Genomic DNA, 144,179 nt, shown 5'->3' with positions numbered 1-144,179 from the left:
AAACCACATCAGCTGCGAGGCCCTTTTTTAAGTGTTTTTCCAAGTAATAAAAATGTTGGCTTTGCGAGGCCCCCCTAAGTGCGAGGCCCCATTCGCCCACGCCTAGCTACGCCACTGATAGTATGTACTAAACTTAAGTAGTATAAAATAGGCTACGTCAGACACCTGAGAGTTCACGATCGTCGTTCTGACAGACGTAAAATCAAAAACTTCAAGAGATACTATATTACTGCTATGGTATGGACGCAGTCGCTTGTATGGCTTCCTCTACACGATGGCCCAGCACTGTACCAGCGAAATGGACATGCGATGGTTAAGAACACTCAATATGAAATAGGCCACGTGTATAGATGTGTACCATCGCTGGCCCACTACCTTTGATGTGCGGACGAAAAACCGACACCGTGGCCATCCCCTCGCCATCCCGCCGCGCCATAAGCCATCCGACACCACTACCCTCTGTACACGCTGGCCCATCTTAGTGGGCCAATATGATGACCCATCGTGTAGAGGAGCCATTAAATAAGTGACGTTCGCCAGCGCATTAATGTCCGTTCAATCCGTCATTCGGAAATTGACAGTGACACAGTAATGCAACTGCAAGAACCTGACACTCTTTGATAGAGAAAGATAGTCTTATTGCGATTCCTATAAGAGGAAACAGAAAATAGTGCCATGCTTTGTCCTTATCACCGACCGGCTTCTTTTTTCATGGTCGGGTTATGGCAGCATAGGTAGGAGGCGATGGCGAAATACCGAAATTTATAAGAGTGAAAGAGAAAAAGGATTATGCTGCCATACATTAACCTGTCAATACATGAATATGTCTTTCTCTTACCCCTGGTCGCTCGATTCTATGTCTATGTGCAACTGCAATCCGAATGTCACCTTTTAACAGGCCAAAGGTTTGACGTTTGACGATAAAAAAATCCTGTCATACATTTCTTGACAGGAAGTGTACGCAAGTGTTACGATTTCTAGTAAGTAGGTAGTCACTTCCTATAGGCCATTTGGGCTTGATATCCTAAGTTGTGGAACGGCCATACAGATTCACATTCAAAGTTCTAAACAACGAAACAAATTGCTTTTAAACATTCCCAGCAATAACGACCTCCAAATAAATCACACCGCAAAGTACTAAACACATTAGCAAAAGTCAATTACAACTCGCAATCTGAACATTATTAATGTGCCCATACATTTGAATACAAAAACACTATCGCGTAAAACATGTATTAAAGGGCAAAATCCCGACGACGAACATAAACGTAAAGCACCTTCTCGTCCCTTTTTGAGGCACGGCAGTAGGGGAAAACGACGTATGTGATAAATCTGAAATATGGCTCGGTTACGCCGAGAAAACGACAGTTTTGGCTTTGGCTTACGTGAAAAATTCAATCGTTTTGAGTAGGGAGTGTGACTTGTGCAGTTTTATTTATTTACGGTTCCTATGATCTTTTCATGTTTTATTACAATGTATGCGTTCCAGAAAAGTATAGGGTAAATACGTGACGCTATTTTTTAACAATTCTGATAGAGTTACACCCCAGGCCAAAAGTATGGAAACAAGCTTGTATTTCAATGTAAGTCTTAGTTTACAAATATATACAACAAAGATAGAAACATGATATATTAAAGAAAACAACGTTGTTTCCATACTTTTGGCCTGGGGTGTAAGAAGCCGATATTTGGCAGGATAACCTCAGATAATTTAGCTCTAAATTCAACAGTATATACGACAGATTTCTGCTGGTTATTAAAGTAGACGTCACGTCACGTCCCCGAAAAAATGCCCCTATTCACATGGTTTGAAGTAAAATTAGAATTGCAAGTTCTTGAGTTTTAAACTTGTTTAATTGTTTTATAAAACTAGAAATAACTATATAAAATTATCTTCGGTTACCGCGATAGTTACTCATGAAATAAAACTATGAAAACGGATTATATCGCGTACGGGTGTCACCCGTTGACCACGAACGCTGTAAAGAGTTCGAAACGTCGGGATGAATTATAAATTCAATATACGCGATATAATCCGTTTTCATAGTTTTATTTCATATATAAAATTAGTGTAAATTAATACCTTAACATGATCGCTGAGTTCTATGCCTAAATTTTTGACCTAAGGAAGGAGGATTAGAAACTAGCCAATCCCTGCTACAATTTCTTGAAGCTCGTGTAGGTACAGTAGGCAAGAAAACTTGCAGAGTTAAGTGACTCGCCTGCAAACAAATCTCTATGCAGAGGGATCACTTAACTACAGCGTACTGTACATACTGTAGGTACTTGCAAATATTAGACTCGAAAAAAATGTGGCAAATTATTTATCATAATTTTATTAAATATATTTGTTTTTCAACACGCTGTGTCGTAGTTCATAGTTATAAAAATTTCATAAGGAGTTATGAAACTTAACCGGTATTAATTATAACTCTTTCTTCTTTATTTACAATGTAAAAGAAATGTAATAAGACTTGAAATATGCAGCACCTGCTTGTAAAGATCTTTTCATTAATTTAATCTGCAGGAAGCTTCCTTAAATCCTTCTTACCCGGTTCTTTTACGCCATTAAAAACACATTAATTTGGCTTCAATTCGGTCATTGAAAAATTGTGGTCCGATTTGCATTAGTTTTCCATCGTGAAAGTACGTGTGAGCAAAGATAGATATAACTCCGTAATAGATGGATACAGTCTAAGGAAAAAAGTGCCTCGAAAATCAAGAAAATTTGATTCTCGTTCAGAGGGCGCTACTAGTTTTGGCCTACAGTCGTATAGATGGCGTTGACGGTTTCGTTTGTTATTTAACAATTTTAACGCATATCAGTGAAAGAACATGGGTCAAAATCATAAAAATAATTAATGCAAATAAAAAAAATCATTTATCTATATTTAAATACATTTTATCGTATTTTTATAAATCTTTATTTTTAGTTTTAAAGTGTGTCGACAGATGGCAGTGAATTTACTGGGGTTACAAAGTTTACTATGACAGTACCGCTCTAGTATAAGTTACTCTATGGTGTGAGTAAGTATGTGTTCATGGTTTACAAATAATGTAAGTCGCATTAATTAACTGGATGGAGTTTAATTAATGAGACTTACATTATTTTACTAGTTACATCATATAACATTTTTCTAAAGTCCACTTTCTGTTTTGATGCAGGCATTTTTTTAAAGAAATCCAGTTTTTGTACCCAGATACTTAGTAGGTATTTACACTAGCAAATTCCGCATACCAACAATTTTACAGCGTTTTAACAAAAACATAAAAACGTAATTAACGTACTTGCGCATATTTTACACCCGACGTTAAATTCTAACGTTCACATTCACACCTTCAGATCTAAACGCTTTAATACACGGCTGAGCCAAGGTTCCACGGCCATGATTAACGCAGTATTTATGGTTGGATTACAACCTTTTCAAATTTAACTTGTATCGGGTAGAGTGCAATGGATTTACATGTTAAATGTGGGTTGTGGGAGTTTAAAGGTTTAGATGCTTATTGTTATGGGTTGAAAAGTAAAAGGTACTAACGGGCTGATTAAAATTTTAATAAACGTTAAAAGTTAGATCTCGATACGGTATGGATCGGATCCACCTGTGTCAAAAGTCAAGTTTCTTCAAACAAAAACGTAATTTTTGACATTGACAGATCCGATCTAAATCGTACCGAGATCAAATTTTTAACGTTTATTAAAATTTGAATCAGGCTGTAAGTTTAAAACCGTCCCAGACGTGTTCGGAGGTTCGGTTGATAATGATAGGCACTCGCACTCGTATTGCGGTGTGCCGAATGAGTTTTTGCGACATTTATAATTTTACAGTTATTATACTCAGCAAAACGAGAAAATCAAATGATACAATTAACTCAATTGACAATGTCCGTCGAAATGGGAAGGTATTAAATTTCCCTGTAATGTAAAAGTGACAGACACACTAGAAAATTCTATAGGTACCTAGAAAGAGTCCTAAATATTATTGTTAAATTATTGCCTTGCTTATACTTTAAATTCATAAAACATGCAGTAAAAGATAAATATGTACAGTGAGATGCAGAGAGAGGTGACCCCCCTGCATGGGCTGATTGTATCAAGGGGGGGTCACCTATCTCTACATCAGACTGTACCTACGTTTAATTCAGTTATCGAAAACTTGCTAAACGACCCTATGATGATGATGATTTTGACAAAAAAATTATTACTTTCCCTTGCATTGCGTACGTATAATAAATGTAGCGACTTATATTGCTGTCGATTTTTTTCTTCTGAAAAGTATTTCTGTAACTCCACCCAAAATTATAATAATAATGTATTTTTTCGGAACAAGTTTAGTATTTATCCCGCCCACAATGACGAGATCTTCAAACCAGACAATTAAAATTTAACGACAAAAATTCGACACCAAAATAAAAATCCTGTCTAGGTACGTTTTATTTGCGGAATTCTGTAAATTTATATGCTGCTATTTTAGTAAAATAAAACTTCATTTTTAAAGGTGATTACGAAAATAAAAGCTGCTGCAGTGACCTAAATATTACAGTACTTTTTGGCAAGTTAACAGAGGACTAAACTAAATTAACAAATAACAAAATAAATCTTTTTATAATTAAAATACATTGCTGTGTATTGTTTTTAGCGTTCAAGTTTGTGAGTCTTAATTTCACCATAACTTCTGAATGCCTTAACCGATTTAGAAGTATGATATATGTATAATTATAATCCTTACGTTATACCGAATGACAAGCTATATAAATACATAAATGTGTAATAGGTATAGGTAATCATTTTTGAATTTTGGACACCATAATTTGTTATGTCACAGGAAGAACCCTGTAAGAAAAACTATTATCTACTCTGTGATCTTACCTTGTAAAGAATCTTGAAAACCTTACACGAGTTTCCAATATTTGAACAGAGGCCAGGGCAACTCGGCATACCCACCAAAATGTAACATCCGCAAAACGGTCAGCGGACTCCGAATATCAATGAAAGCAAATATTTGTGCGGTGATACCTATTTTCCACGTCTGCGAGATACGCCTCAATGCACCTAAGCATGGAATGAGGGTCTTTAAAGTGGAAAAGGAATGTGATAAAAGCTAATTCCATCCATCATGAAGTTATAACTGGAAATAGAACAGGTATTTAAGTATTGAAAATTCAGTACTGATACGAAATAGAAGTAGTAAATAGTAAATGCAGATGAGAGTGAGTTATGCGCTAGGCCGATCCTGAATTAGGCATTCCGATTGGCTATTTGTTACGCTTACAACAGAACTGATACGGACATTTTAGGCCAGTGTGATTGCGTAAATACCTACTAAAAATAAAAGTTATTTGTTGTAGGAGTCAGTGGAATATTTAAGAGGAATTTTCTATTAATGGCATATAAAAAAAAAACCGAATAAAGCCACAGCTTTATTACACAATAGGTCATCTAAACTTGTATAAAACTAATAAATAAAATTGGTCCACAGATTGGTTTATATGGACAAACTATCATTAGAGCATACTTATAATTTATCCTAATTAATACAGATAGATATGTCGATGTCGTGGTCAGATTATAGAATTTTATCATTTCATGATAAATGATTATTTTAAAATTGATCACTTTATGACAATATGGTTTGTTAATGCCAATCCAAAATTGAAATATCGAAATGACAAATGCGAATGAAAAATCCATCCATCCATCCATCTTAGGCCCTGTCTTCACTTTCCATCAGGTGTGACTAGGGCCAATCGCCGATCAGTTTATAATAATAATAATAAAAAAATCCAGATGAGATCATAATTTTCGATTAGCATTGTGGATTAATAATTATCATCTTGGCTGTTCCCCCCCTCCCCCGTATTCTGATATTGGCTAATTCGACAGCAGTTTGTCATAATAATTGTAGTTTTCTAGTATAATCAGGCCAATTCAAAATCAGAATCATATTTAATTTTAATCATGTTATTTAATTATAAGTAGTGTATTTGGCTCGTACTTGTCCGTACATGATTGGCACTATTAAATATATTAATAACGGGTCACTCACGTGTTTCACGAATGACGTAGTGAGTGTTGTGTGCAACCCATCATTTGACAATAATGCCGTAAACGAGGGTAGTTTCTCGCCCCCCCTGCCGCCACCGGCGCCCGCGCCGAGTCATCGGGCGCGGAGGGCTGCGGCCCGCAGTCTGCGCCGGTCCGTCACCGTCGACGCAAGCTCCTGATGACACTCCTCGGTACGGAGTGAAACATGTCGAGCGTTTTCGACTTAAAACACGTCAGTGACCCGTTATTAATATATTTAATATGTCTGTGTCTCACGGAAGTTTTGTTATGATTGGCACTGATGAGACACACGATAACTTAATAACATGATTCAAATATAAGTTCTGTTTCAGACGTCCGGTTTGGCCTGAATGTATTTTCTTTTAACCGTAAATATATTTTTTTCTACCGTGTATCGCTCAACTGAAGAACGTTAGCATTTGTTATTGCTACGTCTTGGGCTCACAGTGCCGGTGAATACATTAATACCTTTCCCGGCTGTTTGCGCTGACTAATGGAGATTTTGAAGGGGCCCGTTGGCAGAGGTAGATTGTGTACGGCGCGGATTATTTTGAATCGAACTCGGAGTCGCGGCAAACGTCGACGGCGTTGGCGAGATGAGCCCGAGACTTTTGATAGGGACTGGTGGGAGACGGGTCAAACTGAGATACGTGGAAAGGGAGGTGAGAGGCCTATGCCCAGCAGTTAGTAACTCTAGGTTCATATATATAAATAATTTTGCAAGGTTTGCAAGGTCTAGAGCGTACAGAGACACTAAATATACTTACCGATATTTTTTTTCCCGTCTCCAACTGAAGAATGTTAGCGTTTGTTATTGCTACGTCTTCGGGCTCACGGTGCCGGTGGAATATATTAATACCTTTCCCGGCTGTTTGCGCTGACTAATGGAGATTTTGAAGGGGCCCATCGGCAGTAAAACAATTTAAAGGTAGATTGTGTACGCGGATCGTTTTGAATCGAGCAATGAAACGCTTTCGTCTCGTTTTCATATATAAGTACTTATACAGGCTGGGTAAAATAAGCATTTTCTCGTTGCCAGGGTGGTTTTGGGATTATACTGAGCAACTTTTACTATGGGACCAACCAGGAAATCGCGAAAAACAAATGAACCCTTCCATAGAAAATGAACCAGACAAAATGTATGAAGCAGCCAAGTTTGGTCATATAGTAAAAGTTGCTCAGTATAATGCCAAAACCTCCCTGGCAACGGGAATGCACTTTTTTTTAGCCACCGTGTATATTTATACTCACGATTCTTTCAAGGAAATGTAAACGACAAGCATGTTATTTATTTGTACTATCGGTTCGTGTTTTCTACATGAACATACCCTTATTCCACAATTTTTAGGGTTCCGTACCCAAAGGGTAAAAACGGGACCTTATTACTAAGACTCCGCTGTCTGTCTGTCCGTCTGTCACCAGGCTGTATCTCATGAACCGTGATAGCTAGACAGTTGAAATTTTCACAGATGATGTATTTCTGTTGCCGCTATAACAACAAATACTAAAAAGTGTGGAACCCTCGGTGCGCGAGTCAGACTCGCACTTGGCCGGTTTTTTTATAATGATAATGTTAATTTATGTGCGAAGCAATCCTCTGTGAAGAAAAAAACTAATATGGATACCGATAGTTTCACGTCGGTAATATTTACCTTTCGGTTCTGAATTTAAGTCGTTGGTCACACCATTTGTCGGTTGTCCTATATTGTCGCCAGACATTAAACAAAACCTATTAAAACAAACTGTATCCATCTGCCTCGTAAATTATCACATTTTTTAATTTCCCAAAAACTTTCCCAGAAATGTCAATTTGTTAAAATTGTACCTTCCTCCGGGAGAGGGCAAAACATCCAGGCCCCGGGGCTTAGAGCGACATGGTCCTTAATTAACCAACGTTTGATTTAGCAGGGGACCTTTGTTGCCTAACGTTAAGGTTCTACGGCGCTTTTAGCGCTAGAATTGTTTGAGAAAATACGTAACAATTTTCTCATAATTGTTTTTATACTTTGTGAATGGTGGATAGAGTTGTTTTAATGATTCAAGCATACAGAAACGGAGGAATATTTAAAATTGTATAGAAATAAAATTATGTTATGTATCTTGTTTTGATATTTGTGGTATTTTTATATATACTAAAAAGTATACGGTAGAGTAAGGAGTTACTTTTTAAAGAACTATATTCTGTAGTCCCACGAGAAAACCTCTGCAGAAAGCTCATTGTACAGCCATATACTTCTAGGATCTTGGAAGGAAAATAAATTTTATTTTAAACCACAGAGAGCTCATCCATCTAAGCTACAGGGTGTGCATGAGGACGAACGAACACGAGTAATAATGGGCAAAGCCCATTTACCATAAAGTCCTCGTTGAATCCAATCAAAATTTCTACATCCATTTCAATAACGTTGAACTAAGTTATCGGTTCATAATACTCGTCTTAACAGAACTTCCGTGAGATACAGACATATTAAACATATTAATAACGGGTCACTCACGTATTTTTAAGTCGAAGAACGCTCGACATTTTTCACTCCATACCGAGGAGCGTCATCAGGAGCTTATTAATATATAAAACTCGTCTTATTTCGAAGATTTTGTCTATCTGTAGCTTCATTGAAACAAATTGTAAGCAAAATAAAAGGAGCGCAAATGTAGCCGTTGTAGCACTCGCGACGTTTCCTGAGATCTTACTGACGGACTTCCACTGGTTAAGTGACAAATCCCGTGAACCACGGGTTCCGTACAGCTAAATAAATAAATATTGTTAACGCCTCGTCTTTGTTCGGGCATCTTCGGGAGCCGTCGCCGACGCAATGCATGGTGCGGGGCGCGGGGCAGCGGGGCCGCCAACGGCCATTCTCTCAGCAATCTTGCGACGGACGGTCGAGCCCGTCCGCTTACCGTGATATTATAACACCTTTGTACCACCAAAGTTAATTATACGTGCATGTACTGGGCTACGAGTGTCATTTAGCTCACCTCATCCACGACCCTAAGATCTTCTCGTCCACCCCTACATGGGTGGACAAATATTATAGGACATTATCACACAAATTGACTAAGTCCAACAGGAAGTCATGATATAGTATATGATGGTTTATTATTTTTAATATGTGAGTATATTTGCACTTTGTAGTTTTTCCTAAGTCACCCGTGTTGACCACGAACGCTGTAAAGGGTTCGAAACGTCGGGATATATTATAAATTCAATATACGCGATATAATACCTTTTTATAGTTTTATTTCCGACAGGAAGCTCAATAAGGCTTGTGTTGTAGGTACGATTAGACAACGATAATTATATGTAATAGATAATTATTTATTAACTTATGTGTTTAGAAAACTAAACTATGAACGTATAAATCCATACTAATATTATAAATGCGAAAGTCTGTCTGTCTGTCTTTCTGTCTGTGTGTTCCCTCTTCACGCTTAAACCGCTGAATTGATTTAGATGAAATTTGGCATAGAGATAGATAGGTTGAGTCCCTGAGAAGGACATACGATAGTTTTTATCCCGAAAATCATCCCTTAAGAAAGTAAAAAGCGGGGTGGAATTGAGATAATTAATGAAGTGCCTGCTAATTTGTGTGCATAATATGCTCAAATTGAATGATTGCTATGATAATTTTTCCAGGCGCTATATTTAGCTGCTGTTACTAAGGCCTACTGTCCACGGAAGCGTAGCTGCATAGACGCGTACTCGTCATTGTACGCTTGCTGTACGCTTGCTTGCAGCCTACATACAAAACCGCACAACTCTGTCGACGGAGCGGCAACGTCGCGTCAGCGACGCTGCATGCAAGCTTCATGCCGCTGGGCGTACTGCATGTCATACGCCGGGCTGCATGGCAAGGAATAGCACATTGAGTTTTTGTAAATAACGTCTTCATCGTTGGACGACATTCTCACGAATGAAAGGAAATGTAGGCTACGATACGCTTACGCTACGCTTCGTGGACAACGTTTGTACGCCGGGCTGCATGGCAGCTGCACTGCGTATTCATGCAGCGTCTATGCAGCTACGCGTCGTGGACAGTAGGCCTAAGTACACGCAGACGAAGTCGCGGGCAAAAGCTAGTAGAAAATAAAACAAAACAAAAGAGCCCCTCTATGCTAACTTTGCATCGACTTGATCAGATTCAGAACAAAGCGAGGGAGTGAAATGTCAACATAAACGTCATTATTTTCTTAGAAATTTGACATTCATGATGACATTTTCTTACTTCGTCATTGAAAATGCCATGCAGAGTTTACTTATTCAGACTTTAGGTACCACTAAACACGATTCCACTCACCATATGTCGTGACATAGCTCGGTATGTCACGACGCAGATTTTTAGTGCACCCAGGTGTCCCAAGCAAATAAAAAATAATAATAAATACTTATAGTTATGTTTATTCTTTTATTTTGGGAATTATTATTACAATAATCTTCAGTTATTTAAGATACTAAGATAAACAGTTTCACTGATAAAACCCTTCTCATTCATATAAAAAAACCTTTTTTAATATAATTGAGGAACCCTAACGAGTTGGTTTCGAAAGAAATAAAAACCCTCCAAATGATTCGGGACAAAGAAAATGAAGCCATAAAGGACAAATGACTGCTTAGTATTTTGTATACATATCAACCAAATTATGTTAGCGTCAACTCGTATAGGTTGGAAGCCAATATACGTTGAAATTTAAACCTAATAGTGAAGTGTTAAGGTTCAAAATGCAGAAGTATTTTTAAAACAGGATATTTGTACAAAATGGAATTTCAAGTTGACGTTGATTTTTGTTGTTCGATTTTAAAAAGGAAACAGGATGATGTTCGTTTTAAAAGGGAAAAACCTTATAAATACATTAATTTTGTAAGGACCTTTCACAGAAGACCAACCGGCCTAGAAAAGTGACAATCGCTGTCGCTAGGACAACGAAACTTTTTGTGCTTAAGCGATTAGCATGTTGGCTACGTTGCCAGCTCTCGATATAAATGTGATAATCAGGCATCGTAAACTGCGAGCGAAATCCATTAAAGTACTAGGGTTTTCATACGTCTAACTGGTTGTCAATGTTGTCATACGTCATTTCAATGGATTTCGCTCGCAATTTACGATGCCTGGTGATAATATATTTTTCACTTCTCATGCTCGTAAAGTTCGAATTTAAGTCTTGCGTAGATGACATAAAGTTGCTTAATATGTGCTAGATCATAAAGTAAAATCATCTATTACGACCCTTATTGTCTTAGCAAGCCCTTTTTTTTTTTTGTCGGAGTGGGAATGCACTTACGCACGGTGTGTGGGACTCGCCGCTCCTTTTCCCTCTCTTGGCGAGAGGGGGGGAGAACTGGCCCTACCCACTAAACCCACTCCGGCGTTTCAACCTCTTGGCCGTTCGTGAGGGCGCACTGGGATCGATAACATTCCACCACGGCGCCCTCCGGAAGCTGCCAGCCCTGCCGCCCCCGACTGGCGTGCCCCGTGCTTCCGACCGGTCCGAGTACTTTCTTTAGCCTTGAATAAATATGGTAAAATAACCTAAAATATTGGATATTTTTGTATATTTTACTTACTTACAATCGAAGTGAAAAGCAGTGTATAACTCAGGCATAAATGTCCATTTTTATCCTCGACTCTATTGGTCCTCATTGCGTTCGGACCAATAAATTGCCTCGGATAAAAATGGATCGCTTTATGCCCTTGTTGTACAATTTATTTACTAATTCATGTATATTGGTAATAATCGCACTTAAACTATCGTGAGACGTATTTCAAAATATTTATCAGTACGGTTTTTACTCACTATTATGTTTAGTCGCTTTTGGCGACATGTTTCGGATTCTTTGGGAATCCATCCTCAGGCACGAGTGTCCGCGGCGGTTGTACGTCGTGCACTGCCCGCGCCGCTCGCCTCGTCGCTCGTTGCGCACGCGCTGATGGGGCGGGGGCGGGGGGCGCGGGGCAGTCCGCAGTATATTAGTAATAGATTGTCATCCTATTAATTTACAGTGGTTCGTAACTCGTACGTTTATGCGCAAAGTAATGAGTGTTAAGTTGACATTTGTATGTCAACTGCAGCTGCATTACTGTTACGATCTTACTGCTGCGGCGTTGACGCTGCCGCTCGCCCTATCCATTACTCAAACATTTATACAACAACTAGGCCACAGGGGCACTTTTACATGTCAAATTTTTACAAGCAATAAAAATAAGAGAGGAGTGTTAGGGTCGGCAACGCGCATGTAACTCCTCTGGAGTTGCAGGCGTACATAGGCTATGGAGACTGCTTAACATCAGGCGGGCCGTATGCTTGTTTGCCACCGACGTAGTATAAAAAAAAATTACAAAATACAATTACAAATATGGACCTTAAGATATAATATTAGAAAGGTCTCGAGAAGTAGGTACTCGATAGACATGCAAATGACAAGAAGTACTACAGTCAGCAATAAAAGTGTGTGTCATAAAATAAATTTTTTGACAGTTACTTGTTATACTGTCAAACTCGAGACCGGAAGGCTAATGCGAACTTGCATTCCAATATTAAAGTGATGTCATTTTATTATCATTAATACGTTCATTTTGCACGTATTTGTACTGGCGCAAGCGAGACGCACCGACAAAATATAACAAAATGACATCATTTTGACATCGGAGTGTGTTAGAATTGGAACCTTCTATAAAAACATCCTCCTTCTCTCCATCGATAACCATCAAACAGGGAAACATGGAATCCAGGTGGAATTGTAGATTTACGACCCAGGTTCCCAGGTATAAATAAGATCCGGCCATTAGCTCGACATAACCCAGCTTTATCGTAATTTTATGCGACGCTTTAAGCCGGAGGGCCCTGAGAAAATGCAAGGCGCTAATTACTGAGGGGAGTGAGGGGTGTACAGATAAATTGAGTCTATTGGCAGGTAAGGTATTTAAAACCTTCATGTCTATTTTCAATGTGTATGCATCTTTACGTTCGTTTGGTAAAGTTTACAATGTAAACGCCAACTTTTGTTTAAGTATAGACATACATATGTAAACTTTACATACATATGTAAACTTTACATATGTATGTCTATACTTAATCAAAAGTTGGCGTTATGTATGTATAATGATTAATATTTTTTTTAATGATTATAATTTGATTGATCCATAGCACTGATAAAAAAAAATAAGGACAATAAAACGTGTTTGTTTTAGTTTTGAATGATTCACGGTTAGTTTCACTAGACTTATATTGACCGGGATATAGATCGTGATTACCTTTTGTTTTTGTTTTTACCTTTTTATAATACAAAAGGTAATCACGGTCTATATCCCGGTCTATATAAGTCTACGGTTTTTTATTAATGTTTTACGTAACGATATACAATACGATACATTATGACGTAAATGACGTAATAATAATGATATGATTATGATAAGGTAGGCATTGAGGATACCTCGCGGCAGAACGGCCCGGTCCGAGTCCGGGCCGTCAAATGAAAATTGTATGAAAAAGTGCCTATTGTCAATAGCTATCCTTCCCTCTTAAGGGTGCCAATAATTTAAAAGGCTAAAAATGTTTTTCTCCGATTTACAAACAAATCGATAGTACACGAGCTATTGACAATAGGCACTTTTTCATACAATTTTCATTTGACGGCCCGGACTCGGACCGGGCCGTTCTACCGCGAGGTATCTCAATGCCTACCTTATCATAATCATATTATAATAAATAATAATAAAATACTTTATTGTGCACTACAAAGAAAAATACATGTTACAAACAAAGACAGGACATAAGTGAGTAGGTAACAACAGGCGGACTTATCGCTAAAAAGCGATCTCTTCCAGACAACCTTCATATTATCATGTACACGTGCACCGTGCACATACCGTAGATAGGTATTTCTCCTCGCCCCACGAGAGATCGCAACGACATGGCTTTCTACTCGATAAGACACACTTCTTCGTACATGGTTTAAATTAGGTTTATGTCAGGGGTTCAATAAATAAATACAGGGAGTTAAAGTTCTTTGCACGGATTTAGTGTGCAGAGGCTTTTTTTATTTACGATTAATTATTTAGATTTATTTATTTAACAATAACATTACATTATCCTCGTAAGACCCACCATGTAAAGTTTTTCTATTTTTAATTTGAACCTTATTCTGTAAGTAAATTGGAACGAATTTTGTTTGTTTTACAACGCAGTGAAACAAAAGAAATGCTACTCTATTTGTATCATCAAAAGGTTCAAATTAGATTGCAATGAATATGTACATTTTAATGTACATATAGACTCACGAGGTTATAAATTGTTAAGCTATGTCAATTTTCATTAATACATATCACGATTGTCAAATAAAAAAAAGATTAGCCATCCAATGCCGCCTGCGTGATGGGCACCTTAACCTAGGGGCAAGATTTAAAAGTCCTTTTACTTAAGTTTTTTTAAGTTAATTTTCACATTAATTTTATTTTTAGTATTATCATTTAATTCAGTTTGTAATACCTTTAATTTATTTTTTACCTGGAATTTATTGCTGTAGATAAATGTTTTCATCTTTTTTATAAATAAAGATAAAAACAGAGATGAATCAGTACATTGCGAATATATGAGTACAAAACATGAGGCAATGTCAAAACAATTATATTCAAGAATAAAAACTTTTATAAAAAAAAGATAAACCGACTTCAAAAAGGATGAAATAAAATATTATCCTTTTTAGGGTTCCGTGTTTAAGTATATGCGTTACCAACTGATATTTTTGAAGTCGGTGCCAAGCCAAATTTCAAACCATATATTCATAATGATTTTGGTGCAATTCGATAAAGATACATAGATATAGAAGTGTCCTACGTGGGCGATCTCGTTGTGAACGCGAATGCCTTGGGCCGGCCGCGCCGTGCCGCGTCGCTTAGCTTCGCGTTCGCGAGTGTTCGCCTATGTAAGACGCAGCGTACACGACGACAATAAACGAACTTTCTGTACACCTCAGAACAGAACACACGGTTGAACCTTCTTGGCGCAGTTCGTACCATGCTTGTCGGCACGTTAGTGTAAATCTAATACGTTTTGTCGTCGTATTTTTTTAAAGAGCATTTCTTACTAATTCTTGAACAGTCATAGCACGCAAGTGTGGGATTGGGACTGTCGCTTATCCAGAGGACTACATTTCAAAATATAAAACAATTCAAGGAACCTTCATGCAAAATTTCAGCTAAAGCGGTTCAGTTGTTTAGCCATGAAAAAGTAACAAAGAGGCAGACATAATTGCTTTCGCGTTTATAATATTTGTACAGTTGTAATGGGATTTATAGACATAAAGCTGATTATTTTTGACTGGTATTGTTACTACTTGGAGTACTTGGCTTGGCACCGACTTCAAAAATATCAGTTGGTAACGCATATACTTAAACACGGAACCCTAAAAAGGATAATATTTTATTTCATCCTTTTTGAAGTCGGTTTATCTTTTTTTTTATAAAAGTTTTTATTTTTCCATTTTTAGTTTTAAAACATTGTTAAGAGCGTGACGCATGAATGAAAAACATAATGATGTTTAACTGTAAATTCGTAAACTTTATTAAATAATCAGAATTTTCCTCGAGTCCGTCTGGGAAATCATTCCTGTCACTAAATCCATTCTCCGCCCCGCCACTGACCCAATCCCTCAAACCCGGTGATCACTCAACCTCACAGCACATCAACCCCTGATCACTGAACCCCTCGACCCTAAACCACCAACCCTTCAACCGCCATTCCCCGACCCCTAACCCCAGACCCCTTAACTTCTAACCCTAACCCCCGATCCCTTAACTCCCAACCCCACAGTCCCCGACCCATCAACTCACCTCCCCTCAACCCCCAACCTCAAACCCCTCAAACACTAATACCCTCTACCTTCACCTCTCAGTCTCTTTGGTTGTTTCCAACACTACCTACATCAAAACTCATAATACACATACGAGGGAAGTTATCAGTAGCCTTACCACGAGTTTGACATTCATATATTCGCTATCGTGTGCGTAACTTACTGTTTATGCATCTCGCTCGTACTAGCATATTAGTGTACAAAGTAAGTTACGAAGAATATTTAGTGTCAAACTCGTGGTTAGGCTACAGTTGCACTACATCAAATTGGTGGTTTTGGGGAGGAAATGCTTGAGTTACTTTAGAAAACACCGAAATTACCACACACGTGCCTTTAAAAATTGAGGAGTTCCCTCAATTCCTCACGGATTCCATCATCAGATCAAAACCAAAAATATTACGAAAACACCTTGGAGAGGTAACTTCTTTCAAACAGAAAAAGAATAACTCAAATCGGATCATGGGTGCCGGAGTAATCGCTGAAATCATTATCATCAAAACAATCATCATCATCAGCTCCACTTCATCAAATTGGTGGTTTTCGAGAAAAAATGCTCAATTTGCTTAAGAAAACGACCAAATCGCCATACATGTGCCTTTAAAAATTGAGGAGTTCCCTCAATTCCTCATGGATCCCATCATCAGAACAGCACCAGATTAATGTGGGACCACCTTGGAGGTAGTTCCTTTCAAACAAAAAAAGAATTGTTCAAGTCGGACCACGGGTCTCGGAGTATTCGCTGAACATCCTACAATAAAAAAATCATCATCACTATCTTCAAAACAATCATCATCATCAGGTGCAATTTATCAAATTGGTCGTTTTCGAGAGAAAATGCTAAAGTTGCTTATAAAAACACCCAAATCACCATACACGTGCCTTTAAAAATTGAGGAGTTCCCTCAATTCCTCAGGGATCCCATCATCAGATCAGAACCAGATTAATATGGGACCAACTTGGAAGTAGCTCCTTTCGAACAAAAAAGAATTACTCAAATCGGACCACGGGTCTCGGAATAATCGGTGAACATACATAAAAAAAAAAAAAAAAAAAAAAAAAAAAAAAAAAAAAAAAAAAAACATAGCCACAACCGAATACAGAACCTCCTCCTTCTATGAAATTGAAGTCGGTTAAAAAAAAAAAAAACAGCCACAACCGAATACAGAACCTCCTCCTTCTATGAAATTGAAGTCGGTTAAAAACAACAAATCGAATTTAAAAAAACCTATTTTTATTTCCATGTTCGTAATTAGGTACCTTACGTCTTTACTTAATTTTATTTACAGTCATTTATTTTAATTGAAACAGTATCTTATTAAATAATTATTAATATTATTATCTAAAAAGCTCACCCAAATTGCAGTTTCTTGAAAACAGAAAAACTAAAAACACGACCAACTCAGAAGCACGTGATAGGTACTTAGATAAAATCTAACCTTTTATTTTACAAGAAATGAATATCAAGTTAACACAAAGATCAAGAAATAGGCACCTGCTTATAAAATAATAATACTAAAACAATTTGATTTCCGTTTAAAAGGGAATTATATAACCTTTACTAGAATTTCCTTAAAGGGTTTACGTTCATTCCAAAAAGATATCACGAATGACGTTAAAATAAATTTGATGCTTCTTTAAAATATTAACTTATTCTTCCATCAGACATTTTATTAAATAGTCCGCTGATCCCATGTCAAACATGACACCTGAAGGTTTCGTCTAAAAAATATCAGCCATTTAATTTCCAAATTTTAATTTACATAACGTTCTTAACCGACAGAAATAAATTAAATTTTATGAAAATATTTTCCTAACCCCTAATTTCAATTTGCATATTTTAAGGGATTTATTGTTAGTTTACATAAGGGGCCCCAAAAATTGTACTTCTAAAATTCTAGTTCCATTTTGAGAACGTCTATTACTTTTGTTTCATAAAGCTAGGTATATGAGTAGATGGGTGTTGGAAATTGCAATCGCAATACATGGAATTTTGTAGGTGAATTGGATGCTTGCTGTTTAGTTTAGTTTGCTCTGTAGCAAGTTGCGTGGATGTAAACATGCATTGTTAACTTAACTAACTAAAGCGGTAAACTTAAACTAGCGAAGCTCAGCGCGTTGTGCGATTTTAGCCAAATTTTGGGTTAGTTTCGTTTCTTGCTCTGACGTAACGAGCTTAGTTAAGTCCTAAAACTTAACTTAAAAATAAAGAGAATAATAATAATAATTGCTATTTAATCCAGTGTGAAATATTTTTGTACGCAATACGCATTTACGACACGAACAAATTCGAACATATCTGCCACTGTGTTTATCTAGCATTAACCCTCAAAAGGTCCCAGGGACAGTGCAGAAGCGTGCGGCCTATTAATAAATAATTTACCGGATCCACGTCTGGGAATAAGGCGTTACGTGTTAAACCGTATGGCGTGGGAGATAATTTGATAATGGGGCAGGCTGTGGCCGGCCGAGATTGGTCTTTTTGCTTAATTCTTGTTATTTATTATTATTTCTCCTTTTTGGCAGTAGGTACGAGTACACACACAAGTCTAGTCAAAAGGACATAAGTTTGTGTCAAAAAATGTTGTCAAAGCTTCCCCACAATTTATAATTAAACTATTAAGTTATAAACTGAAATAGATATCATACACTATAGAAAAAGTGACCAAGTCCGATGGTGGCTGAGGCGGCAATGGAACCCACGTCTTCAGCTTACGCGGCTAACGTCCTGACCACTAGACCACCCGTCCTTAGTTAAAGTGTATCTCAAGTCCATAAAAAGCGACTTGTGTTAATCGTTTTGAGTGCTTAGGCTAGCTTAATTACTTTGATTTTATGCAGTTTTATAAAAATACTTATAAAAATGGCCATTCTAGTAAAGGTTATATAATTCCCTTTTAAACGGAAATCAAATTGTTTTAGTATTGTTATTTATAAGTAGGTGCCTATTTCTTGAAGCTACTTCATTGGATCTTTGTGTTAATCTGATCCAACAAATTCATTTCTTGTGAAATAAAAGGCCAGATTTTATCTATCACGTGCTTACCGAGTTGGTCGTGTTTTTATTTCTTCTGTATTTGCATTCAAATCAGTATCCTTTTTCGAACTGTCAAAACGATTTTGCTACTATGGAATTTATATAAAACACTAGCATGTGACGTCACGATCAAATTACCTACTCTTTATAGTTTGATACGAGTTTTAAAATATAATTTGTGTCTAAAAATAACTGCTGTCTACGTTTCTCTATTAATCTTCTGGTGCTTTATTTCATGCATGGTGTAAAGTAATTTATTTTAAATGCAGTCAAATACCCTATTTGTTCAGTTTGACTAATTAAATTTTCGGCATTTATGACTTAGCTTAGCATTAAATTTACATACTAAAAATGAAATATGTCCAAGACTAAGGTTATGACGAACATCCCCGGTAATTTGATTCCAATCATTAAGGTTGGGAACGAAATGCTAGAGATGGTCGAGCAATACTTGTATCTTGGACATATTCTATCATTTGACAAAGCACAGCAGCAGAAGGAGATCTCCAGGAGAATCCAGCTGGGTTGGGCAGCATTTAATAAATTAGCGGACATCCTGAAACCTGTTAACATTCCACAATGCCTGAAAACTCGCCTCTTCAACCAATGTGTCCTGCCCACCATGACATACGGTGCCGAGACATGGACGCTCACTAAGGAGGCTGTGCATAAAATCCGCGTAGCACAGAGAGCCATGGAGCGCGCCATGCTCGGTATTAAGCTTCAAGATCGAGTAAGGAATGTCGAGATCCGTCGACGCACCAAGGTGCAAGACGTTGGTTTCGCCATTACCAAACTAAAATGGAGTTGGGCGGGACATGTTGCTAGGCAGAGTGATGGCAGGTGGACTAAAATGTTAACGGAATGGTGGCCGCTTTCGAATGAAAGAAGCCCCTGGCGTCCATCGGCTCGTTGGGTGGACGACATCCGGAAGGTTGCGGGTCACTTCTGGATGAGATTAGCTCAGGACCGGGACAAGTGGCGTACTGGAAGAGAGGCCTATGCTCAGCAGTGGGCGATAAAGGGCTGATATTATGATGATGATGATGTACCAACAATGTTAAAAACTCAAAAAGCACTGGAGAAAATGTCCCTTTGCCATTGTTAAAGTAATAAGACCTCATAAACTTGCGAACTTTATTTCCTTGTTTCCTGATTTCAGGATCAACTTTTTGCATAATTCTTTAGGCTTTAACCTTTTCTCTTCACTTTGGATGTTGAATTGTTGAAGTGATATCGAAGTGATTTTAAGGAAGCAGATATTGATTCTTACTTGTCTGGTTTTCAGACAAAAAAAGTTTGATTTCTAATAGATTCTTAGCAATAATAGCGTTATATTATTGGTAAGAATATATTACAGAAAACTAATAAATTAGTTACAGTTTGGTTTAAATTAAAACAGCTTATATTTTAACCAGAGCCATAATTTAGAGCATATTTTCATCTTTACAATTTTTAGGGTTCCGTACCCAAAGGGTAAAAACGGGACCCTATTACTAAGACTCCGCTGTCCGTCTGTCCGACTGTCTGTCTGTCACCAGGCTGTATCTCATGAACCGTGATATCTAGACAGTTGAAATTTTCACAGATGATGTATTTCTGTTGCCGCTATAATTACATAATCAAACGAACTTACCTTAAGTGAAGTTCGATCATGATTATACGAAGCTCCTTGTCCGAGACGGGTTTACAAGTAGTAACGCTGTCGTACAGCGCCTTAGTCACTATTTCAAAGCTAAAAAAAAAACAAAACACCTTCGTTTTGGCAGATCTGTGGTAAGTCATTTAGTTTAAAGCTATTCACGAACAACCCTTCTATGTGGGAATAAAGCCGCTAGGCTTATGGGTGGGTACGGGACTGCCGTCTCGGACAAGGAGCTTCGTATAATCATGATCGAACTTCACTTAAGGTAAGTTCGTTTGATCATGTAATTATACTCCGTCCTTGTCCGAGACGGGTTTACAAGTAGATGTTTAAAGTTGGGTTGTGAATGAATAAACGGTATTAAATGGGTAACATAAACTTTTATTCTCCTTAATGTACATTTAGTACAACAACAATAAACTTAAGAACAAAAAAACATTAACTTCTTCATATTATTAATCAGTCTGTTTCTATTATCTTACTATTATACTTAACTAATTAGTAAATAACATGGCACAATAGTATTTCTAATATTACAGTAAAATACTTAACAGGACGCCTACAATGAGGCGGTGGTCAAAACTGCATGACTAAAGGATGCTAAAGAGCCCGTGGTTGGTCTATTATAGTGTCTTGCAAAAGTCTCTGAACTTCCAGACCATCCTGCAGTTTTTTGGATTTGATCAACAGATATGCCTGATCTAAGAGCGGCAGAAGTCGAAGCATGTCTTGTAGAGTGCGCTGTAAATATGTTCACGTCAATGCCAGCTTCATGTAAAGTATTTTTTATCCATCGACTTAAGCTTTGTGTAGACGCTGGATGGTGCGGTCTTTTAAAGGTAAGTATTAGTCGACCGTAAGTATTCCTTATAGCTTTTGTTGCCTCAATATAAGTTCTTAAAGTTCTAACAGGGCAAATTTCTACATTATTTTCATATGCTTTTAATGTATGTACCATTACTTTTTGGAACTAAAAATATGAACTAAAGAGATGTAAATTGATCCTCACTATAAGAGCATACTGAAATTGCACCAAGAGCTTTTAGTTTATCTATTTCTTTATTTATTAACAAAATCTCTCTTTTAGACCAAACTTGTTGGGCTTACTGGAATGGCGGTGGTGTGTGACTAAACGGAATTTCATAACCCTGGACCCAATGTAATATTACTTGGTCTCCAGTGAGCTCATGCCAATTATTAAGAAAATGTTTCAGCCTACCCGCATGTACCTGTTGGTCTAACGGCGATGCGTGTGACGAAACCGGTGACCCCTCCTTGGATCCCGCTGGTGTTGATGGTACTTCCGAGTTGGAGGTGGACGATGCCCGCCACGTGCCCGCTGGTTGGGATCGGCAGCCTTAATCTGGGATCCAGTTCTTTTTAAGGCTTGTGCAGCCTTTATGTTCTCTGCACAATTCATTCCAAAAAGGAATTTATCCGGTTTAGAGTCACGAACAGCATCTTTGATGTTTTGGTCTGCTCCTGCGAGGGCAAAAAACTTCCTTGATGAAGAATCTTGATAGTAAATTTCGGCACATAATTTTGCTGCATCATTAACCTGCTCTATAATGAGCTTAGAATTTATATCGCCCTTCAGAATGCTTGTAAGCGTTTTGCCTAAGGCACACATTACTTTTCCAGTCAAATTCTGCCGATGTACAATTCTCATATCTCTTTTAACTGTTATCTGTGAGAGAGATGCCAGAATTTCTGGATTAACCTTCGGGGCCTCTGCACTGTCAAAGTTTGATGGCGTTGGATATTTTTTGAAAATAGCTTCTTGTGCTTCTTTTCCCAGTCCATTACTCATCAATTTTATCCAACGGTTTGCCAGTTCCGGTCGGATTTCATCTCCCCGAACCTCTTTCTCTGCACCCTCACTGCCGAGGGCAAGAAGAAATTCCTCTGGTAACTGGTCGTCCTCTATTAATTCAGTGTCCTCCGGTAACTCATTGTCCTCCTCTGAAAATTCATAGTACAGCATTAAACTTGTGAATAAGGTCTATCCGCTGAGTGATAGCGCATAATTAACATTATTTGAGGTATGGGTCTATCCGTCTAATGATAGCACTTCATGATATGTCTAAATATAATTAATATACTTCTGTTAGTCTATCCGCTACGTGATAGCGCTATTATATATAATACTAATAAAAACAGTTTTTTGCAAGGTCTACCCACATGTGGTAGCGCTAACTTGCAGTGTAAGCTGGCTGAGTAGCTACGTAAGTCACACCATAACCCAAACGTTCAAAGTATGATGAGGAATTTACATTTGCGTACCTGGAACGATTTCTTTTTCGGCGACTTGTGGTTGTTCATCGACGGCCTCTTTCATAGAGAGCTCCTCCAATTTCTTCTTATAACGCTTCATTTTTCGTTTTAAATAATCTTCTTCACTTTCTTCGATCCTTCGTTTCGACATTTTCACTAATAATACAAACGCAGTGGAAATTTCCACGAGAAAGAAAAAACCGACGCCTTTGTTTAAACTTCACACAGATTAAACACGGATGTCAATGACAATGTCGATAAATTGGCGCGCGCAGTGAAAAGAAAACGAACGATACCAACACAACGGAAATAAAAGAAAGAGAGAGAAGATTAAAACGTCAGAATAACGTCAATAGAGGTTAGCCCCTGGGCGGTGTTTTTCATATCTTATCTGTGCCCAAACACAAAATACAAGGAACTTGCTTTTTCATATAAATGAACTTGCATACAACCAAAAATACGCAAAATTATTTACCGCAGAGTACACTCCTGGTCGAAACATAATTATAAGCTTTTCTTACATACCTTTAGTGTCTCCTAGTCTACTACCAAGGAAACAAACCTTATTGAAACTTTCATTCCAATCTTGAATATTATTTTAACACAAACAAGAATATGAAAAAAAACAACACCAAAATATCACTATATGGATCATATTTATCGAGAACACAGAACATAGTACCAAAAATAATTGATATATTACGAGTTTTTACAAAAAAACACAGTGACCGGCGCATGCACTAAGAACGTAATGACTTACCACAGATCTGCCAAAACAAAGGTGTTTTGTTTTTTTTTTTAGCTTTGAAATAGTGACTAAGGCGCTGTACGACAGCGTTACTACTTGTAAACCCGTCTCGGACAAGGACGGAGTATAACAACAAATACTAAAAACATAATAATATAAAAATTTAAATGGGGCCCCCATACAACAAACGTGATTTTTTTTGCTGTTTTTTCCGTAATGGTACGGAACCCTTCGTGCGCGAGTCCGACTCGCACTTGGCCGGTTTTTGTACCCCTTTTCACATAATAAAGATCCATCCTGTGCAGGTGCGGTAGACCGGTTCATATAATGAAACATGAGTATAATGGCTTATTCTACTATTGCTGAGTGAATATTTGTCTTTGCCTGCCATAATTACGTTATTATCAGAAGGATAATTCAAACTTACATTTGACATCAAAATTATATCTAAATGATGTCATTTTGTTACCATTTGCATTTGCTTTTCGCTCGCGCCAATACTTGTACGGACAAGTACGAGCGAAATGTACGCGCGAATGATAATTGAATTACATTATTTAGGCCGTTATTTTAAAGAAAAATTGCAAATTTGCATGTTCTACAAAACTTTTACCTTTTTAACGTATATACACATAATAAAGACGCTAAGCAAACAACAATAATTACCAGATTAAGACCTCAAGCTCCATAATATATAGTTTATTATGAACTTAATCCAAGCTCAGGTTGGTGCGGAATTTCCCACTCCGAGGCCCTTCGCCATAATTGATTACTCTCTGGTTGCCCATGTTGCGAATATTAAGACGATATACAGGTGCGGTAGACCGGTTCATATAATGAAACATGAGTAGGTGTAATGGTTTGCTTTAGCTGATTGTCAAAAGGTTTATTATTCTTAATAGCAAACAAGCACTTAAAAAGGATGGTGCTTGGAGTAAACTTTTAAAAGGGCCTTATTGGGATTATTCCGGTTTCCTTAAGATGTTTTCCCTCACCAAGTTGTGACTTAAAATATTTATCGACCCGGGGTTTGAACCTGCACACCTTCGGATTGAAATTCGCACGCTCTTACCAGATATCTTAAATCTAACCAGAAAACAATCACTACCTTAACATAGAATAATCAAAACAGTGTAAAGTATATTTTGAGTGAGATTGTCATAATATTGTCTTCGGTTACCGCGATAGTTACTCATGAAATAAAACTATGAAAACGGATTATATCGCGTATATTGAATTTATAATACATCCCGACGTTTCGAACTCTTTACAGCGTTCGTGGTCAACGGGTGACTGAGGAAAAATTACAAAATGCAAAAATACCCACATACTAAAATAATGAACAATCATAGACTACAAACTTTAAGGCTGGTTGTACATGCAAAATCGGTTCATAAGGCTAGTTATACACTATAATTATTTTTCAAGTAAAGATATATATATATACGCGATAAAAATAAACTATGCCGGCTCCAACCCTACACCACGGACCCGAGAAGATTTAATTCCCTCCTAAATTGTAAGAAGGGTATCCCAATATGGGACCGGCAACAAATGTATTATAAATTCAATATACGCGATATAATCCGTTTTCATAGTTTTATTTCATGAGATTGTCATGTTATTTCAGTTGGTTACTTATGTGATTTCTTTATGTCCCCTCGACCCTTTTCCGCTTTCGTCCCGGGCCACTGTCACACGCGTATATCCACTGTCACAGTTTTTTGCAGTTCAAAGTAACATTGTTTATTCTATTTCACTTATTTTTGTTTCACTTTGATTTTTATTTTTATTTGTACTCGCTATAATTTACAGTAAGTAATTGTAAGACTTGGAGGCCAATTCGAGCTTACATTCCAACATCAAAATTATGGTCTCGGAGCCCGATTTAGCTTTTAATTTCTTGTTATGAAACGGTCATGGATATAATTATGTATCCGTCATCTGTCAACAGTGACATTTCTGAAATGCTTTAAGATGATAATGACATTATGCAATTAATTAAGATTCTTTATTTATATGTTAAGTTACTTTAACAGGTGATTATTATTATTATTATTATTTTTTATCAAACAAGTTAAACAGTATGACAGTAAAATACCAAACCACTGCTAACATTTTAAACAGTTGAAGGACGTGCATCCATCTTCTCACAAAACCTCAAACATTCATCACGCACAACCACCTGTCTGCCTGCAAACAAATCACACTGAGAGGCTGATGCAAGGAGCGCATTCAAAAGGAGCAAAGAACGAACCAGAGGGGAATTCCTATGCGATACAGTACGCAAAGCCGGGACTGTCAGGAGACAACGGTCACGAGGTCTGAAATCGATTCTGGTCCGTGAGGGAACGTACAGACGTACCAATTGCTCCGCTAGTTCGATACAGTCCGACTCCCCGCGCAGGATACTGCAAGCAGGTAGTGAGAAGTGCAAAATTACGCCTTACCTCCAGCGAGTTGAAACCCAGTATGCCTAGCAAAGATTTGGTTGGGTATAAACGGATAGTACCCATACATTTTTCCATAGAGGAACCGTAAGGATACTTTTTGCACTCTCTCCAGAAGTAAGACATAAGATGCTTCATAAGGGTTCCAAACAACGGAGGCGGACTCTACTTTGCTTCTCACTAGGGCACAGTAAAGGAGCTTTATGGTACCTGTGTCATGAAAATCCCTAGAATTCCTGATTACAAACCCCAACCTCTTATAGCAGCCACGCGCTAATGACATCATGTGTTCATGAAAGTTCAGGCGGGAGTCAAGGATAACGCCAAGGTCCCGAATGGAATTGACACGGGATATAGTCTCTGAATCCAGTATACTCGTATAAAAGTGGATTGCGAGCTCTACTAAACGTCATGACCGCACACTTTGTAGTATTAAAAGTCAGCCTATTTTTGACACTCCACAGGTGAACTCTGTCTACGTCTTCTTAGAGAGATAAACAGTCTGATATGTCTTGGACACCGTAAATAATTTTGAGGTCATCGGCATACAGTAAATATCTGGCAGATCCAAGAACAGATGGTAAGTCATCGATCATGATTCGAAAAAGCAATGGCCCTAGAATGAAACCCTGGCTGACACCGGACAGAGTCTGAAAGGTCTTGGACACAAAGCATCCGTGCTGCACGTACTGTAGCCTGTCACGCAAATAGCTAGCGAAAAAACGAAGAAGCTGGGGGGAGAATCCAATTTTGCACAGCTTGCTCCGTAACACGTCGTTATCTACTCGGTCAAAGGCCTTTTTAAAGTCTAAATACAGCACGTCTACTTGTATGCCCTTATCTAAATGGTCTGAAATGGTATCAGCCAGGGTTAACATATTTGAGACCATCAAATCAAGCCCTTTCTTTGTGACTCTCTCACAAAGAAAGGGCTTGATTTGCGGGACTATTAGTCTATTTATGATAGACTCAAACAACTTGGCTATCGACGACAGGATGGCTATAGGTCGATGATCCTCGACACAGGTTGAATTATTTACTTTCGTAATCGGCCTTACTCGCGTGACTTTCCATCGGCTTATACTCCCCGGTACCTATCGCCAAGTTAATTATGTGCACTAGAGGTGCAATAATCCATTCCTTGTAACTTTTTAATATATATGCCGGGAGATTGTCAGGCCCTAGGGAGCTGCGAGGCTTTAGATGTTTCAACGAGACTTCGACATCCAGCGGGGTAATCTTGGCAATATGGACATAATGAGCATTGTAACTGCGATCCCCATGAATAACATTCCGATAGTCCAAATGAGGATGATTTGGCAAGAAAACAGACGAAAAGAAATCCGCAAAAGCCTGAGCCGCATCCCTCCCCTGGCATTCATTCCCCTCGTAGGTGACTTGGGCCTCGAATCCTCCCTTGGCTTTCAGACTACCGATATGTTGCCAGAAAGAGCGAGGGTTAGCCTTAAGTTTAGATTGTATATTGTTAATATAATTTTCGTAAGCAACCGCAATACGAGCTTTAATGTCTGCTCTGAGCCTGGAAAATGCGGAATATACAACTGGGTCACCGTCACGCTTCCAGTCTCGGTGCAGACTGGTTTTCTGCTTAATAATTTATAAAAAAAAAACTTGAAAGTATTTGAGTAGAAAGATCACAAATCGCGTATGAGTAGGTTGGAAACTCAAGAAACTCCAAAATACCTAAAATCCACAAGTAAGTCGTCCCCTGGCTATACGGCCACATCTCATAATTTATGATTTTTGCAGATTCGGGTTAAGAATCGTTTAAATTACGACCTTAATTCGAAAGAAATAAAGGACAGTTTCCTTTAAAGCCTGTTTAAGTGGCCGAGTGGCCGTCTGCATCTTTCCAAAAATCGTCTAATTCCCTGCAATAATGCACAAATCAAAATGGCTCGTTTTATGATTATTATGTTTGAATTGTGGCCGCATTGCACAAATATTAAAGCAATTTTTTGAGTTGTCTCTTCATAGAAAATGAACGATATAAATGAAATTTCATCATGTTACAACAGTAAGCGTGAAAATATAATAATAAAAAGCACTTTGTGCTAAGCAAGTTGCCATTAACCCCACGGTAATGCATTTTCGTCGTTTTGCCATCTCTTATCGTTAAAGTCAATACCTTTAAGTGTGGCATGTTTTCCTTAGTTTGACTTACATTATTATATTTATTAGGCGTTTATTAGGGAACTTGGTCGTCGGCTTAGAGAGAGGGGCTGCGATCCACGCTCCGGGTCGTATCTGGTACAGGGGATTTCATTGGCTATACAACGTGGAAACGCTGCTAGCGTGATGGGAACTTTTGGGCCCGATGCGATTCGGGGCGGTCCTTTAAAATGACTTTGTAATAATTATTAGCATAAGGGATATTGACGAAGCCTGTTGCGGATAGCTTTATTGTTTGTGTGTAATGACGATGCCTGTTGCCGATTTATGGTTGTACCCATGACGAAGCCTACGTTGCGGATGTGAATTTGTCAACCCTGTATTACTTAATTCTAATGTTGTTTTGTGGAATTAATTTATTATATTTTGAGGAACAAATTAAGCCCAAGGTTGGCCGAAAATAAAATAAGACCCATCTTACTGATGCATACTCAACTGTCAGAACTTTGACACGCGATTTGGTTAAAAGTTGGCGCGCTAAAAGTTGGTTTATTGAGGTGTGGCCGTACAACAGGCAGGGGACGAACATGTTGACAATGATTGATATACAACATGATATATTTAACTTCCACTCTTTATAGGAAAAAGGAAAAGTTAAAAGAAGCGCGCGACAGTTCAAATTAATGGATTGACTTAAAAGAAAGCGTTCTTTGTTCCACAATCTTTAGGGTTCTATTTAATTTCCAAGTAATAAAAACATTTTACTGAATCTAGGAAATATTGATACCAAATCGGTTTAAGTTACAGCGGGTGAAATTACAGTAGATTTAAGCACCACTTTTTTATTTCCTTTTAAAAAAGGATGAATTGTCAAAGGTTTTGGCAAAAAAAAGGCCTTTTTGATGGTAAGCAGTCTATCGCTATGTGGACTTACAATCATAGAGATTCTTTAAGTGCAATTCGGACAATTTACTGACAATTTATTTTACTTAAAGGTTAGAAAGAGAATTGTACCATCAGCATCAAAGCTGCAGCATCAGCATCAATACTAGCGAATGAAACAACGCGCCGAAAGTATCTGCCACCCTGGAATACTTTAACAACTAGTCCGTACAAATCCCTAGTTTGCGTTCTGAAGTATACTAATGCCAATATCTCGTGCAATCTCCCACTGCTTAATACGGCGGTCTTCCATAATGAGTTTTTTGACACCGGCCACATTTTCACCAGTAACCGCTGAAACAGGCCTTCCGCAGCGATGATCGTCCTTAAGGCTCTCGCGGCCATTTTTAAATTGTTTCGACCAAAACTTTACGACAAATTCAGAAGGACATGAGTCACCGAACACCGCCAACATGCGTTCTCGGATGTGCGATGGAGTATTACCCTCCCGAGTGAGGAACTTAATAACCGCACGTTGATCAAATTTTACCATTTTACTTTTTTCTTCCGACATATTCACCAATTAATACTGCCAATTCAAAGCAAAACGTAATAAACAAATGAATGGCGGCAAATTTAAAAAAGGAATAAACAGACATTTGGAAAACATAGTGGCCAGTGTGACTTTCTAATTGTAATAGACAAAGGAGATTACTTTTCAGCCACCCCTCGTATCTGTTACAGTTTAATTTTAGTGACATATCTCTTTTTGTTAAGCTGTTAGAAAAAAGTAAAACCTGACCAGGAATATACGCGCCATGTTGCAGAATTTCACTGTAACTAATTTTTAGGGTTCCGTACCCAAAGGGTAAAAACGGGAGACTATTACTAAGACTCCGCTGTCCGTCTGTCCGTCTGGCCGTCTGTCCGTCTATCCGTCTGTCCGTTTGTCCGTCTGTCTGTCACCAGGCTGTATCTCATGAACCATGATAGTTAGACAGTTGAAATTTTCACAGATGATGTATTTTTGTTGCCGCTATAACAACAAATACTAAAAAGTACGGAACCCTCGGTGCGCGAGTCCGACTCGCACTTGGCCGGTTTTTTCATGCTATACTGAACTGTCACCATGAGACACACATGAGAATAACGGCGCCCTCTTGACAATGATCATATATTTCTGGTCAGGCTTTAGATAATTTTGACGCGTAGTCTGATCTCCTACTTTTGATGATGACTACATTAACCTCAAATTGATTGTATCTCTGTAATAATAATTCTGAATTGTGAGAGGGTAGTGGATTAGAACTTATTTTAGTTTACCTTAAACTATTGATATTCATTCATAATTTAAGAGCATGGCTCTTGTCGGTGGAGTATGCGCCAGTTTTCTCGGTCCTCGGCCAGGTTCTTTAGGTCCCTGTAAGACACGACATTTGCTTTCGCTTTCAGTTGTTGTGTGTAGCTTGCTCATGGTTTTCCGCGGCCTCTTCTCGCTTCTATCTTGCCTTCTAATATAGTGTTAAAGAAAGTGTCGTGTCTTATTAAGTGACCTATCATTCTGCCTCGTCTATTTTCTATAGTTCTCAGCAGGTTTCTCTTCTCTCCCACAATTCGAAGCACTTCCTCGTTCGTTTTTTTCTCCGTCCAACTTATTCTCTCCATTCTTCTCCACAACCACATCTCAAAAGCCTCTAATCGCTTCCTATCTTTCTGCCGCATTGTCCACGTCTCACACCCATACAAAGCGATGCTCCAGATGTATATCTTAATTAGGCGTTTTTTTGTACTCTTAGAGATCCTAGCCTTAAGCAAATGTTTTTTGGCGTTGAAAGCTGTTTTCGCCATTTCTATCCTTGATACTATTTCCCCTGTACATCTGGAGTCTTGTGTAATTAAGCTGCCTAAATATCTAAATTTGTTTACTTGTTCTATGTGTGTCCCTCTGATGTCAATTTGTTCCTTAACCGGGTGAAATTTTGAAGCAATAAGTGTTTTAGTTTTATTAGTGTTAATTTTGAGTCCAAATTGTGTAAAGGTTAAATCCATCTGTTCCATTACTCTTTTTAATTCAGTTGAACTAGGGGCCAGTGCTGCTATGTCGTCCGCAAATCTAATAAACTATTGATATACACACTCGTATATATAAAGATGTACTATTTTCTTCAACACACATATAATATTTTATTCTTAACTTATAATACTCACATATTTTTAACTTGACGGCCTCTTAACCTAGTGGCTAGTGATCCTGCCGATGAAGCTGGAGGTCCCGGGTTCGAATCCTGGTAAGTGCATTTGTTTGTGTGTTTATTACAGATATTTATTGCTGAGTTATGGGTGTTTTCAATGTATTTATCTATATATATCGTCGTCTAGTAAATACCCACAACACAAGCCTTACTGAGTTTACTGTGGTATATATATGCTACTATTTTCATAACCAAATAAACAGACACTCAGCATTTCTTTCTTAACTTAAAAGTCTTACAACCCCTTTAGTTTATTATACACAACCGAATACGCACGCAATGAAATATAAGGTGTTACCAAACCATAGAACATACTTAGGCTGTACGATAATGAAGATTCCTGGCTCACCATAAATAACGGCCTGCCAACCATACGTTATGTTTTCCTTGCGTTATTAATGCCTGTGTCGGAGCTAGTTATGTTTGTTTTGTTATTAAATCAAGCGGATGCAGCTTGTTTATCGTTATCGGCCATGTTATGTTAGTTTAGTTGTTGTTTATAGAAGCCTGAACTCTCTGCTTTTGAGGGAGAGTAATTGAAAATTAGCTAATCATTTCTCCACTACCCAAATATTGTCTCCATGGAACAGTTGTTACCTCTGTCTTCGTGTATTTTGTGTGTCTCTGTGTAAATGTTTTTTGATGTTGTGCAATAAAGAGTATTGTATTGTATTGTAACTGAGCCCAATCATTTGTAAAATACCCGCGGCTATTTATGAACCCAAGTAAGGTCAGGTAAGAATAAAGAAGTTGAAGAGTTGTTTCGTGACAAACAAAAGGCATTCACTAAGTTTAACAGGGATGTTTGTGAAAGATTTCCAGGGTCAAAGCTTTGAGGAGCTCTTAACGACAAATGATAAAGAAAAGTGAGGAATAAATGTGTAGCATTATATATTTAAAGAGAGAAAATAATACAAATATCACTCCAGGCTCTTCTCTTAAGGATAGTTACGGCAGTTGATTGATTATCTCACTTTACTGGGATGTGTAACGCATTTTAGCCATAATATTTTGATTTTAGTTGAATTTTAATACTAGTTTTAGTAAGTATTGTTCAGTAGGCCTGTTTAATAATGATATTACAATTATTCCTAAGGTTGATATTGGGCTGCAACAGCCACAAGCGTAAATAAATAAATTAATAGCCTTTATTTCTACCTTCGCATTGCATTACAATAAAAGAAAATGCGCGCGTCAAAGGTTTAAGAATGTTTCACAGTTCGATTGGTTGTACGAAAGTCGTACTTAAATAGTCTTATTTTAGGAAGTGATGGGCTAGAAATAAATAACATAGGACTTTTCAAAACTTTATTAGTTTTTGTACAACGGAACAGTTTGATACAGTTCTTATTCTAGAGGTGTCCAAATGGTAATATCAGCTTTTTTAACACATTAATGAATTATCACCTGTATGTAACATTTATGATAAAAAATTGAAATCTTAGTTATTTATCTGAGACATTAAGGTATGTCGTCAGTCAAACAAAAAAGTAAAATCTTATTACATGAATTAGGCCTTAGGCCTTGGCGTGTTTATTCATTAGCCTTTTTCAATTATCTTATCAACAGAAATTATCTTTACGTTCGTGACAATTAGCTCCTAAGTTCACGTAATTCTTACTGTATTGTACGTTAACAAATTTCCACTGGTGTTGTTTGTATACTGATTGTTTTATAACGTTTAGTCATAGCCGGGGTAGGTCAGGTATAATATTGAACAATTTTTCTTATAGTTATTTAAATAAGACAACATGAAATCACGAAACATAGAATCAGCCGCCTCATAGAATCAGTGACATCTAATACTTACTGAAATATATACTGCAGGTATTTTCACTACACTTATATTGACCGGGATATTGACCGTGATTACCTCAACGGGGGGGGTGAAACTAACCGTGAATCATTCAAAACTCTAATTGCAGGTATTTTTTCGAATTTTTGGGTTTATATAGTTAGTAAAACTTGTTTATAACAATCTCACCTCCCAAATAAACCGGCCAAGTGCGAGTCGGACTCGCGCACGAAGGGTTCCGTACCATTACGGAAAAAAACAGCAAAAAAATCACGTTTGTTGTATGGGAGCCCCATTTAAATATTTATATTACACTGTTTTTAGTATTTGTTGTTATAGCGGCAACAGAAATTCATCATCTGTGAAAATTTCAACTGTCTAGCTATCATGGCTCATGAGATACAGCCTGGTGACAGACAGAGAGACGGACAGACGGACAGACGGACGGACAGACGGACAGCAAAGTCTTAGTAATAGGGTCCCGTTTTTACCCTTTGGGTACGGAACCCTAAAAAACTAAATATATACTGGAAACAACCCTGTAAATAAGCGGCCCGGAAAGTCTGTGAATGTTTCACAATAGTAACATTCCCCGAATCTCATGAAAGTTTCATCTACCGTATCGAGTCCCATGTCCTTTGTCCCTTAAAGGGATTACATCGAAAGGAAGTACTCCCTGATTAATGTCTCTTTGATGGCATGGACGCTTTACTTGAAACGAGATCTTGACAATTTACCGATTGCGACAAAAATCATTGAACTGGTATATAGGTAATCATAGAGTATAATACAAGTAGTTATAGACGCGCCATCGAGCGACCGGGATAAGAGATAGAATATTCATATACAATTTGGGCAGCATAGGATTTTTTCTCTTTCACTCTTATAAATTTCAATATTTCGCCATCGCCTACTACCTATGATGCCACCCGGTCGGTGATAAGGACAAAGCATGGCACTATTTTCTTTTTCCTTTTATAGGAATCGCAATAAGACTATCTTTCTCTATCAAAGTGTCAGGCCCTTGGGTATAATACTTACTCTGTACAGTCAGCATCGAAGCGGATCTGGAGGCCTACCCAAGATGTACAGTCGTACATTAACAAACGTTAAACGAAAAGGAAAAAACCGGCCAAGTTTGAGTCGGACTCGCGCACGAAGAGTTCCGTACCATTACGCAAAAAACGGGAAAGAAAATCACGTTTGTTGTATGGTAGCCCCTTAAATATAATATTTTTTGTTTTTAGTATTTGTTGTTATAGCGGCAACAGAAATACATCATCTGTGAAAATTTCAACTGTCTAGATATCACGGTTCATGAGATACAGCCTGGTGACAGACGGACAGACGGACGAACGGACGGGGAAGATTTAGTAATAGGGGTCCCGTTTTTACCCTTTGGGTACGGAACCTTAAAAACAATAATTTTGCGTATCATCGTTGCGTATTTGATAACTACGCGGATAATGTAGCTAAAATACAGTGTTCCAAACAACCTTACAATTTTATATTCTCTGTCTGGCGATTCGCCAATCTTAGGTGCATGTATTAAACAGTAAATTTTGTCTCTTTCCAACAAACATAAATGTCAAAGTGAGCAAAAGAGATAAACAAATTATGAAATAGGAATATAATAGATATAACAGGAACCGTGCGCGTTGGAGGATCTACCATCAAGTGACCTAACATGTAAATCGAACGCTTGACATTGAAAAAATAATATAGACTTGAAAAGATAAGGAGGAGATAAAGCCCCCCCCCCCCCCCCATCCCTCTATCTCCTCGGTCATACCCCCGATGTGACAGAACGAGGTGGTTATCTCAAACGAGATGGTCATATGGAACTTTTAGTAGGAGTAGCAGCAGAGAAAGTGCTGTTATTGTTTGTCCTTGTCATATTCTCGCTTTGCAATACACCAATGCTTGGTGGGCAATAATGAACCCGACTAAATTACGTAGGTTGTTTACCTATGTTGTCGGGAATGCCAAAACGTGTTTTTAATTTCGTCGTATTGCGTATTTTCTGTCCCTCACGGGCGCATGCAATGCATGGGTTAACTTTGTATTATACTTGCTTCTGAGTTTGAGCACACTCCCAATAAAATTCCGCTTTTTGTTTGTGGAAGGTTTATGAATAGTAATGGAAATGGAATACATCCTCAATAAGAGTTTTGAATGATTCACGGTTAGTTTCACTAGACTTATATTGATCACGGTCTATATCCCGGTCAATATAAGTCTAGACATCCTCAATACTATTCAAGGTCACGAATATCTGTAAAGAAATGAATTCAACTCCGTTTTTAAAACTTTAGAGAATAAAAGTAAACCACACTGTCTTATATCATCACCATTTAATTTTAATTAAGCCTAATCAGGACGAGGGGTACGTATACTTATTATACAAACGACAACAGCCCCGTGTTTTATTTGATATGACTAGACCTGTGCAAAATTATGTACAGCGAACATCTTAATGTACCAATAGCTTAACACTGAAAATATATAAAATTCGTAAAGCGAATTAACTATAAAATAATCTTCATTTTAATTTTTACATCATTCAGTTCATCCAACGGGCGTACGATGCATACGATACTAATATAAAGAATCTATCTCTCTGTATCGATGTTATAAAATAACGTTATTTTACCTAAATTATATCCTTATCTCGTCAATAATAGTGTACATCATACGTCCGCAGAATAATATCGATTCCAATCCAAACTTTATAAATACTTGCCTTTATTTACATAGTATATTAACGAACTGTTGGTATGTTTCCTCCGCATATAAATAGATGAATATAAACATAACCTCAGAACACACACTAAATAAATCGATATTTCAAAATTTGACCCATTTACATTGCTCTCGATTATAGTTAAATTAATTCTTTACCTCTTAAACTATTTTCGATGAACAGAACCAAATTTTCAACCCATTTACAAACACAATGGCAACCAAGTCTATGTGCGTGCGCACCTTCACCATCACGCGGCTGAGAGCAGGGCGAGGAGGGGCGCCCAGAGGAGTGCGGGGCGCGCGGCGCGGCCGGCGAGCGGCGGCCAGCCTTCGCTCCAGGGGGCGCCGCGCCCGGCCTCTGGTCATATCGTTGTTGCCATGTCTGGAAGAGAAAAGGAGCTGACGAATCCCAATTTTATGCTAAATATTAGAACGGTCGCCGAGTCACTGAAGCAAGCACAAACAAAAGTGAAATTCGGTTGCCAACTGCTGCATATCTATAAATCAGTGACGAGTGACAGAATGAACGTCGTAATCGCGGCATAATTTTGAACAGTGTGATAAGGGAAAAGGACTGAACGAAGATGTAGTGACAAAAATTGAGAAAGGTATGTTGAGATGGTTTGGACACGTGGAAAGAATGAGTGAAAGAAGGCTAACAAAGAGAGTGTATAAGGGAGAGGTAGAAACGGGAGGGGCAGACCTCGGCGGACTTTCTCTGATCAGATCGGGGAAATCCTGAAGAAAGGCCAGGTCAAGAGCACCCTAAACCGGCGAGCGTGTATGGGGAATGTTATGAAAGTGCAGGAAGCGAAAGAGGTATGTCAGGATCGTAGCAAGTGGAAATCCGTGGTCTCTGCCTACCCCTCCGGGAAATAGGCGTGATTATATGTATGTATGTTATTCAACGAAAGCTGAGTTGTATTGACTAGAGGTCTAAGCGCTGAACAAAATGGAAGACACTGAGACCGACTTCATAATAACTCAACTACACAACAAAGAAAAACTCCTTACAAATTAGTTCCAAAAATTACCGGCAAAACTTTGGCTTGGAAATATTTCACTATTCTGAAAAACTTATGAGACGTTTAGCAGGAAGCGTAATGTTAAAATGAGCTACAGAAACAACACGGGCCGCGGTAATTCTTTTCCTAAAGTTTCCGTGACAAAATATCACCGCGGTCTAAAGAACAAATGCAGCCGAGTTACTCCACTCCAAGTTACACGTTTGTCTCAACTAAATCCTTACGTTACTTGGCTGTGAAATGAAATGAAATATAAAGCTTTTGAAATTGAACAGTGCAGGATTCAGCTCGCTCGAGTGTGGAAATAACAAATATTTTTAAGACGGCGTGGCGTCGCCAATCCCGGGGCTATTATTACGGATTTGCTATTGGAAACGGCTTACGATTTTATACATAAAGTAAATATTCCCAAATTGTATGAACGTGTCTGACAGCAGTATATTTTTTACAATCTTTGAATCATGATTTACCGGTCCTGGGTAAACTTTTCAACTAGCTAGATTGGTTTATAGTAAAAATAATGTCTAAAGTAACCCCTCTATCCCCACTTGACGGGTTTCATGTTGTCTTGCAGATATCGCTACTTACAATAAAATTAGTAATAAGCTCGTCTGTTATTTTACCTCTACTCAGGCCCCGTAGACAACATGCCAATCGCTAACGATCCGTAGCGAACGAAACGCAACTGTCACTGTCACACTAATATGGAAGAGTGATAGAGAGACACAAAGCGATTCGATGGCGAAGCGATAGCGATGGTCACCTTGGCTAGGCCGCCAGGGGGCCATTTCTCAAACGGTATTAGACTAATATTATTAGTCCACGAACTGTCAATTCGTATGGGTTACTATGGCAACACACTTAAAATATTATCCTTATACCATTCGAGAAATGGTCCCCAGGTGGTATTGTGGATCATCTGTTCTGAGAAGTCTTTGTGCAATACATAGTTGTTGTATTTTATTTTTCTTTCTAAAGCTGGATTATAGAACAACACAACGATATAACGAATAATAAGGAAAAACTGGTTGTACAGCTTTTGCTGGGAAAGGGTTTGCAAGTGCCTACCCAAACGTCAATCCGTCATTCACCACGAATTTAAACATTCTAACTGTGACAACGACACTGACATCTGTATATACAATTTATATATTGTAATGGGGTACGTCCCACAATAAAAAAGGAAAAATAATTAACATTTAAGAGCCCGGTAACGATTTTAGAGCAAAAATGTAAAATTGATAGATTTAGTCGTTGAAATTGTACACCTTTGTTACATAATATCTAAATAACAAGTATTGGTTTCTATTAGCACGTCTTCTCATCTTGCCTTTTAATAATGAGATCGCGAGCGTGCGTCACCGGTAATATGAAGAGAAAGGGCAGTTTATAAAAAATCATCAAAAAATTATGGTGGTAAATTATACAAAATGATGTATAAGAACAATTTCAGCAAATGTTGAAGATTGTTTGAGTATCAGAATTACGTTGAAATTAAGTCGATATTCAGAGAAATTGTCACTTGTTATGAAGTAATTTCTGGAGGAAATTGATTTCGTCTAACGTTCATTTATACTACTTCAAAGTCGTAATAATAAAAATGTAGTTTGTAAAAGATGGAGTACAGGATATGTGTAATGCAAAATTACCATATTTAGCCGTCCAAATATTGCGAAATTTACAAATAAGACCGACAAAATCAGTGCTTTACACGCGTTTACCTAAACATTAATCAGAAAAAAAAAAACATTACTAATTTAGTGTCTGTTTTCAAAAAAATTAGCTGTAAAACGGCAAGATGAGAAGACGTGCTGATAGAAACCAGTACCTGTTATTTCTATTACGTAACAAAAGGTGTACAATTTCACCGACTAAATCTATCAATTTTACATTTTTGCGACTAAAGTCGATAACGGGCTCTTAAGTCGACAAGTGTGTTCGCTCACCAAGGTTCTGCATCTGGTGTTGGCTGAGCACGATGTAGGGGTCTCCCAGCGCAGGGTCCTCCAGGACCCCTCGGTGCAGCTGCTCCAAGTGTTGTTCTACGTCATCTGAAAACAACCTGTTCATTACAAACCCTGCTAACATGTAATCTGATTAAGGAAATCGGCATGTTTTGAGGACTGCGGACAATCTAAGTGATTGATCAATATCATATTGGAATGGTATCAATCACTTAATGTGCGGTTCATAACGAACAGATCTACTATTACACCCTAAACTCGTATTAGAAAGTATGAAAGTAAACTTGTATTGAAGACTAGTCATTAAAACTTTTAAGGAATAAAAAATAAATTTTTGCTACTTAAGAGTCCCCGTCAAGCTCGGCCGAATTGCACCTTCCCATACAAACGAAACTACGCTCTCATTTTAAAACTACGTGTTGGATTATAATGAAATTTTACACATACAATGATATGAGGTATATTTAGGTCTGAAATTAGTTTATATGGCTCCAGTTTATAAAACAAACGAAATAGAACAAAAACAAGTTTTGTATGAAGAATTTAAATTCGCTTTACTTTTTTTTACTATAGTATCTGAAGCTACATAAACTAATTACAGACATAGATATACCTTATACTATTGTAAGTAGAAAGTTTCAGAGCAATCTAGCTAGTCGTTTTAAAATGAGAGCGGAACTAAGTTTGTAATGTTGTACGGACTACCGAGCTTGCCCTTAACTGTTATTTTATCAACTTAATTCATTTATCAGAAGATGAGATCATTTAGAATCATTTATTCTTTTTTTGTGCATTACTACAGGTAATGAATTTGTCCTATATAGGTAAGTGCAAAGAGTGGTTGTGACAGACGGATAGGCACTGAAATGAATTCATTATGTGTTCCATGATTCACGTTTCGTGGGAAACGTAGAAGAGTTCAAGTATTCCGATTTCTTCGAAAGTAATTTAATTTGTTCGTATAGAAATAGTTTTTTTCTTCATACTCAGTTAAATCAAATTGCAGCGTAACTTTAACTTTTCCCACAAACGAGCCAGTTTTACTTGTGAGTTCCCTTTACGAATTCATTTCCAACTTTTACGGTAAACCCCTTTCTAGAACAGTAAGTAAATACTCGTAGGTTCGTTACTAGTGCGGAAGTTATATATCACAAGAGTCATTTAAATTTTGCTTGTAGTAACTAACAACGTACAGATGTAACAACGTATATTACTAAGTAGTAATATAATAGATATTAGGTACTTATATAATATGTAGCGCTAAGGTACACTCGGTCTATTTTACAAGCTTTTTATTAACTTGCAATGTACCTATGTATGTAATATGTATGTAACATGTTTGTAAGGGTCAAATTTTGCAAGTTAAATTTGACCCACTTCCCGGTTTCCGATGAAGCTGAAAATTTGCATACATATGTAAGTCGGGTGACAATGCAATATTATGGTACCATCGAGCTGATCTGATGATGTAGACAGGAGGTGGTCATAGGAACTGTGATAAAACAACGCAACCAAATTGTGTTTGGGGTTTTTAGAATTGTCTCGATGAATATTAGTTGTCTGTGGAAAGAAAAGTACAGTCGCGATAAAAGCTTGTACCAAAAATGAAATTGTTGCCAAAAACTTATTTTAACATAGCTGAAATCGAAATTAGAATATGCGAATGAACGTAATGATTCGCGCTTGTAACCCAGATGACGCAAGCGTCGTGTCGATAATGTGATACGAATTATGTTTTGTTATAGTTTTAACCGGTATGAGTGCTTGTTGCCAGAAACTATTCCTATCTCAACTATTTAATATCAAGCAGATACGTCGGAAAACGTTACTGAATTTTTTTAAATTAAAGAAAAAAAAATCGACGCTTTGGTCAAGACTCGAACTTGTGAGTTTTGGAACAACGGTCATAACCAAATGGGGTACCGAAGCGAATTTGTCCATATCTTACTTTTATTTATACACCTCGCCTTAGGGAAGCTCATAGCATACCGAAAAAAAAAGCTCATACCGAAAAAAAAATCTTAACGGCACCAGTCTCAAGTTATATTGAGGATTCATCAGTAACAATGTGTTAGCACAAACTAAAATATATATTTTTATATTTCTATCTCATAATGAAGTTCTTCGTATAACTGGTTAGTATTTACCAGGTTTTATCATTTCTTCAGTATTCAAGCGTACCTAATTTAAATGAAAAGAGATCAAAGGATCTCTTTTCATTAAAATTTGGTACGTAAAGACGTGGTATAAATCCTCCTTTATACGAACGAAGCTTGTTAATTAGGTATCCTGCTCTACTTTCGCGCGCAATAAAAGTGTTTTATTTACTATACTTGCGGGAGAATTATGCAGTCCAACAGGCATTCGCAATATATGGCTTCCATTCATTCTTAGTGCCTTCCTGCTAGTGATGTGACTGAGGTTATTCCGTTCCCAAAAATATTTTTCTTTGGGAATTTTCGGAAAGAATAATTTATATTTCAGATAGTAAAAAGGAAACAGAATCAAAATTGTGGTTTCCATTTGGTGTATTTAAGAATTATACCATACCTTATATTTTATATGTATAAGTAACATTGTGGATAACGTTGTTGACTGTACATAAAACAATACTTATAGTGTAACACCAACTGTAACATGTATTGTATTGGTTGTTTGTTATCCCCAAAAGAAAAAGTTTTATTTACATTATACAGCTGATTTCACTAGCGGCCGCCATGGCATAGTGATATTGCCTGAAAAAAATCCCTACGCGAAAGTATCTCAAGTGTCTTGACATACTTTCGCGTAGGGATTTTTTCCAGGCAAGACCTTTGATTCTTTTTCCTTTTTGTTTGACGTTTTTTTAATGTACGATTGTACATTTTGGGTAGGCCTCCAGATCAGCTTCGATGCTGACTGTGCAGAGTAATTATTATACTCAAGGGCCTGACACTCTTTGATAGAGAAAGATAGTCTTACTGCGATTCCTATAAGAGGAAAGAGAAAATAGTGCCATGCTTTGTCCTTATCACCGACCTGGTGGCATCATAGGTAGGAGGCGATAGCGAAGTACCGAAATTTATAAGAGTGAAAGAGAAAAAATCGTATGCTGCCCAAATTTTATATGAATATTCTTTCTCTTACCCCCGGTCGCTCGGTGGCGCGTCTATAACTACTTGTATATACTATGTCTATGGTCATGACGGAAAATATTCCTATTATTATCCCATCACTATTTTCTAGCAACAGTACGTTATGTAGACATAGTGGCTCATATCCGAGAGTGCAAACAGCTGATTCCATTAGCGGCCGCCTTGAAGCCATTGTGATATTTCGTCGCAGTCACTGTGAGATTGTGACTAGCTTTTAAAGGCACTGATTTGATTTTACTACTGGTCGTTTTTATTTAACAACGTGACTTTATTTGTTAGTTTAGATTTATTTGTTTTTTATAGCTTTAACAGAAGCAGGAATAAGTAACATTAAATATGTAGACACAAAAGTATTTCCGATTACGGTTCAATATCTTCATGAATCCATGCTGGGAATGTTAATTAGTAGTTTTATTGATAAAATATCACAGTTACCTATTTGTTATTAAGTAAACTTTTTTTTTAACATTACTCATATGTTTTAAAAGGATGCATTGCAATAATTATTCGTGTCCATTTGATAAATTAGTAATAAGTACATTGTTGAAATAACATAATACTTATTATGTAGGTTTTTAGCGATAAGAACGCCTGTTGATTTTTTGTATTATTTGTATTGTTTTCTGTATTGAGGTGTGCAATAAAGAGTATTTTTTATTGTATTGTACATACACGACAATTTCTCAATGCTTAGGATTATAGCTAAGTTTGTTAAGTTTGCCATAGCCTTGTTTATCGACTAACGCCAATTAGAAATAAAAACGTATCGGGATGACAGATGCGAACGAAAAGTTGCGAGATTATTTAGATTTTCATTTATCGTTTTCTTTATAGGATTGTCAGTTGGTTAGGCCCCTGGAAGTTTAGTAAAAAGGAAAAAGCCTTGAACAAGTTTGGGAACAAATCATTTTTTTTTTTTTTTAAAGTAGTCATACGTCACACTACTATATATTACTACTACTATAGTGGTGAAGGCCGGATCCGGCCTTCACCACTGGAGGGCTTCGTCACTTTTTCTTTAATATATGACATCTATTACAGTTTTTAAGGAAAAAGTCTTGTTTAATAATTCAACTTATCATCCAAGTATCATACAAATACTTTGGACACGTGGCCAGATGGGAGCCGGATAACTTTGGTGGATGGAGGATGGGGTAGTGGACAATACATTAACCAACCCGCTGGGTGGACATTGTAAAGAAGGCCTGCCAGGGATCTACACAGGCGCCTATTTTAGTGTTTTTTTATATTTTTATATTGTTGTGTGTTGACGATTCTTATTGGGAGATATTATTTGTATTATTTAATACCTATTCTGTAACACTGTAACGACTGTTCCCATAGGAGATTAATTTAAATTTAATTTTTCTATTGTTCTTGTATATTTATAAGTTTTGACATTGTAAATTAAAATTTTGGATTTGTAAGTATTATACTTACTCGTATTCTAATTGTGTCGACAATCCTTATTGGAGCTATAATTTTATTTCATTAGTATTGTTAATATTTTCATTTTTAATTTATTTTGACAATCGTGATAGAAGTTCTTATCTTCGACATCAATGCAAACTTATTATGTAATTGTCTTTCATGAAATAAATAATCTTATCTAATCTATTATTATGAAGGCAGAAAATCGTGTAGAATAACGACCTCATGTGGAGAAAGAAGAAATAAGTTCGGGGAAGAAGAAGAATCATTCAACTTACAGAATATAGTGGTGGTGGTGGGTGGCGGCGTGGTGGTTGTAGTTGTTGTTGTCGTGGTTGTTGTTGTTGTTGTCGTCGTTGTCGTTGTTGTTGTTAATGCTGAAACAAAAAGAGATGTAAGAAAATATAATTACTGCTTATATTATTAACTACTACTACTACTCTGCTACCCAGTGGGGAGCAGAGTAACTAGGCATGTGCTCCAAGCTCCAACAGTATTTTTTATAATTGAAAACTATATCATAACCTCATTTGTGTATCACAACATAATAGTAGTGATACTTTAAATCCGTATATACAGGGTGGCTAAAAAAAAGGGCATTCCCGTTGCCATGCAGGGAGGTTTTGGGATTATAAGGCAGTTATAAGTTGAATTTATTGCGTTCAAGATGCATAAGATAATTGTTTAAGCTATAATAAATGGGTTATAACTTATAACATTATACTGAGTAACTTTTACTATGGGACCAACCACGAATAACGATGACATTTCTCAACTAAAAACGACACTTGACACTGACAGATCGGTATCGTATCTCTGTGACATACTATAAGAATTATTAAATCATTTTACGGTTAAGAATTATTCGAATTGGGCCGCAAGTTGATAGTGATATAACACTGATAACTTATACCTATCAATGTAGTTATTTTTGTACCTCAAAATTGTAAGAAAATATACTCACTAATTCTATCTTCCTGCCGAGTGACGTCACTTACTGTGCATTAGTAGTTCAGCGTGCGGCCGGTTAGCACGTGACACGCCGGCGACGAGCAGCGATAGGGAGTGACGGCACTTATTGTACAGTAACGAGTTAAGGATGACTCACGTTAGACCGGGGCCGGAGCTTCCGGCGCTTCGTTTTCTATGGAAGGCATCACGTGATCACCTGTCATGTCAAAGAAAAGTAAGCGCCGGAAGCTCCGGTCCGGACACGGCTCGGTCTAACGTGAGTCATCCTTTAATGACGCCACTTACTGTGCAGCAATAATTCGGCATATGCACGCATGCAGCGGTACGCGCCCGCGTCAGCGCGTGACACGCCGGCCGGCGACGAGCAGCGATAGGGAGTGACGGCACTTATTGTACAGAGACGAGTTAATGACGCCACTTACTGTGCAGCAATAATTCGGCATATGCACGCATGCAGCGGAACGCGCTCGCGTCAGCACGTGACACGCCGGCGACGAGCAGCGATAGGGAGTGACGGCACTTATTGTACAGTGACGAGTTAATGACGCCACTTACTGTGCAGCAATAATTCGGCATGTGCACGCCCGTAGGCGTTCTCGGCGCCGCAGCGGTACGCGCCCGCGTCAGCGCGTGACACGCCAGCGACAAGCAGTGATAGGGAGTGACGGAAGCCGCGGGATGACACGGTCATTCTATGCTTGGAACCTGAAAGAAATATAGTTGGGTCAGTTTGTGCAGAAAATATAACAATCTCTACTATGGGTAATTCGATCAGAATGAGGAAGTTTGTAATCATTTAACTGAGAATAATATACAGGTTTTATTCTTAATCGTCAAGGACCATGCTGTTATTTCAGTCGTGGAACTTGTTGGAGTTCAAGATTTACGTAGTTTTACCTCTACAATGTTTCTACGAATACTTTGGAACCGCTACTGATCCACCTTACCAATAATTTTACATTACGGGATTTTATAATATAAGCACTAAAAACATAAATACTATTTTTGAAATATATCTATACGAATATAACAATAATAATAAATAATACCTACATTGTTAAATGTGACCTTTGGAATTTAATCAGAGACAGGAACAAAGTACTGGTTTTCGTTGAATATGGAAATTTCTCGCAATGTAATACATTAAGTTAATAAAAAATTTCCTCGAAATTCTTAATGTTTGTTATTCTTTCGTTCTTGCATTAACTATACAGTCGGAAAATTGTATTCCTCATTGAACCACGTTTTATTTGATGTCGTTGATTTCATTTCGTAGATACAGAAAAAAATATCAAAAGCCGGACAAGTGCGAATCGGACTCGCCCATCGAGGGTTCCGTTCTTTTTGGTATTTGTGGTTATAGCGGCAAAAGAAATACGAGTACATTATCTGTGAAAATTTCAACTGTCTAGCTATCACGGTTCATGAGGTACCTACAGCCTGGTGACAGACAGACAGAGAGACAGACAGACGGACAGTGGAGTCTTAGTAATAGGGTCCCGTTTTTACCCTTTGGGTACGGAATCCCAATGAAACTATAAAACAATGTATCCAAATCTAAATTGGAAATTATACCTGTACGAAAACAATATGAAACACACAATACCTCGAACAATAGAATAGAATGACATCGGGACAATACAAATACTTGCCTTTGATCGAATATTCATTGTAGATAAAAGACCAACCCGTTCCATTATTCGACCTCTCAAATCTTTTGACGTTACGTTACCCTTTGATATGGCCCTGGGGTATTGTACTTACCCTACGTCTTCACTTTCAATTCGGCTTACGTACAAACATATTATGTGGTACAGACGTAATATCAGGTGAATAGATGCCAGTTTTAGAGGTATGTTACTTTGAAATGAACGAGATATCGCTATTGATCTGCTACTAAAGGGACAAAAATCCTCGATGACCGGTAGAATTAGTTTGTATGGTGTAAATCGGCTAAGAAAGGATTGGGGGACGACTGTGTTGGGAAGTTTACATGAAAATAAAAAGTGAAATTTAATCAAAATACTTATTTCAAACTTAAAAACTGGAATATTATCTAATAAGCGATACCGGCGGATTCGGTGGATGCGAGCGGCACAGGATCGGTCGGAGTGGCGAGCCTTGGGGGAGGCCTATGTCCAGCAGTGGACGTCTATCGGCTGACATGATGATGATGATGATGAAGCGATACCGGAAAGATTGCAAAGACTCTAGTAGATCATAACTAATTGCCACGAAAAGAAGTTGCATTTGCTTGAAGGTACATACACACCGCAGTAAATTTTTATGAAGCAACTGTTTATCTTAATGTTACCGTGTTGCAGTGTTGCTCCACAAAAGAACTGCGGTGAAAATAAGTCCGCGTTCACTTTATAGAATAGATTCTCTTAAAATTAAAATAACTTATAGCTGTTTCAATTTCCCACTTATCAAGTAATAAAGTACGAACCAGCGCTTGCCTACTTATCTAAGCTCACTTAATGAGTTTCCTAACTCCAATATATCTAAATTATCCATCTCGTATCAGTTACGCGCCTTTGAAATGAAATTTAATGAGTCAACTTCATCCTATACGCCTTCGATTGAACTTTAGAGCTAATTTGGAACTCATTGCATACATTGCGGGGCTGTGAAAGTTGTAATTAAAAATTGCGCCCTAGATTTCTAATTAGAAGTTTTCTTAACAAATGAGATTTTTTTATCTCGACGAAACGCGAAAGGTTGGAAGTTTATATACTTAAATCAATACGGGAAGACTTAGTGGTCTTTTAGGTTTTTTATATTTGGTGCTCTGGTATTTAACAGAATTAAAGAGCGTTCGTGACCTAATGTAAGGCCCCGTACGCACTAGCGGTTGGCCGCTTAGGCGATTCTTTTGAGCGGCCAGCCGCCTGACGCGGTTGTCAAAGCGGCTGACCGCTATGGCAGCCAACGGCGTTAAGCGCTGGACCGCTCGGCGTCTTGGATCTATTACAAATTTTTTGCTTTACTATAAAAATTAATTTTCATATTTAATTTTTAATTATTAATAAATAATTTATATCGTAGTGGACGGACACGTCGGCTAAAAACTCATCGGCGGCCAGTGCGTATAAACAAGACGGTGGCCGCGAAGCGGGCCGCACCTCTTCATTCAACCGCCGCGGTTGAAATTTAGTGGTGGTTAAGTGCGTACGATCTCAAGCGGTTGCATATTAAACTGGAAAAGCGGCTAGTCGCGCGGTTAGCCGCCCCTGCGGTTAATCGCTGGTGCATTATGGCTCTGGACGCTAAGCACAAATAATTCGTACAGTGACCCGCCTGTTCCTATCTCTATCGCACGCGCGTAAATATATTCCTGTCCCGGCCATGATGGGGGTAGTCAATGCCACTGTGCGAGCGACATAATAACAGGCGGGGCAATGTATGAAATTCTTCATGGTTAGCGTTCTTACTTCCGCTGGATGGTGCGCGACTTTAAAACCAAAAGGTCGCGGGTTCGAACCCCGGCGTGTATCAATAAGTTCCTTGACTCTTACAACTGTTAGCTATGTACAACATAATAAAGTCGTATCATGGTATGGAATAAAGCTTAGTTTTATCTTTGGGTTCGATTGGCAATCGCGTAGAAGTTTTGTGTGTAAAACTTCTAAGTACTCGCTCTAATTACTTGGTGTTATTATTTCTAGCAACGAAAACTCGATGTCTGGTACTCCAGAGACATTTGTTACTATATATTGTAGTTTTATTTGTATACAATTTCCAAAAAAAACATAAATAAAACATTATGATTCAAAGAAAGAAATGTATTCCAAATATAGTATGTGATAAGAAGGTTGTTCCTTTTTTACTACAAATATAACAATTTTAAAATTAAATACAATAATAAGACTTACAAACTATTATGTTATGTTACTTGAATGTTTATGTCAAATTACACGTTATTTCAGAATATAGTGTTAAATTCGATTGTATGACGTGTGGTTCTTAATTGAACCGTACACACAACTGAAATTTATATTTTGAAGTGAATTCTGCTTTGGACGCAGCCGAGCGTCTGACACAAAACTAATTTGCGATAACGTCAGCAATCCTAAAATATCATTTTCACTTCTCGTATTCATGATAATTTTGCAAAATGCCAAGTAATTCCAATGCACAAATTCACCGTAATTGAAACATTGCACGGTAATAAATTAAAGATATAAAAAAGTTAATTCGACTTGGTTACGAACTTCTCTTGTTATTTTTTTTCTCAGGAGCCGAATCAGATTTAAGAACTTGTTACGCTTTTGATATTATTCTGATACGACCTTGCAGATTGCTCAAGCTGAATACATGCGAAATGAAGTGAAAGTCGTGCGTGAGTTGCGCGCCAGTCACCAAGACCAAGACCAAAGTCGTATCAAAACCAGTTAAAAACCATAACAAATTCTTAATTTTTTTTTTCTCTGAAGTTTAAATATTTTCATCTACATCCATATCATAACCTCCCTATAATATATCAGACACAACAAGCTAACGGCCTAGCAAACAAACCTGCATCTGCATTGTAATTTTCACTTTAATGTATCGATAACCGATACCTTAATTACATTTAAATTTAGAACATCTCTGAGAAACAAAAAAATTTGATGTGGCCACTATTCTTATCACATCAGTCAGTATCAAGTCATCTATTGACGTTTTATTCGGAATGAAATGTCAGGTGCAAATAATTTTGGCAAATCTCGCATGTTACTTGATATCGAATAAGGGTATCGGATAAGGCTTAGGACAAGAAGAACGATATGGCAGTCGGCCCCCGACTCTAGATTGTATCTGAATTAAAAAAAACAACGGATGCGTGACATGCGAGAAAAAGTTTGCATTACCGCTATTTGACGTTTAGTTTGTAATTATAACATTTTGTTTCGTTGAAGCTTATAATATGGATGTAGATAAAGCAGTGTATGTAATGTATATAATCAGGCATTAAAATACTCGTGTGATCCTGTTATGAAACTCATTTCATTCGTTTCATAATCCCACGCTCGTATTTTAATTCCTTTCATTATGTAGCAGTCACATAAACTATTATTAAGGCTTTTTCGTCTCGTGAGTAAAGTTCTCCAGATTCAGTGATAAGCCGCTTATCGTCATAAGGATAAGTTTAGTTTCAGTTCAAACTTTGTAATCTTTAGGTAAGAATAAGAGAGATTGGATTTCTTCCATTGTTATAATTTTAGTAAGAATATTATCCTAGCGAAGTTATTATTTCGTTAACATTTAGTTAATGTCAAACAATAAGTAAGGTCAGATGGGGTAAGAGAAACATAGGTACTTTGTTTTGCTTGTGGTAAGAGAAACCGTATGAGGAAAGTCCTTCTGCGTAAGTATTTTTAAGTTAATATTTATACTGTAACAAGCTTTTATTTAGTTTCACCTGTCCCGTTGTGTGTAATCAAATCTTGCAAGTTAAATTTGATCCACCTCCCGGTTTCCGATGAAGATGAAAATTTACATACATATGTAAGTCGGGCGACAATGCAACATTATGGAACCATCGAGCTCATATAATGACGGAGACAGGAGGTGGCCATAGTAGAGCACGGGTCACATGATAGTTTAGATGCTATTATGATTTAAAAAAATAGTCAGCCGGTTGTATCGCTGTGGAAAGTCTGTGAGCTGGTCACGTGAACATGTAAAAAAACCATCATCGCCTCCCGATTGATACTTTGTCAGGTGATAGTTTAGAAGCTATTATGTTACTAGGACTAGTGGTACAGGGAACGCCTCTGAGTTTCTGATCGTTGAGCGTCCAATAGACTAGTAGTACAGGAAACGCCTCTGCAGTGCAAGTGACGGTTACAGCGCTGCCGGCAGGCGCGCCGTTTGTTAACCCATCCTAACAAGACTGCAGCTATGTAACTGGACATTTGACAGCACTTACTGTTAGTGAGCTTCTGATCGTTGAGCGTCCAGTAGACTAGTGGTACAGGGAACGCCTCTGCAGTGCAAGTGAGGGTTACGGCGCTGCCGGCAAGCGCGCGGTTGTTAATAACCCACCCTACCAAGTCTGCAGCTATGTAACTGGACATTTGACAGCACTTACTGTTAGTGAGCTTCTGATCGTTGAGCGTCCAGTAGACTAGTGGTACAGGGAACGCCTCTGCAGTGCAAGTGAGGGTTACGGCGCTGCCGGCAAGCGCGCGGTTGTTAACTCACCCTACCAAGTCTGCAGCTATGTAACTGGACATTTGACAGCACTTACTGTTAGTGAGCTTCTGATCGTTGAGCATCCAGTAGACTAGTGGTACAGGGAACGCCTCTGCAGTGCAAGTGAGGGTTACGGCGCTGCCTGCGGGCGCGCGGATGGCGACTCGTCCTGCCCAGATCGAAGGGGTGACTGTAACAAAACAGGCTTATTAGTTTGGTTGTAGATTAAAAATGGCTTTTATTACCAATGATGTTAAGTGTATTGTACATTTAGGTGCAAAACAGAACAAGTAATAATAGTGGATAAAACTCGACTATCATGTAAAATATAAATGATGTGTTGGTTTAGTATGCCTACATAATACTCGTACCTACTTATTTGAATTTAACCCCATAACTACATTATGGCAATGAACATTTACAACACAAAAATGCTTAATTATTCGATTTCAGTTTACTTGCTTTTTGATTTTAAATATTTTATCATTTACGAAGTCAAAACAAATATTGTGTTTATCCTGACAACATAAAAATGACTCCCATTATAAGCTTCATTCCATTTTCTTTCCATCCCGATTTATACTTTACAGTCATTACATTAAGCCCGCTCATTAAAACCATCCGAGCCCTAAATCCCTGGACTTAAAACCGGCCTCAAACAGTCGGAATGGCTCTCAGAATTCATAATCTGGATTCAGATTCTTAATTCCATACACGGAATTCCATACAATGTCACACACAATATTTTTTTTTTTAATTATAAATTTCTCAGATCGATGTGTAAAAATGATACTGACGAGCTTTCTGAATTCAGAATTATAAAAATTACGATTATGAATTCCTGACGCACCTCTTTCCATACATTATAGTATACACAAGCCGGAATCAGTGTATGAATTTGCCAGTTGACATTATTTGTGCGAGAGAGTGACACAGGCGTTCATGAGACAGGTAATCAATTGTAATGTTTACCACATATCACATGTGTGAGGCAAAGCTTTCTGAATTAAGAATTTGAATTCAGATTATGAATGATTCGGCTGTGTGTGTGATGCCGGCCTAGGAACATGCTCAACCGTGACCAGCCTAAATGAGTCCTGAAAAAAGTATCATCATCTTTCCATTCTCATTTTTAGACGACAAGAATTTGTTAGAATGAAAAAAAGTTTCGACGTAGGCTAATAATAATATTATGTAGTTCTCGTGGAAACAACTGTCACTTGATTTTGCAACGACGAAGTATCACTGAGTCCTGTGCAGTTAACTTAAACGGACTATTCAGTAAACAACTAATTAGCCTAATTAATTTGTACACTTGTTATTTACTATTTAATTAAACTGGAACTTAAACAACTCGCTACCCAACTGCCCGCTATCCACTCAAATCGCGCTCGTTGCGGTGTAACTTGTCATGTTTTTAATGTCTATTAAAATGGCTCAGCCTTTTTATGGCACCGTAGAGATAATGACCGGACAAATTATGGCAGTAAAGCAGCAATCTGAATTAACAGTGGACCTTATATCTTTGAAATAAGGCTTATGCGTTGTCAGAAAGATATTATATGTTGCGCCGCGTAGAACACCTTGCGAAGGAAGATATCGCCACCGCGCGGGTATTTTCCTTTTATCTCAGTTACTCTGAAATCATACTCTGTTTACAATTTTGCTAATCACTACATATACTACACATTACTACATATTTTTATTGTATGCTGGGTAACGATATACAATTTAGAAAATTGAAAATAAGACATGTTTTCGTGATTTTTTCTATCAAGCTAACTTTGAGGTTCTAGTTAGTCTGCTCTTGCAAGTATAGTCTAGTTTCCATGTAATTTTTTTTATTTGCCGTTGATTAAGCGTGTAAAAATGTAATATAAAAAACGCATTTAACTGATTTGCAAGACCGAAGTAATCCCATAACAAAGTTTTGTACCGGAACACTAAAAACTACAAATTTCCGTTAGCTCCCTATAAATATAGACGATGGTACACCGTGTAAATGTAAACATCGAGTCTTATGGAATCTTAGTCGTAAATTACAAACTCAGGAGTTATAAATTTCATGTAACTTTACTTCCGCGTTTGTAACTTATTACATTAACCCCTCCTGCGGCATGATGCCTCGAAGTGGACGCTTTCCGACAACCGCGCATGCGGCGGCCGCCATTTTTAATATATTGAACTCAATTTCGTTAAGGGGGAGTGGGTAATTAAGTTATATGAAATTAAATGGCAAAATAATGTAGAATCACGTAGTCTGTGCGGAAAGAGAAGTCATAGATTGACGACCTGATTCGAACTTTAAGATACTTAATTTTTACCCTTAATTTCCTAAGTAGCGTATTCAGATCGCAAGTTGCATTCAATATTTTATTTACTTCACATTACCCGGTTACTGATGGTAGTTATAATGAGCGAGCGGAAATACAGGGTGACCTTAGCCATTGGACAAACCCTGAAATCTCACGTAGGGTTACTTCTCAGGAATGCTCTAACGTTTTTTTTAATTAGAACAAAAGATAAAAAAAAAATTCAAACTAGTTATTTCCAATAATCGACAACAAAAAGAAAAATTCTGTATTACTCATTGGCAGTGCTTTTGATAATTTGTTCGAAAATGTGCGGCAATGATGACATTTGTCAAAAGTCTGAATCGAATTAGTGTCATAAATTAGTGTCTGTTTTAGTGTTCTTTACATACACCGCACCAACTATGCTTCTCTGTTTGGCCTAAATGTTAACTGGTAGAGAATGCCGTATAGCATTAAGTCCGCCTTTTGTCACTGTATATTCTTACTGTGCAATAAAGTTTAAAATAAATAAATAAAAAAGATAATCAAAAAGGTAGAAGAAGGTTTCATACTATTTATTACCTCAGGAGCTACTAACACATACGCCTGCTCCAAAGTAAAAAAAATCGTAATTTGTTAATTTCTTCGTAACCGCTACACCGGTTGTTATGATACTTTGTACACTGGTTCTATACCCTAATGCATAAATGTACATTTCGGCTGTGTCCAATGGGTAGGGACACCCTGTATAAGTTTGATCTCTTAAGAGTTCATAATTGACTTAAAAAACAAAAACGCTCACAGTGCAATTTTTAAGATTGCTTTACAATACCTTGAGTTGATAGACTTACACATCATTTTAATGATGATTCTCTTGCTAACGGACGGCGGGACCCCGTTGCTGGCGATGCAGAGGTACGCGCCGGACGCCGCGCGCTCGGCGCCGGTCAAGTTCAGCCACTCCCCGTTCCATTTGGACACTGGAACGAAACTTGTGTTAAAGTAAAGCAAAATTTATTTTGTATTAAGCAGAAATCGTATCGTTTAGGAATAAAATCCATCCATCCATCCATCCATCCATCCATCCATCCATCCATCATCCATCAAAGATATTCTATGAAATAAACATTTGTATTTGTATTTGTAAAAGTGGTAAATTTACTGTCTCGGGCGTGACTCGACTCGCGACTCTGGCCCACTAGCAAATCGCTCTGCTAACTGAGCTACCGAGACTTCACTCGATGACAGCGAATATTTCCGCCTCACTCATATGCGCCTGGGGTAGTGAACCATAGCCGCGAGTTCCAGTCTCACCCAAGTTAGTGAATTTTTATTTATTTCAAAGCGACCGGTGTGGCCTAGTGGGTAGTGACCCTGCCTGTGAAGCCAATGGTCCTTGGTTCGAATCCCGGTTAGGGCATTTATTTGTGTAATGAGCACAAATATTTGTTCCTGAGTCATGGGTGTTTTTTATGTATATATGTATGTATATTGTCGCCTAGCACCCATAGTACAAGCTTTGCTTAGTTTTGGGCTAGGTTGATCTGTGTGAGATGTCCGCTACTTAAAAAAAATGCGAAGCAAAGTTCGGTAGCTCTTAGTACTTTAGTTGTGATGTCTGACTGTTAAAAATTGTACGCTAGTTGTTGTTATAGCCGCTTATATCTACAGGAGTAAACATTTAAACCTACCTGTTAGTAACCCTTTAATGTAACATTATTTGTGACGTTTTCAACCAAAAGGTACCGCATTGTCGCTTGTCGATAAGGTTGATTTCTAATGGAAGGCATATGGAAATAGCGCCTTACTGACAAGCGGCAATACGTACCTTTTTGGTTGAAAATGGCACATTTATTCAAATAGGCCTAGTTAAAAAAAAATAAGTATTTTGGTATTTATAGTGATTGTAATGTTACGTTTAAAATTGCCCAACACGAGGGAATTGTCACTAAGTTACGATGTAAAAGTCATAAATCTAGATATTATAAGATATTTAGTAAGTAGGTCGTTGATTTTTTTTGTTCTCAAGTTCATTTTGCAGTTTTCAATACTTTAAATATTTTTTTGGTTGAAGTATTTTTTTTTTATTATTGCACCAAAAAAATATACGAAATAAAATGATAGAAAAAAAATGATTTGCATAATTATCTACCGGTGGGTCTCTAGTTTCCCATATAGTTTTAAGTCATAATGTATTGTTTGTCCACATTTTCGTTAGTCATAATTTGGTTTTTCTCAGAAACGCGTAATTTTTCAGGATTGCCATAGGATACCCCGAGGAAAATCCTGAAAAGTTAACGGTTTCAGAATTATGACTAATGATAATATGACAATCATTACATTATGACTTTTAATAATTATGTCAAACAAAGGGACCCCTCTGCGGGTATTATTTTTGTATTTGTTACAGGGCCTTATGGTTAGCTCGTTTCAGATCGTCACACAATATTAATGTTTCAACATCGGAACAATAGGTACCCAAGGGCTTTTAGTAGCTCCTTTTGAAGAATAAATAGTTATTGGTAGATTGAGCCAAGGTTTGGTAGGCTGCGAAAATTATTAGGTAACATAATCCCAATAAATGTAATCGATACACGTGTCGTTTAATTGTATTGTATTGTAGAAATAGAAATACATTGTCACAGCTACCACGAGTTGGCATTTGACATTTACGTTAGCGACTGCATGAACTCGATCGCATTCCCTCTATATCGCACCAATACATCAGTGCGAGCGAGATGGACCGTGACCGTCAAGTGTCAACTCGTGGTACGGTTACAGAACCCCTAGTGTACATTTTATTCGATGGCGTGACGAGCGATCGCGTTTGCGTTATGTCTATTTCTGTATGGGATATTGAACAGCGCGCCAAGCGGGACGTTTTGGAAATTCAAAATCCCATATAAAATGACACTGTGACGCAAGCGCGTACGTCACGTTACGCTATCGAATATAATATACAAATAAACTAAAGTTAACTAAACTAAAACTACTATAAAACTAAAAATCTAAATCTAAAATGGTCCCCCGTGGCATGGTGCCGAGGATGCTGGCAGCATTATTTCCTGGCTCAATCGCTATGCTCAAGCGTTGGGCGACGAAGCTGCCAGCTCTTATCCCCGGTTCCATCCACCAGCCGCTTCGCCGATTCTACTTAGTTTGTTTTCTGAATCAAAAATATGTAACTACCTATGTATGTATGAACCTACGTGATTAGAACGTGACTATAACTTAAGTACTTGCCCTAATTTGAAAATATTTACTATAATAAACTTTTTCATTTTTATGTGGCGAGTGATAAGATAGGATATAAACAATAATAATTATGACGCATATAAAATATGTTAAGAGTAACAATATTTATTTCAGAGGTTACAATAAGAAAACTACAATTAAGTACTTAAATATTTAAATAAACTATCAATATAAAGCCACAAAATGATGAAAGCCATGAATTTCAGATACGTTAAATCACTTTTAGGCAAGTAAAAAGAAATATAATAATGAATTACAAAATCAAGATAAGTACATTTAAAGCCTTGTACATTTCCAAAAGCTAATAATAACGCCGTATTTCAGAAAAGAAAAGGCTTAATTCCTTTTTCCGGCATATTTATCACGTTCAAATAACAGACTTAAATATGAAAATCCTGAAAAAAACTTTACATTTATTATTTAAATTGCTGAAACTGCGGGTTCTTTTCCGGAAAGTTTTTTAATATCCACACCTTTAAGAATTTAAAATGGATAATTGAATATTAAATTTTAAAGTGGGTTTTACCAGTTCAGAAAATTTAAATTAAGGTTGGCTGTTGTTGTCAATATTACTTATAAAAACATGGTATTTACGAAAATGTATTTTTCACCTCAGCAGCTCGAACAAGCCTACTTTCGTCACTCCCTGGAGTGAGGAAAGTCGCACTTTCCTCACTCCAGTGAGTGAAGAAAGTGCGACTTTCCCCACTTAAGGGAGTGAAACAAAGTAGCTTTTTAATTTAGTGAAGGCCATGAACTGCCACTTCATACTTTGATTACATTTTTTTTTTCTCTAAATTATTCTGTGTAATTCGAAATACATTTTAACCTTTAGTATGTTCTCACTACTGAGGTGAAAAATTATGTGTGCAACACGAGAGCAAACCTTTTTTACATCTCGTGTTTTTGAGTCCCGAGAAAGCGAAAGATTCTAAGTTAGAATCTTGAGCGTAGCGAGCGTACCAAAATAAACACTCGCAAGAAAAACCAACTTTCCTCTCTTGTTGCACAAATAACTATTTCTCTCACATAATTGAACCACAGAACTCGCTTGCTTTGTTAAAAGATAAAATTCAGTTATTTCATTCAGAAAGAGCTGTGTAAATTATTTAAGGCACTATTTAAAACCTAAAATTATGTTGGTAGCACTTTATTTCAACGAACTTCGAGGGAATGATAGCCATTTGCACCGGTAGTGCATTTAAAGTCTTATGAAGGCGAAAATTTAATGTCTACTAATGGCTAATTAAACTGTAATTTTGTCTAGTATGCTGCGTGCATTTGAGTTTTTCTTAGTACTTAAACATGATGTTTCTGCCTAAGTACTCTTACCTATTGTATTGTGTAAACCTAAATATATAATTTTTAGGGTTCCGTACCCACCGCCGGCCGCAGATGGTGGTGGCCCAGGGGATGGTGAGGGCCTACCGCACCACCTCTCACGCAGCGGCGTGCCTCCTTGCCGGCACGCCGCCGTGGGAGCTGGACGCGGAGGTGTTGGCGGAGAGGCACGAGCTGGCCTTCTCGCGGCCGGGGGGACGGTGCGTAACAGCATTCGCCCACTCCGTTAACAAAAAAAAAAGGGTTCCGTACCCAAAGGGAAAAAACGGGACCCTATTACTAAGACTTCTCTGTCCGTCTGTCTGTCCGTCTGTCTGTCCGTCTTTCTGTCCGTCTGTCTGTCCGTCTGTCTGTCCGTCTGTCTGTCCATCTGTCTGTCCGTCTGTCTGTCTATCTGTCACCAAGTTGTATCTCATGAACCGTGATATCTAGTGAGTTGAAATTTTCACAGATGATGTATTTCTGTTGCCGCTATAAAAACAAATACTAAAAAGTACGGAACCCTAGGTGGATGAGGCCGACTCTCACTTGCCCGTTTTTTTTAATTACTTTTACTTTAGTACCTAGAGCTGTTTTATCTCCTACTTACAAAGTAATTCTATCTATCTGTCTGTTGTTACCTCTTCACGCTAAAACCGCTGAACCGATTTAGATGAAATTATGTATGGAGGCCCGAGAAAGGACATAATACTTTGGTAATTTTTATCAATCATCATCATCATTTCACGTAGACGAAGTCGCGGACAGAAGCTAGTACTTTATAATTTTCTCCATTCTTATATAGTAAACTAAAGTATATATTATACACTCTTACTGCCAGTTGCGCCATCCGCACTTGACAGACTGATCAACGTCACCCGGCGCGCCGCGGCGGTTTACTATGAAACTTCCCATACAATAAAATTTTGCGAACGCTTTAACGGTGACAGGCAGTTTGGTACAACCGACCCTAATACGTCCTTAGTTACCATAAATTTTATTCTCTTTAATTATTAAATCAATCCGCTTTCTAAGTTATTTTAACAGAAAAACCTACAACTACCTAATCTAGGTCGTAAACAAAGACAAGCCGGGGTATAATATCTATACACAAACGTAGGTATATAGTTTCCCAAACAGTTAAGCGGCAACTTGAGTTGCGAACTTTGCACATGTCATGCAACGCTGGAATACGACAAAGTTCTGTGCTGCTGAGTTGTGACAGTTTTTGGGTATAATGTATGTGCAGCGCCTGAACGGAATGGTACGCCCGTGACTTAATTCTCGGAGCTTGGTGATAAATAATCACTTTTTATGAGGTTCTGTGGTTGTATATCAGACTGAATATTGTCTTTGGCCAATTTATGCCGCTTGCTGCATTCAGTGTTATTTGTAGATATCCAGCCTCGGCCACCGGTGGACTTGGTCACTTTTTCTTTAGTGTATGTTATCCATTTCAGTCTATAATTTATATATAGTAGTGTGACCACTTAAAAAAACACAAATCAAAAAATATATTTCATAAAATAATTTGATTTGTACGGTTGTGTTCGTTTAATGGTCTTGCCGGAAGACCAGCGCTGACTTTAGGGTTAGCATTATGCTAAGGCGGGACCATTTCGTGGTAAACTAGGTATATTTTTTCTTTGTATGAAATGTAATTCACCAATGAATAAATGAATTCTATTCTATTCTATTATATTTGTTTCCTAGTTATGGACATCTATTTATCTCCCTTTGTCTCCTGATCAAAATAATAATACAGTCATTAGATATCGGAGCGGCCGAGGTGCTCATAAATATCTGAACGCGCACTCTAACGCCTGTACACAACATGACAAATAGTTGATCTGTTGGAAACTTAAAGTATTTAAAGGTTGCTGATATTGGTTTGATAACTCAAAATTAAAAGCTAATTATTACGTTAATCTTTGTCGTACAGTCAGTAACATATGCTAAGCACACCTGGCGTTTAAAAAGCACACACAAACTTATTTTCCTAATAACAACATTGTGTTCAGATCATTTCGACTTACCCGTTTGTTTCTACTTTTGATTCAAGACTGCATTGCTGCAGAAAAGGCCAAAAAGGTCATTTTATTAAGACATTTTTATTGAATATGACTTTTTCTGCAGTTGTTGCCCGGATTTTTGACATGTACGGTAGCAGTTCTGGCAGTCGAGAGCAGTGCCATGCTGCACAGTTTGGATTCAGACTGCACCATCATAGAACAGTCCCATATGTTTAGAATCGGTTCCACAACCTTATTCCTCCGTCCCATCCACATTTCTTATGCGAACTGCCAAGGAGTGGAACGCCCTGCCCGAGTCTGTGTTTCCACATGAGTACAATCTGGGGCTCTACAAGGCAAGAGTTAATAGGTATCTCATAGGTAAGCGTGCTCTACCGTAGACCGCATCATCACTTATCATCAGGTGGGATCGTGGTCAAACACTTACCTAAAGTAGAATTGTTAATCCTAAAATGCCTGGAGTCTTCTCTCCTCCAGACTATAGTTGGGGGCGGGGTCCCGGAAGCCACACACCTTAACGCGGCGTCTTCGCCTTCCTTCATCAGGATCTCGCCGCTGCTCGCTTCATCGTCGATGTCTGGCGGAACTGAGAAAAAGAATACGTCAGTATCACAAAGCTACAGTTTAGCCTACTTAGTTCGGTCAATTTAATATTCGTACCATTTCGTACCATGTCACAGTGACAATAGTATGAGGTAAACCACTGATTTAAACTTTCACGATTTTTACTTATTCTTATTCACAACGACAGGACTTAATCGCGTAAAATAAGTTTTAAATTTATCTCCGACCACGACTCCGAGTCCACGGGGACAATGCCGTCCTCGAAACGTCGGAGGTAAATTTAAAACTTATTTTACGCGATTAAGTCCCGTCGTTGTGAATAATAATAATGAATAGTATGAGGTCCCTGGTGACTTCCATATTGATTATCATTGTGACAAGGTGCGAAATTGTACGGAAATTGAATTCTTTGACTTTACCTGGTTTATAAATATATGTGTTTTAACGTGTCTTGCGTTTTAGGCAATTAAAAGATATTGAAAGAGCAATCCACTAAGTATCACTTACGATCACTAAGATGCCAAGTTTTGAATTAAGTTTTTAATTTATAAGGCATAACTAAGGCATTGGAGGTCATGGGAGTTTGAATACTTAGTATATGAGAAGCGTTTGTTGTGATACTTTCTACGAATTCGTTTATAACTTGGTCACCATTTTCAGTTTTTTGGTAGAAATTCTTTTCTTCCAGCAGACAATGAGAACATCTCTTAATAAAAAAAAATATATTATAGGACATTCTTACACAGATTGACTAAGTCCCACGGCAAACCCAAGGAGGCTTATGTTATGGGTACTCAGACAACGATATATATAATATATAAATACATAGAAAACACCCATGAATCAGGAACAAATATCTGTGTTCATCACACAAATAAATGCCTAAGGGCATTCGAACCCAGGACCATCGGCTTCACAGGCAGGGTCACTACCCAAGTACCCACTAGGCCAGAGCGGTCGTCACAATAAAAAAAATCTCTAAATAAAGTGACGTTTTAATTTTAAATTTAAAAATATGTTCAAGTACGAAAGTGTTACAGAACAAATGCCAAACGAATGACCCATTATGGTGGACTGCTAGCGGACTGCAACTAGTATGGGAACTGCACGCCGACATTGCAGTTGACGTGCAGTCGGCATGTTCCAATACAAATTGCAGTCGGGTTACAGTCCATATCGGCCCTTACAATAGTAAATCCTCAAAAAAAATCACCAATATTCATTGTGCCGAATATTGAAATAGCAAACCATAACTCACGAAACAAAGCAATGTCAACACAACACAAAATGGTTTTCATTTTCATTCGAGTCATTGTAAAAAAAGCTTTGACGTTTCTTTCCTCCACTTGTCTCCGCGCTATTGTTCGACGCCATCAATTTTGGCCCAGTTTTCTGAAGCCCATTATTTTCTTGATTGACTCCCGTGACACCTAATATTTCGGGCGCGTGCAAATAACCTCCTACGTTATTTATGACGGCGTAATTGTGGACACGATCAGACACGCGATATAATCTAGGCACTGTCATAAAAGATGGAACTAAAATATCAGCATTAACTAACTCATGACATACTAATATGAACCAATTAGGAATAAATATTAAAATTCGCCATTTTAGCATCATGATTTTAAATTTACCACTTTTGTGTCGCTTTAAATCTTCATTAACAGAAAATTTATGAGAACGATTATTGAATCGATTGAGTTATGAATTATGTCGCATTAAATATGTACTTTCAGGTTTTATGTATGATCCATCAGTCTACTCTATCATCATCATCATCATAATCATAATCATTTATTCATTTATTGAATGCGGTACAATAAAGATGTAATAAAACAATTTTTGATCAACACATCCTGCCTGAATAGGCATATAAATAATAAGTATTACCTATAACTATGACTAGATTCTTATGACCTATCATGCAGCATGCAAAAATAATAAAGTTCCAGTCTAGTCCTATTATAATGAATTATAATAACTTACATTACAAGTAGTGTCCTATAATTAATTATAATTATGTATTAGTTTTTCGAACACAAAAGTCACAGAACAGAGGAATGTCGTACCCTTGAATTAATTATTGGGCTAATAAAGCCACGTAGACACGTATTTGTAGGTAGTCAGTTTATAAAGACGACGTTGACTGTATAAAGCATCACTAATCGCGTCCGTGCCGTATCCGTTCCACGTCTCCGCTGCGCCTCGGTGCGGGCACGGTACGGGCCCGGGCCGGTCATGCTATGTGCAAAGGCCTGACATCCCGGGGCCTCCTGACAAGCCAGAGACTCAATTCTTCTCTTGGGGTGGTATTCCACTTGTTCAATAGTGACATCTACCGTAAAAATGTTTATTTTAACAGCACGTCTCCAGTTGTATTGAGAATTCATTAGTAAATCTAAAGTAAGTAAAAAACCAAAACCAACCGACAACCTGCAGCCGATGCGTCTGGCTCATCATGGGCTCCGTGTTGACCTGGCACATATATCTGCCGCCGTCGCTCGGCCCCACATCCTTGAGCCCCAGGGTCCAGGTCCCGTCGCCGTGGCCGACGCTGATGCGGTGGTTCTTCGTGATCACGTGCCCGGCGATGGTGAGGATGGTTTGCGTGTCTACGCGGAGCCACGCCACCTGGTTAACAAGTTGGTTTAGTTTTTACACACTTTTATTTAGCTTCACTGCGTATATACCTACCTACCTTTGTATATATATATAGTGCTTCAAATCTTGTAACTAAAATTTGAACCACTTCCCGGTATCTGATTCAGTTGAAATTTGGAGTACTGTCGTAATTCCGGTGACAATGCAATAATATGCTAACATGGAGGATGTTCTGATGATGCAGCCGGTAGGTAGCCAAAGGAACTCCTCGATGGAAAAACACAAACGCATCAAGGTCTCAAGAAGTACTCGATAGACATGCAAACGAGAAGAAGTACAGTCAGCAATAAAAGTGTGTCACAAAAATTTTTTTTGATAGTTACTTGTTAATAGTGGTGTTAAATAAAAGAGATTTTACTTCGTATACGGTGAAAAAGCCTTTTGGTATTCAGTCCAAATTTACTATGATAATAAAGACGTGTAGAATCAACAGTACAGTGCACGGTGGGATACACGACATGAATAACAATTATAATTTTTTTTGAACGCAGTTGTAGATTTTATATTCGTTTTATAGCAATAAATATCGAGCTTATGTCCGCAACGTTGTTTTTTTCCTTCCGTTCTGGTGTAGGAGAGTGCTTAATCATAAGCCTGGTGTATTTTTAACCATTTCATTCCTAACAATAACAATATATGATATGGATGGCAGTACATTTAATATTTTTTAAGGTGTATTGTGGTAACTTCGATAATGAGTTTAATTTTGTTGTAGTTAGTAATGTTAAAATAAAAAATATAATACTGATTACCATTCCGCCGGACTATATCGGCCTGTCAGTTCGGAACTGTCAAATTTTTGTTCTGACAGGCTGATATCGTCCGGCGGATTGACAATCAGTGGGCCTCTTTAGTATCAACTTGGCTATATACATATATATATATATATATATATATGTATATATATATATATATATATATATATATATATATATATATAATATACATAAGTCAAGAGAAGATAGATATAACTCCGTAATAGATGGATACAGTCTAAGGAAAAAACGTGCCTCGAAAATCAAGAAAATTTGATTCTCGATCAGAGGGCGCTACTAGCTTTGGCCTACTATCGTATAGATGGCGTTGACGGTTTCGTTTGTTATTTAACAATTTTAACGCATATCAGTGAAAGAACATGGGTCAAAATCATAAAAATAATTAATAAAAAAAAACATTTATCCATATTTAAATACATTTTATCGTATTTTTATAAAACTTTATTTTTAGTTTTAAAGTGTGTCGATAGATGGCAGTGAATTTACTGTGGTTACAAAATCTAATATGACAGTACCGCTCTATCTTATTATATCCTCTTTGCAAATACTTTCTGTTGTAGCAACTAAGCCAGACACATTGGAAAGCGTTGCTGGTGTGTTGCTAAATTATGAAAAGCTTCTGGTTTAGTAGATATTAATGATTAATTACCCCGTTTTTGGAGTTATCCCAATGCACCTTATTATTTTAATTAATTGTTTATAAAATTACAAATCATCTCTTTTATCTTTCTCCTTACTCTTTTAATTAAATGCCATTGAAACTTCCTCATCATTTTACAGTCAAGTATTTGAGTTTCTGAAGAACTACATAACGAGCATCCGTATTGAATATCGTAATAAATAAAATAAAATAATAAAAATTTTATTTTAGGCAAAAAGTACCTACATTAGAACACTAATTACACTAATTCCAAGCAGACGAAGTCGCGGGCCAAAGCTAGTAGATATATATTTTTACAGATTGCATTCTCTTTTTTAGGCTTCCGTACCCAAAGGGTAAAAACGAGACCCTGCTACTAAGACTCCGCTGTCTGTCTGTCTGTCTATCTGTCTGTCACCAGGCTGTATCTCATGAACCGTGATAGGTAGACAGTTGAAATTTTCACAGATGATGTATTCATGTTGCCGCTATAGCAACAAATACTAAAAACAGAAAAAAATATATATTTAAGTGGGGCTCCCATACAACAAACGTGATTTTTTGCCGTTTTTTGTAATGGCACGGAACCATTCGTGCGCGAGTCCGACTCGCACTTGGCCGGCTTTTAAGTTATATGAGAATGGTAGCTACTTTTGATGCGTAGTCTGACTTTCGATGGTGACTGTCCTATTTAATCTACTATTTAAATATGTTCAGTACTTTTTTTTCAATTTCATATTCCCTTTTGAACTCATACGAAACATTCAATGCTGAACACAAACATTACATGCAAACCATATAATAACTTATACTAGAGTGGTACTGTCATAGTAAATTTTGTAACCCTAGTAAATTCACTGCCATCTGTCGACACACTTTAAAACTAATAATGAAGATTTATAAAAATACGATAAAATGTATTTAGATATACCTAGATAAATGATTTTTTTTATTTGCATTAATTATTTTTATGATTTTGACCCGTTCTTTCACAGATATGCGTTAAAATTGTTAAATAATAAACGAAACCGTCAACGCCATCTATACGACTGTAGGCCAAAACTAGTAGCGCCCTCGGAACGAGAATCAAATTTTCTTGATTTTCGAGGCACGTTTTTTCCTTAGACTGTATCCATCTATTACGGAGTTATATCTATCTTTGATCGTACTTACTAATCAGTTACCAATAACTCGCAAACAATTTTTAAAAATACTTCAAAAATGTATGGGTACAGTTTAATGTTCTGGCGAACAAACGAACGCGCTTTAGATTAGGGCTGTCACATAAAAATAATTTATCAGTTCGCATAATTGTATGAGGAATCTTTTTTATTTCCCAGGTACCTATTTCAATAAATCTCTTGGGGTATACGAAATTGTGTTACGACCGTTAAATTGTGTTCGTTACCGGGCGAGGAGGGCTGCGGCCCGCAGTCTGTGCCGGTCCGTCACCGCCAACGCAAGCTCCTGATGACACTCTCGGTACGAATTGAAACATGTCGAGCGTTTTTCGACTTAAAATACGTGAGTGTCCCGTTATTAATATATTTAATACGGCCGTTTAGTTTTAGAAAGGCACAAAACATAAGGCAAATTTTACTTTTATTTTACTTTGGCAAGTAAGTTAAAAGTCCTAGTGATGGGCATGGTATGCCCAATTATAGATGAAACCCTGCTGCCACTTCTATTGTAATTTTTTTCACTTTTTTTCCATATTAGCCTAATTTAGTGTTTCACTGCTGGGCAAAGGCTTTCCCTCGTTTCCTTCACTCTAACCTGTTGTCTGTATTTTCCCAGTAATTTGGGTAGAATGCGTCAAAGTCATCCCGCCATCTTTTCGGTCTGTCTGCATATGGTGTTCCGTGGGTCCACTAATAATTTTATATGTTGATATTTGTCAAGTTACTGGCAAAACTTGGTTTATTTAATTCATTCTATGACAAACAAACAAGTAAATAGACATAAACTTAAGGGGCCCACTGATTACCAGTCCGCCGGACGATATCGGCCTGTCAGTTGTACGGAACTGTCAAATTTTTGTTCTGACAGGCTGATATCGTCCGGCGGATTGACAATCAGTGGGCCTCTTTAGTAGCAAGTTAGCTATATATATATATATATATATATATATATATATATATATATATATAATATACATAAGCCAAAGATAGATATAACTCCGTAATAGATGGATACAGTCTAAGGAAAAAACGTGCCTCGAAAATCATGAAAATTTGATTCTCGATCAGATGGCGCCACTGCATTTGGCCTAGTCTCGTATAGAGCGCGTTGGCAGTTTCGTTTGTTATTTAACAATTTTAACGCATATCGGTGAAAGAACATGGGTCAAAATCATAAAAATATTTAATGCAAATAAAAAAAAACATTTATCCATATTTAAATTCATTTTATCGTATTTTTATATCAGTTCTGCGAGCAATGTGCCCCGCCTACTGCCACTTAAGGTTTGCAATTCTGAGAGCTATGTCGGTGACCCTAGTTCTACTCAAAATGTACAAGGCATTATATAAATAACTCATTTTCATTTTACCATCGAAATCAAGATCAGATTTATATTTAATGTACGTAAAACTTATTCCGCAAAATAGACAATTTATTTATTTAGAGCAGTATTTTTCCCTCCCCATTCGCTCCAATCTTGATAAACGTTCACTTATAATATTATTTCGCTGGATCCAACTTGGATTTTGTCTTTTCCCAGAAACACCATCGAGATCGATAGCGGACAGCCTTTGGGTATCCTATTGTTTTCCTCTAAGAGTAATTCGACCTACGTTAGTTTAGTTGTAACGAATTTTTTAACGTAACAAATCAAAAAAATTCCCCATCCTAGTGGTTTTTAGGGTTCCGTACCCAAAGGGTAAAAACGGGACCCTATTACGAAGACTCCGCTGTCCGTCTGTCCGTCTGTCACCGGGCTGTATCTCGTGAACCCTGATAGCTTGGGTTAAGGTTAAGGCTGCGTTTCAACCAGAGCTATGCGAGCATGCGTTGCGAGGGATGTGTTTGTTAAAAACCAATAGAATCACTTCAATTGTTTTCCTCACTCAGCGTGCAGTGATTCTATTGGTTCTTAAAAACACACTCGCAACGCATCCTCGCACATAACTGGTCGAAACGCAGCCTACACATGTCACTTAATCCTAAAATAGATAGAAGAAAAAATGATAAAGGATAAAGCCGGACAACAGGCGGTCTTATTGGTAAAAAGCTTAGCGATCTCTATAAGACAACGTTAAGCCTAAGCTGGCACCTTTACAGATATGTAATTCATTTCGTCGCTTTACTTACTCAACCTCATATCCGCAACAATCATTTGATGGAAATGTCGCTTTACTTTCATTCGGAATACGGGTGTTTTAGTCATCAAATGAGTGTTGCAGATACGAGGTTGAGTAAGTATAGCGGCGATTTCTGTGTTGTAGTAGGTTTATTTTATTATCTACTCAATGGAACTACTTATTCACCACAAGAGCAGAATGTGTACTCTGTGGGCCTTTGTTGCTTGACAATAAATGTTTTTATTTTATTTGATTTGATTATTCCGTTTAACCATCTGTTCCGATTTCCGATTAACTATTTTCTGCTTCAAAGGCAAATTGTATAATATACTTAACACTTTAAACTATCGCGTTTTGTACACATACCTATACTTGGTCAAGCAAATCTTGTCAGTAGAAAAAGGCGCGAAATTCAAATTGTCTATGGGACGATATCCCTTCGCGCCTATATTTTTTAAATTTGCCGCCTTTTTCTACTGAAGAGATTTGCTTGGCCAACTATATTTAATTATACGAATGGATATACTGCGATTTAATTTCATTGTTTTTTGATTTCACCCTAAACGTGTCGTGCCGTGGACAATAAACATTAAACTTTAACTTTTCCGTGTCTACCCCGAACATTGTTAGGGTTCCGTACCCAAAGGGTAAAAACGGGAACCTATTACTAAGACTCCGCTGTCCGTCTGTCCGTCCGTCTGTCCGTCTGTCCGTCTGTCTGTCTGTCACCGGGCTGTATCTCATGAACCGTGATAGCTAGACAGTTGAAATTTTCACAGATGATGTATTTCTGTTGCCGCTATAACAACAAATACTAAAAACAGAATAATATAAATATTTAAATGGGGCTCCCATACAACAAACGTGATTTTTTTGCTGTTTTTTTTTTCCTAATTATGGTACGGAACCCTTCGTGCGGGAGTCCGACTTGCACTTGGTCGGTTTTTTTTATAAACTAATTTCGGGTATTTTAGTGTTGTTTACTTAGATCTCCATTGATATTTTGCTGGGACGTCAATCTTTCCGTGGCCACAGCTGGTGCAAGTGCAACTCAGCTGAAACGTCGGAATTTAAGGTGAAAACAATGAAATTAAATCGCGGTAGACCCTGTGGTATAATTAAATATGAATTGTATAATACCTACTAAACAGATAAAATTAGCCAAACCATTATTTACGTTTAATTACGTACCTTAAAAGTTTGTAGGTTATCCACTCTACACGTGAGTGATGCATCTCTGCCCACTGCTACTGTCACGTTGGAACCTGGACCCACGAAGGTTGGCAAATCTGAAACAATAAGAAGTGACCATTATTTCTGCTATCTTCGTTATATGGTTTTGTTTGTAACGCAATAATATATAAGTAAACAATAAATAACGATTTTAGATAAGATAAGATAAGATAAGATAAGATAAGATAAGATAATATAAGATAAGATAAGATAAGATAAGATAATTAAAAATAATGACAAGCAAAGTCGTGCTTGTATGTTTATCAAACATAAATTATTTCAATTGTCCCCAGTCTACCCTACCTCTATTTCCGTAAATTTTATGTAAACCTGTGTTGTGTGCATAATAATAAGAAGATAAGAAAATAATAATAAGAAATTAAGTGTTCTAAAAGTTGATTCACCCTTTGGAGATTTCTCCACCTTAGACACAAGTTTAGAAGTAGATTTTGATAAATTTGATAATTTTTATTTATAAAGTAGAATAGAATTGTCTGATGTTACCAAATACAAATACCTACATTCTTCTTCTTCTTTATCATCAAAATCTACATTCTACAGTTAGTGGATGAAACTAAAAAAGTTTTCAATGCAATAATCACTAAAACACACGTTATTAGACAGATATGCTTAGTTCAAAAGTTCATAAAACGCATCCTAGAAGTCATATCCCAATATTATATCAAGAGTGTGCCAATTTCACAAAATTTATGGCCCAATTTGACTTGGCTCATATTCTTCGCTTGATTTATGCTCGCACTAAAACGAGTTATACGAATGCATTTTGTGCAATTCCCGCGTAATAAGGACATAATGTCGTCGAAAAGTAATAATGCATTGGGAAGGAGCTTCTGTCGTTGTAAGAGGGTCATATCCAATGTCATTATATCCAACGTTATAGACAGTGACTACATTATTATTTAGTTCAACATGCGAATTTTAAATGTTTATTCTGCATTCTGCATGTTATTAAAAATGCGGTGGTGGCCGTGTATTTCTGACGCCCGAGTCAATCCGGAGGTCGCAGAGGTTCAAATCCAGGCACGTATGAGTTTTTTGGACCTTATCCACGGAATATAATTTGATACCTATTTACCGCTAGTTTTTCTGTGAAGGAAAACAACAACGTGAGGAAACTAGCAGACATCCGCGAAGAAATTCAAAGGTGTATGTGAAGCCCGTAACCCGTATTGGGCCAGCATGGGGACTATAGCCCAAACCCTCTCGCGCGTGAGGGCTTGTGCCAGTGGGGCTTATATAGGCTGAATTATAATTATTATTCTGCATTGGCATCGGTACAATAAAAAATATTTGAAAATCTGTCCCTACTTTTTTGTGCAGTGAAAGCATAATTATAGAAATGAGCTACAAATTTTGAGAGACTTGGAAATAAGATAGGTATTTTTTTATGGAGGAGGAAACTAAACTTAAAAAAATAGCTTCTTGATCTGTACCAAGATATTTTACGAGCATGCCAAATAAAGTTGTCCTAAATTGTTCTTTTTGTGTTAAAATATTATTAGTTGGAGCAAAACCCAGTCCCGAAGCCGTCCAACAAGTGACAAGTTAGCAATTTTGTTATAAAAACTTTGAACACGTCCACGGCAGAATGGGTTCCGGGTAACTGTAAATCAGAACCTTTTTTATACTTAGCCTTTTTACACGCACACACACGTTTTATATTTCGTCGGCTGAGAACACGTTTGTGCCATATCCATTTTTGAACAAAATCATTTTTAATTATTCCTAAAATAACAAATCAAAATCTTCTTCTTTCTCTTTGCCCTATTCCCATTATTTGGGGTCGGCTCTCCTCGTTCTCATGCGCCAGGACCGTCTGTCCTGAGTTGTCCTTGGGGTAAGTTGGGCTCGTTCCAAGTCGCGGGTCACAGTAGACCACCACGTGGCTTTAGGTCTTCCTTGTCTGTTTGCTTCCCTGTTCGGCAATGCCAAGGCTTGCCGAACTACGTGGTCTTCGGGGCGTCTCATCACGTGGCCATACCAGCGAAGCCTACTTTCCGTGACTTTATCTGTGATGGGCGCAACTTTGTAACTACCTCTGATGTATTCATTTTTCACTTTATCGAGTCTTGTTACTCCAGCCGCCCACCTCAGCATCTTCATCTCTGCCACATGTAATTTTTGTTCATGCGCCTTTTTGATTGCCCAGCATTCAGCACCGTACATCATTGCCGGTCTCACGGCTGTTTTGTAAACTTTGCCCTTGACTTTGATTGGCATTCTTGTATCGCAAAGAACACCAGAGAGGGCTCTCCATCCTTGCCAGCCAGCGTTGACTCTGTGAGTGACGTCGGATTCAATGGCACCATCGGCCGTCAGCATCGTTCCGAGATATTTGAATTGAGATACCTTTGGAAGTTGATCTCCTTCGATTTAGATCCTGTTGGAGGTGGTGGTATCACTACTGAACTTGCATTCTAAATGCTCGGTCTTACTTCTGCTGATGCGAAGTCCATTTCTTTCCAGGGCCTGCCTCCATTGTTCTAGGGTCGTTTGCAGTTGTTGTGCACTTTTGTCAATGAGTACGATGTCGTCCGCGTATAAAATACACCATGGCAAGGGAGTTTGGATATCCTTGGTGAGATAGTCCATTACTAAGTTGAACAGTAATGGGCTTAACGCTGAACCTTGATGTACGCCAACATTTACTCCAAACGTCTTGCTCACTCCGGCTAGACTTCTCACGTTCGCGCTACACCTATGGTACATGTCCTGGACTAAAGCAACATATGTTTCTTGTATACCTTGCGCTCTCATTGCTTGCCATACCAGATTTCGTGGTACGCGGTCAAACGCCTTCTCAAGGTCTATGAAGACGAGGTGCAAGTCTTCCCGGCTGGACCGATGCTTTTCCATGACGATTCGTACCGCTTGTATAGCATCGATAGTGGATTTGGATTGTGTGAAACCGTACTGGTTTTCAGAGATGACAACGTGATTTAAGAAGCGGTTGTGTAATATCTTTTCCCATATTTTGAGGGTGTGAGAAGTTAGTTTTATACCCCTATAATTCCCACAGACGCTGACGTCGCCCTTGTTCTTAAAAAATGGAACGATTGTACTTTGTCGCCATTGATCTGGGATCTTATTTGAGTTTAGGACCGCGTTAAATAGTTTGGTGAGCCATTCAAGCCCTATGGGTCCTGTTTGTTTCCATATATCAGAGGGTATTTCGTCTGGGCCAGCGGCTCTATGGTTCTTCATTTTAGAGACTGCAAGTTTAACTTCTGAAATACTTATTTCTAATATTGGTCCCGCAGAAGGTTTTATTAAGGGCAGTGGTTGGCTTGGGAATTCTTCGTTAAGGAGCCTTTCATAGTATTGACGCCATCTCTGGCTTATGTCTTTGCTATGCTGCGAAGTAAGCGCTTCTCCCGGCGTGTTTCTGTTCTCATAGTACCTGACAGCTTGCTAAAGGCACAATATAGCGCTTTCCGTTGACGGACACGGCCTGCCTATGTTTAGAACTACCAAGTAAAGGAACGCTTATTAATTACTGCTATAAGGAGTCGCCTAATTAACATCAACTACCTGATAAGATAGGTATATTATAGACAAAGTAACGCTGTAGAACATTTCGTAAATTCAGTAAACTACTGCTATTTCTTAAATCTTTAAGTCTCAATTAATTTGTTGTAAGTATACTTAATTATTCACGTCTTATTTACGTACACTTAGTTTAAAATGAATTCAGACTAATTAAGCGAAGTTAAATACACAATCTTGGGAGGCCTTTGAGAAAGTAATTTACGTTGTAAATAAAGTAATATTAATTCGTCCAAACTTATATTAAGTGGATTTTATTGTCAAGTTCCAAAATGTTTTAAACATAAGGACACTAAATAACGTATAGAAACTTTTTTGTACGAGCCATTATAATAGCTTAAACAAAATAGAAGCTATGACTTTCCTCATAGTCGAAATGTAGTGTTTAACTCGGGTAAAAGTAACCATCTGACTCTTGAACTATTGGCGCTCTCACTTCGTTCAAGCGCCAAAATATCTCGGTTAATATGGTTCCTTTATTTGATGCATGTACGCTCTCCTCGGTCTTCCCTTCTTCCTCTTTGCTTCAACTTTCCCTTCTATGATGTTTTTGATAAATTCGTCGTGTCGTATCAGGTGCCCAAGCATCTTTCCTCTTCTATTATCTATAGTCATATTAAATCATCATAGTCATTACATCATGCATCAAATAAAGGAAAAACTAAACTTCGTGTCGTATCAGGCTGTTAAAGAGAAGGCAGAGGACCGCGAAACATGGAAATTGCTCCACCGACAAGAGACTTACTCTTAAATATATGATGATGATGAATATGGTTCACTTTCCACCCTTGGTTAACAACACTCTTATCTACTATTTAATAAGTATTATTTTCTCCAATGCTTCAGTTGCTTTTAATTCTGCTTGCAAGGTGTGATTTATTGAAATACCTACAAACATTGCAAATTTTAAATGAAAACTCGTCGAAATTGAAACGGAATAACTCCCTAATTTACCTTTTAAGAACGTCCAATAAATTTCGTTTCTCAAACTAATTTTAACAGAAATATTGGAGCAACTAAACAAATTCATAAGATGTCAAAGTATTACCAACTCCCGAAGCATTCTAAGTTCGAACATTAGCTACATTTCGAAAATTTTTTGCTGCCGCCGCCCACGGGAATTCCTGACAATATTTTCTGTCGGAGAAATAGACAGGCTTCACAAACTTATAGATGCAGTCAGCGAACCTGTTTTACACCTTAAGAAATTCAAATTCAGTAAGACAGTGCCAGCTTCGGCGACGGCAAGTGTAAAGTGGTTTGTGTTATTAGGGATGAGGTCCGGGTCTAATCGTGCTCGAGGGACCTGACTTGGCCATCGCATGATGTGCCAATAAGAGTTTGGGGATATTTTATAAGTTAGCGATATGACATGTTTGCTTTGGGGAGTGCAAAGACGTGAAATGTTGCTTTAGTTTTTAAATTAATAAAACGATGGGGCAAAACAATAGACACAATTTTATAAAATATTAAAAATGCTACATTACGAACTATCAAAACATTTCCATCTTTTTTAATTTATTTTATCATACTTATTAGTTGCTTACGCTGCTCTTTTCAACTTCATGAGATATTAAATTTCTTTGTCACTTAGATGATATTGTCTAGGAGTTAGCATCTCTGTAATTTGCCAGACAAATGAAAAAAAAAATGAAAAATGAAAATGAAAATGATTTTACAAATTGCCATCAGTGGTTGGACTTCCTTTTAGGCGAAGTAACCTGTATACCGCTCCTCTATAACTAACAGTCTTGTTATTTTAGGAAATATTGGACAAGACTGGTTACAGTGAAAAGTGGTACTCTTTTTTTAAATATAAGTATTAAATTCAAATACAAATAATGATTTGATAAACTTTGCTTTTGTTTATCTATAAATAATTACGTTTCATATGAAAAGCATACATTCAATTCAAAAGCTCGATGGCAGGTTAAGATGCCACTCTTTTGAGAATCACTCATGAAGAAGCGGTCGACCAATTTCCTCCTAAAGGTGCCATAAACTGAGGTAGGTGTAACAATGTGGCAAAGAAACAGACCCAAAAGGCAGGGCTGTTGACAGACCTCTCCCTCGGGTCAAGTTAAATGCGAGCATGCGAGGAACTATAATTCTATCGAAAACTTCGGAAATAGAAATCGAATCCATCTCAAAATAGAAATCATACGAAAATAGAAATCGAAATCGTACGCGTCATATAAGCATGTGAGATACAGACGATAATGAATAGACAATTACTCTTATATGTGACATTTTCAACCAAAAGGTCTCAGGTTGGCCGTTGTAAGCAGAGCATGGCTGAATGGGGACTGCTTCGTGGCCACTCTACCCAATGTGGTTGCGACACACCACCGCCAACTATGGTGCACCTGCTGGACTGCCCCGCGTGCCCGCACTCCTGCTCTGAATCCGATCTGAGAGACGCCACGGTCCGGGCTGTCAGCACCGCTGCTTTCTGGGCATCCACTGTTTAGGGGAACATCGACACGAGAGAAGAACCAAAAGGTACCACATTGTCGCTTGTCAATAAGGTTGATTTCAAATTGAAGTTGTATGGAAATAGCGTCTTATTGACAACCGACAATAAGTACCCTTTTGATTGAAAATAGCACATATACTGAAAATTCTGAGTGCATGTAGCTATGTATGTATGATTTGTGTGCGTGATTAGTACTACTTAATGTGTATTACTTATTACACTTTAAGGTATTGCTAGAAACAAGTTCAACCGGGGGTAAAAAACAAATTCTCACACCGATTCTCTTGAAATTTTGTACGGTGGTTCTTTTGTCGACTTAGTTTTAGATTTTTTTTATGTAACCATACATTTATTCAGTTTTTAGTTATTGCTCGCGAGGTCTACAGCTCACAGCCACTAATTTATGGCTAAGCGCCACTTTCACGATCCCACTAACCCGGGGTTAAGCGGTTAAACCGTTAACCCAGTGTCAAATTGTACTTTATTAACCCCGGGTTAGTGGAATGGTGCAAGTGGCGCTAAAAGTTGTAAATGATTATTAGTTGTAATTAGATGTAAGATGTGTAGAAATAAGTTAAAAATTGTGACCTGTAATACCTTATATAAATTATATCTATGTCTATTCAAAATAATGTATTATTCCAATACAAACCCGACGAGCCTAACAGCAATCACACTTCACGTCAAGCGCGGCCGTGATGGATGCCTCGCATGATTGACTGGTAGTATGATCACCGTAACATTATACAACGTATGCTGTACCGTAAAATGGGGTGAGTAGGGTTCGCGGGGAGAGTTGGGTTATGAATGGGGAGAGAAGGGATGAAAGGGGGGCGAGATGGGATTACTACTGGTTTTGGCTTGGCTACTGCTACAAAAATAATGTATTCCAATTTAAAATGGAGCTATAGTAATACTTATAATAAAAAATCGATCCAACAATCTTCCAAAATCACATTTGTATGAAAATCCATCTAACCCCAATTACGAGGGACTACGGGTTGAGGTGGGATTTCCTGTTTATCGTCAAAGTTATGAATTGGAACTACCCAAAATAAAATAAAAACTAAAATACAAACGTCCGGAACACTTATTATAATTATTATACACCATTCAATTCAATTCAATACAATACTTTCTCGATAAAATACAATCAGTCAGTCAGTTCAGTTTGCATATGTAAAATAAAATGTTATCGAGGTTTGAATGTCAGTTTTGCTCCTACTCACCCCATTTAATGGTATTTCGCTCAATATATTATTATTCTAAACACAGTTGAAGGTACCGTGCGGATTCAGACTACAACAGAATTACTGCTGCAGTATTGCAGCGCGACGTCAAAAATCCGGGCAGCAATATTAATTTTTACATTTGCGGCAGTGATGCGGTTAACAGTAATGTCGCGTTGCAATACTGCTATAGTAATGCTGCCAACTGCATGACTGCCGCAAATGTGAAATATGAAATTCTCGATTTAAATAACATTATTGACGTTACCTATAGCAATGCAGTCGACTGCATTACTGCAGGAGTACGTAAGGCATTGCAGCGCGAGATTACTGCCGACTGTATTACTGCCAGAAATATCAAAATTGATGTTACTGCCCGGATTTGAAGTCCGCGCAATGAAGTCGGCAGTAATGTCACGCTGCAACACTGCAAGATACAAGATACAAGATACAAGACATTTATTGGTAAAAGTTAATGTTTTACAGGTCGGTAAAATAGGTAGGTACATAGTAGGTACAACATTTCTAGAGTGAGTATTTATGTCACTTAAACTTAATAATTATTAAATAAAACATATTTTGAGCAAAGCAGGTTCGTAAACAGTAGACAATAGGGTCGCATATGGCGTAACAAGTCGTCATTTTAATTTATAAGGTATAAATTTGCTTATACATATTAATTAGGAGATAAATTACTTAGGGTTAGTACACGTTTCAACAAATTCGTCGACGCTGTAGCATGCTAAGTCAGTTAACATTGTTTTAAGATTTCGGTCAAACTTTTTATCCGTTTTAGCTAATTTTATTTCCTCAGGTAGCAAGTTATACAATTTTAGGCCTAAGATCCCAAGTGACTTTCGGGCCTTTGCAAGCCTGCACCGCGGGACGATTAGCCGGTTACTTCTACGGGCCAGGGAATGGGTAGCGTATTGATCCACGTTTGCCCTAACGTACTTACATGCGGTTAATATGTAAACACTCGGAAGAGTGAGAATCTTATGGTGTTTAAATAAACTTTTTGCGGGATGATCATATGGCTTTCCGCTAATGATACGAACAGCACGTTTTTGTAATTTGAAAGGCCTTTCGCGGTCAGCCGCCGTCGCCCACAGGTCAGCACCCAAAATAAGAACAGAATGAAAATATCCGTAGTACGCTTTTATCACATTTTCATGTGTCAAGGTCGGTGCTATTCTTGAAAGCGCATAGCAAGCGGAAGACAGTTTGTCGCACATACGGTCGATGTGAGGGGACCACGTGAGACCGGAATCCAGGATGAAGCCTAGGTAACTTACCTCTTTAACTTGTGGTACCTCGATGTCATTTAGCTTTATAACTAATTTGTTGTTGATGTTATGTCTAAGCTGGAAATATAAAATATTGGTTTTTTCTAAATTTAATAGCATTCCGTTTGCAGCAAACCATTGAGATATTCGTTGCATAGCAATTTGGACCCTAGAATTCAAAATTTGAAGGTTGTCAGCACTTACCAGGATGCATGTGTCATCGGCATACGTTATGAACTCCAAATCGGGACTTGCCGATGAGATGTCGTTTACCAGGATCAAAAATAGGACATTTCCCATTGTCGATCCCTGCGGTACAGCAATATTACCAACATTTTCTAAGTTCGATTTAGAGTTCATAACGCATGTACTCTGTTTACGGTTATTTAGAAAGGAGCGTATGGTGCCATGAAACTGGCCTCCGACACCATACCTAGATAATTTTTCAAGGAGCAGAGAATGGTCGATCATCTCGAAGGCGCGCGACAGATCGCAAAAAATAGCAGCGGCCTGTCGCCCGGCGTCGAGATGAGACAGCGTCCGCGCCACGACGTCGCGCGTCGCGTCTGTCGTCGACCGCCCCGCTTGATATGCATACTGTTGCTTATTTAATAAACCATTTCCTATGAAGTATCTCATAAGTGACGAACTCATAAGATACTCGAACACTTTAGACATAATGGGTATTAGAGATATTGGTCGGAAACATTTCTCGAGCTCCATTTCGCCCTTCCCCTTATATATGGGTTGTACTTTTATAAGTTTCAATATGTCTGGGTATACTCCGTTAAGTAGGCACTCATTGAATAATAGCAGGAATAATGACACGACCACCGGCGGTAGATAATCCAGCACGCAAGTAGACATGTCATTTATATCTTGGGATTTTTTTCGTTTAATTGTTTTAAATGCATTAACTATTTCAGTTAGAGTATAGGGTTCAAACTGGAATGCAGGCACATACATTGGTAAATACTGTAAATAGTTATACAAATAGATAAGAGCAGAGCGATTACACGGCTTTGTTTTGTTTACATTTGTTTGTGTATAGTACCGGTTTAGACGGTCGGCGGCAGCGGCGGCGCGTGCGTTATCGCTCTCACCAGCTGATTTAGAAATAAATACGTTTATGGCACTATTATTCTTATTTGAGTTTTTGCATGTTTCGGAGGCGATTATGCGCCATATGCACCGAGACAAGTTTTCATTCGATCTAGCTATCCGACTGTTTACATATTCACAACGAGTAGTTTTCAGCGTGGACCAATACAGTACTTCCATTTTTTCAAGGGTCGGGCGTATCCCGCTAGCGTTAGGCGCTTTAGATATTTCTAACTTAAGTTTGTGTATTCGGTAACGAATTTGTCGAACCGTTTCGGTAACCCAGGTACTCACATTGTTTTTTACCAACTGTTTTCTAAGTGGGAAACATATGTCAAAATAATGCTTAATTACGTTCATAACTAAACCTATCTTAGCACCAGGACATATATTTTTATCATAAATTTCAACCCAATTATATTGTTCCATATTTAAAATAAAATTATTTATGTTGCTATTTGAAAAGGTTCGCTTTAATACATGATTACTTGTATTCAAGTTATTTTTAATATTTACAGAGACATTTATGCTTACGTGGTCAGACAAGTTAAGCTCAATACAAGATACACTTTGGATGTCAGATTTCGGAACATTAGTAAAGGCGTGATCGATACAAGTGCTAGATAAAGTGCTTATTCTAGTAGGCATATTAATTAATTGTCTAAATCCATATTGTTTGATTATATCATTCATTTTACATGTCTGGCTACATTTTGTCAACAAATCTATGTTAATATCACCGACTAACAAGATCTTGTAATTTTGCATGATTGTCATATTTAATAATTCGGTTAGCTTAGAAAAATATAATTGTACGTCACCGCTAGGAGGTCTGTAAATGCACACCACAATGAGGTCGGCGCCGATGCACTCGACGGCGCAGGTTTCGAAGTGCATCTCAACTGACAGGTTTCCAACTTCTGGTCGCTCCATCGTTATTAGGTCGGTCCTGGCGTAAATACAGGCACCACCGCCACGACGCGCGGGTCTCGAGTATTGAGCACGAAGGGAGTAGTTAAGGATATTGACTGTACTTAGCTGGTTTGACTGCAACCAGTGCTCCGTCAGGCAAACCACGTCAGCGGCAGGATCGCGTATTTGGAGTTCGCATTCCAATCTATAGGTCTTATTTTCTAGACGGTTTATATTCTGGTGGATTACATTTATTGATTTGACTCCACTGTTGTCAGTCTCCTTGTGTTTAGCCCCTCGGGCTAATGGTGGCAGTGTCGGGCGCGGGTCTGCCGCGCCGGGTGCCGCCACGAAACCACTCACTGACTTCGACTCCTGCCGGCCAGCTATTCGGGTCCATAAAATAGTCGTATTTGTCGTTAGGTAGGGTTATTGAAAACGAGGCGTAGTATTTATGCTTTAGTGTAAGCTGTTCCACTTTGTAGTCGTCGCATTTATTTTTCTTGTTCATATATCTCAGTAAGACGTCGGGTGTAGTCTGGGCCTTAAAAAAACATGCGTGAATGCGTCTTACTCGCTCCATTGATTGCAATTCAGAATCAACCGATCCGGTTCCTTTGATAACGGATCTGCGGATGACTTTTCGGTTTTTCTTTCGTGGCCGTACATCTTGCCATGTTTGAGTGTCGTCAATATTTTCTAATAAATCAGAAATGATGGGCGATGTTTGAGAGATTTTTACGGCCGGTTCAGGGGTGGTTTTGTGCTGAATTTTAGTATTCATTTGCAATACATTTATGTTATTTAACCCAGGTACTGTAGGTATCTCGTTCTTAGTATTTGCAGGTGAGTTTGCGTCGGTTGCATCTGCAACCGGTGTCGGGGGCGTAAGGGCCGACGCCGGAGAGGTCAACTTTCGACTCTGTGCCTCGCGAGTTAGCGCCGCAATTGCGTTGCCGCCCGCTTGCCGCGGGGACGCGGGCACGCTAGTGCCGGAGTGACCGTTGGCTTTTTGGGTTGAGACTTGGGGGTAGGTTGATTACCGTCCATTTTTGTTGTTAGCTCGCGACTAAGCTGAGAAATTTTCACATTTTGCTCACTAATAACGATTTCCAACTGGTCTACTTTATCCACTAGTTTAAACACATGTTGAAGCACTTTTTGCACATCACTTTCGATATTCGTAAGCGACATTTTATATATTTTATGATTAAAAGCTGCGGAGCGATCTCTCGGGCGTCCGACCGGTTAGCTAAAGATGAGGACTTGGACAGTATTACTGCTGTAGCCTAAATAAGAACGGTACCTGTACTTTTAGCTATTAGGCTGTTTTTATTAGAATATACCATATTTCGAGTATTTATTCAAAACACAGTGTACGTAAACATATACACATAATAATCACAATAGAAGCCCTAAAAGCCGAATTGTAATCGCACTCCGCGGTACAAAAGTCTTGATTGATGAGGTTTCGCATGATTGACTGTTCTTAGTCATTGAGCACTGAGGTAGGTATGACAGTGGGGCTACTATCATCAATAAATAAAATATTATAGGACAATTAGCTCCACGCATGAATTTATTTTTATTTTTGGATTCATAATTTATATCGTTGGAACACCGGAAATGATAAAAATAATTTTGTAAACCTTAACATTATTTTATTAAAAAATATTTAAAATGTCGAAAATTTTTGAGCGGTTGAAACGCTCATAATTTTTGGCGCGAATTCGACAGAGCGTGATGACGTCACACGTTGGGCGGCCCAACTGACGTTTGCTACTAATGACACTAATCTGTCGAACGCGTGACGTCACGTGGCGTTTCGAGCGTTTCGCTCACTAGCTTTTCGCGGGCAAATTTTTGTACTTTTTATTTATAATTTTAAGTGATTAAATGGTAATTTAAAAACGGAAATGCATTTGTAACATGATATAACGGTAACAAACATCCGAATAAAACATATTTCGTTCAAATATAAACTTCATGCATGAGGCTAATTTTTAACAAATCATATGTGTATGATCTGTCGGACGACGTAGGACGTAGTCCGACAGTGCCTAAGCTTAAGGATTGTGTTGTATTTACTAGCAGTAAATATATGTAATTTATTTATTTACTAGCTTTTTCCCGCCAATTCGTCTGCGCGGACTTAGTGACAGCAGCTAAAGTAAGTATAGCGCCTGGAAAAATTCTCATGGCAATCATTCAGTTTGGGCATAATTATTATGCACACAAATTAGCAGGCACTTCATTAATTATCTCAATTCCACCCCGCTTTTCACTTTCTTAAGGGATGATTTTCGGGATAAAACTATCCTATGATGTCCTTCTCCGGGACTCAAACTATCTCTATGCCAAATTTCATCTATATCGGTTCAGTGGTTTAAGCGTGAAGAGGTAACACACAGACAGAAAGACAGAAAAAACAGACATTCGCGTTTATAATATTAGTATGGATGGATTTATATAGCCCTTCGTTCTGAACATGTTTGATTTTATGATAGTAAATTAGTTTTTAATGTTTATATGAAGTCTTAGTTCAGTGTGCCTGTCGGCCTCTCCTCAGGGAAAAATACTGGAAGGAGTTGGAGTGAATTTGATATGGTTTTGATACGATCTCGGCGTTTGATTTCGCATGAACAAATTAGCGTGAGCAAGTGAACGTTCTTCAAGGTCGTATCAAAATCATCAAAACCGTAACGAATTGTCAAGTCTGAATTGGGCTCCAGTTCTTTATTTTATATCTCACAAATTTAATTTCAACATCATAATTATCTATATCTCATCTTCGCAATTTAAATTTTGTGAGAATATTATTTTAGCCTAAATATTAATTATTTCTTCATTTCATTATTTATTTATTTAAAGGTCAGACATAATTTTAGTAGGAAATTACGTTCTTTTCATTAAGTGTGACTTCAGCCCAACCCTATTAACTACCTGTTAATTTAGTTTAGCTGTTGTCAATTACTTAGCGAACGGGCGGTAATCCAGGTGTAGCCTGAGTAATTATTCCTTTGTGAGTATAGCCTTAGCCGGTTATATAATAGCGTTAGATGATTATAGAGACGGGCTTATACGGAGTGATTTAGCGACGTAATAGTACTGATGGGATGATACAGAAATATTCCTTAGGTGAGAATATTCCTGGAAGTATTTTTCCGTAGTAGTGAGGTAAATATGTTTTCATCACACTTGCTCCAAAATATCTTGTTTTATGCAGGTGTACTGAAGGACAAAGGCCTATATTGTTCCCGCGGGAGTTATGGATTCTGAAAAAAAAATAGCTATCACTCACTCGTGAGTTATAGCTATTTTTAATGATGTCACTAATCCATACGAACCAAGTAGGTATAAATGAGTTGTACTTTGAAAATACTGACGTTTATAATATTTTTTTATGCTTTAATATATTTAATTTGACAAATTTAATAGCCGTTTAAAATATTTTTACACAATTTTAAATTGTGGCTGAATACCGATGGGTCTGTGCCTTCGATGCCTAAACTGGCAAAAAAATTCGAAATGGCGGACGAATGTTTGAAATGTCACCGTATTTAAGAATGATTTCGTTTAAAAATTTAGTTTTTTCTTCGCAAGTGTGATGAAAAACATTGTAGCTCCGGGGGTAAGAATATTGTTACTCAAGTCTTTAATTCACTCCAGCCTGAGCCTGTCGTGAATATATAGACTCTCGTGCAATATTTCACTTGCTCGAAAAAGATCTCATTTCATGTACTGAAGGGAAAAGGCCTATATTGTTCCTGCGGGAGTTATGAATCGTTAAAAGCTATAACTCCCTAGGGAGTTATAGTTATTTTTTTTAATGAAATGGAATATTCCCATGTCACATCACATCTCTACTCGCAGGCGGGGATTACCTCGTTTGTTTATTGATGACTCAGCTACTGGCATGGGAGCAGTTTTACTACATTTCGACTGGTTATAATATTATTTAAATAGTGTTAGATATAGCCATTGGGAGATCACCGTTAATTATTTACTTTCGCCTGAACATGTTTAATTATTTTAAACGCGATTTATAAATATGGAGGTACTATGTAACTAAATTAAATAAATTGAGTTTAAATGTAAATACTTAAGCTGAAAAAAATGTTATATGTATTTCTTATTTTGTGATTCGACGCGGTACGTTTTTAAAATTACATATTTAAAATTTAACTCCCTATCATTTATTTATTGATTTATCTTTTTGTCAGTTTTCTGCCTATAATTTCGTAATTGTGGTGACAATGCAACATTATATAAATGTGGAGCTGATCTCAAAAAAGAACTTTATAATAAAAAAGCAACCAAGCAAATTAGGTCACATTTGAAACATCTTGAGGATAAACTAATACTATTCTTGTCAAAAAAGTGCCGGCCGTTTTTCAAGACATGCGTCGCTTAATGACATAATCCGTCGGTCTCTTGCCACCATCAATGTACCCGCTCTTCTTGAGCCGACTGGCATTATCAGAGATGATGGCAAGAGGCCCGATGGGGTGTCCTTGGTTCCTTGGAGCTTGGGACGGATGTTGGTGTGGGGTGCTACCTGCGTAGACACACTGTCACCGTCCCACCTCCAACGGACTGATGTAAAAGCGGGCGGAGCGGCGGAAAGCGCCGAAATTTTAAAAAGTAATAAATATAAGAGCCTCGTTAGAGAGTACCATTTAGTTCCATTTGGAGTTGAAACTCTAGGTCCATGGGGTCCCAGAGCGCACAAGTTGTTTGCAGAAATCGCTAAGCATCTGGTTGACGTAACTGGTGACCGAAGAGCTGGCGGCTTCCTCGCACAACGTATCAGCATTGCGATACAGCGAGGAAATGCCGCCAGCATCCTTGGTACAATGGCTCAAGGGCCTATTTTAGATTTAAGCTAGTTATTAATTTCGTTTACGTAGTACCACTGTATATATCTTGTATGTAAATAAAGAGTTTTTGCATTAAAAAAAAATTACAAAGATAGATATCGGAAAAAAAGCTCTATAAATATAGCATGTTCAACAGAAACGAGTATAATCATCACTTTTATTTTGACAATTTCAATTTCAATTTCAATTTAATTTTTATTCATAGACCAACTGAGATCATTGTTGTTAGTACACATAAAGCTTAAATATATGGTTAGTATTATACACTATATAACGAATGTCAATAAACTTAATAAGTAAATTAATTAATAAAAAATTGAAAAGAAGTGAAATTAAATCAAACAAAATACAATAAAAACAAAATTCAATAAAATTTTGACATACAAAATGGTTACATTCTAATAGGAGATAGTACTGCAATGTTCTGCCACCAGAGTGCAGCACTAGCCTTTTTAGTAAATCATAGAGTGACTTATACATACTGTACCATTAACAGGTTTTTGACAAGTTTTCAGAGATAATAAAATATGACATCGATGCATCAAGGCGGTTTGTTTACAGAGGACCTACCGGGAAACGCGAATCCGAAATTTCGCTATCTGCCTCTTTATCGCTCGAATACGCAAGAGTGACACATGTTAGATAACGAAATTTCGATTTTCTTGTTTCGCGATAGACCCTCAGATAGACAATAGTGGCGCCACGCAGTTTTTCACGTAATATTCCCTATTCCGAGAGCGTTGCATTGCAGCGCAGCATTAAACTAGGACACTAAACTTATGCCAACAGATATTCCCAATCAATATGTCGAGTTACAACAGTCAATCATTCGAGGCGTCATTTATCACCGGCCGACAGCACGGCACGATATGATAGCAGCTTGAATATAGTATAGGCACAATATATCTCAAATACTTAATTTTTTGTGTTTTCTCGTAGGGTATTGTATCTTTGTTTTTTTTAATTTGTTTTGTTGTTCGCAGTGCCTTGGTAGTAATACTGTAATGCTGTGTAACTAATTTGAATAATAATAAAATAATATAGATAAACTTAAGGTACGTACTAGCGTACAATATAAGGCCATTTCATAATATAATGTAACGTAGTATCAAGTTAATTTATAATTATATATTTCTATAAAAATAAAAAAGTGTGTGCGTGTAATCTTTAAGGGGCACTGACTATCAGTTCGCCGGACGATATCGGCCTGTCAGTTAGAATAAAAATTTGACAGTTCCGAACAACTGACAGGCCTATATCGTCCGGCGGACTGATAGTCAGTGGGCCCCTTTACGCGCGATTGAAGAAAAACTTCTTTGACAATGACGTTTATCGCTATGTTCGCACTTTGACGTGTATCCTATTGTGTGTGTGTCACTACTGAGCGTTACTTCCGTCCGAAAAAATCTGAGTTATACCCTCTAGTCGCGTCTAAAGAAGTTTTACTTCAAAAATAAAACATTATTTTGAATTATTCTCAACATTCAGCTCTACTAAAATTTTCTGTAATTAATTTAACCGCTAAGGGTTTAATCGTTGAAAGTTTTTGTCTTCTGCAATGACGCTTATAAAACTCCAAACAGAAGTTGCCCATCGGCACACCGCTAATAACTATACATTTTGAACATACATACCATGTTTATATTTTGTGTGAATTCACCGCAACGAAATGAACAAAAATACTTATACTCATGCCAAAACCCTATAAAAGTTAGACGGATAGTTGAGGCTTCAGCAATGTATAATTAACTAAGTTTATCCACAATAATTACAGGGTCAAAGCTGTTTACTTAAGTTTTAACTTCTTATTAAAACTACATATTATTAAACAAATTAAAACTAAACTAACATTAAAATAAAACTACTTAAAAATTAAAGTAATATAGAAAAATACCCACCTATGAAAGGTCCCCCAAGTCTGTCCCCTGCGGCAGGGTGCCCATGAGGGTGGCTACATTACCCCGCTGGATGGCTATGCCTATTCTTTGCCCTAGGAATGAGCCAGCCCTAGGGTCACCCGAGGTCTCCAGTAGTTTTTTTTAAATAGTGGAAAAGGTTAAGGGCGTCGCAGCTCCACGGCCCTAGGGTTTCTACCGCAAACGCCGCAAACATGTGGTTGTTTGAGAGACCAGCATATTTGCGGCGCTTTAGGACTTCAGCCGCTGCCGCCGCTCCGCCAGCCTTCAGTGACGTGGCGGCTAGATGGGACGAAATTAAATTAAAATTACTTCTTATTAATTTAAATCACAAATTAGTATGTAATTATCCTTTACTTCCTTTATCTCATTACCCGAGTAAAAAACTAACAGCGCCAGTTTAACAGAAACTTGCAATCTCCGCCTTTAATTAACTCTTTTGTTCTACTTTTCAATATTTAACTAGTTTAATTGCAACGTTAATTTAATGTGGTTTGCGGCAATGGAATTAAATTATTGAGTAGCCCTTTAACTGGTCACATTTTACTCACTAAATATGAGGTGAAAAACGAAAATGAAGTACAATTTTCACCTAAATTTTGAGCACGTAATTGTATTGACATTAATTATCATTGTAATTGGTATAAATAAATGTACCTATTTCCTATTTATTTTTAACCAAAACCAAAAATAACTTATGATTTGAGCAGTCTAGACAGATAAAAAAAAGTCTTATAACTTTAATAATATTTCTTATATTATTTGTTTCAAGAACTTCTTGAATTTCGATATCAGGAAAATGTCTTCGTGCAAGAAATATTTGGGTAAAGAACTATGTACTTTATTCAATCAAATAACTAATTCATCATTATCCTTGCCTTATCCCATTTACTTGGGGTCGGCACATCTAACACTCTGGCGCCATTTTTGGCGGTCCTTTGTCATATCCGGCGTCAAGCCTTGCGTCAGTAGATCTTTTTTGATCGTCGAAGCCCAGTTTGTCAGCGGTCGGCCTCTTCCCCTTGTGACCCTAGCGTTTTCGGTGGTTACACTCTTTGTAATATGGTCGTCGCTACGGCGTTGAATATGTCCAAACCATCGCAGTCTGCTTTCGCGCATTTTGTTCCTAATGTCTGCGACTTTGAAGGTGCCTCTTATGTACGTGTTTTTTATTTTGTCCAGCCTTGTAACTCCCCCCGACCAGCGCAGCATCTTCATCTCCGTTACGTGCATTATTTGTTCATCCTGTTGTGTCCTGTTGTGTTGTCTCACGGCCCAGCACTCGGATCCATAGAGCAGGGCGGGTCTAACTGCCCGTTTGTATACTGTGCCCTTTGTTTTGATCGGGATCTTTGGGTCGCACAGGACACCCGTAAGGGATCGCCATTTCAACCATCCCGCCCTTGTTCTATTCTCGATATCGGACTCGGTTGACGCTGTTGACGTGATCAAGGAACCAAGATATTTAAACGACTCGACCTTCTTCAGGGGCACTCCGGAGATGGTTATCAATTGGGATGAGGTTTTGCCCGTGAAGTTACAATGCATGTACTCGGTTTTTGATCTGCTTATTCTCATACCCTTTGATTCCAGGGCGGTCACCCACCGATCTAAATCTGACTGGCACCCCGATGCAGATTCGTTTATTAGCACCACGTCGTCTGCATACAGAAGGTTCCCCGGTACCGATTTTTGTACGCCTTTTGTGATGTAATCCATGACCAGATTAAAGAGGACAGGGCTCAAAGTTGAACCTTGATGCACCCCTACGTTGACCTCGAACGATGCACTAGTTCCCGCAGGAGAAATAACCTGGGTTGTGATACCTCTGTACATATCTTGGATCAGGTTTATATAGAACTCTGGTATTAGCTGAGACTTAAGTGCTGTCCAGATGAGTTGTCTGGGTATTCTGTCAAATGCCTTTTCTAGATCTATAAAGACATAGTGAAGGTCTTTCTTCAGAGTTCTATATTTATCACTTAAGGCCCTAACCGTATGGATGGCATCGGTGGTGCCCACACCTCGGGTAAATCCGCATTGGTTTGGGGTGATACTTATGAGACTGTTTAGTTTCTCTATGAGGACACGTTCCCATATTTTGAGAGTGTGGGGGATCAACTTAATTGCTCTATAATTTCCGCACTCAGATACGCTTCCTTTGTTCTTGTAAAAAGGTATCATGTGACTAGTCCTCCACTGGTCTGGCATTTTCCCCTCTGCAATGATGTTGTTGAACAAGTTTGTGAGCCATTTTACTCCTGGCATGCCGACTTGTTTCCAAAGTTCGACTGGGATTTCGTCGGGGCCAGTAGCTTTCCCGTTTTTCATTTGGGACATTGCATTTTTCACTTCCAATGGTGAAATGATACCTATAGGGCCTGAGACTGAGGGCAACTCCGGAAGTTTGTCTTGTGGGAATTCTTCATTTAGAAGGTTGTAAAAGTAATCGTGCCATCTTCTATTTATATCGGCGTCAGCGGTTAAAAGTTTACCGGTCTCATCGTTAATATATTTATTTTGTTTAAAATCTTGGGTTTGTCTATTACGGAATTTAGCAACTTTGAAAATCTCATTTTCGTTTTCACATTTTTCTAACCGATTAATAAAGTCTCCCTCCGCATGCGCTTTTGCTATTGCTACTGCTCTTTTCACTGATTTTCTAACGTTATGGTATAACTCTTCATCTTGGCTATCGTGCGTTTCTTGCCATTTCTTAAATTGTTGTTTCTTCTCCTTTAGCATTTCTTTGGCGTCGTGTGACCACCAGCTGCCATCCTTTCCAGAGCTGAGTTTGCCTTTGGTAACCCCAAGGAGGTCCTTGGCGGTGCGGAGCGTGAAAGAATGAAGGTTATTCCACATGGTGTTGACGTCTTCCGGCTTTTCACTTACATTCCGGAGATATTTTGTGAGATATTCTCCTACTCTTACAGTAAGGTCTTTGCCTTTGGTCTTGTCCAGGTTGAACCATTTGATGCGGGGCCGGGGCTTAATTTTTGATTTGGATCTCCAATTTGGTAGTTTTAAACATGCTAAAAGCAGCCGGTGTTGAGTGGTAAGTGGTTCTCCTGGGATGACTTTACAATCTCTAAAGTACTTGCGCAGAGTGGCGTCACACATTATGTAATCGATCTGTGTAGCAGATTTACCACTTTTGTATGTGATGAGATGTTCATTTTTCTTTTTAAAGAAAGAGTTAATAATAGGCATTTGAAAATTGTTTGCAAGGTCCAGTATTTCTTTACCTTGGTCATTTAATGTGCCGTATCCAAAGCCTCCGTGCATGGCACATCCCTGGGTAGACGCTTTTCCGATATGGCCATTTAAGTCGCCTGCCAGGATCTTATTTTCCGCAGCCGGTATGTTTTGGATGGTTTCCTGCAACTCTTCCCAGAATGCTTCTTTTTCTTCTCTGCTACAGCCCGTTTGAGGGGCGTAAACCGATAAAATGTTTAAACAAGGCTGATTATCTAGGGCCACTTTAACGTACATTATACTGTCACTAATTCTGTCAACTTTTATGATTCTGTTCTTGAGATTCTCATCCAGTATTACGCCGACGCCGTTCCTAGTAGTTGATGACCCATTATATAATAGTTGGTAGTTGTAGCCGATATCCCTGGACTTCGAGCCTTTCCATTTTAGCTCCTGAACACAGCAGATGTTAATGTGTCTTCTGTTCAGAATCTCAGACAATTCTTGGCTGCGTCCAGTCATGGAACCGATATTCCAAGTCGCAATTCGCAAGTTTGTGTCGCTGCGTCCTAAACCGTCGCTTACGGGGGACGCCCTAGCATGTTTCGCTGGTTTATATCCGGGTTCGCATGGGCCGTCGCTTACAGGGTACGCCTTAGCATTTATACTTATCTTTTTATAGTGTACTTTCATATTGAGTGTTAGATGTAGTGTTTTGGCAAATTGTTTTTACGACCGGTTGCCACCTGACGCCAAGAACGAGGCTTTTCTGAAAAGCCGGAACGCCGCCGTTGACCCACTTGTGGTTCTTCCGCCGCCGAACCTTCTGTCCACTCCGTCCTAAGTGCACAGCGCTCCTGCAGCCCTTTATCCGAGTACTTTGGAGAGGCCCGGCAGGAGGGGTTATTTTGATAGTGGAGATTAACCTACTCCAGTTTGCCCTGTTGATGTGCCTCTTCCGCCTGTTTCACCGTTTCAATGGTTTCCATATCCGCCTTCACAGCCGTTGGGCTCTTCACCCGTAACCCCGGGCCAGGGTTCCGCGTTATACCCCGCGGGCTTGGGTCCCTGTCCGAACTCAGCCATCTATTCGCTCCGGCCTACTGAAGCGAGAGATGCCCACCCCCGCGGCATGGACGCACCGGACAGGAATTACCCCAGTGGAGAAAGTAGAGAAGATGGCTCTAATCTCCCTGGGGCCGGGTTAATGGTCTCGTATGATACCGAGACCAATGGCCCTCAAATAACTAATTATCAAATAAAATAAGTCAGTTTTGATTCAATATGTATGTTTATCTTGATCCAAAAAAATTAATTCTAGTCCCAAAACTTTTCAATCTTGAATTTTAAGAATGTAACATTTTTGAATCGTTAGTGAGATTATTTTAGTTCAAGGTAAGTATAAACTATTTATCTTGATTCAAGGTATTTCAGTTCAGACAAATGTATGCGGCTGAGTTTATGCTCATCATCATCATCATCACTTAAGAGCTTTGCTCTTGTCGGTGGAGTAATTGCCAGTCCTTTCTTTCCTGAGCCAGTCTTTTGATTTGCTCGTACGATGCATTCTCTTTTACTTGGCTCAGGTATGTGATTCTAGGCTTTCCACTGCCTCTCATCTTTTCAATTTTTCCTTCCAGGATGTTAAGGAAAAAGTGGTCGTTTCGTATTAGGTGTCCTAACATCTTGCCTCTCCTATTCCTTATGGTATTTAATAAGCTTCGCCTTTCTCCTACCATATTCAAAACCTCTTCATTCGTCTTTCTTTCAGTCCAGCTAATCCTTTCCATCCTCCGCCAACACCACATTTCGAAAGCTTCCAACCTTTTTCTGTCTTTTTGTCTCAGTGTCCACGTCTCACTCGCATACAACGCAATGCTCCAGATAAACACTTTTATCAATCGTTTCTTGGCTTTTTTGGAAATGCGTGCCTTAAGTAGGTCTTTTTTGTTATTGAAGGCTCCTTTAGCCATAGCGATTCTCTGCTTAATGTCTTCGGTGCATCTAGAATCATTGGTTATCACGCTTCCTAAATATTTGTACTGATTGAGTTTATGCTACTTAACGAAAAACGACTGAACCCGCTTTGATAATTAAGAAAGCCATTAATTAATGTTTTCACATCACCTATTCGAAAAAGGGCTTTTTCATTCCCGCTAGGACGGATCAAAGTGGCACTTTTCTTCCCGGCTAGGAGGGATCAAAGCGGCACTTTTCTGTTCTAGGACATGTTTTTTTTTCTTTTTTGCATACAACTTTTTTAGGTTAAATAATATTTTGGAACATAACAATTTCCTCATAGGTGATGAAAAACAGTATGTTGTACCAGTCACATGGTAGCAAAATTATTTCCACCTCCTCTCCCATCCTCTCCAGGTGACCAAGCCAGAGTCGTGTGGCTTTGATCTCGCCAATTATATTTGATCGATATAGGTATTTATTTGAATTTTTTTAGTAATAACAAACCCTGTTATTCCATGACTATTCTCATAAATATTACACACGAACAAATGCACAACCATATTTACGTTGCCATACAATTTCGGGGGTTAATTTAATAGGTCGATTCCGTATAATACATTTCAGGGGTCGCCCCCAGGCATTTCCTCCTTGCAGCTATAGTATTTATTTAATCTACATGAAATATGATATGAGTGTCCAAGTAGGCGAAGCGTTTTCCCGTTGGTTTGAGTTTGGCTTCGTTTTAACTGTTTTAGGAAATTGTTTCATTTACTTTTGTTAACAATGCTGACAACTTAATTGTTTATTTGAATATAATTACAAATGTTTATATTCGTAGTCATTGTGTGCAGTTGTTTTATATTTATTTTCTTTTAACGTATATTAATACGAAATAACACTGGCATTACGCAAAAGGCTTAAGGATGACTCACGTTAGACCGGGCCGTGACCGGGCCGGAGATACCGGCGCTTTCTTTTCTATGACATGACAGGTGATCACGTGATGCTTTCCATAGAAAACGAAGCTCCGGAAGCTCCGGCCCGGACACGGCCCGGTCTAACGTGAGTCATCCTTTATTTTATATGAATAACTTACGCGCGACGCGGTATCTCTGACATTAACTAAATCAAAATATTAACTTTTACGGATTTTCTACTTGAACATGTTGACTTAAAGAGTTACTTAGTAAGCTAAGTAAGTAGGTAAGTCTTTCACATAAGAGTTTTGGAAATATTTAGTTGATTTTTTTTATTCTAATAAATAGGCAAAACTTCCATAAAGGGGATAATTTTAACGACAAACACAAACTTCACATCATAACAAAATGAATATTCAGTCATAAAACTTTAGAACAATAACGGTCACGAACTTCCAAATATAAACATTTACTGAGAAGTTAATCCGTTGAAAAGGAATTACGGCAACAGTCTAAATCACTGTCTCAATGATAATCAATCCGACGGGAAACTTCTCAAAAGGCCTCTGATTCAGCTGCAAAATCTTAACAAAAGGGGCAAGCACACTGGCAATAATCATAAGAGCGTGTTTTAAGTAATTAAAAATATTACGGCACATTATTTTAACCTTTAACATCATCAGCCCGATGCTGGGCATATCCTTTAAGCTATTATATTTATACTGTCGTGTCATGCCTTTGATTCGTATTCGTCATACTCGTTTATTACAGTATTACATACATACATACATATATACATACATATAATCACGCCTATTTCCCGGAGGGGTAGGCAGAGACCACGGATTTCCACTTGCTACGATCCTGACATACCTCTTTCGCTTCCTTCACTGTCATAACATTCCTCATACACGCTCGCCGGTTTAGGGTGCTCTTGACCTGGCCTTTCTTCAGGATTTCCCCGATCTGATCAGAGAAAGTCCGCCGAGGTCTGCCCCTTCCAACTCCCGTTTCTACCTCTCCCTTATACACTCTCTTTGTTAGCCTCCTTTCACTCATTCTTTCCACGTGTCCAAACCATCTCAACATACCTTTCTCAATTTTTGTCACTACATCTTAGCTCAGTCCACACTTTTCCCTTATCACACTGTTCCTAATTCTATCTATTACAGTATTAATGCTAGCTTAATGCAGATCGAGGATTTAATACACACATACATTGCTTCCAAGTTAAACAGTATATAGGGGAGCGGCCGTAGAATTTCCTTTTAAAATTTCATTGTAGATGTACGCAAATTCCTTCAGCAGATCGTTAATATCTTTACGGTGGCAATATTTGAATGTAAAACAAGTTGTTATAATATGATTATTGGTACGAGATCACTAGAGCAAGCTATTTTAAGTACAAAAATAAAATAAACAGCAAAAATCGAGTAACGCCACCAACATCCATCTCATTCTATTGCATAAGTGCATTCCGTAAGGTTTTGTGTGCTATCCCCATGTAAATGCACCAAAATAAATTTTGTGCGATAACGAGCTGCAGCGACACCACAATATAAACGCCTTGCTCTATCTTGAATCTCACAAACAGTGCCAGTATGTCAACGGCCTTAGGATTGATATCCAACCAAACTTGGCTAGAACAATGGCGGCTCTCGAGACGTGCAATTAAGCTGACAAAGGTCTGATTACCCGAATTTAAAACAGCATTGTCTGAGTTTCGACAGTTCACTGTAGTGACAGATTGAGGAAAGTTTAGTGCGTGGTCTACCCACGGATTTCAAATCCGTCTGATGATATTCGTCTGTCAGTTAATCGCAAAAAAGGTCACCCACTAACAGTTCCATCTGAGGCCGCTTGACGATTCCGGTCAGCCGGACAGTCCGTGGTCTTGGAGCGAAAACTGACGACTCACAACTGCTAGTGTGGCAAGCCATTGCCGGCGAGCATTAATCGCTTATGGGTGTAGAGGTTATTGGCCTGGGACGGCAGGCCATCCGATAGGACCAGAGACTGATTCTTATGTCGTTTCGTGTAGGGGCTATTATCGAGTGAGAAATTACTGGGGTCTTGTATTAAATTAACCCGAAAAGGAAATCGTCCGCTAAATTCTTGAACCAAGATTCATGTTGACTCACGAATGAGTGAGAATTATTGTGGCGTTGTTGTGTGATAGGTCTAAACTGATAAGTTTTATAATATACACTTGTGTTTTGAGTGTAAGAATTCGATGGTTGCTGGAGTCATCGAGCGCGAATATCGATTTGCTTTTCCACCCATTAATTTCCTTTATACTCTTTTTTTATCATTCTTGTCTCAGATAATAAAAATTGTATACATTTTCTTGGAACCTTAGATTTTTTCAACGTTACGTCTCAGAGTAGGAATCAAAATATAAGTTAAAATAATAAATATAAATCCGCCAAAAAACAATTCAACCAAATCAAGCAGTTTAATTAAACTCAAATTATGAGTAATAAATGCGTGGATGTGTTCTTTCGTGGATTATTCGCATTTAATTAGGTGGTATCAAACAAACACATAATAAAATCACTTTCAATATAATTTAAGACATAAATAGACACTACTTTTCCGGTTTAAAATAGAGCTTAAACATGTTAAATATATTAGAGTTTTGAATGATTCACGGTTAGTTTCACTAGACTTATATTGACCGGGATATAGACCGTGATTACCTTTTGTATTATTTGTGAGCTCCCGATATTTCGACGCAGTTACATGCATCATGCATAATGTCACCCGTGAACATGATGCATGTAACTGCGTCGAAATATCGGGAGCTCACAAATAATACAAAAGGTAATCACGGTCTATATCCCGGTCAATATAAGTATAATGTTAAATATATTATTATTTAGAAAAAGCAAAGAGCAAACACAGCAGCTACGTATCATAAAGCTTTAGTACCATTACAGAAACTGTCACTCCAAACATTCACATAACACATTATCAAGATTACAAACTACGTCCCAATACAACTTGATCCCGAGACGCATAATAACTCAACCTTGTCATGGCTTACAGTTTTACTGGTTAGTGTTTATAGGTGCGATCGTTCAGCATTATGAATGAAGATCTTCGAAGGGAGTTTGTGTACCGTACATTGATATCGGAAAACGATGATAGCGCGCGATTAGCGCTACAAAGGCGCTATCGTTCGTGGGACTTCCGGGTCGGTGCGTAAATTGTGCGCAGCTATCTGCTCACGGCGCGGCGAATCTTCAATTAGCAGATATGCGTTTGACGCAAGTTCGAAACAAAGGCTCGAACATTATCTGCGCTGAAAATGTTTCAGCTATTCCGCTACTCGATTTAGCTAAAAAAACTAAATTGAGGATTGGATTGATTGAAACAGTTTAATCATTTTCTGCTGCATACACCGCAGTTGTTGCGATTTTTGTTTTAAAAACCTTTAAGCAAAAATAAACAACGTTTTATAAAAGAAAACAACATCTACTAAACATATACTTATGAATAGATTATTTATTACAGTGTCCTACTGCTGCGCAAAGGTCTCTCCTCTCTTTTTTCAGTCGTCCAGTCTCTCGAAAAGAAGTCTATGTCTCCCAGCTCCTCGGTTTAACTCGTGGGGCTTCCACTTCGTGGTTATCTTGGCCCACAAGTCCACAACTCGTCCGGCATTCTGCAGACGTGAACAGCCCAGTCCCACTTCATCTTAGCCGCTTTCCGAGCTACGTCTATTATTTGAGTCAGAGCGCAGCGTGGTGATTCGGACTCGATCCCCTAATTTTACACTTAATAATATGCTGCGCTCTATAGCTCTCAGGCATATCCCGAGTAAAAAAATGATTCAATTTGTTATCTACGTAATACTCGAATATAACTCTCACTCAATACTCCAAGATTTTATTTAAGGTATGGATTTTAAATAATTTTAGAGGTTAGCTAGAAGAGATCCCACATAGGAATAAGTTCACGTTTGTATATACTTTCAATTTTTATCTGCTATACGTACCTATCCTTATTTCGAACAATAAAGTATTTATTACTTAAATACTTAATAGACACAACTTTCTAAGGACGTTAGAATTTCTTTAAATTGCATCTTATTACACAAATTTACATGTTCTAGTTTCAATTCATACTTTTGATTAAAACCACTACACTTTAATATCGTAAATTAAATGTTAGTTTGCGACGCTCATCTTAAAAGCCAAACTCTCTCGCATTTCTATTTCGCTGGCGTCGTGCGCTAAGCAAGCAACAAATTTGGTTAGGAGAACGCAAGATTTAAACCATACACATAACATGCAGTGCTACTATACATTCAAAAGGTTACATGTTTCTATGAAACTGGTATAAATAATGTAACGTTTTGAGTAGAGAACGAACCAGAATGTCTACGAGAGACTTAATGCATACATAATAAGCTTTCATGTCATTCGTGCATCGTTTTAGACGGGAACGGATTAAAGGATTTTGGATAGTAAAATGTTGGTTAGCGGTTTGAGCATAAGTAAGTACTTTTTATTAAAATTGAAATTTAAGTTAATCATCATGTAACAATCTAATTATGTCATTTAGTAAGTACTTTGTAAATCCTTAACTTTAATTGCACGTTTAAATTAATTAATCAGGTTTGAGTTTTACTGTTTCGGGAGGAAGAGGAAAAGGTTTTTGTATGTTCACTCGACAATTTAAATCATGATGCAAGTTTAATTTCTTCATGAGAATAAAATACGTTAACCTTTAATATGGCAAGTCATTAAGTAATGCAGCCAGTTAACTTTTGCTTTAGATACATTTCAATTAGGCTTGATTAGAAATAAAGAAAATATTATGAATGCGAAGGTTTATATTGGGCTTTAGCCGTGCGCGTCAACTCAGTTGACGTCTTTAGCGGCCAACGGGTTAAAATAATGTTGTGTGTGCAGTATGTTGTGAAAATATTTTATCATTTTTCTGTCTTACGCAGCGTCTTACGTAAGCGAATAACTCGCGAACACGAAGCGAGGCGGCGCGGCGGGCCCACGGCCCACGATCGCCCACGTAGGACACTTCTAATAGTTATCAAATAATTGATTCAGCCTGCGCCGCATCATTATTAATGCAAGTACGATGTCTGCTTTTGACAGTCTTCAAAATGTAAAAATCAACTAACGTACTCGCAACAACAACAACTAATGGTATTCTGATTCTCGGTTTATTTCCCGTATTTCGCGGTCCAAGAAAAGGCTTGCACCTGGCAGCTGCCAGAACCTGCTTATTATTTATACCTCCGACAGCGAACATACCATTAAAGTTGCAGGGTATTTTTAAATTTAAAATTCCGTTATACCGGCAAGGTTTAATTGTACTTTTTTGTAGGTTGTTTTGAATGAGGGTTGGCTTTTCCCATACAATCGGTGGTGTATGATGTTGTTGGTAAAGCAAACAGCTGTCTTTTACTTATTTAACAAGGCTTTCTTTGAAGTATAAAGTATTTTTTTACTAAAGTATTTTCTTCTGAAAAAAAAAAATGCTTCAAATATTGTTACTTAAATTAAAAACACTTCCCAAAATCTGATTCAGTTGAAATTTGGAGTACTTCCGTAATTCCGATGATAAAATATATTTCAAAATGGAGCTGATCAAGCTAACCAAAGAGACTCCTCGATGGAAAAATACAAACACATGTAAAAAAGAAGAAAGAGAAGAGAAACGGCTCATGAAGTACTTTATAAAAATGCAAATGCAAGGGCCTGACACTCTTTGATAGAGAAAGATAGTCTTATTGCGATTCCTATAAGAGGAAAAAGAAAATAGTGCCATGCTTTGTCCTTATCACCGACCGGGTGGCATCATAGGTAGGAGGCGATAGCGAAATACCGAAATTTATAAGGGTGAAAGAGAAAAAATCCTATGCTGCCCAAATTTTATATGAATATTCTTTCTCTTATCCCCGGTCGCTCGGTGGCGCGTCTATAACTACTTGTATAGACTATGTCTATGTGCAAATGAGAAGGAATACAGCCAATAAGTATTTGTGTCTCTCAAAAAAGTTTTCAGTAACTTATTTGAACTATTTTTAATTTTCAGGTACATTTATGATGTGTATTGTTTTGTCTGCCATTCGTCTCCCATTTCAAGCTCTTGTTATTATTCAATTTTTAACATGCAGATACGTCTGCGAGCGATTCTCCAAATTTTATATTAAAGGAAAAAATGGAAAAAGTTACACTTCCGGCAGGATTTGAACGCGCAACCTCCGCAATCCGTGCGTTGCTCTTAACCAATTGAGCTACGGAAGCCTACCAGAACCTTGCAAATCTTTCCATTCCTCTCTCTCATCCATTTCATTCATTCATTCATTTCTTGTTATTATTTTCACCCAAATTCATTTTATACTTTTTATTCTAATTATTAATACCAACAATCACTAATTCCGAATTACTCCGATAAATCACCTCAATGTTAAACCCCAGAGAGACGGATGAGTGTTTTTCTATAAAGAACCAGAGAATTGCCAGTAATTTAGTGAACACCGAAAGGGTGGGCCATGGCCATTTGTTATGGGCCCATAGTCGTTTTTATGAAAGCACTCTCGAGATAAACCCTCCGGATGATAAATAATACTTGTGTGCTACGACCGACTTTATTCCGCCTGGTTGACATATGACTGACTGTTTTTGAGGAAAATAATGCGAGCGCCAGTTTTATTAAAATGCCTGCTTTATTATGTGGGTTTTGTTGTTTGTTAAGTCCTTATTATATTATATTAGATTTTAAGTACAGGCCCCAAATCAGTGAAAATGTCTCTTGGTAAACTAAAATTGTCTCTGGGAAAACTTTGATGTCCCTAAAAAGTTTTCGTACATTTCGCATTTTTCTGAAAAAACGGAATTCATAAATTGGGTTTTTATTATTTTTTCTGATTATTTGTTTGCATTGACATATCACTAAGCGTTGCTTGCACCATCCCACTAACCCGGGGTTAACCGGTTAAAACTGGAGTTACCATGGTTACCAGTACAATTTGACACTGGGTTAGCGGTTTAACCGGTTAATCCCGGGTTAGTGGGATGGTGCAAGTGGCGCTAAGATAGATAGAAGATGAATTAATGAGCTTTTTAAGTAATATAAAAACTTTCTGTGCATTTTTTGTCATTAGTGACCCAGAAGACACTATTGATTGTTATTATGGAAAATCAAATAGGATCTCATTTTTAAGTTATCAGAAGAAAAGCATTTCTACATTTGGTTTATTTCTACAAAATCCTAACGAAACTTTGCTGAAATTTCTCATTTTTCCTCTTTCACTACAAATACCCAAAATGACGCAAACTTCGATCTTCCCTATTCTTACTGTCCAAAAAATCTAATGTCTCAAATTAATCTCATCTCAAACCCCTTACGTTAGTCAAAAACTACCATAATGTTCCAAGCCATTGTAACATAATGTCGGGAATCATTCTCAGCTTGTGGCGCGTCACGCGTCACGCGTCACCTGCCCACGGATTGATGGGAGTCATCTGGCGATTGATGCTACGACTGTTACGCTGATGCCTTTGGTCGTGTAATCGTGTTTACATTTCTGTGAGCCGGGGAAAGTTTTCGAGCAAATTGTTTTGTCATCGAGATTTAATGAGCCACGGGCTCGTAAACCTACTGCCACTCTTGGTCTCATGAAATTTGAATGGAGAGAAAAAAAATGTATTTGTACGCTTTTCTAAAATAAGCTACAAAAGCGGGAAATGAAGGTGGGGCAGGTTTGCTATACTTTCGCCGATCAAAAACGTAAGAAATGACTTAGCCTAGGGGCTTACTTGTAAGGTCCTGGTCTTGTTTCTTCTCAGGCGTAATCCGAGGGAAGTATGGCCTTTGCTGATGAGGGCACCTTGTGGCCCGCTGAATGTCGAAAGCACAGTCACTTCTTGATTTCTCACAAAAAATCCGATGTTGTCCACAACACTAACAACTCCGGGGCGAAAAGTAACACAAATAAACACTGAATACTCAGTAAATGCGGGACTACGCCGGCGATGCAATAATTTGCTTGTTCTGTAGGAGTTTCGAGCGAAAACTGATTTTATAAAAATATAAAAAAAATGTCTGCTAATCCGCGAAATAATAACATGCCAGTCAATCAGCACTCAGTACTTGCGTGTTTTTTGCATGCAATTCATGTTCAGAATCTCGCGCGGCAATAAATATGCAAACCAATGTAACAAACCACCACCTACATAACTTAACTACAACCATCAGTTTCTCTGTATTTTCTACCTTGTCTCTCAAATCCTCTCTCTCTCTTATACTTAGAATAGCTAGTCGATAATGAAAAAGACGGCTGAAAATTAAATACGTGCCGGCGATACAGAGTAGCTTGAAGTAATTAAGCACCGATTTAAGAGCCATCTATTGTCCAAACCTGGGATAACTCGGGGCACTTATACTAAAGTGACGTTAGAAGTATTAGAACAAATTAAATTATTTCCAGTAAATACTTTAATTTGTCTTTTTTTTAAGTAGAAACATAAATTATAAACTGAAATAAAGTTTGCGCTTTGTAAATTTATTTCAATTTTAAACCAGGACAGTATTTCCATATTGGCACTAAATGTTTTATTCTTATCATTTTATAACGTTATTTATTCTAATTTAGACATTACTTCATCTTCATTTATTGCTATAAGTACATAAAAAGTTAAATTTACCTTAAGTCATAAAAATAGCATTAAGTAATATATATTACATAATCCAAACTGATTTGACTAGTAGGAGAATACCCTATTGTGCAGGATAAATAGAAATAGATTTTCTTCGGATTTGTATTCCGTATGCGTATTCCGATTTTAATAACAAGTTATGAATATGATCTAGATTTGTTATGAATATTATCTGTCAGTGTCAAAAGTGACGTTTCTGGTTGAAGACTGAGTTTCTGGTTGAAGACTGAGTTTCTGGTGGAAGACTTAGTTTCTGGTTGAAGACTGAGTTTCTGGTTGAAGACTGAGTTTTTGGTTGAAGACTGAGTTTCTGGTGGAAGACTTAGTTTCTGGTTGAAGACTGAGTTTCTGGTTGAAGACTGAGTTTCTGGTGGAAGACTTAGTTTCTGGTTGAAGACTGAGTTTCTGGTTGAAGACTGAGTTTCTGGTTGAAGACTGAGTTTCTGCTTGAAGACTGAGTTTCTGCTTGAAGACTGAGTTTCTGGTTAATGACTGAGTTTCTGGTCTCTAAGCTAACTTTTGACACTGACAGTTCATAACCATAACAAATCCAAATACCTGTTATTACAATAAAATAGGTACTCGTCCTAACCAATTTTGCCTCCCTCGTTGTTTCACGTTCAATTAAGCTACAGCTTCCAACAGAGTATTGCAATTATAAGACGTGTATGGCAATTTATTATTAAAATTAAGTTTAGGTTGAAATTAGGCAATGTTTGATAATTTGATTTGGCTTTGTTAGAAGGCTGTGTACATAAAACTTAATCAAGCCAAAGATAAAATTAAATTAAACAGTTGAACAAAATTAATATTTTTTATTACTCTACTATCATTCAATAAAATGTCATTATTTGTACAGAAATACGAGTATAATTATAGAAACTTTTAGTTCATTTTTTTTTGATAATTTGCTATACATTTTTTAAAACAAATCTTGCAAGTATGTCTTTAACGAGTCCTTTAACTTGTAACAACGTTATTGAAAAAAGTGACACTGATTTGTATTCAAATTTCGTTTACAGTACATATGGTGCTACTTTCTCGCACTAGTGCGTAAAAGAGCACTTTTCGTGCATATGTCGAAAGTTTAAAGGGCCATATGTACTGTAAAATGTTGTACGATACACGTGCGAAAAGGTGATTCGCAACTCGTGTCGATTTAAAACACTCCCTGCGGTCGTGTTTTAATTTATCGCCACTCGTTTCGAACTTCCTCTTTTCCGCACTTGTATCGTAAATAACTATTTAAATGTACCTTTATAAATTAAGGACGCAGAAATTCATACATTGACGCGCCATTTCCTATCTCTATCTCTATCGCACGCGCATAATAATACTTTACTTATAATATTGTTGTCCCGCCGATGATGGCTGCGGTCAATGTCACTGTGCAGGCGAGAAAGATAAATAACTATGCGCGTGCGATAAAGATAGGAAATGGTGTGTTAATGTAGGTACTAAATAAATAAATATTATAGTGTAACGCGAACTTTCACAAATAAATCATAAGCTATGTTTAATTCACATGAACACTACTAGATGGCGCTAGCAGGCCACGATTTCGATGTAAACATTAGCAATATTTTATCTTTCCCGTAGCTATAAAATTCGAAAACCTTGTGTAACTTGTGTTATGAGTTGACTAGTTTTTTATGTAAACATAACGAATGCGCAAATCAAGATTACTTCGTCGTTTCTTTTCGCTCACCACACGCCCCACCACTCCCGAAGTACCTAAAACTTTTTCACAATACTACATTCTTACACATATTGACTATGTATTTTTACCCCACAGTATTTATTTATTTATTATTTATTTATTTACTAAATTGTTCGTGCTTAGCGTCCTTACTTTATTATAATCCGTCTATCATATATTATCTGAGCTACGAGAGTAAATACAACCATAGTATATTTATTATTTCTCGACACGATTTCATTTCCAACATTCAATTCCTGAATACATTCATGTGAATGACGAGCGAGAAACACTTGATGATTTCAATTTGCCCGTACAATTTCCGTTGCTCGGTGGGAACCAATATTTATTAACGATTATCGAGCGGTCGTCGGCAGTGGGATTCATTAAATTTTCAATGTCCAATTTCATTGCTGCAACTACAATTTAAATACTCACAGCCTTTTATAAATCTTTAAATATTTTCGACGACACTATTGATTTTTAATTCAGCTTTTCGACAATTTTCGGAATACAGTTTTAATTAAATAAATACATGCGGTTGCTACGTAGGCATCTAGTTTATTTTCTTGCTGCTTTAAAATTATAAAAATATTAATACGTTACATACCTACATACCTTCCCAATGACTGGCAATAAAATATACCAGTCATTAGTTATTGAAACTGTCACCCAGTGCATTCGGAGGTCGAGGAAGTGGGGGGGTGTGCGCCGCACCCGTACGTACAAAATGACACCACTCTGTCATGACGCCCAACATTCCTAACATTCCTTAGCCATGCACGGAATTCGCGCGCGGACAGTAAATGTTATATCGGCCTGGCAGTTGCTCGGAACTCTGACAGTCTGACATCGTCCGGCGGACTGGTAATGGGTGGGTCCCTTTAGAAACTTATTAGTGCGCCTAGCGGTCCCAGGACTGAAGCGTATTTCGCACAGAGGCTAAGCTTTAGCTAAGCTTATCCTCTGATGTTTACATCAGGGAATTGCGGCCAGTTTTTTGGAAACCATGCCCTGGGTAACACTAACTAGCGCTTGTCGACGGTTAATTTTATTAATATAGTTGGTCAAGCAAATCTTGTCAGTAGAAATAGGCGCGAAATTGAAATTTTCTATGGGCGCCTACATTAAATAAAACCGCCCTTTTCTGACAAGATTTGCTTGACCAACTATAAGTACAAATTACGCCAAATTCCGCACGTAACAATGTACGTAATTATGTAAAAGTGCACACATAATGTAGTAACATTGTTACGGTTCAAAATCGTAACTTGGAACCAATCTCGTTTGGACACTCCTGGCGACATCTAGCAGCGAGATTATGAATAGTGTTGAGTATCTTAAAACGATAGTCGGGTCGAAGGCGTTTAACGCCATCTGTCGGGGTCTGATAACGCCTTTGCATAAACCTGGCAACATTTACTGCAAGGCGTGTTCTCAGATGCTTCGATACATTATTTAAGGTCTTGTTCTGGGAGTATGATTGAAAATAGCGCACACGGATTATTTTCCCATATATTCCATCGTCTTTCTCAAATTATTTTAGACTTATAGTTTGTCAATTGTTTGTTGTTGGTTTTAGTCTGTCTCATTTCAAACATAGACAGAGAGAATCATGCCGTCTTTGTCTTGCACTAGTACTGGCGTCCGAAGGAAAGGGATGAATGATTTTTCCAGTTGTCACTGACTGACAGATTGGTTTGACCGACTATAAAGATAATTTCGATGGCCGAGTGTGAATATATGGGAAAATAATCCGTACACTGCACTGCAAAAAATTATTCTTATTCTTAACTATCCTATAAGTAGTGCTATTGTCTCATTCGAATTAAAATCCAAGCATGTCTAAAACAATATCAGTGGCTGTTTAACATACCCGTGGTCGTTTCATTAATGTGCTACGTATCGCCGGTGGCACGTCAAGTCAACCGCACTGTTACGACTGATACTGTGACCGCAGGGTGAAATAGGAGGAAGGTATAGCTATGGAGATATACCTGACCAGGCCAGGCTTATGAATATGTGGCTTTCCATCAGAGAAGGGTCCTTGTGCTTCTTGTGCTTAAGGACCTTTCCTTATCATTTCATTTTTTCCATTTTCCTTTTTGTAACACAATGTATTGTAAATTGTAACATACCCATACTGTATCAATGCGAATAAATGGAGCTGAAGGACCCATTTCTGATGAAAAGCCACATATGATCTGGATTTGTTATGGATCTTTTAATTATAATTTGAATGATTATTTTCACCAAAAGGTGTTTAAGTAAAAACCAACTTGATATTTTATTTTTCAGTAAACAGTTTAGTTCAGTTTAAAAAAATAAATGACTTTAGTCCATTGGGACAATTTAGTCAGTGTCAAGGTATAGGGAGCTATAATGTACGAGATGTAATGTAAGACAGTGTACAGTTATTAGTCGGTGGCAAACAAGCATACGGCCCGCCTGATGTTAAGCAGTCTCCGTAGCCTATGTACGCCTGCAACTCCAGAGGAGTTACATGCGCGTTGCCGACCCTAACACTCCTCTCCCTCGAGCTCTGGCAACCTTACTCACCGGCAGGAACACAACACTATTAGTAGGGTATTTTCTTTCCAGTCCTCAAATATGCTTCCAGCAGCTTTATTCTGATTGGAAGCCTGATTACGGATAAGATTAATTTTCTTCTAGAAATTATATGTAACGTAATGTTAGATTATGTAAGGTTTTATCTCTAGTAAAACGTCGAAATTGTAATAACCGTGCTCAAATAGTCCCATCATAATACCTCCTTTAGTATGCCCTGAAGCATATTTCGCAACAAAATAAACAGCGGTCGTGGCCGAGCACTCGTGCGGCGCATTGTTTTACCAGAATGTTTGCCGACGGAACTACGTTGCTGGCAAACAGGATATTTGGACATTACCAAGGATATTGCTCAAGTTAATTTACAATCTTAATATTAAATAGATACAGATTTATTTGATTTTTGAACATTATTGTTGTAATCATAAAGTCTGTATTCCAAGAATTGGGAACAGTATCCGCGTAAGTGAATTTAGCAGTTTATTTAACCTTAAATGTAAAGAAATACATAATATCAAATATGGGGCATTTTCTATGAAAAGGGACCTTATTGTCGATGGCGCTTACGCCGCACAGCGTCGCGCGGCATTGTATTTATATCGGAGCATCGTTTATAATGGCGTAAGCGCCATCGACAAAAGGTCCCTTTTTATAGAATATACCACATATACATAATATTAAATATGGAGTTAGCCAACTTTTTCAGGCGCGTGTTTGATGTTATCAACTAAGCAAAAATTTAAGTAATTTTTACTGTTAATGGTTTCGTTAGATATGTTTATGGGCTACTAAAGTTGAAATGTTGGCACTATAGTAGGTTAAGTTGAGGAAAGTGATTTAAGAAGCATTAGATACAATAAAACGTTTTAGTTTACAAAAGCACCTAAGCCACAAACTAGTATTGAATCATTATACACTCTTGCTACTAGTCGGTCAAGTATCTACATATTATACAGGGTGACCTTAGCTATTGGACAAACCCTGAAATCCCACGTAGGGTTAATTCTCAGGTATGCTCTAACGTTAATATTTTTTAATTAGAACAAGACAAAAAAAAAATTTCAAACAAAAGTTATTTCCAATAATCGACAACAAAAAGAAACATGCTGTATTCACTGGCAGTGTTTTTGACAATTTGTTCGAAAACATGACATTTGTCAAAAGTCAGAATCTTATTAGTGACATACATAAAAAGGATAATCAAAAAGGTCAAAAAAGGTTTAATACTATTTATTACCTCAGGAGCTACTAACACATACAGGCTGCTCCAAAGTAAAAAATCGTAATTTGTTAATTTCTTCGTAACCGCTACACCGGTTGTTATGATACTTTGTATACTGGTTCTAAATACCCTAATCCATTATGTACATTTCGGCTGTGTCCAATGGCTAGGGACACCCTGTATAATAGACGTAGATATTACATACATAGACTACCTGTCACCTGACTAGCGCTATTTATAAATAATTGGTTAGTCTACTAGATCCTAGCAATACGTTTGTTGGTCATATAGGAGAGTGGTCCCCAATCGAGAATATGTCAGACTAGACTTCATTTCAATGACGATATCGGTCGGATGGGGATGGCTTACACTGGACCATTTATTTAGTCGTATGGCATTTTACAAATTAATAGTTAGGTTCTTCACCCAATGGGCTGCGTTGTCGCTTAGCTTAAGTAAGTAATCTTTAGCTTTAAGTTTAATTTATTTGTTTTGTGTACTTACTGGACCATGATGTAGAAGGATCCAATCTACCCATTTGTTATTTATACATTCAATTTTTATTATAGAATGACTGATTTATCCTGATTTTATTTCTGGTTGTAGATATGCTTAAGTACTTTCAATAGAATTAGACAATCGAAAAATTTATGGGGGGTTATATCGAAGAGAGGCAGACAAATAAATACGATGAAACTATAAGGTTCTTGGTTTATAATTACAAAGTAGCAAAAAATGTGTACAATATAAATCAACGGAGAAAATTAAAACTGAAAAACTATTTATATGCAAGTAGAATTATAGAAACCCGTGTTGTTTTTCAAAAATCATTCCATAGATATCCCCCAGGTAGCAAAATGACGTAAAATGACGTCAGCGACGTCATAATGACTGCATTATTACGTCATTATGACGTCTCTGACGTCATTTGACGTCATTTTGCTACCTGGACCCACACCAAGAGTCTAAAGCGAAGACAGAGAGGTGGACAGCCTTGTTGAAACTTAAGTTATATGTTTGCTATTTATCACAAAAATGGACCCCAAGTGACTAAAGTTAATCCAATTACAGAAAATGAAAAGTTTTAGAGACACAAGTTGCTTAAAAGTAGGTATAGATAATATATGTGTAATGTATAGAACTCATCTAATAACTCGCTTAACTTAATTTAATTAGCTACCCGCTATAATGTGTTTCTTTTAGCGAACTTAGTTAAAACTCGCCGCCTTTGACCCAGTTCAAGTTATCTAGTCAGAAATTTTGCGTGCCCGTACGCTGGAGTTAGTTAAAAGTGGGCCAAAACGGGCTTGGCAGATTAGATTGCAAACTTTTGCACTATACACACGAAACAAAATTGCTCTCTTTGTAAATACTGCTACCTACGTCCGTTGGGCTTTTTTTAAAATCTTTTTTTAGGAAAAAAAGGCCTCCGTCGCTGATGCCGGCCTCATAATAGTTACATAATATGATTAATGTCTAGAATTTAACAATTTATTTATTTATTTGATTATTAAGTGGTACATGTTTATATCATGGCAATTAAATTGTATAATAAGATTCCAAATGACATAAAATCACTAGATATAAATAAATTTCAGAAAAAAATGTTTGATTGGTTACTTTACATGTGTTTTTATTCGATCAATGAGTTCCTTAATTATTAATAAACTAATTATTTTATTGTTGTAATTTAATTTTAATGTATTGTAATTGATTCCTGACTTAACTACTATTGTGCCAATACCTAGGTAATTATAAGGTTTGTAAAAACTCGATATGTAAATATTAAAATATATTATATGCATGTTAGTAATAATCAAGTAGGTATAGCACTTGTCAAGATTTCAGATGATATCCGTTCGGCTATGGATAACCGAAGGCTAACGGTGTTGACGTTGCTAGATTTCAGCAACGCTTTCAACACCGTAGATTTTGACATTCTGTTGGGGATATTACGTACTCTCAACGTTTCTCCAGAAGCTACTGAGTGGTTTCATAGCTATCTAGTAGGTCGTCGGCAACGTGTTAAAGTTGATAACTCTCGTTCACCTTGGTGCAGCACGCTGGCTGGCGTTCCGCAAGGTGGCGTGCTGTCCCCTCTCCTTTTTTCAATTTTTATTAATTCTATCACTTCAAATCTCCTTTCTGCTTACCATCTTTATGCCGATAACCTACAAATTTACTCACATGGCCAGCTTGATGATTTACCTTCTGTTATTCACACCACTAACACTGACTTGGAACGTATTTCAAACTGGAGCTCTTTTTATGGTTTAAAGGTTAATCCTTCTAAAACCCAAGTTATCATAATTGGTAGCCCAAGAACCATAGCAAGAGTAGACTTTGATAAATTACCAGGTGTATTTTTTGATGGGGTACTGATACCTTACTCTCCCCAGGTTAAGAATCTAGGCGTAGTCTTTGATCGCACGCTCTCATGGATACCGCAAGTCAGTGAAGTGAGCAGGAAGGTCTTTGCAGCTGTGGGTTCCCTACGACGAGTTCGTAACTTTTTGCCTTTTGCCACTAAAATTGCGCTTGCCCAGTCTCTCCTATTGCCCATTTTGGACTATGCCGATATCAGTTATTTAGATCTGACAGAAGAGCAACTGAATAAACTCGAGCGGCTTCAAAATGTTTGCATTAGGTTTATTTTCGGATTACGTAAATTTGACCACGTCTCGAGCTATCGTACGCAGCTCAAGTGGTTGCCTATCCGTTTCCGCCGCGACTCTCATATTCTTCATCTTATTTTTTCCGTACTGTTTCTCCCAAACACTCCCTGCTATCTCAAAGTCCGTTTTAAATATCTTAACTCTGTCAGGTGCTCTCAAAATCTTCTACTTTACCCACCTCCTTCTTCTTCAAAGGTCTACAACAATTCTTTCAGTTTTCGCGCAGTTCGGTTGTGGAATGCTCTGCCCATCGATATTAGACGTGCTAAATCCCTCTCTATATTTAAAAATCGTTTAAAGGAACATTATTTATCTAAGTCTTAATCCTTCCGTGCTCTCTATGAAACTCACTGTTATGGCTACCTCGACATACCCGTATATATATATAGGTATAAGTTATATATAAAATGTATGTATTAATTTATGTAGTGTATGATTTATTGGATAGTTGTAGTTTATGTATTTTATTATATTTGTCTAAATTGTTTTCACAAATTTTGCTAATTTCATTTATTTTTTTTGCGCCACCCGTACACTTAACTATGTTCGCCGTTTCGCTATCTGAAGGTTGTCTGGAAGAGATCGCTGTTTAGCGATAAGACCGCCTGTTGTAACCTACGCCGTTAAATTCCAATGTATTCTCTGTAACCTTTATTTTGTAGTGTGCAATAAAGTATGTTATTATTATTATTATTATTATAGCAACTTAGTTGTAAGTAATACATATTTCTACGCCGATAGAGGCAGAATATGCCGCACTTATTGTAATTTGACCATCTTTGTACCATATTCTATGAAATAAACATTTGTATTTGTGTTTACAATTTAATAGTCTGCTTAGATGTAGGTTTAGACAACAAAATATTACATAAGCCCACGTCAGTTAGATTGAGTTTGGCTTGCGTTTCAAATGCCCTGCGGTCGGCTCCGATCCGAGCACACTCCACCAACGCCATAAGCAAAGAAATCTAAACATGCTTAAACAGGAATTTACACGTTATTATTTACTCAAACGGGACTTAATCGCGTATAATTATTAAGAATTAGGATTAAGTCCCTTTTAAGTAAATAATAATGCTTGATGTCATCACGGTAGGATTTAGCTCAGCAATATTGGTTGTCAGACTTGTTAGCTTTTTATAGTATTCATTTATTTATTTTGTGACACCGTGGTGAACTTCTTTATAACTTTACCCTTACGAATTATGGGCTAAAGTATTATTGATATACTTCTGGATATGTGGCAATAAACAATTCTTATTCTTAATCGCACTTAAACTATCGTGAGACATATTTCAAAATATTTATCACGCCGCCGCGCGCGTGTCGCCGCGGACACTCGTACCTGAGGATGGATTCCCAAAGAATCCGAAACATGTCGCCAAAAGCGACTAAAAATAATAGTGAGTAAAAACCGTACTGATGAATGTTTTGAATTTTTATTCTTATTGCACTACAATCCACAAAAATATTAGAATCTTAGCGATCACATAATTTCTGATGATTTAAGCAAACAGTCCAAATATTGTGTTATTTCTTTTTTATTGTGGTCTGTAAGATATATGACAGATATATGATATATGTATACAGCACCATTGTTGTACGTACGCCACACTAAACACATTCAACGTGTTTTCATGACAACATTCTTCATTACAAAAACATTGAATAGCTTCCAACAACATACGTTAGTCATACCTTCATAAGGACAGCCCACGACGAAGCGATCTTAAGATTTATGGCTAGTCCCATACCATCCACATTGTTAACCGAACCTGAACTTTATTGTAGAGAGTTCAACGATGGTCAGTTAGTTGCTGCCCAGCAACCCACTTAGTTGCTGTTAGGACGCGCGATGGCAGGCGTCCAACATTATGATTATGGAAGTAAGAGCTTAAAGTGAACGAACTACAATCTAGACACGTCAGACGTCAGTGTCGGGCCAAGTGGGAAGAAAAAAGCGATGCAACAATGCAGATGTCTGTACAGTCAAGGGCATAAATATATACAATCCCAAAGTTTCAAAAATATGTGTACGCCTTAGACAATAAAGTTGTGTTCACATTCTTTTGAGCCATTTGTCTAATCGATATTTTTGCCTTCGACTGTACAGTCGTGTATTTAATAAACATACAAACCATCTTTTTTAGGGTTCCGTACCCAAAGGGTAAAAACGGGACCCTATTAGTAAGACTCCGCTGTCCGTCTGTTCGTCTGTCTGCCAACAGGCCGTATGTCATAAACCGTGATAGCTAGACAATTGAAATTCAGATGAATTTTCACAGATGATGTATTTCTGTTACCGCTGCTCGGCTATAACAATAAATACTAAAAAGTACGGAACCCTCGGTGGGCGAGTCCGAGTCGCACTTGGCCGGTTTTTTTTTCATTAAGGCTGCTAGGCTAGAAAGAAATACGTTACAACGCGAACTTTATTTCCCCTTAATCATTATGCCTAATGTTAATTTTGTGAGCATTAAGAGAAAAAAAGAAGAAAACAAATGAAGAGGTTTTACGCATGGTAGGAGAGAAGAGGAGTTTGTTGAGAACCATAGAAAATAGAAGAGGAAAGATGCTTGGACACCTGCTACGACACGACGAATTTATCAAGAACATAATTGAAGGGAGAGTTGAGGCAAGGAGGCAGAGGGGCAGACCAAGGAGAACATACATAGATCAAGTAAAGGAAAAACTCAACGTCGTGTCGTATCAGGCTGTCAAGGAGAACGCAGAGGACCGACACTTATGGAAATCGCTCCACCGACAAGAGTATAACTCTTAAATATATGATGATGAAGAGAAAAAAAAAATTTGGAAATTAGAATCCAAATGTCGGCCATCATAATACTTTCATGTTAAAGATCCTAACGCGGATTGAATCTTCACGAGCAATAAACCGTTTAAAAAATGAATAGGACGAGACCTATTAAAAATACTAATTTATTTACGTAACAAACTTACCACTTACATAACAAAGGCACATGTTAATATAATAATGGCTTGGGATATGTCCTATTTCCACGACACTAGGTAAGTAATAATGCGAAAACAATGCCATAATCCTATCAAATCACATGAAAGTCAACGTAACTTAATTATAATTAACCTAAATATTCCCCATATTTTGCTGAGATTATTTCAGCTTGAACAGTTCCTGTTAGCGCGTCTCGTTGTTTAATTATTTCCTCTAACTTTGTTAATTAACTATATTGGCAGGTTGCCAATAGGAAATCATGGTATTTGATTATTTAGGATCACACGCTAACGCTTTTTGTGTTTTTTATTTTTTATTTTTTTATAAATAAATATTATAGGACTTTCTTACACAGATTGACTAAGTCCCACGGTAAGCCCATGGAAGCTTGTGTTATGGGTACTCAGACAATGATATATACCTATATAATATATAAATACTTAAATACATAGAGAAAACACCCAAGACTCAGGAACAAATATCTGTGCTTATCACACAAATAAATGCACTTACCGGGATTCGAACCCAGGACCATCGGCTTCACAGGCAGGGTCACTACCCACTAGGCCAGACCGGTCGTCAAATATCGTCGATATATTCAGAGATGTAAAATATGATAACAATCAGTGCCTCGTGGTCGAGGGTAAATAACTAAACACTTATAAGAATTACATAATTTTACGGGTAACCGTTGTAAGGAACGTAATTTCGTGGTTTATTTCATTTATCTTAACAATCTAAATAAGATAAGATAGATAAAATAATGATATTGGCTCAGGACCGGGATAAGTGGCGTACTGAAAGAGAGGCCTATGCTCACTTGCTCAGCAGTGGGCGATAAAAGGCTGATATGATGATGATGATGACAAATAATATTTTGGCAGCGACAAGTAGCCACTCGCATTTATAATGTTCAGAGTTCAAAGCAAGAGGAAATATGAGGGTGAGGGTGTAACACGAGCAAATAATTTACAACAATATTTGTATTGTATTGTATACATGTATTGTACTTCTCAAACGATAACACTTTTGGTTTTTAAACTTATGAAGTCAAATTCTTCCTATTTTTCATACAAATCAATTATTATCTTCAATCTCGCTTTAAATATAACAAAATTAGCAATACATTGCGTCTCAGAATAAACTTTAAAGGGTACTTAAAATAAAACGCGAGCTATTTTTAAAAGTTGCTGAACAAATTTTGGTCAGTTTTAGGAGTACAGTCTACAGTTTTTTATTGCTCGTGTTACAGGGCCCACCCGGTTTAAATATCATTTTGATCATGTCGTAATTTTAACAACTATTGACAAAGAATTAATAAATGAATGAATGGGGTTGGCAACTGTCAAAGGTTTGCATTGATGGCACCACCATAGCTCGTTCTTTTCTGTAGTTGAGTTCTATGAGATTTGGATTAAAGGGCTAGCATCCAGGGCATAACATTCCATTAAAAAAAAACAAGAATTTGTCACAATTGGATTGACAGGGCAAGCTATGCTGGATTGCTGGCGCCATCTGCTAAATACTTCGACCGGCCAACCCCATTGCAATATAGAATTGATCCTTAGTGAACTGTGACTGTGGCATCTGAACAAACAACCGTTCATAATGTAGAATACAGGACACACTCTGGCCAAGTGATTTTCACACGCTAAATGCCGAGAAATGATATTCAATTAATAGTATGCATGTTTTCATCTTAGACCGCGGGCAAGGAACAGATTTCCATGACCAATCGCCTCCCGGGCGAAAACTTTTATAGTGGTTAACGGCTATGTATGATGAACCCTCGTAAACGTCAGCTGCCGCTCCGTTGGTGGGTTGAAGAATGGCAGCAAATAGTCTATAAAAAAATTTAGTCATCGCCTCCCGCTTGATACTTTGTCAGATGATAGTTTAGATGCTATTGTGAATAAACAAATTCGTCAGCCGATTGTATCGCTGTAGAAAGACCGTCAGCTGGTCACATGAACATGTAAAAAAGAAAATTATTTTCAGTCATCGGCGTCATCGCCTCCCGTTTGATACTTTGTCAGATGATAGTTTAGATGCTATTGTTAATAAAACCAATCGTCAGCCGGTTGTATCGCGGTGGAAAGACCGTGTTACGTGTTTCGGTGGCTGCCATTCCTCAACCCACCAACGGAGCGGCAGCTGACGTTCACGAGGGTTCATCATACATAGCCGTTAACCGTTATACGAGTTTTCGCCCGGGAGGCGATGACTGACGAAAGCGCCTGGCTCGCGGTCCATTTGTTACGTGCTACAATATTTATTTCACTTTTTTAATTTAGGGAATTAGAGTTGTTTACATACTTAGTTTTATTTCATGAGTAACTATCGCGATAACCGAAGACAGAATTATAGAGTTGATTAAAATAAGGTTATTGGATAATAATAAAAAGATACCTATCAGATGCTACATCCAAATGTAACTTGTAAGCATCTTTGAATACCTATATTTGTCATATTTTTAAGCCCTAATTTACGTAACGATTTCAAGGAATTCTACAACCTTTCCCTGAATAATTAATTATCAATAGAATGGTACAATCTGTTTTGCAAATCGCCCTCTAGGCACCGAACCGGGAACCGACTGTTTGACTGGGAACCGAACAGCACAATACCGTGTTTGACGTAATATTCAGGCCAACTACTAGCGAGCCTTCGGGCTTACAGTCGTCATTCAACATACTTACCGAAGCAAGGCCAAAGAGGGTAAGATTTCAATTACATAATAGTTGTGGGTTTCATTCTACACCCTTTTTTACTAAAGCGTGAGAGGTCTCGACCGCATTCCTCTGTGGAGACTGTATCCACTCGCGCCCCATCCTCGTGGGGCGGTCTTCCATCGTCATTTTGAATAGGCCCTGGACTAATCAGAAGGAAATTCCACCAAAGAAATGGAATTCTAGAGACTTTTAACATATCTAAGTACTGGACATAGTGGACATGATCTTCATCTCATTCCCACACTTGGGATGTGGATTGGAAACTATTTCATTGAAATTGAAAGGTAGGTACTTCGTTAATCTTGTTGTCGCCAATAATGATATATTAACGTTACATTCTAATTGCAACAACTGTCCAGCATTACTTCAGTATTGCTACAGGTTACAGGAAATGTAAATCCCATCAAAAACATAATTGTGAAATGAGAACCAAGTTCAATATTAAGAATAGGTATGCGTCGTTGTTGACTTCCCCGGATAAAGGATTGAGATCTAAATATATGTGTGCCCAGAATAAAGTTCAGGATTTGACTTGGCTAGTTTTTGTTTAAATTTTTACTGGTTCTCTTGACCTATCAACTTGGCTATTTTCGGCGAGCTGATATAATAACAGTCCAGGGCGGAGGGAGGGTAATTAGTACGGTTAAGATATTTTTTGCGGTAACAATGTGGAGTGCTCGTTAACTGGAGATTCTGAAGAGCGGTTGACTTGCATTTTATCTTGTAATCGGCACAGATAGGATGCTTTTATGCTTGAAATGGGGTGCTTGATGACTTTGGGTTACGAAATGCTGCCGTGTTCCATGTTTGGGAGCAATCTGTTTTTAGGGTTCCGTACCCAAAGGGTAAAAACGGGACCCTATTACTAAGACTCCGCTGTCTGTCCGTCCGTCTGTACGTGACCAGGCTGTATCTCATGAACCGTGATAGCTAGACAATTGAAATTTTCACAGTAGATGTATTTCTGTTGGCGCTATAACAACAAATACTAAAAACAGAATGAAATAAATATTTAAGGGGGCTCCCATACAAAAAACGTGATTTTATTGACGTTTTTTGCGTAATGGTACGGAACTCTTCGTGCGCGAGTCCGATTCGCACTTGGCCGGTTTTTATTTAGATACAGTAAGAACGCTAAGTTCGTACATTCCCATTTCCATTTCCTATAGCTATTCCCGGTAAGGGCATTTATTTGTAAGATGAGCATGATTTGTTCCTGAGTCCTATTTATTTATTTATATAAAACCAATATTACAATTTGACGATCTTTCTAGCATTTCTAGTAGATATATTTTCAAGTCTCTCCTCTCCCGCATAGGGCTACACAGTCACGAACGCAAGTGTCGTTACCGGGATGCTGCTTAAAACATCTGGCACAGATGAAAAGGCCTATTATATATTTTCAAGTCAGTGTTTAGACATATAATAATGCATATAATTGTAGACAATATTTGCGTGAAAAATTAAATACCATCCATGAACAACAAAGTTGTGGCTATTAGTAACGCGGGAAACAAGGAAAAAGCTGACAATAAAGACTTAGGGGCTTCCCGCTTTTAAGAACTTCCTTCTATTGTTATATCTGAAGACACGATTGATGGAGACCACAGAAAGAAGCTTTTACATAAAGAAATGAAACAATATAGCTTTGACACGTGATATTTAGATTGATGTTTGGAAGGCATTAAATGTAATATGCATCCGATGTATGTGTCCTACTTTTTGATGGCAGGTAGAAAAATGTATATTCGTAATTAACCTATCGATATTGATATATTACTGTATTTTGTCGACGTATATAATAAAACACTTTGGTTTTGTAAACTGCTTATAGGCTTAGATATTATACTCTTATAATAAAAGTCGTTAAGTATTATTTATTTACTATGTCTATATTATTTTATAAGATTTTCTCAAATTCTGTATTTTATTTAAAAAAATTAAAATATCTTATAAACTAAAATAAACCTAAGAATTTACTATGTCTTAAAGAAAATTGCACAATTAAATGGGTACCTATAAAGTTAGCAACGGACGTCACATTGCTAAAAATAAGTTCATTATTTTTTGTAAGGTTTCCTTTATCCAAAGTATAAATATTACGAGTTAAGAGTCCCCAGCAAGCTCGGTTATGCATACAATTCAATTCAATTTATTTATAATTTAAAACTAATGCGGGACTTAATCGCGTACAAACTTACGTTTATTTATGGCCTGACGTTTCGAACGTGACGTTACGTTCGTGGTCACAGGCAGACTGGCGAGGAATTGTATCAACTACTTCTTGCTGGGCTTCAATTTATTTTATTTCGCTTGAACATACACAGTTGTTATGGTTACATCTCATTGGGATGTTATTGGTACATATTGTAGCTATAATAACAACACAAACGTAGTTACGCTCTCATTTGAAAATGACTAACTAGATTGCTCTAAAACTTTGTACTTACAATAAGATAAGGTATATCTTAGTCCTGTAATTAGTTTATGCAGCTTTAGATACCACAGTTATAAAAATACAGTGAATTAAAAATTTTCATACAAAACTTGCTTTTGCTCTATTTCGTTTGTTTTATAAACTGGAGTATAATCTAATTAAAACTACCAGATACTAAACTACTAGATATATAATATTGTCTTCGGTTACCGCGATAGTTACTCATGAAATAAAACTATGAAAACGGATTATATCGCGTCACCCGTTGACCACGAACGCTGTAAAGAGTTCGAAACGTCGGGATGTATTATAAATTCAATATACGCGATATAATTCGTTTTCATAGTTTTATTTTACTAGATATATGCTTAGAATAAATTTAAAAGTGGAAAAATTACTGCCTTGGGTTGGGTTGGGTTGGGAGGTCTGGGTGGCTCAGTTGGCAGAGCGCTGGAGTATCGATCCAGAGGCCGTGAGTTCAAGTCTCACCCAAGGCAGTAATTTTTCCACTTTTAAATTTATTCTAAGCATAATAGCATCGATCGCAGACGTTTCTGCTTGTTAAAAATTAATTTACTAGATATATCTCATGTGTATGTGCAAAGTTTTATTACAATCCAACAAGTGGTTTTAAAATGAATACGATACTCGGTTTGTATGGGATTGTGAAATTCGGCCGTTGCTGCGGACTTAAGGTTGGCAACTAATATAATAATGGGGCTTAGTCCTAGGCGGGCCTCAACAATAGTAGGCTTTTTGCTCCTTTGTTAAGCTCGCCATTATAACCAACGTGAATGTTGTAAAAAAGACATATAATGATGGCGAAACCATGGCGCTTATGACTTTTAAGGAAAAATTGAGAGTCATTGTAGGACGTCCTTAGAAGGGATAAGTGCTTGTGCCCGGTAATTTCCTAGATTTATATATATAATAATATTTGGACAAAAGCACTGGTGGCCTAGCGGTAAGAGCGTGCGACTTTCAATCCGGAGGTCGCGGGTTCAAACCCCCGGCTCGTACCAATGAGTTTTTCGGAACTTATGTACGGAATATCATTTGATATTTATACCAGTCGCTTTTCGGTGAAGGAAAACATCGTGAGGAAACCGGACTAATCCTAACAAGGCCTAGTTTTCCCCTCTGGGTTGGAAGGTCAGATGGCAATCGCTTTCGTAAAAACTAGTGCCTACGCCAATTCTTAGGATTAGTTGTCAAGCGGACCTGAGGCTCCCATGAGCCGTGGCAAAAATGCCGGGATAACGCGAGGAAGATGATGATGAATAATATTTGGACAGCGTTATAGAATAAGTGATCAAGCGACAGTTAGTTGAAACCGAGAAAATGAGCTGGAAAGATTTGAAATTTGAATTTGTTGTTGTAAGTGATTTTTTAAAGTAAAAAGTTATTTTTTTTACTGTGAACCTGTAAAAGTGTTTACAAATTATATATCAGTAAAAAAGACACTGCCTTTTAAAGTTTTAAAATTGTTAGCGTTTTTCCGCTTAATTCTGTTTTGCTATCTACGATGAGGGTAATTTATTTCGTAGTACTATGCGACATATTGTCGCTTGATACTTTAATGCGATTTGTTTTAGGTGCGGAAGCGAAAGATAGTGCGATTTGAGATAATGTTATAATAAATTAAACGACAGATGTGGAGGCGCTTAAGTCGATATTGTGTTTATAAATCATTGAAAATTTGAAACTAAAAGAACTAACGACAGATTTCAAGCGTTTAAATCGTTTTTGCAATTATAAATGCATGGTTATTATAATTTATGAAAGTAACTGGCGCTTAATTCTTTATTACGTAACGAGTTCGTACATAGGCTTTAACATATTTTAATGTGTCGCTTGATTCTACCCCTTATCTAAGGCTATAAACATAATTTCTGATCACAGAAATAGTTGAGCACATAGATTTCCATACCCAGATTCAAGCTGCATTTTTTTTTTTAATATTTTTTTGTCGCTTAGTTCGTTATTCCATAACGCAGCCCATTTATGGCCTTGAAAAGTTTGATAAGTGGAAGCACCTTAAGTGTGATATGAAAATTTTCAAATGTTATGTTGAACCAATTCCCAGAAAACCGATGTCAATTAAAAGTTTTATTGTACAGAGTATTTACTTAGCTTTGATGTTTTTCTTGGGTTGCCTTTATTGTAGTAAGTGAAATAGCAAGGGTTTATTGCTTTCAACCAATTAAAATGGTAAACAATTCAAGGCCATTTGTAACCTGTAAATAATTAATAATTTTTTGATATAATATTTAATTTAAATGACTCAAGCTATCAAAAAGAAGTTAAAGTATTTTTCATCCAATGTTTACTAGATCCAGAATTAAAGACGCTAAAAATAATATCTTCCGCCGAATTACAACTCTATACTATACAAAGAAAAACGACTACAAAGATTTATTGTTCATGTCAGCTGTCCAGTGATTGAATCACGGCCGAGAAATTTCAAAAAGGTAGACGTGATTTTATTAATTTATTAACTTTGTTTAAAAAGATTTTCTTAAAATAAATTATTGTTAAAGATAATTGAATAAGGGGAAAAGGGGGATTTGTTTTATTTTAATTTATATCAGTTACTTCACAGGTAAACCTGAAAAAGTTGTTCGCGTAATAATAAAAACATTTTTCATTTGATATAATGTGGGGAATCTACTAAAAAAAGAATTTGTTATTAATCAAACAGACATCAAAAATATCAGTTCTTAATTGTTTGTTTTAGTTGATCTCTTACTATTTCGAAATAAACTCGCGTTGTTTAGTACGTAATTTATTACATTTTTTATATAAATATTCACTTATATCAGAGCTAAATAAATCGCGAACGTAGCTCCAGTAGCTCCTTTACACAACACAATAAAATCACTATGACAACCGGTTAACATGGCTATGTTAACCGGTTGTCATAGTGATTTTCAATAAATATCATCATGAATACCGTGTAGCCTGTAGACGTCATTAATAGTTATAACCTATAAACGTTATGTGTCGTAACACTAATTTATTCGCCGTCACGCGCCACTTCACTGCGCAAAGAGAATAAACGTACGAAATGATATCTTATAAGTGCAGATTTTCTAGGAGCCGTAAGATAAACATTGTAACGATCAAGAAAAAAAATACTACTTTGCTAGTGAATCAGTGCTTAGCTAACCCGTTATACATACTTGCGTATTTATACATGCAATTAATGTTCCCACTTGACTCTCTCACGGCGAAAATAAATACGCAAACATAATTTTTCACCTCAGTAGTGAGAACATATTAAAGGTTAAAATGTATTTAGAATTACACAGAATAATACAGAGAAACAAAAAAAAAAACAAAAAAAAAAAAAACAAAAAAAAATCGCCTTTGTACTGCCTATTTCTATGCCATATTTGTGTTCTGTGTTTAGTACAATAAAGAGTTTATACATACATACAAAAAAAAATTGTAATAAAAGTATTAAGTGGCAGTTCATGGCCTTCACTAAATTAAAAAGCTACCTTGTTTCACTTCCTGGAGTTAGGAAAGTCGCACTTTCTTCACTCCCTGGAATGAGGAAAGTCGCACTTTCCTCACTCCAGGGAGTGACGAAAGTAGGCTTGTTCGAGCTGCTGAGGTGAAAAATATAAAACACCACTAACAAATGTACAAAACTCGACACGTCTCTACGAGGCATCATCAGGAGATGCCGGAGATGAGATTGGATTTTTCTGGATGGCTCCAATTTAGCAAAGCATTTAAGGCGGTTCCCTGAGCCAGAAGGCCGAAAATCTTATTATATGTACCTGTTTTTCTAAGAGGCGTTGATTTTCGTAGACGTGGTAAAAATATATGTAGGTCTTGACTATATTATCTTTAATATCATAGCTTCCGATACACGAATTATGACATTTCGCTCGATACAATTAATTCCCAAAGTAACCTCTAACTCGGACTTTTAATCCAACTTTACCCGGTTATTTATTATGTGATACTATAAACAAAAAAAGAAGAAAAAACAATCTTAACTTAAATAGTAATTTCATAGCTTTCGAATTTCGATATTGTAGGGTAACGTTTTTAAAATAAATAAAAATCGACAAAATTCAATCAAAATTGACACTTGGCGCGCATGATCTTTCCCGTTCTTTCTTGCGAAATGTGACAGAGACAGCGGCAAACCGATGGAACGGCCTTAATAGACATCGCTGCGGCCATGTTTTGTCTGAGAATCACTCTTTTAATATTTTATATGTTTGCGACATGAATGCTCTACATACTAAGCCCCTATGGATGACACTGTTGTAGGGCAAGCCTCCGAAAACCACAAGAAAAAAAAAACCGGCCAAGTGCGAGTCGGACTCGCGCACAAAGGGTTCCGTACCATTACGCAAAAAACGGCAAAAAAATCACGTTTGTTGTATGGGAGCCCCACTTAAAATGACATCATTTAGATATAATTTTGATGTCAAATGTAAGTTTGAATTATCCTTCTGATAATAACGTAATTATGGCAGGCAAAGACAAATATTCACTCAGCAATAGTAGAATAAGCCATTATACTCATGTTTCATTATATGAACCGGTCTACCGCACCTGCACAGGGTCTTATTCACAATATGGGCAACCAGAGAGTAATCAATTATGGCGAATGGCCTCGGAGTGGCTAATTCCGCGCCAACCTGAGCTTGGATTAGGTTCGTAATAAACTAGATGCAGCTGAGGTCTTAATCTGATTTTATTGTTTGCTTAGCGTCTTTATTATGTGAAAAGGGGTACAAAAACCGGCCAAGTGCGAGTCGGACTCGCGCACAAAGGGTTCCGTACCATTACGCAAAAAACGGCAAAAAAATCACGTTTGTTGTATGGGAGCCCCACTTAAATATTAATTTTATTCTGTTTTTAGTATTTGTTGTTATAGCGGCAACACAATACATCAACTGTGAAAATTTCAACTGTCTAGCTATCACGGTTCGTGAGATACAGCCTGCTGACAGACAGACGGACGGACAGCGGAGTCTTAGTAATAGGGTCCCGTTTTTAACCTTTGGGTACGGAACCCTAAAAACATGGGACTCAGGCCGATTCGTGCATTTAGCTCCTACTTGTCCGTTTGATGTATTGGTACCACCGACACACACGTTAACTAAATTACATCAATCAGATATTATTCTGATGAGTGTACGTTCGAATTAGCTTGTATTTAGGGTTCCGTACCCTACGGGACCCTATTACTAAGACTCCGCTGTCCGTCTGTCTGTCCGTCTTGACCAGGCTGTATCTCACGAACCGTGATAGCTAGACAGTTAAAATTTTCAAAAATTATGTATTTCTGTTGCCGCTATGACAACAAATACTAAAAACAGAATAAAATAAATATTTAACTGAGGCTCCCATACAACAAACGTGATTTTATTGTCGTTTATTTGCGTAATGGTACGGAACCCTTCGTGCGCGAGCCCGACTCGCACTTGGCCGGTTTTTCTATTAAACAGCATTTGTACATATGTAATGTATTAAGGATTTACTGTCAAAACGATGTCGCGTAAGTAATCACAGAGTGGCGTGACGTCGCGAATTAATAAATTCTTGGGTAAGGGAATAATTTTAAACGACCTGCGACAAATTATGCTACACTTTGTAATGCACCTATTCATCATGCAAGGACAAATTATGCTACACTTTGTAATGCACCTATTCATCATGCAAGGACAAATTATGCTACACTTTGTAATGCACCTATTCATCATGCAAGGACAAATTATGCTACACTTTGTAATGCACCTATTCATCATGCAAGGACAAATTATGCTACACTTTGTAATGCACCTATTCATCATGCAAGGACAAATTATGCTACACTTTGTAATGCACCTATTCATCATGCAAGGACAAATTATGCTACACTTTGTAATGCACCTATTCATCATGCAAGGACAAATTATGCTACACTTTGTAATGCACCTATTCATCATGCAAGGACAAATTATGCTACACTTTGTAATGCACCTATTCATCATGCAAGGACAAATTATGCTACACTTTGTAATGCACCTATTCATCATGCAAGGACAAATTATGCTACACTTTGTAATGCACCTATTCATCATGCAAGGACAAATTATGCTACACTTTGTAATGCACCTATTCATCATGCAAGGACAAATTATGCTACACTTTGTAATGCACCTATTCATCATGCAAGGACAAATTATGCTACACTTTGTAATGCACCTATTCATCATGCAAGGACAAATTATGCTACACTTTGTAATGCACCTATTCATCATGCAAGGACAAATTATGCTACACTTTGTAATGCACCTATTCATCATGCAAGGACAAATTATGCTACACTTTGTAATGCACCTATTCATCATGCAAGGACAAATTATGCTACACTTTGTAATGCACCTATTCATCATGCAAGGACAAATTATGCTACACTTTGTAATGCACCTATTCATCATGCAAGGACAAATTATGCTACACTTTGTAATGCACCTATTCATCATGCAAGGAAACTCGGTCGTCTTTGCCCAAGTAAATGAAGAATAAATTAATATTTGATAAGGTATAATTTTCCATTTTACGTTATAATTTTTTGCTATATTACCTACTATTAGGGTGGTTCTAAAAACTTTTAATTTTATTTTCCGGCGGGGCAAACCCATATTTTGTTACACTTATTATGCTGATAAAATACACCAAGCTTTGTAACTTTATCTCAACTACAAGGGGGTCGTGCTCAGCCACTTTTATTTTATTTTTATTTTATTTTATTTATTAGGAGATCCAACAGCTGTGACATTAATATAAAACTTATAGTAAATACAGGAAGCCAATTATAGGAACTCACAGGTAGTGACATGATACTAAACTAATAGGTACTATACTAAGGTTGCGCACTATCGCAGCCACGTGTGTGAACAGAACGTATACAAATGATAACTAATAAGGGAGTAACTAAAATACAAATTAACTTTATTTATTTATTATTTTTATGTTGTATGAAAACCAAAAAAATAAGCATTTACTGATTAGATTTTTATTTAAATATCTGTTTTCACACTATTTGAACATGTGATTTATAAGTTTTGAAGTAGAAAAAACAAACATTTTTATATCATTTTTTTGTTTTTTTTTTAGGTGAAATTTTGAAAATCTAACTTGAAAAAATATAAATAATTCGAAATTAACTAAGAAGATACACAAAGAAAAAGAAAAAAATACAGCACAATGAAATTTCAATAAGGCATGCTCACCTAAAGAACTCCTCCGTATAAATATTTAAATCATCGAATTTAAACTATCGTGAGACATATTAACAACTAACTAAGCGGTTTCACTCACGTGTTTTTAGTCACTCGCGTGACATGTTTCCGCGTTTTGTTGTGTCGTGACCGCTACTCACTCAGGCACTGTTAGGTAGTGCTTGAAAATGGAGACCTAGGCTCTCCGAAACATGTCGCGCGAGTGACTAAAAACACGTGAGTGAAACCGCTAAGTTAGTTATATTTAAATCATATTGTTTAGTTAATCGTAAATCTTAAAGCACGCTTAACATACTAAATAAACACATCAGCTCAACCCTAATATTTTATTTACGAGTATGTTGCAACTTTTTAACAAAAAAAATACTTAGCTTAAAGCAGTGCCAAGATTTAAAGATTTTTCTTTTTCCTTGAGCTTTAAATATACGAGAATTCGTCTTAAAGTCCGTTGCCTCCTATTTCGTACAATGGCAGGTTTTCTGAAGCCAGAAAACTCGAGTAAGACTTGAAAATGCGTTTTTAAGAACGTTGTTAGCTAAGTAAATTCGAATTACTATTTTCTACCTGGTAGTTAAAGACATACATTTAATATAAAATCTACAAGAGCCCGCTCAATTCAGGTGTAAGTAACTATTTTACGGTTTTTGTCATATATTGATACAACTTTGAAGATAGCACGCTGATTGGTCCATGCGACATGAAATGAAAGTCGTGCGTGAGATCATCATCATCATCATCATGTCAGCCGATAGACGTCCACTGCTGGACATAGACCTCCCCCAAGGCTCGCCACTCCGACCGATCCTGTGCCGCTCGCATCCACCGAATTCCCGCGACCTTCACCAGGTCGTCGCTCCATCTCGTTTGAGGCCTACCGGCAGTTCGTCTTCCGAGACGCGGACGCCACTCCAGAACCTTCCGGCCCCACCGGCCATCAGTTCTGCGAGCAATGTGCCCCGCCCCGCCGCGTGAGATACGCGCTAATAACCAGTACGACCATCAAGGTCATATCAAAACCAGTTTAAACGCGATATAATCCGTTTTCATAGTTTTATTTCATGAGTAACTATCGCGGTAACCGAAGACAATATTCTATACCAAATTGTTAAATTATAACCTACCTCCAAATATGTAAAGGTTCAATTGAAATTTAAAAGGTTACCTACCTTGCACACTTGCTACATTCTCCTTGACTACCGCTCAACTACCTAACTAGCAGCGTCTTACGTAAGCGAACAACTCGCGAACGCGTAGCGAAGCGGCGGGCCCACGGCGTTCGCGTTCGCAACGAGATCGCCCACGTAGGACACTTCGGGGTGAATTAATCCTTTGATACTCATCAAAGGATTGATTCACCCCGCGCCGCATCGCTTCGCTTCGCGTTCGCGTGTTGTTCGCCTACGTAGTACGCTGCATAACCGTCTAATTAGTTAACCCGGTACAATACAATACAATACAAATCCTCTTTATTGCACAACCTAAGAAAAAATGTACATGGAAACACAAATAATACATGAAGACAGAGGTAATATATTTTTCAAAACGTCATCGCAAATGCTGTGTTTTTTTATGATATAATATTGAAGGCAAACGAGCGGAGAACGGAGTTAAATGACATTTTGAATCTAGATGTACATTATAGGAATTACTTTCGGTCCTTGGTCGTCAGACACCAGAAAACTAGTAAAAGAAATTTCCACTAATCTAGTAAACTGGGTGTCTGGCGAACTACGACCTGGCGCATTTTTTGCGCAGAAGCTCAGCCCTACTGTGCAGTCGCAGTTGGGTAACGCGGCCAGTGTCCTGGGAACAATGCCTCTGGCTAATTTAGGTTTAGATTTTGTTTAATTTCTGTTTTGTGATAATAAATTTTCTAACTTTACAATGGTTGACCTATTACCTTATAAAAACAACTTTATTCGAATAAAAATGTTCAAATTTGGAACGGGATTCTTCACATATTTATGTCATTTATATTTTTATTATTTATATTATTATGTGCATAACTGCATAATAGAGTTACTAAATCCTATATAAATAAATTTAATATTTATTTAATAGTGTTGATGTTTTATAGGAATAAAATTTTAATTTGTGTTTCGGTGAAATGGTGAATGAATTTTGACACACATAATTAGAATCAAAATGATAAATTAATATAATATACCAGCAGTGCTTTCATATTTCGGCAGTGTTACAATTACCCCATTAGCTAATTAGGTATTGTTCTATTTTTATTACATTATCATTGATGAAAATGTCGATCTTCATTTTATTTCAAGCATTTCCATAACGACGTGCTCAACAATTTAATTCGCCGAAATGCCATTATGTTTCCCGTTAAATGAGGTAATCATTACCGAATGCATTCATCATTTACCTGTGAATTGGAGGATATCGACAAAAATGATAAATTATAATGTAAATTCAATAATGGGTAATCAATTTTCGTTAACGTCAAGAGTGAATATAAAACATACTGGTGTCTGTTTTTAGGGTTCCGTAGCAAAAAGGTACAAAACTATCACATCGCTATTTTATCGTATGTTTTTACCGATAAATATTTTATAGTTTCCATTTTTGTTTTCATGTTTTAATTGAAGTATGTAGTGAAATATACAAAAAATATATATATACAAAAATGGCTGTGATGGTGCTCCAACATTGGCTGTTAAAAAAAAAAAAAAAAAAAAAAAAAAAAAAAAAAAAAAAAAAAAAAAAAAAAAAAAAAAAAAAAAAATCAGATAGCTGAGATCCATAAATTGTTAGTTACAAGACACTTATAAAACTACATTAGTAAACTACCTATTACATAAAAACAAGTTATAAAATGTTATATAACATTGTGTGACAGGGACACCATAATAGCATTGACAGTGTTTTATTAAACATACCATAGACCACCTTAACTACTGGACCAAGCACATAAGATAATCGAGGCACCACACTTTAGCGCTTTTATCTACGCACATATCGTTAGTACTCTAGAATGCGTTGAAAAACCGTAAGAAATGACCAGCATTATTAATAAATAATAAATAAATAAATATTATAGGACATTCTTACACAGATTGACTAAGTCCCACAGTAAGCTCAAGAAGGCTTGTGTTGTGGGTACTTAGACAACGATATATATAATATACAAATACATAAATACATAGAAAACACCCAAGACTCAGGAACAAATATCTGTGCTCATCACACAAATAAATGCCCTTACCGGGATTCGAACCCAGGACCATCGGCTTCACAGGCAGGGTCACTACCCACTAGGCCAGACCGGTCGTCTGGCCTAGTGGGTAGTGACCCTGCGTCGTCGTCATTATTACAACCAATTTTACCATGAGAACTTTCTTATCTGATAGTAGGTAAAATCTGTACTTTAATGTTATTACATTATAGATTTACCAATGCTCTGAGAAACGAGCTAACAAAATATTTCATTTCAAGAAAAATTTACACAAAAGTAGGTACAAGATACAAAATACACAGGAAGAACAGAAATAACACATCACATACATATTGCATTATGCACATGAGCCCAATTCAGATTTAACAACTTGTTACGGTTTCGATCTTATTTTGATACGAGCTGGAGGATCGCTCACACTAATTGGTGCAAGCGAAATGATCATTCATTCATTCATTTATTTATTGAAATCATGTTAAAAAAAAAAACGGTTAAGTGCGAGTCGGACTCGCGCACGAAGGGTTCCGTACCATTATGAAAAAAAACAGCCAAAAAATCACGTTTGTTGTATGGGAGCCCCATTTAAATATTTATATTATTCTGTTTTTAGTATTTTTTGTTATAGCGGCAACAGAAATAGATCATCTGTGAAAATTTCAACTGTCTAGCTATCACGGTTCATGAGATACAGCCTGATGATAGACAGACAGACGGACGGACAGACAGACAGCGGAGTCTTAGTTATAGGGTCCCGTTTTTACCCTTTGGGTACGGAACCCTAAAAAATGATGAAAAATGATGATGATGATTATGATGATGATGACGATGATGATGATGATGAATGATGAATGATGTTAAATGATGTAAAAGTCGTGCGTGATACCAGTCGTGTCAAAACCAGTTCAAAACCAAAACAAATTGTTAAATTAGGATCTCCCTATTACTTCTCCCTAGACCTATATAGTGGGAAGATTGGCTGGCTATGGAGGAGGTCTTGGTGGCTCAGTTGGCAGAGCGCTGGAGTATCAATCCAGAGGCCGTGCGTTCATGTATCACCCAAGGCAGTAATTTTTCCACTTTTAAATTTATTCTACTTCCTATTACTTACCTCAATAGCCAATTCAATCTACAATTATTCACATTCAATAATCCTAAGATCATAATCTTCCACATCATTACCCAAAAAGCCATTCACTCACAAATCATAAATGCGAAACTTATTCATTCCATTCACTCCCGAATGACGGCTAAGTGAATTACCACATCAATTGTTCGTTGGTTGAACAAATTAAAGGGGTAATTGGGTACACCTAGGCCCCTAATTAGGGTGCCTGAAGGGTAAGAAAGTGAAGTGTACTCAATAGGTAGTTAATAACCTTTGAGAACCGGGCTCACGAACTTAAAGGGTGGTCGGGGTTACCTTTACCCGCACCATGAGTCACTGATAGTGTCAACACTGAAATATACGCCAACGTAATTTATTTAATTTACTTTCTATACGTCTCGCTAGCACTAATACGTTCACGCTAGCATTCATGTCAGTGCCAAGCTGGTGGTAGTCACACAGGGGCCTAACCACGTTGATAATCGCTCATCTACAAACGACAAACGAAAAGAAAAAAAGAGTTTTGAATGATTCACGGTTAGTTTCACTAGACTTGTATCGGGAATATTGGGAGCTCACAAACAAAACCAAAGGTAATCACGGCCTATATCCCGGTCAATATAAGTCTAGTGAAAATAAATAAATTGTATCTGGATGACTATGAAAAGTGACGTGATTATTTTCATATATTATTATTAGTTATGAGTTCCCTGCTGAGGCTTTCCCGAGGGGCTACAGTATGGGGTTCTTCAAAAAAGGAGTGTGCAGGTTTTTAAAGGGTCGGCAACGCGCGTGTAATATCTCTGGTGTTGCAGGCGTCCATAGGCTACGGTAACTGCTTACCATCAGGCGGGCCGTATGCTTGATTGCCACCGACGTGGTATAAAAAAAGTTATCAAGAAAAGAAATGAGTACACATTATGAATTCGTATATTTATTAGGTTAGATGCTCAATGTTCAACAGTCGGGACGATGTTCTATTCTGATGTACTTAATATATATATATATTTTAAAATGAATCGTGCTCCATTACGACACCCTGTACATAATAAGCACATTACGTAAGTACGTCGAAAATTTAAAGGGCCATATTTACTGTAAAAAGATATAAAGAAAAAAATAATAAAATCTAAAATATATTACAGCAAAATCGTATCTTCCACGAGCATTCCATTTAAAATGATCCTAAGAAGGCATCGCTCCCTCTCCGCCTCTATTGAATATTCATAATCATAATTATTTAATTGGCATCATTATCGAATCGACTATCGATTTTCGGATTGTCGGATAACGCTCATTCGATACGGGAATAACGCCGGCTCAAATACCTATCTTTACAAGCGAGAATATTGCTGGAATTTAAATATTTTTGAAAGCAATCTGGCAAATTTTTTTTTCTGTTTTTGTTATTATTTCAGAGCAGATTTTTTAAATTGACAGCGTATAATCCATTTTTGTTTTTCATCGTTGAATGAGTATAACAAAAAATACAAACAAAATCAAATTGTTGCTTGGACGAATTTAAACAAACCTACCCTATAACAACAGAAATGTTTGTTTCGCTAAAAATTTCACAACCCAAAATGTTTCATTTCGTAGAAGTAACGATTCTCTAGGCTATCTGGAGCTGGAGTACCAAAATGTGGAAACATTGTGGCTTAAGCTAAGATTCTAGAGCTTATAGAGACGCGTCGAATTCCTATAGATACCTTGTTTTTTTAGCATTAGAAAAAGACTACACGATTTTGACGTGTTTCTTTCTTGAATAACACTTGAAAAATAAGTCAGCAAATATGTAATAATTATTATAGCATATAACATATATGCATTCTTTTATTTTATTTACATTCTTTTGGTTTCATAAGTGAAGTTACTATTTTTTTGAAGCGTTTTTCAATAAAAAGACGTAAAGATCGTGTAATATTTTCTAATCTTATACCTTTAAACGAGCAATTCTTGTATATATATATATATCGTGCTTCTCGGAAACGGCTCTAACGATTTTGATTAAACTTGCTATATGGGGAAATTTGCTACTTGTCACATTCACATATTGTCACAATCACATTTTGAGCTGTAAAAATCTTTATTCACCAAATGTAAATACATAAGAGTGTACAGGTTTTTAAAGGGTCGGCAACGCGCATGTAATATATCTGGTGTTGCAGGCGTCCATAGGCTACGGTGACTGCTTACTATCAGGCGGGCCGTATGCTTGTTTGCCACCTTCGTGGTATTAAAAAAATACGTAAGAGTAGATAATTAGATGTTCATAATATAGTGTCAATAGATTTTAGATATAATATTATTTAGTTAGTATTGGATCGTTGGAAATCTGTTGCTAAAAATAAATAATGATACAGAGGATATTACAAATTCAAAAGTTTGTTCGTCAAACAGACCGTTTCAGTTTTGCAAGTCCGACTAGTATGGTGTAGGATCGGCTAAAATATGCAAAACCTGACAGTGTGCATATGCGCTTGAAATCCCATTGCATATTTAGTGTGCTCAACGTTTTAGCTCAAATTGAACATATTGTTAATTTAGCACAAAAGTTTAATCGGACTAAACTTTATAGCTTATCGAACAAAACAAATTATTTTATTAAATATTTTGATTTGTATTTTTTACATCATATACATACTTCATACATAAAAAGTGAACAAGCCCTCCAGAGGCGGAGGCTGGATTCGAACCGGCGTCTTCAGCTTACGCGGTTCACGGACCTTTAGACTGGGGCTCGCGGTCGCGTCCGGGTTTCGTGTACCCGTCGCCGGGGCCCCGTTCTCGTGTTACACAAAACCGGATTTGTGGCCCGTTCGGAACGGGTAATTAGGGTCCGTGTAATTAAGGTCCGTGTACCCGTGTTACCCGTGTGTCCGGATCCACGGATCCGGCCCGGAACGGGTCCGGCCCGTTCTTGACGTATAGTGACGATCGGACGCGTTCTTTATAAGAGCGAAGAATCACAAGTTTAATAACGAACAATAACACGGTAACAATAACAAGCAAAACAAAAAAAAAACAGAACCACGAGGACCGCGGCTCCGGAGCCGAAGGCAGGTCCGTTCCCGAACGCACTACACGGGCACGGACTTCGACGGGTTGTGTAGTTCGAACGCTTAGCACCGCCGAGGCTAAGAACGGACGCATGGGTTGGCGTGTAGCACGAAATCCGGGAGCCCTACTTTAGACTATTCGGCCACGGCTTGCTTGGTCACTTTCAGGTTAGACAGTCTACACTCTTTTTCGTCGCTTCTAACCTAACGGACCTTTAGACTATTCGGCCACGGCTTGCTTGGTCACTTTCAGGTAAGACTACACTCTTTTTCGTCACTTCTAACTCTTGCGGTGGTACACAAGAAGGTAGAGCAGAAGGAGCGAAGCTCTTCTTTGTACTGTGTATGAGTGAAGTATGTATTCATACGAGAGTTCTCAAACTTCTTCCCAACCAAAAATTCTATATGCTGGCTGTCCCTTCCTTGCGACATTGATTCTGCTGCTTTTTCTATCGTGTAGCTCTTGTTCAAACCGACTTCAAAATTTTAAAAGAGGTGCTTAATTCCTTTTCTTTTGCTTCATAACTTCCGTCATTTCCTTAACCGATTTGGAACTGTGAACCATCCTTAGGTACATATTAATTAAAGAGTGTTAGGTACTTTATTGTCTATTTGCAAACCTCTGATTTATTCCAATTCTAACTGTAAATATCTGATATTCTGACAATAATAAAAATTATATACGTCGAATAATAATTCAGGTCATTCGTTTGTAAATACGATTAAGTATAATATATTATTTAAAAAAATACATAACGGCACTGTCTTATGTCATAATTTTATCGACATTGACTTATAGAAAGATTTACTTGTCCTCGCACTTTTTAAACGCCTAACCGAATTGCACCCGTCAAACTGAGGTATATTCATTAACTTTGGATACCCACTTGATAAAATACTTACTTACGTACGTAGGTATTTTACTGGTTCTTAAGGCTGGAAAATGTTGGTTTTGTGTAAGTATTTTTAATATTATTTTGAGTAAGTTTGCGTATCATTATGATAACATCAATTAATAGGTAATAAACATTGTTACTGGAATTTGTAAATTTTCACCTTACAAAACAACAATTAAAAAAATAAGTATAAATATTTGACTAATTTAAATTTCTTTCCTTTGTCTTATCATTTAAATATTATAAACGATTTTTTTTATTATCTTCTTATGCAATTAATATCACTAATGGCCATTCAGCGCGGTAACGCTGCGAGTGTGATGGGGAAATTAATTTTGAGTCAGGTACGATTGTTTTTCAGCCTGTTGCGGATATCATCATTGGTTTGTATGAGACGAAGCATGTTGCTGATTTGCACTTGTAGCATCTGATGAAGCCTGCGTTACGGATATCATACCTATAAACTGGATTATTCTTAAGGTTTTGTTTGGTCATTCATAGATAAAGTTATACAAATGAATATTAAATAACATACTTATAAGAATTCATATAATTATATGCTTAGTAATAATACACATTCCTAACTTTTTACATTTAAAAACTTACCGATGGAATCCGTGCATCGGAACAACACTGAAATTCCCAACACTATCAGCTGTATTTCCCACTTCATCACAACGTCCAACCGCATTTTACACAAAAACACTGGCCAGTCACAAAAAATAATGTTCGAAGTTCGAAAGTTTGGATCGCGTTTTCAACGGTCGGGACGCAGGGCCCCGGCGAGTTCAGATACCAACTGTTCGGTCGGTGGCTTGGCAGGCTGTAAGGAGTCTTCGCGCATGCGTATAAGTATATGCAAAAAAAACCTTTTTTAAGCATGTGGAATTTGAAATAGTTGACGGTAATGCTATCGTTAAAGTTGTAGAATAAAAACCGGACCAGTGCGAGTCGGACTTGATCACCAAGGGTTCCGTACTTTTTAGTATTTGTTGTTATATCGGCAATAGAAATACATCATCTGCGAAAATTTCAACTGTCTAGCTATCACGGTTCATGAGATACAGCCTGGTGACAGACATCAGACAGACGGACAGATGGACAGACGGACAGACGGTCAGACGGACAGACAGACAGCGGAGTCTTAGTAATAGGGTCCCGTTTTTACCCTTTGGGTACGGAACCCTAAAAAGTAAACGTCGTGTTGTATCAGAAAGTCAAAAAGATGGCCTGGGATAGAAATAAATTAAAATTGGTCCAACGACAAAACCCAGCTCTTAAAAGCATTATAAAGAAACCATGAAAATTAAGTACTAAACACGTACTAAAGGCCAATTCGAACATACGCTGATATCAGAATGCTTTCTAACTGATGCATTTGGCTCGTACATATATTAGCAGGGGCGAGACCCACGATAACTAAATAACTTGAATCAAATATCATTCTTACGTCAGTGTAGGTTCGAGTTGGCCTGTTAGTGGGACTTAATTTGTGGTATTCTCTATAAAAAGGGACCTTATTGTCGATAGCGCTTACGCCCGTATTAACGATGCTCCGATATAAATACACCGCGCACGCTGTACGGCGTAAGCGCCATCGACAATAAGGTCCCTTTTCACAGAAAATGCCCCATTTAGGGGATAATATAGATAGATAGATTACTGTTTATTGGCACACCTCAGTAAAAGATACAGCTTAAAAAAAATTGATTCAATATAGAGACAATGGGCGGTCTTATCGCACAGGGATCTCTTCCACACAACTTTTGGGTAGCGAAAACAAAGCATTTAATCAAAAAGAGTATGTGTTACAGAAACTTTATGAAGCCTATATCATATGATACACAATGAAGGACAAAAGCTAATTAATAATTATGTGAGCAGTCAATGATTTATACGAAAACGAAGTCGAGGGCAGAAACAAGCTTAGGCAGCCAAGTGAACATTTAATAAATCAGAGCCAGACGATAGATAATATCGATGCAAATGTTGCTTCTTGAAGCACAATCTGCATTTGAAATTCAACGTCATTGTGTCTGTATTTCGCATTTAGATTTAACTTCGATAGAATAGTCAAACTAATTTCCTTTCGAGTCGGATCAAACGAAAGCTTTGTGTAACCTTTTATTATTTATTTAAACTTTATTGCACAAATTTACACAAAAAGAGTACAAATGGCGGACTTAACGCCTTGAGTCATTCTCTACCAGTCAACCATTGGGCTAAACAGACAGTTAGTACCTTATCTAACCTTAACATATCCTTTTGACGTGCTAATTCATTATCTACGGCAAGTAATAGTTTTTTTAAGTTATTTGTTTACGTTAAATAAATATAGGTTATACAAGTATTAGTTTGAAATATTTAATAACATGGAGTGTCGTGCATTTGTAATAATAAATAAATAAATAAATAAATAATTATTGGACACGAACTAAGCCCCACAGTAAGGTCAAGGAGGCTTGTGATATGTACAATACAAATATAATACAATACAAATACAAATAATTAAAGACTAAGAATTGTTATTAGAGAAATGTTGTTTACAAATGCCTGAACTAGGTTTTCCTGTGTTTCATAAATATTGTTCAAAGATTAAATATTTATTATTGAACATTAAACGAAAATCAACATTATAGACAGTCTAAGAATTCAATTTCTACCAGTGTCCTTAAAAAAGGCCTGCCTTTCCGCCGTCGATATACCTACTTATATTTATATAACAAAAAAATCAAATTATAAACCGAAATAAATGTCATATACGAAGAAAAAGTGAACGAGGCCTCCAATGCCCAGAGCTGGAATCGAACCAACTTCCTCTCAAAAAATAATGTAATTTGTTCTAATAGTAAAAAATCAATTATTAAATCAAGGTTACATTTTAAAATATGAATCTCGTGAAATAAAACTATGAAAACGGATTATATCGCGTATATTGAATTTATAATACATCCCGACGTTTCGAACCCTTTACAGCGTTCGTGGTCAACGGGTGACTGAGGAAAAATTACAAAGTGCAAAAATACCCACATACTAAAATAATGAACAATCATAGACTATAAACTTTAAGGCTGGTTGTACATGCAAAATCGGTTCATAAGGCTAGTTATACACTACAATTATTTTCAAGTAAAGATATATATATATATATATATACGCGATAAAAACTACGCCGGCTCCAACCCTGCACCACGGACCCGAGAAGATTTAATTCCCTCCTAAATTGTAGGAGGGTATCCCAATATGGGACCGGCAACAAACTCGGCGGGACACATCTTTTCAAAACATAAACATGTACATGTATTATAAATTCAATATACGATATAATCCGTTTTCATAGTTTTATTTCATGAGTAACTATCGCGGTAACCGAAGACAATATTATGAATGTCGCTCAAAACGTACGTAATGTAGAGGTACCTCTACTACCTACGTTTCATCGCTTTAAGTGCACTCATTACGATTTATGCTTTAAATCCCCCGTTAAAAGCATTGCGTCACTTACTCTTAAGTTACGTGTGCACGACTGATGACGTCATTAAGCCCGTGACGTCACATTCTCCCATTTTCTGATTACAACATATTAGGAAGATATGGTGACCGCGCCTTTGTGCACGAGGGTGGAAAACAACAAAGGTGTGTACCTTTACAAGTGTAATTTGCGCGTTGATGACCCTCAGGGTCCGTCAGGGTCTCATAACTTTTTTTTACTAAAAAGCCACGGCCGTTCTGATTTTATAAATCTGTTAAGGTATTGATATAGATAATACGATGACGCTGCTTAGTGCGCGAGAGTTGCACTGCAAGTAGTGTCAAAGTCGTGTCATAACAATATCAAAACTAATTGTACCATTTTCAACCAAAAGGGTACTTATTGTCGCTTGTCAGTAAGGCGCTATTTCCATATAGCTTCAATTAGAAATCAACCTTATCTACAAGCGACAATGTGGTACCTTTTGGTTGAAAACGTCACAATTGTAAAATCAGAATATCACTCCAAGCTTTCGGCTCCCCCGCTTATTTTATGCGGATCATAGTTTGGGGATCACTTGGACTAAAACATTCTTTTGTGATCGATAATGGAAAATATTTTCATATTCCTATTACAATACTATTCAAGTTTTTTATAAAACAGACGGGAATTTACAGGAAAATTGTCTCGGAAGAGCAATCATGGCACCACTCAGGGTATAATTGCGACACTTAAATAAAATTAAGGCAGTCAGGTCGCCTGAATGGCGCTCCCAACTTTTCTCTGCGTGGAAATGAAAAATTACTTCGTATCTTATGTAATTTGATGCCGTGGCCACGTAAAGATGCTACTAAGTTGCAGTAACTGTTGTAAGAACAGTACAGTTATTAAGTATTGGTCGAAGAAGAAGAAATTAATTTGAATGCCCAAGTGGTGGTAGAAACGAGTTAATGGCGAAATTGTGTTCTGACCTTATTGTTATATTTATTAAAATCATGACACAACTCAATATGCATTAAAAATTAGTTGGTAGTACCTACTTGATTTTATATAGTGAAATTTTAATCTGTTTAGCAACTCTAGCATCACTTCTTCTTTCTCCTCGCCACTTCCCGTTACGCGGGGTCGGCTTTCTTAATCTTGAGGCGCCACTTGCTCCGCTGATAAGCGTCGTCGGGAGTTAGGCCGAGCTCCTTCATGTCTCTCTGGACATTCGTCATCCAGGTAGTCAGCGGCCTACCTCTCCCTCTTTCATGCACAACCTTGGAAAGGCACTTTTTCACGACATGGTCTTCGGATCTACGGATTACATGGCCGTACCATCTTAGCCGTGACTCGGTTAGTTTGTCAGTAATGGGCGCTACTTTGAAACTACCCCTTATGTAATTATTACGCACTTTGTCCCTGAGAGTAACTCCACCCGACCACCGCAGCATCCGCATTTCAGTTGTATGAAGTTTTTGTTGGTGGATTTTCTTCATAGCCCATGCCTCGCTGCCGTAGAGTAAAACAGGTCTCACGGCTGTTCTGTAGACCTTGCCTTTCGTTCTTATAGGCATTTTAGGATCGCAAAGAACTCCTGTTAAAGTACGCCATTTATTCCAGCCAGTGGACGTCTTGTGTGCTATTTCGGCGTTTATAGTTCCATCATCTGCTAGTACAGATCCTAAGTATTTAAACTTATTTACTCTTGGTAGAGGCTGACCGTCCAGTTCTACTTTGTCATTTGGTTGGATGGGTTCGTCGGGGTTGAAGTTGCAAACCATATATTCTGTTTTGGTTCTGCTAATGCGTAATCCGTTCGCTTCTAAACAACTCCTCCATAGTTCCAAATTTTGTTCAGCTTCGAGTTTGTTGCTTGAGATAAGCGCCACGTCATCCGCGTAAAGGAGGTTCCATGGTGTGGGTTTCTGGATATGCGATGTCAAATAGTTCATAGTTATGTTGAATAACATGGGACTTAGCGCGCTGCCTTGGTGTACTCCTACTTCTATATTGAAACTCTTTGACGTACCAGCTGGGCTTCTAACGCAAGTTTCCACGTTGTTGTACATGTCCATTATGAGTCTCACGTAGCATTCGGGGACATTTTGGCTTCTAAGGGCTTCCCATATTATTGTTCTCGGTACGCGGTCGAACGCTTTCTCGAGGTCTATGAATACTATCCATAGGTTTTGTTTGGTATCGCGGGCTTGTTCCATCACTAGTCTGATTGCATGAATTGCGTCAGTAGTTCCTTTTCCAGCAACGAATCCGAATTGATTTTGAGTTAGCGTTATTAGAGGTTGAAGGCGCTCACAGAGTACACGTTCCCAGATTTTGAGAGTGTGGGATGTAAGTTTGATGCCACGAAAGTTTGCACAGTCCCGGACATCTCCCTTGTTCTTGTAGAATGGGACCAACACACTCTTACGCCAGGCATCGGGCATTGTATCGGTGGTCAGGATGTTGTTAAAGAGTTCACAGAGCCATACTTCCCCATCTGCACCTAGTGATTTCCAGAGTTCGGCTGGTATATTATCTGGTCCAACAGCTTTATGGTTTTTCATCTTCCAGATAGCTCTTCGAACTTCGGCCACGGTAATTTCATTTGCCGGTCCTTGTACGATAGGTAGGCTTGCTTTTGGGTACCTAGGAAACTCTTCGTTAAGTAGCTTCTTATAATAACTATGCCACCTTTTACATATGTCCGCGTTGTCTGTAAGTAGCAGCCCTTCTTCGTTTTTAATGTATTTTGTAATTCTGAAGTCTTTGCAATCGTTATATCTATGTTTAGCTATTTTGTATACGTCAGTGTCAGTTGCTAGTTCCAGGCGTTGGTATAGATCGATGTTAGCTCTTTCCTTTTCAGTTGCTACCGTTCTTCTGGCAGTTTTCTTTGCAGATTGATACAGCTCTTTATCTTCCGGCGAACCAGATTTCTGCCAAATTTTAAATAGACGTTTCTTTTCAGAAACACTGTCTTTGGCCTGAGTGTTCCACCATTTAGTATCTTTCGTATTGTGTAGGGCTCCTTTACTAGTTCCTAGCTCTAGCTTTGCTGCATTGACACAGTGATTTTCAAATTTCTTCCAGATTTCTGTAGGAGTGTTATCTCTTGGGGGGTGTTCGCACATAAAATTCGCTATCTTTTTCCGTAGAGAGTTCCCCTTTTCCGTTTTAAGCTCATGCCACTTTATATTTTCCACTTTAGGTCTTATAATTTTAACAGGTTTTCTAAGTTTTAGAGCCGCTAATAGTAGCCTGTGTTGGGAAGTGAGGGGTTCCCCCGGAATTATCTTGCAGTCTTTGATTTGTTTTAGGTTTTGTTTATCAATCAAAATATAGTCTATCTGCGTCTTTGCCCTTCCACTCTTATATGTGATCAAATGTTCTTCCTTCTTTTGAAAGAAGGTATTAAAAACTGCAAGATTTTGGGAGGCAGCAAATTCCATAATAGTAGCGCCTTCACTGTTTTGTCGGCCGAAACCAAAGCCACCATGATAACCTTCGAAACCGTCCCTGTCTTTTCCCACATGGCCATTCAAATCACCACATACCACTTTTTGCTCTGTTGCCGGCAGTGTTTTTAACAGATCATGGAGGTCTTCCCAGAATTGCTGTTTTTCGGCTTCTTGGCAGTTAACTTGTGGTGCATAGACGGAAAGGACGTTAAGGCATGGTTGTTTTTCTAATGCGATCTTCACGGACATGATGCGGTCACTAATTCTATTGATTTCTACAACGTTCTCACTAAGGTATTTGTCTAATACTATTCCAACACCATTCTTGGTGTTTTCTATACCGTTGTAAATGAGTTTGAAACCTTTTCCGATTTGCCGTGATTTGGCGCCCTTCCACTTTGTTTCCTGCACACAGCATAGGTTTATGCGACGTCGTTCTAAAATTGCACTTAGTTCGGCACTGCGTCCTGTCATTGTACCAATGTTCCAAGTAGCTATGCGTAATTCGAACAGTGGTACAGCGAGTCGGTGATCCGGGTTTTCGTCGCTTCTGGGGGACGCCCTAGCATTTGCAGCATATCCATAGTACCCGTCGCTTGAGGGGGACGCCCTAGCATTAGTTCTCTTTCTTTTATTGTGGTTTGGCCTCATGATTAATATATATAATTGGCTATTGGTTTTTACGGTCGGTTGCCACCTGACACCAAGACTATTGCTTTGCTGCAAAGCATGAGTGCCGCCGTTGGTCCATGCAGGACTCCTCCGCCGCCAACTCTTCTGCGTGCTCCAGCCCAAACACCCAGCACTGTAGTCGGCCTCACCTCCGATGATGTCGAAGAAGCCCGAATCCAGGGGTTTGTTAACGAAGTTTCCATCTCCGGCCTGTTGGTCCGCGGGGGCTATTTTATTTCACCCCTACCCTGCATATCTGCCGAGCGTTTCCCTATCCGCCACCTGGGACGCGTTCTCTAGGGGTGAGGCTCCCCCGAGAACACAACTCTAGCATCACTATTTAGAAATTAGAAAATATATCATGATGCGGCTGCCAAGTATTGTCACATGATATACCTGGGTCTCTATTGTTGGACATAATTATTGAAAGTTATAATGTAATGATTGTCATATTATCATTAGTCATAATTTGGTTTTTCTCAGAAACGCGTAACTTTTCAGGATTGCCATAAAACAAACCTAACCTAACCTATCTATAGGATAACCCGAGGAAAATCCTGAAAAGTTAACGGTTTCAGAATTATCACTAATGATAATATGACAATCATCAATCATTATGACTTTCAATTATTATTATGGACCCCGATATACCTACATGAAACTATAATTCTCAAAGTAGGTCAATATTTTGATGAACATCGATATAGGTACTCATAGACATATCGACGTCGAACCTAATAATAATCAGTGTTGATTGACAAAATTACAGTCGGACCATTTTAAGTTTTCATGCCAAGTACTATGTTAAGTGTTTTTGTTTTTATATAATACTTTAAGCTATATGTATCACCTAGTATTAGCACAATGTCAAAACTTCAAATGTTAATTAAAAATTGGAATTGTCTCAACTGACTCCACAAGACAGGCCTAGCCTAGTGTGGAGATCATAGGTTAATAAATCAATGTATAATTTTTTGGTAAATAAACTATTTTTATTTTATTTTTTTATTTTTATTTATTTTATTTAAGTATGGAGCTAATAAGGATACGTATGCATTCTTAATTCCAAGTTTATGCATATTTAGCATGGCTGAATTCTAACATTGATATACAGTGAACCCTAAGAACGAAAAAATTATAAACAATAATCTGCACGTACGTACTGCATTGTGAGTCTGCACTGTGGTGTCATCTAGCGAGACATAAAGGAAACAAACGACCGGGCATTAAGAGGAAAGAGGACGGCCGCTTCTCCTTACAAACTTAGTCCTCATTTTCCTCTCTGGATATTGACATTATGGAAAATATGTTTACATAATTTGATGTATATTAAGCATAGCTAGGCCCCTACGTTTGACTTTTTTCGAATTTTTGATTATTTTAAAAATTAGGAGCGAAAAGCGGATTTCATACAATTTTTAAATGCTCCTAATTCTTATAATAATAAAAAATTCGAAAAAATCAAGTAGAGGCATAGCTGTGGTTGATATACAGTAAATTGTGTAAAAATATTTCGAATAATGTTAATATCCAGAGAGGAAAATGAGGACACGTTTGTGTGAGAAGTCGATTTCGCGCGGGTCCTCCACTTTCGTCTAAAGTCACCTGTTGTCAGATGCGAAGGTGTTATGAAAATGTGCTCTTCCCACTCTTGGCGGAAATTATTTCCTCCTTGTGACTTTGGGGAACGGCGCTCCAAAAACGAGCAGCACTTACGATGAATTTTTCACTTGACAAAACGTATAAAAAACAAATAGGTAACACACAACCTTTGCACAAACTTGGCAGTAAGAATGCATACATGCTAGGCTCCATTGGCTCCATATTACTTGACGTAGCATTTGGAATTAACGCTATTATTATAAATGGATAAATGAATATAAATAAATAAATAAAATAAAAATAAAAAAAATATTTATTCAGGTATCAACCCATTACATTAAGAATAATAATTACTATTAATCTAATAATCTAATTTATACATTCTAATCTATATTAAATTTTACTATTCTAAATTAAACTAAACTAATTATTACCTAATCTAACACTAATTAAATATTTTTATTTTTATATAATAATTATATAACGAATTTCTAATTGTAAAATGTATGAATTGACGACAGGAAAGTAATATAATTACTACCTATTAAGATTATACGTTATTATAGGTAGATTATGGATGCTGGAAGAGGGGCGCGGACCCGGCAGGCCCAGACGGAGATGGCGGGACGACCTAGACAACTTTCTCAACAACTGGCCGGAGGAGGCACTATATCGGGAGTCGTGGAAGACAAGGGGAGAGGCCTTTGCCCAGCAGTGGGACACCATAATGGGCTAGTAAAAAAAAAAAATATTAAACTTACATATGTAAACGATATAACTATCGTTATTAACAATCTTATACTTAGTAATTTTCTTAGCGTGGTCCAACTCTAATAGGTTTTTTACTCGTAGACGTCAAATTTGAAAATTGACATCCGAATAAAACGAGAAAATGAAAAATAATTATATAATCAATAAAATTCATTTTCCGGTGTGTTAATTACTTAATTAGTCGCTTAATACATTTAAACGAGCTACGAACTACAACAGAAAATATTTGAAATTAACTATTAAAAAAAAATTGAATAATATTAGCAATTCCTAAAAACAAACAAGTTCCTGGAGACTCAAAAGAAATCTTTGCCGGCATAAATATAACTAAAGCAGCTGACGATAAAATACGGTGCGACAAAGAAAAAGAATCAACCGGGCGTTGAAGAAAACCGGGAGAATTCTATATTTGAAACATTTTCATACTACTTTTTGAACGCTACGAAAATTCTTCAGTAAATTTCCTAAAAATTGCAATATAGCAACTCAATATGCAGGCTAATTTTATATCTGATCAATTCAGAGCGAAACTTTGGTGCCGATGACAGACGTATGACGTCAAGTCGCATATAGGATGTTTTTTAAAAACAACATTGTAACACCTCAATGATTCTTAATATTGATAATATATAAATTATTGTTTATTTATAAAAAATATAAATTTTGCATATTTTCCGCTTATGCATTTTTCAAGAAAATTAGAAAAGTTTTTATTTTGTAATTGTTACCAAGGTATATTCGAAGCTATCATAAAAGTTAAATCCATGTTAAAATCTCGTTCTCGTTCTCTTTCAATATGCTTTGTTGTTTTCAAATGTTTCTCTATATTGCTTGTTAATTTTTTCATTTTTTACAATCAGAAAAGGAAATTTCTGCAAATACGGCTGCAAACCCTCCACTCCACGCGACTCCATAGCGACGTCAAACAATAATATTTCGGTTATATTTTATTAATAAAAAAATAAGTAAACAGAAATTGGTTGTCATTTCCATTAATCTTGTTTTTAACATGACAGACAAATTATGTTTTTATACGTGGCCAGTAAGTATAAAAACTCTCAACTCAAGTTTCAATATCAGTATACTAAAGAGGCTAATAAATTGTTATTTGTTTAAGTATTTATAATCTAGATAACAACACTCTGTATTTAGCTTGACGTCATACGTCTGTCATCGGCACCAAAGTTTCGCTCTCTGCGTGATCATTCTCTGAGGGGTGAATATGTAGGATATACCTACTGAACAACTTGCCCCAAAAACGTGCCCCAGAGTTTGACAACTGGAACAGATTGGTGCTGCAGTGCTGTACTGCGCTATATATTTTGTTACTGAATTGTCAAACGTCAACTTCTGACAGTCAAAGTATTCGCATAATGTACGGAGTAGGACAGCGCTATCTCGTTTCTGTCCTTTTGAAGGAGCTGTCAAATTCGCAGCACAATATTTTCTTGGGCTTTACAGTTAAATAGGTACGCGTCTTACATAATCAATGGGTTTTTGCCAAAACTATTCAAATTTGATCTTCGGTATGTACCTGCCTAATTATGACTATTGGAGTAAATATTATTAAAATTTAAAGATTATTTAATACCTCTATAGCTGATTTATTAATTTAG

General features: G+C 37.5%; 1 protein-coding gene across 1 annotated transcript; it reads right to left on the bottom strand.

Annotated features, from left to right (window-relative positions):
- Nucleotides 1-35,437: 35,437 nt before the first annotated feature.
- LOC134743802 (neurotrimin-like) lies at nucleotides 35,438-133,384 on the bottom strand. The gene is made up of 10 exons (XM_063677462.1): nucleotides 133,210-133,384; nucleotides 68,618-68,715; nucleotides 62,474-62,678; nucleotides 59,908-60,066; nucleotides 53,724-53,852; nucleotides 50,634-50,768; nucleotides 44,954-45,103; nucleotides 43,705-43,803; nucleotides 38,844-38,948; nucleotides 35,438-36,254 (listed from the first exon to the last, which is right to left on the bottom strand). Exons 1-10 carry the CDS (start codon nucleotides 133,292-133,294, stop codon nucleotides 36,235-36,237), a joined length of 1,185 nt encoding a protein of 394 aa, XP_063533532.1. The 5' UTR covers nucleotides 133,295-133,384; the 3' UTR covers nucleotides 35,438-36,234.
- Nucleotides 133,385-144,179: the final 10,795 nt, after the last annotated feature.

The sequence above is a fragment of the Cydia strobilella genome, chromosome 8 (assembly GCF_947568885.1).
Source record: "Cydia strobilella chromosome 8, ilCydStro3.1, whole genome shotgun sequence".
NCBI lineage: Eukaryota > Metazoa > Arthropoda > Insecta > Lepidoptera > Tortricidae > Cydia > Cydia strobilella.
This window is presented reverse-complemented; position numbering and strand designations above follow the sequence as displayed.

Bases quoted from the DNA above. Each gene is read 5' to 3' on its own strand.
- LOC134743802 (XM_063677462.1), bottom strand. From the start codon at position 133,294: ATGCGGTTGGACGTTGTGATGAAGTGGGAAATACAGCTGATAGTGTTG. The intron at 62,679-68,617 runs GTACGTAATTAA...CTTGTTAACCAG, and splicing joins ATAACCTACAAACTTTTAAG to GTGGCGTGGCTCCGCGTAGA. The intron at 50,769-53,723 runs GTAAGTCTATCA...GTTTTGTTACAG, and splicing joins AATCATCATTAAAATGATGT to TCACCCCTTCGATCTGGGCA.